This window comes from Plectrocnemia conspersa, unplaced genomic scaffold (assembly GCF_051122295.1).
Source record: "Plectrocnemia conspersa isolate PC_06_02 unplaced genomic scaffold, ASM5112229v1 ptg000006l, whole genome shotgun sequence".
Lineage (NCBI taxonomy): Eukaryota > Metazoa > Arthropoda > Insecta > Trichoptera > Polycentropodidae > Plectrocnemia > Plectrocnemia conspersa.
Window position 1 is genome coordinate 6,466,280 of NW_028277170.1, and position 115,355 is coordinate 6,581,634.

The 115,355-nt window shown below is 29.8% G+C and overlaps 2 protein-coding genes across 5 annotated transcripts; one reads left to right on the top strand and one right to left on the bottom strand.

Moving 5' to 3' along the window:
* Positions 1-47,209: 47,209 nt before the first annotated feature.
* Positions 47,210-100,793, top strand: Awh (LIM/homeobox protein arrowhead). 3 transcript variants are annotated; one of them, XM_088187726.1, is made up of 6 exons: positions 47,210-47,516; positions 91,560-91,741; positions 98,852-99,091; positions 99,736-99,978; positions 100,118-100,213; positions 100,283-100,793. In XM_088187726.1, exons 2-6 carry the CDS (start codon positions 91,639-91,641, stop codon positions 100,342-100,344), a joined length of 744 nt encoding a protein of 247 aa, XP_088043852.1. In that variant the 5' UTR covers positions 47,210-47,516; positions 91,560-91,638; the 3' UTR covers positions 100,345-100,793. The 3 variants fall into 3 exon arrangements, with proteins under 3 accessions (XP_088043852.1, XP_088043850.1, XP_088043851.1); XM_088187724.1 differs by having other exon boundaries at positions 98,852-99,069; XM_088187725.1 differs by having other exon boundaries at positions 98,855-99,069.
* Positions 100,794-102,550: 1,757 nt separating this feature from the next.
* LOC148234109 (uncharacterized) lies at positions 102,551-113,628 on the bottom strand. Of its 2 annotated transcripts, XM_088188141.1 has the most exons (11): positions 112,246-113,628; positions 111,702-112,180; positions 111,457-111,627; positions 111,246-111,374; positions 109,980-111,135; positions 108,964-109,906; positions 105,312-105,464; positions 105,111-105,241; positions 103,551-103,806; positions 103,075-103,452; positions 102,551-102,990 (listed from the first exon to the last, which is right to left on the bottom strand). In XM_088188141.1, exons 6-11 carry the CDS (start codon positions 109,118-109,120, stop codon positions 102,869-102,871), a joined length of 1,197 nt encoding a protein of 398 aa, XP_088044267.1. In that variant the 5' UTR covers positions 109,121-109,906; positions 109,980-111,135; positions 111,246-111,374; positions 111,457-111,627; positions 111,702-112,180; positions 112,246-113,628; the 3' UTR covers positions 102,551-102,868. The 2 variants fall into 2 exon arrangements, with proteins under 2 accessions (XP_088044267.1, XP_088044266.1); XM_088188140.1 differs by having other exon boundaries at positions 109,980-113,057; positions 113,320-113,628.
* Positions 113,629-115,355: the final 1,727 nt, after the last annotated feature.

Sequence of the window (115,355 nt, forward strand, 5' to 3'; positions counted from 1 at the left end):
AAAAGATATACTTTTATTTTTTTATTACATATTCTTTTTTATTATTAATTTTTTATAGTTGTAGGCATAGTTACTCAAATATTATCTTAATAAATAAAGACATATTAGTGATTCATAAATAAATTTATGAATCGCGAATGCGCATATTTTATTCTTGGGTTATGGGATTCATTACTTATTGGAAATATTTTTAGGAATAAGATATTTTTTACATACCAAAAGACCAGTTAAAAACAACGCTTGATACTAATGAAGATGTGTTAAAAGAACGTCATTATGTACTTGCAATATACAATAATAGTTTTGATAAAAAGGTTTACTGGTCACCTTAGGTTTGGAGGAATTAATTCTCAACGTAAATTAAATTTATTGTATAACATATTGTAAAGCATCAAACAATGTACATATGTTCATGATATTCTTGTATGCTTATATAATATCAATAAAAATAATAAAAATTAAAACATATTTTTACTTACATTACGTACCATTTAAAATATTTATAATATAAATTATTTAATAGAACAATATTAGACAAGTAAACGCAAAAATCTGGCTTAAACATAACTACTTCAACATTAAGTGGAGCAATTAAGATAAGTTGTAAGAGTAAGTATACAAATTATCGACTCTGAAATAGTACATCCATAACAACTTTATTTTTTCTGGATCTAATAAATAATAAATCACAACGAATAAAACATTGAGATTAACGCTGAAACATATTAAAATACGTATATACTAGAGACATCTATTGATGACTGCATAAATGTTTATATGTATATGAGCAATAGATGTCGTTACAAAGCAATAGATGTCGTTACTAAAACTTATCTAAAAAACTCAGCTGCTTAGTAATTTCGATAAAATTTAAAAAATCTTGAATTTAAATTTTAAATCAATAATAATTAATATATCATTTATTAAATTCATAAAAAGCCGTAAAATCAATAAGTAGAGGATAAATAAAATACAGCGCAGCGAAGTTATAAATATATATCTACTGAGAGATATCTGTATATTTACATAATAATATTATATTAATGGTTTGAGTCTAGCTTAAACACAATATGTCAGTTTTTAATCGATATTTTAACGTAAAGTTAAAAATATTAAATAATTTATATAATATTAATAATACTGTTCTAATATTATTTATATAACATTAAGAACAAAAACAAAGTTTTTTCTGTTATTTCATTTGCATTTAATAAATACATTTACAAACATATAGCAAAGTTTCAAACCATTTTTACAGCTTTATCTACCACGTGTTTATCCCTGCACAACCACTACAAAAAACATTACGCAACACTAAATAAATACATATATTATTCTGCCCCCAACGTCAGACATCTGTCAAAATATTACAACGCACAATAATAGATAGTACACATGGGAACAGTTGGGGTGTTAACACACCCCTTTTCGTTTTACAACCTGGGACACCCGCAAATGTCACGCTTTTTGTTGAAAAGCAAATAATATTTAATGGATAATAATCTTGTTTGCAAATTTTATTTACAATAGTTAAAAGTAACGCGTGATTTCGTTGTACGATCTATTATCTCACTTATTACAATAATAGCGAAAAAAATATTGCTGAATAATGTAAAAGTAAATACTATTATTTTTCAATCTACTTCTATCATTCAGATGATAAACCATGAAACAAGTTCGCTTAACGCTTTTTTGTTGTATATATTTTTTACTTAATTTAAAAATTAAATTTTGCTCTACATTATTATAATAAGCTATACAACTGCCATATAAATTAAATTATTAAAACTCGCAAATTTTTGGGTGTTATTAAAGCTATGTTTATATAAGAACCAAAATTAAATATTTCGCATAAACCCAGGAAATTAGTGAATTTAAATAATTTATCGGAATTATAATTTTAATTGTAAATATTAATTTCAAGCTCTTAAAAAGCAGATATTTAAAATTTAAGCATTACCATGCGATTGATAAATAAACTGTTGCACTAGTAATTTTAATCATTGCAGGTGCATGCTTCTCGAGACACAACATAGTTTCTTATTGTTTTTTCTAACTTTGTTTCAAGATCATTGGACTCTGGACTTATATACACAGATTTTGAAAAGGCATTCCATCAAATTAATCATGCTTTACTTGTAAAAAAATCATCTAATTTCGGATTAACTGAAGGTCTTATAAACCTATTCTCAAATTATTTGAACGATAGATATCAGTTCGTCAAATATAAAAACTCTTTTTCTGGAGTACCTCAAGGATACAACTTGGGTCCATTGCTGTTTCTATTGTTCATTAATGACATAGAAACAGAAATGCATTATTTAATTTTTTTATTATATGAAATTTTCCAGAAAGTGTAGTCGATTTAGAACTCTCTTGACCTGCAGGAAGATCTTAATTCTTTATGGAAGTGGACTTGCTATAACCAATTGCCTTTTAATATGAAGAAATGTCACACAATTTAAATTTCAAGATCGTCGATACCGCCAAAATATTTCTACCATCTCGACAGATATATTCTAGACAGGTCTTCTTTTACTAAGGATTAATATGTGACTTTCGAAGAACGTTAGAAATTTAGCCAGCATATTGCAGAGACTCACAGTAGATCATTAAAAATGCTCGGTTTTATCTTAAGAAATGCGCTCTACTTTAGGAATACTTGCGAATATTGCGCACTCTTTATGATGCTCTAGTCCGCAGCATACTAGAAACTAGCTCTATTATTTGGATTCCAGACGTAATGAGTCAATGTAATGAATTGAAGCTAGAAAAAGTACAGCGTAAATTCCTTTGATATATATACTTGAAGGAATGCGGGTATTATCCGTTTTTGTTTCCCAGTGCTTTTATTTTGGGAACGCTGGGATACGTTTTTTGTCAACTCGCAGAAGAGTTTATATAATTAAACACTTCTGGAAATTGCTCAAAGGCATCGTAAACAACCCTTCGGTGCTCGAGCAGCTCCAAATGTGGGCTCTGGAAGGTGGTTATGGTTCTCGGTCGCGTCCACCGTTCTTGTCTGTAAAGTCTAAAACTGGAGCACTTGCCAACTCTTCTCTGGCAAAGGCCATTCGTCTGCTCAATAATGTGCTTAGAGATAATGACATTTTTCGTGCACATATGGGGTTTTGGTTCAATTCGTGTGGTATATATGCATACATATATATTCGTATGTATTTTAAAATTGTAATATATTTTATAATTTTGGCAATCGTGACGCATTAGATTAACCTGTCATGTCACGATGGTCATAATACTAATAATAATATTTGTACAATAATTGTTCGTCTATGTAGCAGAGAAATGTGCAAAATAGTTATATGAACCTGCTGATTTTAATCATAAATATTCTTCATATATTAAACGTGCAGAAATCTTCTGAGATCCAAACCTTCTACATTTGTAATACGAACAGCCATAACTAATATTAATAGATATTAAAAGTAAAATACATGTCATAATATGATTTATAAACGCCACTGAAGAAATATTATCATGAATTAATAATTAAAATAAACTATACATAATATACGTGATACGTGAATGCACACAAACATTCACATTGAAAAAGGGTTATTTACATAGTGCCGGTTCCGTCCCGGAGGCTATAGTTGGAGCACCATCGATTTATGTTATTTATTATACAAATACATATTTCAATTTATAATATTTATCGTTTCTCCAATTTCAAATATATGTTTTGTACGTGAATAATAAAAAAAAATCTGGGTTTGTTCCCATTTTCTCATAATCTTTGATCGGATTATTTGTATATGAATAAGACCATATTTTTTTTAATATATAGCTTTTAATCGATTTTAATTTATTTTTATTGCTGTTTTAATGGCAATACCAAGCAAAAATACAAATTTGCATTATCGGATTTTTCTTAGTTCGGTAATTAGTTGATCATTTACCATGTGAAACATCCCTCGGAAAATGTAGCTGATTTTCATATTCTTCTGTATTTTTTTAAGATAAACTGCTTTGCTGTTAATTCCTCGTCTTTTTTATTTTTTTATGAATCTACAAAGAATGTGTTACGAGATCCTGACAATCATTTTTCCACTTGATTTTGCATTCTGTGGAATTGACAGTTTGTGGAGCTTTCTTTCTGATATCTGCGATAAAAATCTATAAAATGTTGTCATATCAAAATAATATTAAAATAACTAAATTCAGTATTTTATTACTTAGTACGCTCGGGATGAGGATTCCGGTTTGTTATTGTGTGCGTAAACTGTGTGGCTGAAAACAATTTCGCTCAGAATATTTAATTTTTTTATTTTAAAAGTAAATATATGTTTGTTTAACATACATACATCTGAGCTAAATTTAAAATTACAACGGACAATTAAAAATATATTATATAATCGAAGAAACCAGACATTGATGTCATTAATTAAATATTTGCAAAATTCAAAATCTTTCACTAGTCAAAAAAATAATGAAATCTTTAGCTATTCTTCAAAAGCAAAAAGGTAAAAAATGGGGAAAGAAATTATTCGCAGATTGTTTAATGGCTCGACGACTCTATTAAATCATTAGAATCCATTGAATAAATTAAAAAATTATCATTGGCGCAACGATAAGAATAATAACTTTTTTAAGCCTTACAGAGAATTGTGTAAAAAAACCAACAACATACGGATTAATGGAAAAATAATTAAAATATTTTAATCCACATGTAAGAGAACGAATAACTTACAGTGTATATTTGAAGCCTTGATATCAATTAACCAAGAAATTTTGTTCTCTTAAAATTTCATTTATAAATAAAAAACAGTGACACGAGTTTAGTGACCTACCCATGGGACAGTGGGCATATCTGGGTTAAACCAATATCAACACAAAATTATTTAAAATATATCACTAGAGAAGATCGAACTTCTGTGCCACACTGCACTTTAATGACGAATACCAGCGTTGACGAATCAGCGACTGTCCTTAAAAGAGAAAGCGAGACAATGAAGTACACGCTACATCGCTTCTCCCTCTCATATACATGTACACGCACACAACAACAAACCGGCATCCGTATCCCGAGTGTACTCTACCTTTCTTATAAATTTAATAAGGATCAACGCGCTTACAATAATAATATTGGGCGCGTACATTCACAAGTAAGCAATCCAAAATGGCCAAGACTTCAGTGCCACATTTCCGCGAAGTTAGACGCGGAGACCCTCACGCACGTAGCCCATGAAACAACGCAGACAACAGACGGATCTGTCCGAGAGTTTTAACACCACACACTGGCGGATTTGTCCGTCGGACATCCATCTCGGACAAATCCGGCCGTGTGTGGCCAGCCTCACTGCCACCGATTTGAACGCCGCTGCAAGCTGAAAAACGATTGCCTCTACAACGGTGTATATATCGCAGTGTTAATATATTTCCGATACACTGACCCAATATTGTAGAATTTGGTTAAATTATATATATATAGCAATTTTTATGATTTTTAAAAAATTTAAATGACTCCGTCAAAAATATTTTTCTCTTCTACATTCAAGGCATTGACTACGTTAAATATATAGATCAGATTGATTCCATTGATTAATTTTAAAAGATAAACTATAATTTTATGCGGTCAATTTACATTTTGTCAAAAAAAAATGAGAGCTTCCGGAGCCCGTCTATCCCCGTCCCTACTGGGATATCGGAAGCTGTGAATATTGCGCTGATTGGTGCGACCCCTTCCGGCAATTAAGGCCCCCAGTTTTGGGGGAGCTTCTCTGTTGAAATTACACGCGCTGACAATTATTAACATAGTTGTATAATTTCACGCGCGTATTAACAACCGCAGATAATTATTTGGTTGTGCGCATCTATTACTTCGTAGTTATGTTTGTAAAAGTTACGTGTTAAAATTATATGTAACGATAACTATTCCGTAAGAGTAATTATTTATAGCCCATTTTATGATTGAATAATATCTGTATTAAAATATTTATTATTACAAAGTAATAAAATTGAGCATGTAAAATGTTAAATAAGGTTTCAACATAATTTTTAAAAATCTAATACATACTTTATTTTTGTGTAAAATTGATTTAATTATTAATACAATGAAATATTTGTTTATTTTGATATGAACATTATTAAACAAATATTTTTGATATTTGATTTGGCCAGAAAAATTAAACTTGATAAACTGTAAATAGTAAAAAAACGACTACAACTACCTGTTAACTTGTACCTACTAATATTCATTTAAAAAAATATATTACAATGGTAAAAAATACACAAATTGCTTTTTTTGTCATGGGGCCCAAAATCATTATTTTCTCAGGGCCCGGCTTCGCTTTCGGCGTCCCTGCTTATAGTCCAGATATATACACAGATATTACGGTCGTTATTATTTTTTTGCACTTTTTTAACATCGTAAGTAAATTTATTTATCAATATTTTTAATTGCGATTATTAATTTTTTTAATATTGCTTTCTCATTTTAGTTTTTATTTTTATATATATAATAATCGACGAAGCTCATTTGATTTTATTTAGACTATGTTTACGCGTCAGAACAAAAAATCTTGCTTGTTTAATTACGGATGTAAAATAATGAATTCACCCATACCTCGCTTTACGGCCTAGATACGCTCCACGAAACTTGGCCGCAAAGCGAAAAGCCGTACAACGAATCAATTATTCTAATACAAATTCATACAAATTCAATGGGATCGGTTCCAAATTTGTTAAATATGCACCATGGTTTATCATTTAAAATGCATTTTATCTTTTTATTTCATTTAAATCAAAAATACATACATAACAAGTACATACATTTGTACATAAAATAATAACAGACTCCAAAAACCAACAATAATCCATAAACAAAAATGAAACAACTTCATGTTACATAAAATATGTGTATGAATACATACATAATTTTTTTTAAAATGGCTTTAATCTGAAGACGATGAAGAAATGGTAACCTGCAGATCACTATCGTCCTCATTTTTCGCTGGTAAGGATGAGCCTGGCTCAAAAAAATTGTCCAACATTGTTTGTCTTGCCTTTTTGTCTATTTCGTTCTTCAGTGATTAATAACAGCTAATGGCTGAGATAATTCCTCGAGAAACTTTAGCGCTACGTTCGACGTCAGGATCGTTTTCAAGGAAGATGTTTATTCCTTGTTCGAAATAGGAAAAACCTTTTGACAATTTTTTTATGTTAGCTGTTTAGATACAACAGGCTCTGTCTCTTCATCAAATGCCGGTTCTGCTTGCAACTGAATGAGTTCCTTATATGAAAGGGGTTCCCTATCAGCTTCAAGTAGATCAAGCACATCACGTTCGTTCAAACCTTCAAAGCTGAGATCATGTGCTAGATCCAAAATGTTTTGCCTAATTTCAGGAAGGCAATTAACTTCTGCATCAGTACTTTTTACTCATTCTGGACATATTTTTTTTCAAACATGGTTCATTGTTGTTACTTTTAATTCCTTCCGTGATTCACTGATGTTGTCAACAGCATCCTTGATGTTATAGTTTTTCCAAAATGTTTTAATTGAAGATTTATCATCGGTTTCCCTTATAAGTTGTCGGAAAGTTCGGCGTAGGTAATATGCCTTAAAAGTGGCTATTGCACCCTGATCCATTGGTGGATCAGAGCTGTTGTATTTTTCGGAAGGTACTCAATCATGACATCTTCAGATAGTTCGGATAAATTAGTAGGATGCCCTGGTGCATTATCCAAAATTAACAAAGCCTTGATGCTTAAGTTATTGTCTCGCAAATATTTTTTCACTTCTGTGCAAAAGTGATTTTTAAACCAATCTTCTAAAGTAGGTTTAGTCATCCAAGCTTTCTTGTTGGATCTCCATATGACGGGTAATTGATTTTTATTTAGTCCTTTAAGAGGCCTTGGATTTTCGGACAAATATATTAAAAGTGGTTTTAGCTTAAAATCACCCGCGGCATTTGCACCAAGTAGCAAAGTTAATCGTTTTTTAGACACCTTATAACCAGGCGCAGATTTTTCGGTTTTTGAAATGTACGTGCAATCAGGCATTCTCTTCCAATAAAGCCCTGTTTCGTCTACGTTAAACACTTGTTCAGGTTTATGACCACCTCTTTCAATAATTTCCTTTAAAATGATTGGATATTCCTTAGTGTGGCCTCATCGGCGCTAGCTGCTTCACCTTTCATTTTAAAATTATGCAAATTAAATCTATTTTTAAATTTTTTTTAAAATCGACATCGCAAAAAAGTTTTTTTGCCGTTATAGCGAAATATCTTAGGCCGTAAATCGAAAACGTGCCTTAATTGAAGAGGGCCGTTATAGCGAAATGCCGTATAAAGAGCGGTCGTATAGCGAGGGATGGGTGTACTACCTAGCGTATATTTGCTGTTTAAAAAGTAAGCGACTTTAAACATCGATGCTCTATGTTTTCCAGTCAGTTCTCTCGTAATCAAAGATTATCTCAGGTGTGACATCGACGTTATCATTCAGTGTGAAAAAACACCGCGAGGATGTGCCTTTCGCAGCATTTTTTTTTTCATGAATGGAGCAATGGTTATCAGGCTATTTTTAAAAAAAATCAGAAATTGTCTTTATAGATGTTATCAACTGTTGGTTAATGTATAAATTGTTTAGTGTTATAGTGAATCATATGTATTTTTCAATACCAACTCCAGAGCTATTAAAATCTCCTGACAAGCCAAATAACGAATCTGTGGATCTTGCGTGTTAAACAGAGCTTTTACCCATTGCGCTCTGACTGTTAAATAGTTGATTGATTTTGTTTTTATTTTTTTAATATATACACGTGTATATGTATGAGTGAGGCACGCGTTTGTAGGCGTTTGTGATTCGTTAGATATGCAAATAGTACAACAAAAGCGCCGCTCGTCTCGCCCCGCATCCGTTCTGTTTGCCCGTGCTCGGCCGCCGATAAAAATGATTTGCAATTGAAATGGCGCTCGGATTGCCGACGGGGAATCCGCCCCCGACCTTGCTCCTTTGAGCTACTCGAATTTTCAACACACACACCCAGTGAGCGGGGGTGGCCACTGTGGGCGTCGATGTATCTGTGTGTGTCCTAAATCGTCAAATAAAATTATTGTCAACGATAAATTTTCACATCTGATCAAAACGATTTATTTAAGTCGTGTTAATTATGCATAAACATAAACAGATTTAAATTAAAACACGTGATGGTTAGCATACATCACAAATTAGAAAAAAAAAAATTATTTATTTTTATTGCAAATCTGATCATTATGAATTGACAAGTTTCCTCATGAATAATAATATCCTAAAATAGACGATCGCCATAACACATATTTTTCCCAGCTCCTCGTAGCTATTCATAACAAAATCTCCATCCCTGTTTGAACTTCGTTTGAGTCGAAAGTATTCAGTATGAAAATGTAAGAAAATTTTGCCGAGCAAAGTGATCTGGAAAATGTTATATCGTGACAGGTAGTCAATTCTTGATCGATCACTTCAGAGAGTAAATCCGAATTTGTGCAAATACTCTGTAACACTTTCAGGTCATCAGCATACAATAAATATTTTGATTTAATATTTTCCGTATATATGTCGTTAATAAAGAGTAGAGAGAGCAGAATTCTCAGATTGAAATACTTTTTGAATTGAGGGATTGTGTCACCGCCTTCGAAAGGCACAAGAGGTTAGTGATCGTGGAACGACGCGGACGAAACCCGTGTTATTGGTCTATCAGGATTTATCAACAGTGATTGTCAATATATCTGCAAAGAATTATAGCAACTTAGCAGCTGCCGAAGGAACGGCGAATTGTGAATTAAATGAAAATATGGTTTAATTATGATATATTTTTTAGACCGAAAAAGTATTTATTGAGTGTTACTGTTATTAGAATATTAATCGTTGATGGTTTCGAAAATGCGTATATTGTTTTCAACAGTCAATATCCAATATTTTATTTTTTGTAATAAAGATTGTAATTTATATTTTATGGTAAAGTAAGAAATATTATTAATACATTTTGTAAATATCTTTGTTTCACCATTTGAGAGCCACAATTTTTTTTCATAATATGTAAGATATGAACTGAAAAGAGGGATATAAAAAAATCCACAACTTTTTTAAATAAGAAGCAGTCGTAATATTGTTTATATACTGTAATAAAAACATAACAGTTGTTAATCTTAAATTAATTAATTAGTATATTAAAAAAAATGGTTTTTACTAAAAAAAAAATCATGTTGAGCAATATTTGTATAAAAAAAGTGTATTATATATTATTTTTATGGCTTAATTGGAATGACATGAAAATAGAAATATAACGGAATACTAAATCAAGTGTCGGAAGAGGTGGAGGACCATCCCTGAGGGCAAATGATATTTTTAAAAAAATATGTTGCATCAATTTGTTCTTAATGAACGTTAAAATAAAAAATATATACATATTAAAATTTAGTTTAAAATTGAGTATCAAAGATAAAACTTTTTGGTTAAAGTCTGGGCACGGCTTTTTCATGTCGCTGATTGCGCCCATTGTTATTTTAAGGACACCACAAGGGATACTCCTTAACATCCTTTCTATTCCCCCTCACTGGGGAAAATTTCGACAGACTTATGTATTATATATGTATATAAATACCACATTTTTTTGAATGAAATAACAGCAACACCTCACTTTTAAAACAATATATAAACCACTTAAAAAATATATTGAACTACAAATATAGTACAACTTAATTTATATATAAAAATACACGTTTTTTAATATGGTGATTGTCTTATTTCCGGTATTAACGTTTTTTATACAATACAATACTGCAAAAGTATAGCTATAAATTCAATTTAAAAAACAATCTACTTTTAGTGTTTTATTTTAGTAGATCTCAATAATAAGACAAATAATAATCTGACGTGCGAAACTCGTTCCGTTGTCCGTTTCATCTTGTTTCTGTTTATAGCATTAACGTTATTTAGTATAGCAAAAAAAGTGTGTTGAATTTAAAGCAGGTCATATTAAAAAGTCTTCCGAAAAAAATTAATAATTATTAAATTTATTAAAAAAATAAGAAAGTATTGGAATCAATGTATTCAGAAATGTGCAATGTAAAATTATACGATACATTTAAAAATATAGTTCAGACTTTAATATATAATAGTAATAGGTTACAAATAATAAAACTATACATTAACTATTTTATAAGCTCTCGCTTTTGTGCGAAAATATTCTAAAAAAAGAGGGTTTGAATTTTGCTTGCTTGTATGAAACGCATATTTTTCTTCGTATTGTAATATGTTTCCCCAAAAGATTTTTCACAGCAATAACAAACGTAGGGGAAATTCTATCTAGTCGGTTTAAAAATCTGCAGTGAAGGTTGAAAATTTAATATAAATAACCTTTACTTCTTGTTTGTAATTATATTATTTATACTTTAAAACTTATTAATGAAATGACATTAGCCATTACACATCTAAAATTACTTGAAGTAAATTTTAATAGATTCATGTTATTTTTAAATGATTTTCGTATTCTTTAAAACATACATTTAGTCTTATGTAAACCATATATACTGTTGAATATACTGTACTTACCGAAAGTTAAATACATATAGACCATTCGGTGAATTTTATAGCAATACTATATCGATCTATTTTTAGTTTATGTTTCATCCGAGGGGTATTTTTTCTCTCTGGTAATGAAGCAAAGGACACCGAACGCATCCTGTAAATCAGCCGGTCTGGGATTTGAATCCGGAGTTTAGGGAACAATAGGGAGTCCGATAGCCTCCTCGTCCTCGCAAAGGGACGCTAAAAGGATTTCAGCCGCATGAGTTACACGGAGATCATTGTAATCCTGTTTAACCTTAGCAAAGTGTAATACTCCCTTCTCCTCTTGGATATGGTGACGTTGCCCGCATTTGCAATTCATTACCCCATTTTGCCACCGGACCAAATCGCATTATACCCGTCGTTGGGCTCTGCCGCGACTGCGAAATCGTCCTAATTCAATTTAAACGACGAATATATTATAATATATACTTCATTTAAATATTTTATAAAATAAAAATACTCTAGGCTTATACCAATTTCAAGAAAAATCATAAATAATAAGCTTTAGATGTGTTTTTTATTCTACTTGTTACATTAAAAAGATAATCAATTAAATTAGTTAGTTAATTTAATCATGATTAAATTTGATTAAAGCGCAAAACTTTTTTAATAATAAAATGTGTAACACAAAAAATAGTAAATGAGTTTAAGAAAAAACTACGACCTTTTAAGTTTTAATATTGTAGAAAATTATTTAGATACAAATATTTATTTATTTATTAAAATTAAATTAAGATATATGTGACCTAATATGATGTACAAAAAACCTAAAACTAGAATTCCTTTGTGTTTTAGTGCATTCAGGGTTAAGAACCACACTAGACATCGCAAATATGCCGCCCCCAAGCAGGTGTCGCCCGGGGCGGCCCCTCCCCCCCCCCCCCATAGCTACGCCACAGCATAGAAGACACGATTAACTGACAAATCGTAAAATTAAAATGCGTTCCTCATAACAAAGCCGAGCATCTTTGAGTATTCTTTGCAGACATCGTTTATGTGTAAATAAAACCTCCACTTACTCTCAAAAGTAATTATATATTAGATCTTTAATGAGAGTTTCTCTACCCAAAATAATCCTTATAAGATTGTAGCAATATTCTGATGGCACGCGGGATCAATAAAACAGCACAATATGGTACTTTTTGCCACTAAAGAATAGACGGTTGACGGAAGTTTATTTCCTTAGAGGATCTAAATCACTCTTTAGAGAGAAATAGTAAATACAGCTTTTTTTGTAATTATGTAATCACAATGTTCCTTAATATTTTTTATCTACAATTACTCCTATATATTTTATAATATTAACTAGTTCTATAATAAAGGTATTCAACCAATAACTATTTTTATATTATTATAGATAATAATATAATAATAGTTATGTACATATTTTTATAATAAATAATAAAACATTTAGTTTTATTCTCATTTAGTTAAGTAGATACAATATTTTTTAATCATCTTTCTATTATTTTTAATTCGTTATTGAAGTTATCTACAACTTTTTTAACATTATCACATATGCAATAAATTAAAGTGTCATCTGCAAACAGACATATTTAATTTTTTTGTATTATTAATATATCATTAATGTACCTATATTATAAACAAGAATGGTTCTAATTTTAATCCTTGTAGTACACCATAAAATATTATTTTCTCTTTCGAATAAGCATAATTTATTTTTACTTTTTGCTTTCTCTTTTTTAAATAATTATCAAACAATTTTAAAACTATTTCACTTATACTTATAATATCTTTAACATTATACTTCTGTCTATTGTTTCGAAAGCTCTCTTGCAATCCAAGAAAATTGTTCGTATTCATGGCCAATCGCCAATTATTTGTCACTAGTTATAAAGTATTTGTCACCATTTTTATGAATAGTGGTGACTTTTGTATATTTTTCAATAAGTCTTAAAAATCAGATAAAAAATACGCTTTTAAAGAGCAACAACGAAACTGATTTCAACGTGAATTTTTTAAAATTAATTCGGGAACCAAATAAAGACCAGTATCACTTTAATTTCTTAAAGCCGTATTTAAAACAGCAAGGCAGCAGCAATTTCAAAAGCCTTTACTGAAAGCATTGAAATCAATGACTGCCATGTTCTTAAATTTCATCGTAATTGTATTTGAGCTATTTTCCGATGCAGTGTTTTTTTAAATAAACGCTACCCTGTTTATTACTCACAAACAACAGTTTGGCAACCACTGGTGTAAAGTTAAATGTTACTAAAATACAGCAACGTACTCACTCGAACGTCCATATTATAATATAGTATACGTTCTCTCGGGAACAACAACACAGCGCCCAAGAACTAATTAACTTTTTATCAGCTGCGCCAGGGCCGGACGTTTACATTAATTTATTGGCTAACAAGGAATTTAATACGACTGATATCGGCCGATAGGGCGCGTTATTTATGGCCAAAGTGCGTTAGCGCCTCGGCGGGCCGCTTTTGGCCCGGGCCGCATTTGAATTTTAATTGAAAAATGAGACGGGCTAAACAAATAAACTGGCCGGGCATAAATCAGGGCCGGCGGCGGATTTGTGACTTTTCGAGTGAGCGACGACGACGGTAGCCAGTCCGCGCCCTCGAAACGACACACCTGTCTTGCCCATCCTTACTTTTAGCTGACTGAATTTACTGCTAAATTTAATTTTGCACTTGTTTGCCACTGTTTTATATATCACTCTTTTACAGTTACTATTTTTCTGGTGAAACTACAAAAAAATCATTAATAAAAAAACATCAATAGATGATTAGTGCTAGACACCTGTTGAAATGAAACACTTTAAATGGATAACCTGTTCTAATACATTGTTATTTATTTATTTATTTTATTAATTTATTTAGCTTAATAGCTAATCTTTACATCTAACAAATTTAGTTAACATATATAAAAAATATATAAAAAATACATAACAGAAAGAAAAAATAAAAATATACAATAATAAAGACTTAATATTATAATTTATTTCTATATGTACGAAGGTGTTTTTTTATTCCATTTATGAAACCCGTTATATTTTTGCTGTTTCGGATTTCTCTTGGAAGACTATTATATAAATCAAAACCTCCGTACATAACTCCCCTAGCCGTACTCGTTTTCTTATACTTAATTATCTTTAAATTTTCTCTATTTCTAGTATTATATTTATGTACATCTTTATTTCTTATTAAATACTTATTAAAATATTCTGGTAACATATTATTTTCTAACTTATATATAAATACTAAAACATTCATACTCAATATTTCTTGAACATTCAACCATTCTAATCTATCAATCATACTTTTACAATTAGTGAATCTATTTTTATTTAAGATTACTCTCATTGCCCTATTTTGTAATTTTTGCAACATTTGTTTATCTAATTTATTTAACATATTTAACAGTGTTGCACAATAATTAAAATGGGGCAATATTATACTATTGTAAATTAATTTTTTTGTATTTATACTTAATATATTTCTTAATCTAGATAATAAACCTATTTTTCTACTAATTTTTTTTAATATGTAATTACAATGTTCTTTAAAATTTAATTTTGTATCAACAATTACTCCTAAATATTTTATATTATCCACTATTTCTATACTAGAGTTATTTATTACTATTTTGGTACTATTATCTAACACATTTTTATAATTAATAAACATACATTTAGTTTTATTCTCATTTAATTTAAGTACATTATTCTTTAACCATATTTCTAATATACTTAATTCATTATTTAAATTATTTACAATTTCTTTAATGTTATCACCTATGCAATACATTAATGTGTCATCCGCAAATAGATGAATTTTACATTTTTTCACGTTATTAACTATATCATTAATATACAAAACAAATAACAATGGTCCCAATTTAGACCCTCGTGGTACTCCATAAGACACTAATTTCTCTTCAGAATATACATTATTTCTTTTAACTTTTTGTTTTCTTTTATATAAGTAATTATTAAACCATCTTAAAACTATATCACTTATACCTATACTCTCCAATTTCTTTAACATTATTTTTCTGTCTATTGTTTCGAAGGCTCTCTTGAAATCCAAGAAAACTGCTCCAATGATTTTGTTTGTATCCTTAGCCAACAGCCAATCAAATTTGTTTCTACTATGAGTCAAAGGATTAACAGAAACCTAATGAAGTGCCGATCATGTTCAACTCATAAAATTATAAAATTTTGAATGAAAATTGTACTATTTTTGCTTTACGAATCACCATATTGTAAAAGTAAAGAATAAATAGTTTTTGATACTTCTAAATCGATAATAAATGTTGTTTTTTTGTGTACAGCCGTCCCCCGATTATGCCATATGTATTTTTTGCATTATATATTTTTTTGTTAAACGACAAATGTTTGAGGATGCGGAAAGGAAATGTGTCATAAAACTGAAATTGTGAAACAAAACTTTCGGACTGTTGAATAGGGATTTCCTGTATCGCAGTCTAAGGGTTTCAAAAATGTTTATATATATGCTATTTATATAAATACGTGGGTTTCTTACTGATGTCCACTCATGAAAAGTCACACTAAACCTAATGTTTAATATTTTAAACAGAGCAGATTTGTTGAAATTGATATCAATACAAGAAAACTATACTATTGATCAATCAAGCAATCTTTTCTTACATATAAATATAGTTAAAATTATTAAAAGTATTCCTAAAAATACGGAAGAAGCTTCTGTTTCAAACACGTGTTTTCGACTGTCAATTATATGTCTAATTGGTCGGTTTATTGAAGTGACGTTTCGCGAAGTATTTTATAACTTTTAATTTAGGTATAATTGACGGCGCGTGCTGAGCCGCCCGTGTGTCCTGCACGCGCCCCACAATTGGTCAGCGTATTCATGATATTATGATACATTGTACACTAAATTAATATATATTGTCAAAAGATGTCATATTTGTCTACTGACATATGCAAGAATATCCTATTATAAAAACTGGTTCATATAAATTTGTTTCACAACTAAAAAATATCTTAATTGAAAAATTCTAATGATTTTATTTTTAATAAATACTTTTTTACCGATAAATTATTTTTTATGACATAACAAATAATATTTTAAAAAATAAAAAACATTTACAAACAAAGAAAATTCAAAGCAATTACTCAATGTAGAACTTACTATAAAATTTCTATAAGTAATTACAGATAATTTATAAATTGATAAGTTAAAAAATATATTATATTGGTTTTCCATGGATATCAATGTAAAATGAAAACAATACAAATTAGATAGTATGAGAAAGAATTTACGTTTTGATTAATTTTCCGCATAATTAAAGAGCATTATTTATTTTGTGTGCATGGAACATTTTCCTGACACATCAATATTGTTTAAATATATATATATTTGGCTAAAAAACTTTTTTTATTTGTATAAGTGTATTTCTAATTGCTGCACATTTTGGACTTTTATTCCAAAATTTAAAAAATAATATGAAGTCACAAAACTTACAATCGAATAACTTTTATCAAGAGTACTACGACCACTAAAAATATCGGTAAAGTGGTAACAAAATCAATTATAGTCCTGAATGTGGGAGACTAGCAAATATAGACGATGATAACTAATCTGATTCAATAGAACATAGTCACAAAATAAGATTTCGAAGGCTTGGAGATAATGTGTATAGATGCCACGCGAATTAAGCGAAGAAAAAATGTAAGCGTTTTCTGTCGATCATTTGATAACCGAAGATGAGAAATGGATGTTGTACGACAACAAGCGTCGTAGAAGATAGTGGTTATCTAAATGTTTAGTAGCACAACCTTATTGTTAAAAATATATTCGTGTGTATGGTGAAATTGTAAAGGGATTATATAATACATCACGAAGCACTTAAACCTGGCAAAACAGTAACAGCAAGCTTCTATTTTAATCATCTAAATCTTTTCTTCAATTTAGCAACTAAAATCGAATAGTCCTACAACACAACAATGCTTTTTTGATACAATCAAGGAATTTGACTGTAAGGTTTTATTTTATCCGCCATATTCAATACCTTGCTGTTTCCAAATAATATTTATTTCGAAGTATGCAATACTTCTTAGGCGGAAAAATTAAAAATGCAGACAATGTGAATATTTTGGTATTTCTTATCAGAAAGTTTTGAAATCAAATCATCTAAAATTTTATACTAATGCAATTAAAAAAAATAGAAAATAGTTTTTTTGCGTATATAGTAATATTACGAAACTCTTAAACAAGAACAAATAATAACAGCAATATATTTTAAGCACCTGGATCATTGTGACAACTCCCATTTATTTCGATTGATGCAACACATTTTAGATACAGACGATGTGAAAATGAATATTTTACATCAAAGCCTCCAATATTTATTATTATTATTATTTTATTAATTTATTTAGCTTAATAGCTAATCTTTACATCTAACAAATTTAGTAAACATATATAAAAATATATAAAAAATATATAACAGAAAGAAAAAATAAAAATATACAATAATAAAGACTTAATATTATAATTTATTTCTATATGTACGAAGGTGTTTTTTAATTCCATTTATGAAACCCGTTATATTTTTGCTGTTTCGGATTTCTCTTGGAAGACTATTATATAAATCAAAACCTCCGTACATAACTCCCCTAGCCGTACTCGTTTTCTTATACTTAATTATCTTTAAATTTTCTCTATTTCTAGTATTATATTTATGTACATCTTTATTTCTTATTAAATACTTATTCAAATATTCTGGTAACATATTATTTTCTAACTTATATATAAATACTAAAACATTCATACTCAATATTTCTTGAACATTCAACCATTCTAATCTATCAATCATACTTTTACAATTAGTTAATCTATTTTTATTTAGGATTACTCTCATTGCCCTATTTTGTAATTTTTGCAACATTTGTTTATCTAATTTAATTAACATATTTAATAGTGTTGCACAATAATCAAAATGGGGCAATATTATACTATTGTAAATTATTTTTTTTGTATTTATACTTAATATATTTCTTAATCTAGATAATAAAACTATTTTTCTACTAATTTTTTTTAATATGTAATTACAATGTTCTTTAAAATTTAATTTTGTATCAACAATTACTCCTAAATATTTTATATTATCCACTATTTCTATACTAGTTATTTATTACTATTTTGGTACTATTATCTAACACATTTTTATAATTAATAAACATACATTTAGTTTTATTCTCATTTAATTTAAGTACATTACTCTTTAACCATATTTCTAATATACTTAATTCATTATTTAAATTATTTACAATTTCTTTAATGTTATCACCTATGCAATACATTAATGTGTCATCCGCAAATAGATGAATTTTACATTTTTTCACGTTATTAACTATATCGCTAATATACAAAACAAATAACAATGGTCCCAATTTAGACCCTTGTGGTACTTATTTATGCTAATAAAAATAAAAAATTGACTGAAAAATGGGAGAAAAGTATATCTTTAGAATAAAATTATATTTTGAATAATTAAAATAAAAGTGTTTTTTGCTTCATTAAGTATCAACCTTCATTATTGATATATCAAGTACTTAATTTTTTATTTGCAATATTTCTTTTCATTATTGGGCTTTGTTTCAATTATGAACGAGGTATGATATAGCATTTCCCCTATATAGATTTGTGTTTTTATTTTTACAGTAGGGAACGAGACGATGAGACAAACGTATTCAAATAATGACGTGTCTCCATTTTTGTGTGCGTTCGTGATTGGTCACGTTCTGGGTACTACGTGTTCGTGGACTTCCATACCCATACCATTCATACTTACCTAGTTTTGTGACATAAAGTTATGAGTATAAAGTAATGCGACAGCGTGTATGTAGTATTTTTTATTGAAATATTTTTACATAAATATATAGTGATAAAAGGCGAATTAAAATTGAAATATATATTTACTTTAGTACAATTGAAAGAATCCAAAATAATTTATATTATAATAAGTTCCGAAATAGTTTAGATTCATATGAGAATCAAATAAAGTACATCTAAACTGAATTTTGCCCAATAGGAGACCGCAATAAACAATTATCCCTTCTCAGAAATCAAAAATCCACGTCAAAAGCAATAAAATCGTGCCGTCGCTATCGCAGTTTTGATAGTGCCGACACGATTTTATTGCTTTTTACGTAAATGTTTGCCTTCTGAGAAGTGATAATAATTATTTTTGCGCTCTCCTATTGACCAAATTTCGGTTTGAATATATAATACTTTGATCTGCACTCTTATATTAGAATTCTATACTAGTAATATCAGTAAGGATAGCTATCATATTTTTAAAATATAGTGTAATATCGAAATGCAGACAATGTAGAGCAATATGTGAGATGCGATGTCTGTCTGTACTTATTCTTTCGCAAATTTCCCCCTGAGAGATGAGTTGGCTTAGTTTGTATTTTGGACTTGATCTAATAAAAGTTTTAAAATTATAATTAGTTTTAGAACTTTCATTAGGTTACATTTGGGTTTGGATAGCAAATGGACGTTTCGCCACTGTCAAATTGCGTTTCATAGACATTTTAGAGCAGCATATCAGTTAAATTTAATTTGCGCTAATAGTTAAATTAAATATATATCTACCAGACTTAACTAGTGAAAATATAACTTTTCCAAAAAATACACATTCACTGTAACATTTATACATCGGATGTAATAAATAATTATAAGTATGTAAATATATATATATATATATATATATATATATATATATATATATATATATATATATATATATATATATATATTACTACATATAAAATAGTTGAAATCATATAATTTTACTAGCACCTGCCAGATAATTTATATTTTCACTGATATGATATGATTTTACTTAAATGACATATTTTCAGGATATATACGAGACTATTTTTTATAGATTTTCTTTTAGGAATAACCACATGAAACTGAATGTATTATTTATTTATTTTACTACATTAAATCCAGTTGTCAATTTACCGATAATACAATCTGTAAAATCATTTAATCTATATCATTCAGTTGGTGATTTTCTCAGTTACACAAACGAAGGTTTCAGCCATTTGTAGGTGCACAGGTTTTGAAAATTTACTTGGTGTATTTAGCATAACATTTAAAAATGGACGCCATATATTTAACAACCAGCAGAAATATTCTACGAAACAAAAGTTGAGAAGCACTGTTTCATCTCACATAACTAGTATATGTATATTCTGGTAAATTTTGGCTCAATGATGCAAAATAGGGTCTTTAAATATAACCTTTGATTGATATTTTAGCAATATCTATAGTTCCAGAATATATTATAAATAACAATAAATATTTAATATAATATAAATATGTTGATAGAATGATAACAATTTATTGATGTTTTTTATTCATATTTTACTCAAGTACTTATTTTTTTATCTTTATGCCATTACGTTTATTTAATGGTTTAGTATAATTTGTTGTAAATATTTTCAAGCAGTATATATGTTAATAAAAACGCTGCATTATTATTTTGCAGAGTATTGTTATCATGTTTTTAATGTGCACTATCACGTTTCATTAGCTAGTAAACTATTTAAGTAGCAATTATAAAGTAAATTATTTAGACAGTGACTTTTAACCGTTTGTTTTTATTTTTATTAGAATCAAAAAACATCTAATTAATTTCTTAAATAAATACATACACCTAGACATTCTCCCCTAAATACGAAAGAATTATTATGTTTTAATTAAACTATGAGACTTGCGTTTTAGTTTTGAACACAAAATAATTCATTTTCCTCATAAAATCATTAACTTTAGGAAACGACAATTCACGCTTAGCAAATCCAACGGTTGCTCATATCTCAAGCAATTAATCCAAGGAAAGCATCGTATGCGCACTGGCACCGTGAAAAATAATAATAAATCCTCGTTTCGTGTTATTAATTTTAATCTATAAAAAGCATCTATATTTATTGCAAACATTTATAAATTTTGAGTAAAAACTAGCGTTGCTAACTATAAAATATATTAATCATATACGATGTCAGTTGATTCGGGTTACTTTTTGGAGCATGAGAAAGTTACGTAGTTAATCGAAATATGTAATAAAATAATACATTTGATAATAAATAACTGTTTATATGAATCAATCATTTTTGACATAAGCATGTATTGTGAAAAGATTGTGCACCACTGAAGCGAGTTGATGAAAGAGTCGAGATGTCGGTTGATTAGAGCGGCTGCCAGCAAAGGACAACGGTCCAAAGGCTCAAGTCTTGATGAGAAGAAGAAACGCGAGAAAAGAAGCGTAATGATTGGACAGGGGTTGGGTCGAAGCATGTCGGGTGGAAATTTCGTTGAAAATGAGGTAAATTTCTTTTGGAGGGAGAAAATATGTACTTTCAACCTGAAATAAAGCGGGTGAGAATAATTTGTAAATTCAATATTCACTCTACTAGCATTTTACTAATGAAATTAATAATTTCTATGTTACTTTAATGAATGTTACAATTAATATACGTTTGTTTTAAATGCAAAACCACACCTAATTGTATTCATAATAATCGTTACAAAATTTAAATTAAAACATATTTCACTATTAAAATAACTATGCATTCAACGTGATTGTGCTGCATTCTGCATTAAAATGTAAATCAATTTAATTGTGTGTTTTTAATTTCGTTATAATATGAATACTGTATGCAGTAAAATAGATGATATATGCCATACCTGTATTTATTCTTTTAAGTAATAAAAAATGTAAGAAAGCAAACTTTTAAGACGATAAAATTAATTTCCAATGAAAATTAGTATATGAAAATAGTATTTTTTAACTTAACTGATTGGTAGTTCGCATTACAGGAGTATCAAAAAGTGTTCATATAATATATTTTCATGCTTCGTTTCAACTTCCAAAGTCTAAGTTTGAGCAGAATAATTAATTAACAAAATTGTTTTTTAGAAGAACAAGTGGTATCGATAACACCCAGTAGTGCTGAATATAAAAAAATAATAAAACTGGAATGAAACGATTCAAAATCTTGCAGCACAAGTAGAAAATTGGCTAGCGAGTACTTTAAATATTACACCTGATATACACAGTTCATCAATCAATACTCGATTAAACATAGAATTTAAAGAACCAATCACCATTGAAGATTGAAATGAAGGAGCAGCAATAAATGCATGGAAATTCAAAAGAATGTCTATTAATTTCAACCACCAATCACCAATAAAATAAAATGCATCATAATTCAATATAGACTGGAGCAAAGAGAAGATGCAGATTTCAATAAATTTGCATCAGAGGATAGATTATTTTTCGAGGGAATGGTTTTCGAATAAAGCTCAAGCAGAGAATAAATTCATCATAATTGGCTAATTTTTTCAAAAACATCTGTCATTTTTTCCGAGCATTATTTTTGTAACTGGAAAAAATCAGATTCTGTTCTCTGTATATTGAGGGTTTAAAGTTTGGAAGAATTTGCACAGAATTTTTCGTGAAAAAAATGGAATTTTGTATATGTTTTAACATTGTAATATAATTTCTTGAATAAATAATAATAGGTACGAGTTCACGCTTTATATGGTAGAGTACGCTCGGGATAAGGATTCCGGTTTATTATTGTGTGCGTGAACTGTGTGGCTCAAAACAATTTCGCTTAGAATATTTAATTTTTTTATTTTAAAAGAAAATATATGTTTATTTAACATACATACATCTGAGCTAAGTTGGAAATTTCAACGGACAATTAAAATATATTATATAATCGAAGAAACCAGACATTGATGTCATTAATTAAATATTTGCAAAATTCAAAATCTTTCACTAGTCAAAAAAATAATGAAGTCTTTAGCTATTCTTCAAAAGCAAAAAGATATAAAATGAGGAAAGAAATTATTCGCAGATTGTTTCATGGCTCAACGACTTTAATAAATCATTAGAATCCATTGAATAAATTAAAAAATGATCATTGGCGCAACGATAAGAATAATAACTTTTTTAAGCCTTACAGAGAATAGTGTAAAAAAACCAACAACGTACGGATTAATGGAAAAATAATTAAAATATTTTAATACACGGGTAAGAGAACAAATAACTTACAGTGTATATTTGAAGCCTTGATATCAATTAACCAGGAAATTTTGTTCTCTTAAAATTTCATTTATAAATAAAAAACAGTGGCACGAGTTTAGTGACCTACCCATGGGACAGTGGGCATAATTGGGTTTTAAACCAATATCAACACAAAATTATTTAAAATAAATCACTAGAGAAGATCGAACTTCTGTGTCACACTGCACTTTAATGACGAATACAGCGATGACGAATCAGCGACTGTCCTTAAAAGAGAAAGCGAGATAACGAAGTACACGCTACATCGCTTCTCCCTCTCATATACATGTACACGTACACAATAACAAACCGGCATCCTTATCCCGAGCGTACTCTACACAGGAATATAAAATGGCGACATATGTTATGCGAAATATTACAATTAAGAATTAAAAATTATTAAAAATATCTACTTAACTGATAATTAGCCTTGTTTTCTTTGCTGCTCAGTGTTGCCAGAGTGAATTTATTTGCTGCACATAACATTTTTTTATAACTTGTGTTTGTTATTTCCAGTTTCGTCTAAGACAGCTGTCACTTAATACATATGATAGGCGACTAAATTTAAAACATTGCAAATAATTAAAAAATACTATTAATTATTTGTATCAATATATTTAAATATAATTAGTCCCTTTGAATAATAATGTAAAGTAGTTACTAAAAAGTGAATGCTTTTGAAGGCAATGTTCCGCTCCTTTTAAACCTAAAAAAACATCAGTACATACATCTTAATCAACTTGTTTAATTCAGATTCGATATTTGAGATCGCTTTTTACTTTTTTATGAATATATTCTTGCTATGATTTTTTCAGAGTCGGGCCCCGATAATTTGTCTTATCCCCCACCTCCCTCTCGGAGAGCTGGTAATAACTGAAAAATTGTAAATTATATAACTGCAAATTTCAAGTTTGATTGATTTTATGTGACGCTATAAAATATATTTTTTATAACTTTTTTTTTGTTGACTGATTAACAAAATAAATTGAAAAAAATATAATTTGTACTATAAAATAAATTAAAAACTAATATTTATTTAATTTTGCATTGTGTCATTTTATTTTTAATTTGTAAAAAATTATATTTTTACAACTAATGTACTATTTCTGTGTTCTATAAATTTTTATATAATATAATTAACAATAAATTTATTTTGTTTCAAAATTTGTGCAATATCTATTTTTTCTTATTAAAAATAAAAAAAACTACTTATGGTCGCAAATTTTTCCTTTTGCCTCAGGTGATAAAACGTGTAGTTCCGGCACTGCTCAACAGTAAAATTATTCAGAAGCATATTCTCCATTTAATGATTTTTTCTCGAGCGATCTTAAAACATTTTTAACTGTACACGAACATGCGTGTTTATTCATATGTATATATTTACATACATATGTAGATATATTTACATATGCTTATATTCATTCGTTAGCATTTGGCCTACGGGGAAAACATTAGATACTTGTTCGGTGGCATAGGCGATCATTACAATTCTGATATACTGATATTGTTTTATACGGAAGGCTGGCCGTGGCTAATGGCGGCCGTTCGGTTAGTTCCTCGCATTGTCTTTCCATAACATCCCCATACATCCAGCAGATGAAATGGATGCCTCCGCTTGTGATGACGGCACCCAGTCATAAGGTCGTAAATATACGACCCGCGGACAGCCGGCGAGCTCTTACCTTTATTTATGGAGTCCGGTACGTAAATCAGCCCGGGTGCAAGAAGTTTGACAGCCGCGGGCTTTCTGCGGCCCTGCACGCGAGCTACCACTTCGTTTTTGTTCTGACCAACTATAGAGCTAGGAGGAAAATTGAGATACGCCGAGCGAATCCGATCAACAACGTTCATCAGAAGCTCTGCTAACGTCTCTGTGAGAAAAATAAAAATGTTTTTAATTATTTATTATAAAATTTAATAAAAATTAGTTTTATGTATACTTCACTTATTTTTGATTATGTCAGGAGCAAAATGGAGTAGCGACCTTGAAAAGCAAAGATTTACTGTGTACGATGTCGAATTGTAATTTCTTCTAGATTCAAGAATCATTGATTCTTAAATATAAAAAAATCATAACCTCGTTCTAAACTCATAAAATAGTCCATTGAATAACTATTCTTATAAAAATATAAATTAATATTATATTTATAATTAATATTAAATATAAATTTAATAAAAAAAGGAAAATAATTATGCACTATATTTTATTATAATAAATGTTTTTTTAATCTGGATATAGTGTGTGTGAATAAAATTATTTAGTAACTAATTTGAAATGCGTGTCTTTAATCCTACATGGTTTACTATGTATGTACTATAACTGCGTAGCAAACGCACGATAGATAGTTGCACAAAATACTGTAGTAGTATTGGTTGCAGAATTCGCAGACACGGTGTTAAGTCTAGTGGAAACAGTGGGTTGTTAGTATTCTATAATGCAATTTAGTGTGGACGTGCCTCTTTGATTTCGTCTCGCCCGCATTACTGCCCCTGCAGGGTGCGTACTTTCTCTTTTGGATATTTCCGTACACTGACATAATTTTAGCTCGCAATATATATATATCAAATATAGCTAAAAATATATATATCATCACCTGCGACAGCTTCACTACGGCTTGAAAGAAAAGTTTCGCTGATAATCATCCGTCGCACTCATGAAAATATATCGATAAAAGATCTTACTAGATTCTCATTGACCGCGAGGTCACTCACCCTTAGGGTCATAAACCCTAAAAAAATATGATTAATTAATACTATTTTGATATGAAAACATTTCTCATTACATTTTTTCTAGATTCATCACCAGAAGACAAATGCCACCGTAAGGCTATTATATTCCTCGGAAATATTCATCAAGCAAATGTCACTTTCTAAAGGCGTATACTTATTTCATTGTTCTAAGTTTCGAATGCAATGATTGGCTGGATGATCGCTGCATGATAGTGATTGATGAACAAGCTTTTCTGACTTGAATACTAAAGCCTGGACTCCAATGAGGAGATGACAGACACGTGGCAGACACCGGCAGACATGACGAAGAGGCCAGAATACGCATGTCCACCCGCGACATACTGTCATGGGCGCTCACATCCACCATACGAGCACCGCAGCAGAGAGATCTGTTATACTGTCGCTGCCACGCCACATTCAAGACCCCTGAGGATCTTCCACCGACATCATACCTCCGCCAGCATCTCCACCACTGCTCAGAGAATCTCGCCCAACATAGTCTGTATATAATCTAATAAAATTCTCACTAGTTCCACCTGCGTCTTACTAGCTGCAAAGTCACACAGCTTAAACTGCGCAAATCCTTAAATATTATTGATTTTTATTAGTACTCACAGACAACACAATAAAGGTTCAGCGTATAAATTATTTTTAGAAATATGTATCAAGACTGTTTAAAAGCTTCTTTTTGTATGAAACATAAAATATTCATAAACAAAAAGTCAGATAAAAGGTCATAAATGTTTGCAAGTTAAATATAAATTTGATCTGCTTGTTTATTAAATGTCTTAAAAAAAAATATAAAGTTAACATAAGTTACTACACATTGATTCAATATCTTTAAGGATAATGTTCCGATTCTTAACACAAAATTTGCAAGCATGTATCAACATTCAACAATATATTACAGCATAAACTTAAAATATAGAATTAAGTTCGACTTTGAATGAATGGACATAATGTTTTCGGTCTTTTTTTATTACCAATTAATAAAAAAAAATGAAAAGTCAGTAACCATATTGCTTGTATTGACTGTTTTTTTTCTTTTAGTAATGCCGTAATTAAAAAACATCGCCCTTTTCAATTAAACAATTATACAGATAAAAAAATACTCAAATAATTATAACCTCTGCATTCTGCAAACGAAGAGCAAGCAATACGAACTGAATGTAAATATATTTTAAGCAATCTTAAGAAAACCCATACTGATAGATTCATTAAAAAATAGAGCAATCTGTGCTTAAGAAGAGATTGTTTGGAATATAAAAAAATATTCTGACAATTTAGTTTTTAACTAGACAATTCTTAGACCATCAAAAGAATTATATTACAACAGTAACAGGATTTTTTTGAAGCTGCTGGAAACTTTTTCAAAATTTGATAGAATTTCAGCAGAACATTTACTCCGAGTTCAGAGTTCTGTTACAAAAAATATGACTCATTATTTAAGAGAGCAAATTAATAAGAGATTATTACTTAACATTACAATACAATTAGTCAAGTTTATTAAAAATAGTGAAATGATAAAATACTATTTTAATAAAATGAAAGTAATGTTTTTATAATAAAAAAAAAATATTATAAAGTATTATTATATATTGTAGTGAAGCAGAATTCGCGTTCTTTTTAGTTGCATAAAAACAGGGGCTGAATATAAATATTAAGTTTCGTTAACAAGCTATCTAGAAAATTAAAAGTATAAAATTGGCCTTGGCTCTACATATATATGTGTATTTAAAAAATAAACTCGTCCATATCTGAAACACATACGATATCGTAGACCCTATGTTTCATCTTTTTATTGAGTAGTGAATATGTTATAATTGTAGAATTTTATTTATACATCGTTACATATTCAGTTGACGGAAGTACTGCATCCAACGAGCGAACTAGTATCCTTCAATTCCACTGGGAACTTTGAAGCTATGTGTAAGCAACAAATTAACAATTAGCCTCTGTTTTATTCGTATCGATTTGTGTGTTTATCGCTTTTGTCAGTATTTGATCTCTCCCCAGCAAAGGGATGCCACGATGTGTAGTATTTAGTACCTTTGTAGGTGACAAGTTATTGGGGACTGAAACAAATGTGTGCGTGAGCTTTTGTCTCATATCGGAATCATATCATCATTAATATAAATATATTTATTGAAGCAAAACCATTATTAAAATGTTTAACAATAAAAAGAAAGGTCAGGAATTGCATAATATCAACTTTCTTGTGCAAGTATTAGAAATGTAAACAACGTGATAAAGTAGACTTGCCAAAAAATATGACAACGATAAATTATGTATTTTATATTAAATATGGCGCTCAAAAGAATATCTTTCTTAATATTTTTACGTGTAAAAAGAACGCAAATTAACTATTATAACTTATTTCATTTGAAGTCAATTGAAGTGCTTTACTGTGTTCACATACTATTTGTTTCTCTTTCAGTGGATATAGTATGTATACAGAATCTATCAGAGATGGAGAGGCAGGAAAGGAAGCTACCCCGAGCCTCATAATATTAAGAGCTCTATCTTGATAATTCAATATGCTGAAAATAATATATCCCATAATTTTTGTTCAAAATTATTTATATTATCTCAAGTCTTACACATAATGAAAATTATTTTTATTAAAAAAAATCATATAAAAGAGCTTTAGCTGATAAAAAAATTGCTTCTAAATGAAATTAATGACCAAACAAAACATTGGAAAAAACTAATGAAGCGCTATCTTGATATAATATTTTTTGCATTGGAAGCTATTTAACATAACGATAATTTTCTTGGGTTAGTTAAATTGTTATGTCAGTATGATCCTATATTAGTGGGGCATGTTTGAAACGAGCTGCACAAGAATATAATTGAAGAATCTAGGTTCATTATATTTCAATGAGAATACTAAACGAGTTGTTTCATATGCGATCATTGAGGAAGTTAAGAATGCTAAATATGTTGTTATTGTTACTGATGCGACTCCAGATTCATCTCATAAGATATAAACGACTTCGTTATGTCAAGTTTAGCAAATTTAAATTTTTAATTACAAAACGTTTTATTTCCTTTAATATTTTTCTAGTAAAAATGGGTCAAGAAATTTGTAGCCGACTTTTAAATTTGTTACAAGGATTAAAATTAAATAAAAAAAATTATTGTAGGAAAGTATTTTTTAATTTTTGAGTGGAATTTTAACAAATTTCTTTAATTTGATTTTATGCAGATTGTTATAGATATTTAATAAAATAAGTCAAGAGAGTATAGTTTCTAAATTACGCTTATTGCAATATTAATTTAATTCAATAATAGATGGACTTGAGCATTGTTTTCAAAACAAATCTTTTATTTGCAATTTTTTGAAGCTTTATGAAATTGATCAAAAATATAGTTTTTATGCGAAATGATTGTCAGAGAAATGTGAAAATGTAATAAGTGATGAAATTATAGAGGAACTAATACTGATAAAGCATATTTATAAATCCAAATTTAAACAATCACGAGACCCGCAGAACTAATTAAAGAAATTATCGACATTGGTTTCTAAACATATTACTGAACAGAGCGATTGGGCTTTAATTTTTTTAACTATGTCTGTGAGTGTAGAGTACGCTCGGGATAAGGATGCCGGCTTGTTATTGTGTGCGTGTACTTCGTTATCTCGCTTTCTCTTTTAAGGACAGTCGCTGATTCGTCAACGCTGGTATTCGTCAATAAAGTGCAGTGTGGCACAGAAGTTCGATCTTCTCTAGTGATTTATTTTAAATAATTTTGTGTTGATATTGGTTTAATCCATATATGCCCACTGTCCCATGGGTAGGTCACTAAGCTCATGCCTCTGTTTTTTTATTTATAAATTAAATTTTAAGAGAACAAAATTTCTTGGTTAATTTATATCAAGGCTTCAAATATACACTGTAAGTTATTCGTTCTCTTACCCGTGGATTAAAATATTTTAATTATTTTTCCATTAATCCGTACGTTGTTGGTATTTTTACACTATTCTCTGTAAGGCTTAAAAAAGTTATTATTCTTATCGTTGCGCCAATGATAATTTTTAATGTATTCAATGGATTCTAATGATTTAATAGAGTCGTCGAGCCATTAAACAATCTGCGAATAATTTCTTTCCCCATTTTATATCTTTTTGCTTTTGAAGAATAGCTAAATACTTCATTATTTTTTTGACTAGTGAAGATTTTGAATTTTGCAAATATTTAATTAATGACATCAATGTCTGGTTTTTTCGATTATATAATATATTTTTAATTTTCCGTTGAAATTTTCAAATTAGCTCAGATGTATGTATGTTAAACAAACATATATTTTCTTTTAAAATAAAAAAATTAAATATTCTGAGCGAAATTGTTTTGAGCCACACAGTTCACGCACACAATAACAAACCGGAATCCTTATCCCGAGCGTACTCTAGCAGAAAATGAAATGATTTAGTGTTCTAAAAATAATTAAAAACAATGAGTAACACTTAACAGATAGCATTCAACATTAATTGCAAGACATATTCTAAAATAATTTGCAAATTTTTATAAAATACTAACTGCTTAAATTTATTTTAATGACGAAATTATTAAACTTAAATTAATTTCATTTTAGAATTTTTTTCATGTAACATCAAAAAACTCAATAAGAAATTATAAAATGAAATTAATATAATACCATTTATCTTTATGCTAGTAAAATACTATATATAGCACTCGTATTATGGTGTATTACAGTATATGAGCTGATTGCAACATGATTAAGATAATAGTTTTGTTTTCAAAATCAAGTGGCATTCAATCATAATTATCAGATATAATATAATGTAATATTGCATATAATATAATAGTTCAGATATTTACATTACCTATTGCTGAAGTTTGCGTTGGATAGAGTTGTGTTACTACCACAACTGCACAACCAATGCATCCCCCTGTGTCTATTTAGTATTCCGAGGGCGACTTGGAACAGTGGCAAATTACATACCCCGCTGTTGCGTTATTGTAAGGTAATTGAGGCTCAATCTCTGCAAAAAAGTTACGGTCTTTACAAGAAAAGTATCGTTTCTCTTTTGTGGACTATATAATAATAAAAAAAAGTGGGACCTATATATATATAATGAAACAAAAATATACTCCAAATTACTCGTAATCTTTCATAATTTACGTCAAGGTCACATTTAATAACCTTAAGTATTTTAAGATATATGTTTATGTTTTTATTATAAATTAGACATGTGCACAATATTGAAAGAGAATTTATAGCTATGAAAATAATACTTTTAAAAATATTCACAGGTGTAATTGAATGCTTCGTTGTGATGTTTCCGATCTTATCCGCACACATATTGTTTAGGAATAATAAAATAAGTTATTCACGAATGTTTATTAATTTGTCAATTCTATATGGTTGTACATTATGTTCCTTGATCCTAGGGGCCGTAACTCGAAATGATGAGGGTTGTGGACAATGAAATTAGTACGCAAGGAGAGCAGTCGTTGAAGCGAATAACACAATTACAATACGTCAGTACAGCATAGTACAGGTCAAATTTGAAACACCCTAAAGTGGGTGGAGTAGGAGGACAAGTAATATGATTTTATCAGAAAAATCATTGCGCTATTGTGTTGTTATGGTAAACATGATTACAGTGACAAATAGGTGTCAGATTGTGAGAGACAAATTGAGTTAATGTTTTAAAAAATATTATATTATACTAGCAGATAAAAAATAACCAAACAACGTTTTAACAATAATTTCTGCATATTCGCGGCAAAATGGAATATAAAAATTCATAGTTAATACAATACACATAAATGAAATATTTGCATCAGTATAAAAAAAATATAAAATCAAGTACTCAATATTTCGATTGTTGCAAAATAAATTCGTATTCTAAAATGCAAATAATTATATCCATATTCATATTTATTTATTAAATGCATTATTGTCAAAATATTTTTTTTTAACTATATATACATATATATTAACATTAAGTATTTAATCTAAATTATTACATTGATTAAAGCTTAATATTTTTAATAATTTATAATTAAGTATCGAATTTTAAAAATTAAAGGCAATTTTTCACCTGAAACTTAGTCATTAAATCCAGGTTTACGAAAGAACATACAACTAATTTAAAACAAAATTTGCACACAATCAAAGATAATATTTTATATTTCTAATCTGTATTTTTAATAAAACAATACTCCATAGATCTCCCAATTCTAAACTGTAAGCAAAAAAAATGTAATTTTTAATTTATTTTAAAATTGTTTCTAATATTTTTAAAATGCGTCTCTACTTATATTTTCAAATCAGATATTGATGTACCGATTTCAAAAAAAAATTTATTGCTTTTTGTGTGATAAGTAAATTTGTAATCGTTCCATTGCTAATATGGGTTAAAAGTAAATGTAGTCAAAAATAAATATTAAATTCTAAATGCGGCCCTTACCATTTTTGTCGGGTGATGTGGCCCAGGCTCCAACAGGTTTGATACCCCTGGTCAAAGATTTGGCTAGTATAGTGGAATATTTATGTAGGGCGCATATTTTAGTATGAAACAAGAAGGCAAAAAAATAAAAATTAACTGATTCTTTATTTTAAAATTTCAAATATAAATTTTTAAAAAAATATATTGTTAAAAAAAATGTTTTAATGACTTAGAAAAAATCAGTATTACACATATTCTTTACTACTTGTAAAGCGGCATAATTTACAAATGTTTATGTTTATATATTTGTATTCTTAAAGGCTTCGCGATTTATTTTCAGAATATAACCTATTAATTAAATTCGCGTATATTACAAAAAACATTTGCAATGAAAATGTGTATTTGTATTTCCTATCCTGTATATTGCTCTTAAATAAAATAAAATATTTTAATAATAAAGTACTGCAAATTTAGGCACTGCGATTCCAACTAAAGCAATACATTTTTTCTCTCAAAGAAATATTTTTTCTTTCATTTTTTTTATTTTAAACATACTTTGTATGTTTAAAATAAAAAAAAAAATTTTAAATTTTTTTATTTTAATTTAATAAATTAAAATAATTTAAAATAAAATTATTTTAACATACTTTGTATGTTTAAAATAAAATTCTCAAAAAATTGCAAAAAGTTACTAAAGTTTGTTTATGTAGTAATGATTATATTATGTGTAGTAGTGATGTCTTATTTTTACATAGAGTATGATTTTTTCTTTAACCAACTAAACCTATTATACTTTTGTGCTCAATTTTGCTTTGAATTATATACAGGAGGGTTTATTTTAAGACATTCTTTATTTTATGATTAGTGGTTGGGTTAAACGGAGCCTATTTGAATTTTTTCAATGTCAAAAAAAATAATACATTTTCCGCATTATTTTATAAAAGTAAAAGTAGCAACGGAGACATAGTAAATTTTACGGCACAATTATAAGCACTTTTCATTATTCGTTATTTTGTGACACTGATCATATTTTAACTAAATATAGTTCGCACGCTCTCTATATACCACACGCGTATCTATCGATGCGTTACAATCTCTACAATTCGAGTTTCGTTTGATTCTTCTCCACAATATGCCACCAATCCGATTGGACACGAACAAACGGTTAAAATACGAGCATCTTTCATCGTCGCTAATTCGATCTTCTCTATTGATACCGACGATTTTCGCGTATTGTGCGCAAGTGAAATTGAATAATTCGAGCACGCGTCGCACAATGATGACACGCGACACTCCTGAACATATAGTGCGCTACAAATTATGTTGCGCGCGACGCGAATTAATGCGCTCGAGTGTCAATTCGCCATTAAAATAGAGAATAGGGATGTTGTGACAACTCCCGACCACACACCGATAAATCGGGGGCGATGTTTAAGGTATTATAAACCATTTATTTTAATTTTTCTGAAGTGCGTCAAATATGACATTTTGGAACGGAATACGATGGATATACTGGCAAATATGCAGACTTTATGTATGTGGTAAGAATATTGGTATAAAAATATCTGTATGCAATTACATACAGCTGTTTCAAATACTATGTTCGTGGCTTTATTCTAATAAGCTAAAATCTTCAAAAAATTACATTTTTATTTATTTAGCTTGAAAAACTGCTACTTTCTTAGAGCACCGATTTTCAAACACTATTCATAAAATTAAAAAGTAAATAATTTATTTCTACTGAAACTTCTTAACAAAGGATATACCAAAATATCTAATTCTTATCGCGAGTAATAATTTTCCTTTGTGGTAAAATTCACCCCCTTATGCGCGTACCCTACAATCAGGATAACCCTATAATGACTCCCTTTGAACAGTTCATCGGCTACTATTATATATGCACGTGCTTCTTTCAAAAGATTGCGGTTTGAGAGCTCTTCAAAAAAAAATTGACTCTTGTGATGTACATTTCATCGTCGGGACTTGTGCTGTATTTACTTAAAGCCGAAAATTGCTTAGTTCAGAAAAAAATTAATGCTCACAATAAAAAAATATTTTACCGAATTTTTAATTTTGATTATAAAGATGTTCTATTCACTATAGAATACTCAAAAATATTAATAATAAATCTTATGTTTTAAAACAATAATAAAAAAAGCATATTTTGTACAAAAAAATGCGACATAAAAATTCCATTGGTAATTTTACTAATCATAAGTTAAACAATACATTTATTTTATTATTAAAAATTCTATAGTTTTGAAAAATAAATAGCTTATAAAAATGTATGCAATCTGCTGCTGCATATTTGCTACAATACAGTATTTGGCTTATAGCAAAGCGCTGTATTTGCATCTATTCGGTTCTCAATTTCTGCGTACGCCACAGTTTCCACTTTTTATCCAAAAAACACGCACACTAAACTAATACAATAATATTGCAAGAGCTGCTAACTAACTAATTTTTTATTTATTTTGTGCAAAATGAGTCGTAATATTTACATTTATAGCCCGATCTGATCCAGACGATAAACATTGAAACAAGCACTGCCTTTTTATGAACAAGCAAGACAACGAATAATCTCAGGACGTTATCTTAGGAAAATGCATTGATTGAATTATTAATTTAGGATCATAATGAGTGATAATGAGGAATATACGGAATTAAGTGAAAGAGCTATTAAAAGATTACTGCCATTATAAACAACCTGTTAAGTGTTCTCAATAAAAAACAAAAATAGAAATCGCATTAAATTAGAGGCATTTTTTCGAATTGCATAATCTACAATTATACCTAAGATAGACGTACTAGTAATTAAGGATAAAATAATATATCTGATATGTGAAGAGGATATTAATTGATTCTGTTTAGAAGGAAGTTGATTGTTTATTTTTTTTTTGTAGATTTTTATGAATATATAATTTTTAAAACTGAATATTAAAAAAATAAATAATAAAAGATAATTGTGTTTCTAAATGTTATTGACAAAAACTAATTTATTAATAATTAAAATACCAAATGATTTCAGTTAACTATACATATTAGTATATGTTTTTATCTATTCAATAGTATTTTTATATTCTTAAAATTTATTTATTTGCACAATCTTGTATTTTCGTCTTTTTATTTTTTTTTATTTTAAAAGTTCACGTTGCTTAAGTTAAGACATCGTAAATGTATTACTATACAATCTAAGTATTCATACAAAAATATAGACTATGGATTTTATAGAATATTTGGTAACATGCAATTTAATTTTATAGTAGTCTTGAGAAACCAAGAACCTTTTAACCAAGTCCGTCGTTAAAATCAGTCTTCTATTACTAACATTTAGTTTTGTAATTCTTGCACATTATTTATATTTACTATATAATAAAATATTTGCTTGCATTTGAATTCTTAAGACCGAAACAAATATTACATTGCTCGTTTCAAGATATAATATATACCTATCCCCATTTTTTCTAATCTGGTCACTCACTATGTTTTATTTTAAAGATATAATCATTTTAATTTGGATGCAAAAATGAAGTATTACATTTCTCATACTATTTATAGGATTAGGCTAAACATGAGCTAATTTTCATTAAATAAAATCACTGTTTTTCACGGCGCACTTTGGGGTTTTTGCCCGATCTGGGCGGCCAAACTTATTTCTCCACTTTAGTTGTTTTCATAAGTGCTCTTAGTCAAATATATAATATTATAAGTGTTAAAAAATACATTATAGAAAGAAAATTTTTTTTTTTATTTTTCATGAAATAATTCATGCAATTTAAAGTATAGCTTAAATTGTTGCCCCGGGGAAGAGGAATTCCGTGTTGAACGGTCGTGCGCATTTCGCCGCGTCAAGTGTTAAAAATAAAAAATAAATTATATATATCACAAAGTTTGATATTTGCTGTTTTTTTAACAAGAAAAAGTATTTGACTAGTATTTTATCATATTCGGTATCATTTTCATTTTTAAATATGTGTATATTTGGTGATTTAAAACAAATTCTTATTTTATTTCATTAGTACGCGATCCACAATTTAAGGTTTACTGATTTTACCATGGTGATTATATTATTAAAAAAATAACAATCATTATAAATCTGTATTTTAAATTTGACGTTAATACGTCACCTAATTAAAAAGTTATAATAGTTTAAAACGTTTAGGTTCTAACTTTCGCGACTAAGCCCTGTCCCATTTTTAAGAATATGGGTATGCAATGTGTTAAAAACCGCAAAAATCTGCAGCCAATTTTACATGTATCATAAAGAGAAAGGCTTAAGCTTTATATTGCATATAAAATCTACATTAAAAAGTGGTGGGAAATATAACTAATGAACTCGAAATTAAAAAAAAGAATAGGAAAAAGTACTAAAAAATGCTACTTATTCAAAACAATATTGTGTGTTTAATATGACAGCAACTGCAACAAAGAGCTATGAAACGTTGAAACACTTATCTTTTTTATCACAATCAATGGTTTGGATTTTTAACTGTACTCAAATAAAATTATAATAATTGTCCAATGTACGAGTATGCAATCGACGTCGAGAAAACGATGCGTACACTCGAAGGGATGACTGACTTCCGATCGATCGTGGGGGCGCCAGCGTTATGCAAGGAGTGGGGGAATTGTTGATTATTATGCACAAAATTATCAGCTTTACAGGGCAACTTTTTTTTTACCTGCGCTTAAATTTTCATAATCGACTTTTGGCCGCCCAGATCGAGCAAATACCCCACCGTGCGGCGTACATTTGGAGTGAAAAAAATCCACAGCCATTATTTCACCCCGTTACAAAAATCACTGTTTGGTGTTGAATCATTGCTCTATATTTCCTCAACAAGATGATGAAAAATGCCACCAAAATGCCACATATACTTTCGCGTAATGGATCTGTGAATTGGCCTCCAAGATCGTGTGATATAATACCTATATATTATTTTCATTTAATCTTTATTATAACTTAGCAACTCCCACCGAAAGTTTTTTTTCCGATTATCTGATATTATGAAATTGAATTTTTACATAAGAATTGAATTTTTGAAGCACTGTCGTATATTATTTAGCTAAGATATTCATAACCATCATTGTATATTTGGCTTAAATAATAAGGTCAGGCAATTGTTATTTTTTAAGCGACGCGTTATTTTTTCCACCCACCTGAAACATATCAAAATAAATGTAATATACAAAACAAAATGGTACAATATGTCTTTATATATTTACAAATTAAAAATATTTATATTTTTAATCGCGCATTTCCATGTGCTGAAAATTCTAAGCAATCTTGGGCGTTAACGAGGCGGCCAAGACCGGGGTCGTTCGCCCCGTCGCGAATAAAACCACCTATGTCGTAGTCGTCGTCGTCGTGAAGAAAGAGGAATTTCCAAAAATGAATTATAATCTTAAACCGGGCACCGCGGACAATGCGTAGCTTAGAGCGGTTTCGATTCACAAGAATTATGTGCCGGGCAGCCGGGCGCACCATAATGAACTGCCGCTCGCCGCGGGCACCTCACTGTGGATACAGTTAAACGGGATCAAATAAAAACATCCGACGACCTTTATTCAACATTTATCACCGGACGAACAAAACGAAAGTTTTTGATTTACAACGCCACCAAGCCTAAGAAAGAGTTCGTGGAAGGGTCGCATGAAAAGTTCGCGGTCTGACGCCCAAACAGTGAAGGAAACGTCAAGTTCGAATCGAGTATTTCAAAAGTAGTATAATAATAAATTAATTAATATATACCAGGGGTGGCGAAGGCGTATATACAATAACACCAATCGATCTGAAAAACCGAAATTGCAGTCACAATTCAAGCTACGAACTTGATTTACATTTATATGTACTCTTTTACTAAACATTTATGCTTATAAGTATGTATAAATATCTAGTTTTCATTATATATTTAGAGCTCTAAAATAGCAAAAACTAATCTTTAATCGCTTTAACTAAACAAACAATTTTTAAAGTCTTGAAAAAATATTAGAGATTCATTTATTTGAAGATCATAGGGTGCATGTGAATTTCTGCTAATAATTTCAAGGTTTAAGGTAGTTTATCTATTAAATGTCTAATTGACAAAGCGGTGGAAAGATCTAATGTGGAGTTAGTTAAGTTATACTCGCATAACACACTTACATATGCAAAGAAAAACTTTTATAAAAAAAAAGTTATTGACATCACTTGACTATTAAATCTCGATTTCCTAAACATATATAATACCAAAAAACAGAAAGCACACTAAGATGCATTTATAATTTATGATATAAACATTTTCATGTCTCTAAATCAGTAATGGTAAACCTATGTATAAAATGTCTTGATGTTACACATTTTGGACGATACGCATTGTTTACGGATGATCATTTTGAAACTAATCATTGCCAGCTTCTAGAAAAAAGTATATGATAAGAAGGAATACATTTCTATACAGCTACACTTATCTCTATAAGAGGCAATCAAATTTCATCCTTAAGTTTATGAGGCTCTACAAATTTAGCATCAACAAATTTCTGCATTGCTCACTCCACAGAAGAATAATTTATTAAATTAATTCTTTAAAAATGTGCACTATATGCAAAATAAATATTTTAATAATATACGAATTTCTTAGTTAAGACTCTGTAGAAATGTCATCAAAGACAGAATAACGAGACTGAATACAAACATACAGCATCAATTAAAATGTTTTTGTTGATTGTATGTCGCATCAAATGCTCAGTATACCATTTATGCTATATATTCTGATGGTCTCACACTAAAATAAGAGTTGCTAAAGTTAAAATATATAAGTTTGTTATAAAAACATTCTGGGACCTAAGCATATATCTAAAGTGGTGTCATTAACGACAGATGGATCACCCAATATGGTGAGAAAAAAATGGTATTTGTAATATTGTTTATGGAAGCTATTGGACGTTCAAGTGTTCTTTTCATTGCATTATCCATCAGAAGATGTGCCAGTTGTAACAAAATAAGGGAATTTAATAGTTGCTCAAGTCCTTCACTAGCGAGAATTTTCCGATTTGATTACTACTTCTTCCATCACTTAATAAGAAAAAAATATGAAAAATGTAGTTATCACACAATTAAATGATTTTATTATTTCTCAAAACATTCTATGTGAACAACAATCGGGAATCAGAGAAAAACATTTCACTGAAACACATGATTGTCGGCCAAAGATTTCAAGACAGCTTTTGAAATAATAGACAGAATAATAATGTTAAAGAAATTAAAGAATATCGGTGTAAATAAAAAATTTTAATATGGTTTATTAATTATTAAAAAAAAAAGAACGTAAAAAGTTGAAATAAATGATGCGTATTCCAAAGAGAAAATAATGTTTCACGGTGTACCACAGGGATCAAAATTGCGACCATTGCTATTTTTATTATACAATAATGATTTTAATTATTAATGGAAAAAGCGTAAAATACATATGTTTGAGGACGACACATTAATGTATTGCATTAAATACAATATAAATATGTTTAAGTAATATTGTCCTTAAACTAAATGTATATTTATTAATTACAAAAATATGTTTGATAATATAATAAAAAATATTTGTAGATATATTATAGAAATAGTTCATATTATAAAATATTTAAGAGTAATTGTAGATACCAAATTAAATTTTAAGGAACATTGTAATTACATATTAAAAAATTTGTATATTTTTTAGAATGAAATATATGTTAATTATAAACATAAAAAAATAATTTACAATAGTACTATATATCACTATTTTACTGGTTGTGCAACAATATTAGATATGTATAATAAATTAGATAAACAAATGTTGCAAAAATTACAAAATAGGGCAATGAGAGTAGTCTTAAATAAAAATAGATCTACTAGTTGTACAAGTATGATTAATAGATGGTTAAATATTCAAGAAATATTGAAGATAAATGCTTTAATATTTATATATAAGTTATAAAATAAATGTTACCTGAGTATTTTAATAAGTATTTAATTATAAATAAAGATGTACATAGATTTAATACTAGAAATAGAGAAAATTCAATGATTGATAGGTATAAGAAAATGAGTACGGCCAGGGGAAATGTGTACGGAGGTGTGAATTTATATTATAATATTCCTAGGACAATCCGCAAAAATAAAACTGTAATGAGCTTCCTAAATGGAATAAAAAAAACACCTTCGTACATTAAGAAATAAATTATAATATTAAATCCTTTTTATTTTTTGTTTATCTTATATATTATATGTATGTTTAAAAATTATCTTTTAAGCTAAATTATATAATAAAATAAAATAATAAATAAAGTCCAAAGTGGCTAGTCTGAGGAAAAGTACTTGAGCGATTTGTGGAATGCTTTGAAGAAGTTAAGGTATTTCTTGAGGATAAGAATCATGCACATTTTCCTCAGTTTAATGATGATAAGTAGATCAATATATTAATGTTTTTATAAATCTCTCTGTTCTTAAAATTACACAATTTTGGCAAAAATATTGGCGTTATGTTAGTTACATGAAAGCCACTTTTGGGAAGGCCAGCACAATTGTGCAAAGTGAAATGGAGCAAATTCATTTTAATAACTCATTACCAGTTCGACAAAAGATAAGTAAATAAAATAAAAAGAAGTCTGGTTTTTAATGGATACAAATGTATGATTAGCAGATACAACTTGCAGAATTTTAAGACAACATCTGAGCTCAAGAGTCTGATTGAGGTACAAACTTAAGAATCTGACAAAAAATCATTTGGAAAATGAAGAAGAATGCCACTACAAACAAAAAAATCTGAAGTGCTTAGAACCTTTTTTACACCTTTTAAACCTACTGGCAAATAGAGTAAGTACTTAGGCTTGTTGTTCACAAAATATCAAACTTAAATTAAAGATTTCAGAAATGGAATTCAACAAGAAAAGTAACTAACTTAAAGAATTACTCTTTTTTACAAGGACTGCAATCATCATTATGGATATTTATAGATCTCCCGGTTTAAGCTACGTTTTTTCAAAATTTTAAAAAACTGAGCTCAAAAGATTCTTTATCACTGCTTTAAATACATATTAAGCTTAGTCAAAATATATTGTAACAATAAAATTGATTAAAAAAAGAATTAATAATCTTATGAGTACACATAAGCCATAGAAATATTTTTTAAGAAATTTTCTGAATCAACTTTTAAAAACAATGAAGTCAAATTGATTAGAGTAAATAAAATATTTCATAAATTTGTGAAACAAGAGCAAAAAATTTCACTGCCAAATACACCTCTGTGAGAAAGTGTAAATTTCTATAAAATAGTTAAGATCATCGCAACCTTTACATTTATGTATTTTCAAATAAAATTAGCAGTTTCTTATAAAACATCTTAATTTTACGTGCAATCTGTACATTGCAGAAGATCACAAAATCAAAGCACATAATTAATAAATAATAAAAAGAGTTTCCCAAATTATAGCACTGAGATGCTTCAGAGGTAGTTAAATATTCTAATAAATTCATTATTTTTTGCGATTAAAAATTTACAATAAATCAAATTAAAATCAAATTCTTAAATATCCTAGAATATAAAATATATAATTACATATTTCAATTATTTAATTAAAATTAAATTGTAAATTTTGCTAAAAATGTAGTATTAAACTGAGAAATCTTTATGGTTGAAGCATTTCACACAGTTTGAAAATACTTGCAAAAATCGATCCTATTCAGAACCACTGTCCAAACCTTTCTATTATATCTACACTGACAACATAAGACATTCATTTTTATTTTTATATAATACTTTTTAACGGACCCACGATAAAGCATCTCGTTGGCGCACTTCAGTTAAAATTGTATTTATTTGAATACTTGGCTTGGAAATTTGCCGACAGACACAATAGATTCTGAAAATCGGGATGCTATCTGGTTTTTCGCCACGTCTCTGAAATTGCACATTCATAGACGATGCTTCACATAAAATTTATAAGCGAACTTTTCAAACCGCCAATGTGTGTATCCTAATCCCCGAGGCCCGGTTTACATAATGGCCGCTCGTTTGTGCGCTGCCCCTCGGAGCCGACTCTTAATAGAATCTTACAGGGGAGTTAATCAACACCGGATCCACCTTCCAGCGCCCTTGGGGACAAACACTTTCGACTCCCGAACAGAACTTGTTGTGATGGCACGGCAAAGTTGGGCGATGGAGTAGGAGGCTGCAGCCCCGGGCAGCGCATCAAAAGGGGCGCTTTTGTTGCGAAATTGTAACGCGCATGGCCAAAATGGTGCATATTTTTAATGATAATTATGATTTCAGTAGCTTGCAAACATTTTAGAACAATGAACTTTTTTAATTACTTTTATTCTTTCATCTCCCTGTCCCATTCCCTAAATTTTTTATATATATTTTGTTTTAAATTAAAAAGCCTGCACGGCTTTCTTATTTAAAAAAAAGCTTTTTATTTTTTTCAATAAATATATTATTATACACTGAGAAAAATATGCTTTATGGCTTAATCTGAAAAAATATTTGCCTGTATATTTTTTATTATGTAAAATAAATCGTTTTACGCCATCACGATTTTATTGCTTTTGACGTGAATTTTAGACTTCTGAGAAATGATAATTATTTCCGCTCTCCTATTGACTTAAATTCTGTTTGAAAACACTTCGATCAATCCTCTTATAATAAAAGTCCATAATAATATCGGTAAGGATAGCTATCATATTTTTAAAACATAGTGTAATATCGAAATATAGACAAACTGTGGAGCAATATGTGATGTGTCTATACTTATTTTTCCGCTTATTTTCCCCTGAGTTGACTTAGTTTGTATTTGGGACTTGACCTAATGAAAGATCTCAAACTATAATTAGTTTTAGAACTCTTATTGGGTTAGGTTTGGATTTGAACAGCAAAAGCACGCTTCGCAACTATCAAATTGAGTTTCAAAGACATTTTAGAGCAGCATAGTAGCTCCCATAAATCATATTTTCGCTTATATAAGATGAAAATGTATTCGGACTTCACTAGTTCAAATATAACTTTTCCAAAAAATACATATTCACTGTAACATTTATACATCGGATGTAATAAATAATAATAAGTATATAAATATATTTCTACATATAGAAAACTTATCTATAATTTTACTAATACCTGCCAGATAATTAAATTTTGCCATGATACCAAAGTAAGTTTGAAAAAGTGGCAAAGAAATATTTCAGAACCACTCTTGCTTTGCCTTATATGAATTTTCTTATCGTAAAAACACGTGAAACGGCTCACTCGTCCCAATATAATTTTTAACATCAAAAATATGTTTCTAATATGATTCAAGCGATTAACAGAAACTTTATGATATGCCAATCAGTGGCGGACTAGGGTATGTGGTGCCCGGGGCGATCCTTAAAACTGCCGCTCCTCCCCCCCCCCCCTATACATTGTTTGCATAGTCATAAAATCAGCATTTCTTAAAATAATTAATTGGTTATTGGTAAGCTCTTGCTATTCGTGGATATATATACACACTAGACAATCCCATCGAAAATATGCCGCCCCCAAGCAAGTGCCACCCGGGGCGGCCCGCCCCACCATAGCTACGCCATTGATGCCGACCATTAACAACTCTCGTGGATTATAAACTTGAAAGCATCATTATAATATTTTATTTATGAATTGCCTAATTTTACAGCGAGCATTATAAAGAGTGTCGATTACATCAGCAAAAATCATTACTTTGACGAATGAAATGGCGATGAACGTGTTGATAACCTTAGCCTTAATTATATCGAGCAATTACTTACGAATATGCCTTAAATAAAAAAGATATTATTAATATAAATTTAGATATCGCTGAAGAATTATAAAACGATAATGACGCGAAATAAAATCTAGCCCCCTTTATTGTACTTATAATTAAACTTTACAGTAAATCATGTTTTTCTTAATGACACAAATTCTAATGCAAGCTTAATAGTTGTATGTCCAGTTATCAAAAACTGCATAAAAAAAGAATCATGGAATCAATTAAATCACTGATTACCTTGCTTAAGGAAAAATCAACACAGAACGGTAATAAATATGAAGTTAATTCCAATTGTAAAGAACCAAAGTGTACTGTATCTTCTTGTAATAAAAGCGATCTTGAACCAAATTGTAAATCTTGATGAACAATGTGATATAGCAACGATAATTCTGATGAATATATGTAATAAAAAATGCAACTTTTAACTTAATTGCACCGCATAAAAAAAAAACATAAACAGCAAATCGTTTTTTTATTTATTATCATTTTATATTAATATTAAAAAATATTTTTTTATAAATATAATAACATGAGTACATCAAAAATATTGTAATAAAAATAAAATGATTTTTGTTAATAGTATTTTAGTATAAAATTAGATAAACACATATTTAGCTCGAGAATACGAATTATTATATTCAACAAGTATAATCGGCTTACATTTAGTGTAGTTCTATGAACAAATGTCTAGTTTTAACGGTGTTATAATGGTTCAATAATGCTATGCTTGTTAATGTAATTGAGATACAACTTCCAGAGCCCAATTACGGGATAAATATATATTATTTTTATAAGATAAATATCTATCATAAGTTTTGGGTCGTTTATATTTATATTATTTCATAAATTATTAAAAAAGAATATCTTGGTATAAATTTAAATAGCAAGATCACACTAACAAATCAACAATACTGCCTACTGTATGCTTAGTATAATCCTGTTTTAATATGGCACAGTTACATGTATGTATAAATGCTTTAGTACAACTCGCAACTGTCAAACTAACGTTCCAATAATCTCGTTACAACTAAACCCACAAAGGGCTATTTAAAAGGGGGTTTACCGACCTTACCGACGCCTGTGCCAAATTTTATTATCAACCCTATTTTATTTTTTTATAAATTGGGGGGCCGTATGAATAAATTAGAACGAATTCCAAATTGATTTATTTATATGAACGAAACGCTTTTTACATATAGAAATTTCGTTCTATATACCTACCATCAAAATAATATTTATTTATTTGGATGAAAATGCGATTTTTGTGGCAATAGTTTATATTAATCGTATCTCACTGTCTGGTTTTTATAAAAACATCTCAAAGTTATATTATACTGAAACCTCATCTGCTGAAAAATATGTTTCGTAGTAAATTACTAAAACAAGGTATATGATAAAAGCAAAATCTTATCTTGACACATAAATAAAAAATTGTTTGTATTACACAAAAAAAGTTATTGATTCATGAGTTAAAATGATCATTAAAAAATTAAAATATAATACATGTTAGTATTATAATTTTTACAAATATATATCGCTTAAGATGAGAGTAAATTGGCTGTTAAGAATCTGTTGCTTTTCACTTTAGCGATAAAAATCATAATATGAAAAGTAGATTCTTAGCCAAATGTTATGATCACATAATGGTGAAAATATCATATGCCATTTAGTGTCAGAAAGTCCTATACTGTGTCATTCAATTCCGTTCGCATTATTAAATCCTACGAACCCGGTGGAAACATTTTATTTAGAGAAACCACTTTTAAGAGCAAGTAAATCTTTCAAGATGCTCGAGTTTGTTATGAAAAACGCATTTCACTTTGACGATTCGTCAATTATTCGCGTCCTCTATGACACTTTACTTCGCAGCATTCTTGAATCGAGATATAGTTTGGAGTCCCTGAATAAGCTTCTTAATCGAAAATGTTCTTGAGATAATTTTGTAAGTGGTTATTATCCGTTCTTATATCCTAGAGCTTTGGATACGATTCGCTGAGTTCTTGCAAAAACTTATATGTCAGTTTTGAGTTCCGGAACGTTTTCGAGAATCACGATCGCGCCCTTTTCTGATGTTCGTTAGAGCCAGAACATCCGCACTAGCCGACTTGCCTATGACTATCGCCATCCGGCTCCTGAAATATTTTTTTTTTTTAATCCTAGAGAGCTAAAGAATTTCATGATTTATTGATGCATATATTTTATTTGCTTTCTCGTGTGCATTTCTTAAAGTCTTTTCTGTTCCTGACATTTTATTCTGAATTTCAAAAAGCGATTTTACCAATCCAGGCTCACTAATTAAATTTTGTTTTTGTTAATTGAGCCTTCAATGCTCCATTTGGGTAATTTTCCCCAGTTACCCTCTGTATTAAATCCTTCGCGAATAGTGCTTGTACAATATGCACGAATGAATTTGTTTTTATGTAAAATTTGTTACAGCTTTATAAATTCCATCAGTAACGCCCCTCGTCCATTGAACCAATCGCGTTACATAAAGGCGTGCTTTTCCAGTTCGAAGCTTAGCCATTGGACAAAATAAAATGGAGAGGGGATCGAGGATCTTCGACATGCGCTCTCCGTGTCTCGCAGATGTATCCCGCACGTCAGCCAAGCCGACCGTGGTCGATTCGAGATCGAAATCTTTCAAAACAAAATCACTGAAAAGCGAAAATCTTAGAGGACAAAACAAAACAAACTCGCGCCCGCGTACTCGAGTTGCCCTTCGCGAAACGGACACGGACAACGAGTGAACTGTGTAAAAAAAGTTTAATTGATAATGTAACAAAGTTTGTTCCTTTTTGTTTTTTTGGTTTACTTTCGTTTTGTGTGTTGGACAACGTGTCAAATGTTACATCGCCAGCCGGTGATTTATTAGCGGTTCAAACTGTACGGCGTCAAGGTGGAAATGAAGGTAAGGATATTTTTATAATTAATAATAGATAACCCTTTCTAAATGTACTGACTGGATAATAACAAAAATACCTTTTCTTATAAAATGTGAGAATAAAGAAGATATACATTTAAAATAATATCATTTCAACAGTAATGCATTTTAAATATTGTATATCAAGTATTATAATTTTAATTAATATTGATAATAAATAATTATCTAACACTGATTTTTTTATAATAAAGCTACGTTTCTTAAACCGAGATTTTAACTGTAAAATAATTACTTTCACAAATATAATTAAATATTATTAAAATTAGTCCTTCTTATAAAATAAAGAATTATGGAGATAATTTATTACCATTCAAATCAGTCGATATCCCAATATCATAAACCATGTTTTTATTTATTTTCATTTAAATTGAAATGAAATTAAATTTAAAATAAATTTAATTTATTTTAAATAAGAACTTTAAGCTTATAAAAACGAAATTAAAAATGCATTGTAATTAAAAAAATTAAATAAATTTAATTACGATATAATTTAAAGTTCTTAATTACAAATCATACAAAAATATATATGGCTGTATTCGTATAAATTTATTTTAATCGGTGATTTAAATTAAAGATTATATGACATAATATTGATAAAATACCAAACCTTAAATACATATTAATTTAAATTTGTATTTCTTTTAGTTTTATTAAATAGAAAATCTTATTAAATTTATTATATTGAATAATTGTAAACACTACATTTTTTAATTAAGACAATTTTATGTAAAACGTAAGTGTTTATTAATAAAAATATGTTTAATGATTTATGGATTAATAATTTAATCGATAGGTATAATATAAAAACAAACGCTTTACTAAAACTTTATTATATATATATAAAAGTCCTAAGAAGTTCAAAAATTATAAGCAATAGTTACAGCACTATTTAAAAAAAAAACAATTTTTAAGAACAGTTCAATTTAAACACATGACATTTAATAAAACCACCTAATTTAAATACAATATTGAGTCAAGAGGATTTGAAAAACATTCCCAGTATAAGTAACCATAGAAAAACGACCTTTTGAAGATCGATCGATGATTTATCATCATCTTCTATGTGATTCATACATTCCGGTTGCACCTTTTGATACATCAAAGAAGATCGTATACACACACTCACACATAAAAATAATTATTTATACACATTCATTTACCCTCATATTTTTATTATATTTTTATAATATTTTTTTACCCTTTTTAAACTCCAGGTGCGCCTTTTTTGCTAGCTATCATATCTACCAATAGTTTTTTAGCAATGGCGTTATAAATTTCAATAACTTACAATATTGCCATGGGGATGAAATAGAAGGGTGTGCCATAAAAAGGGACATCTTGTTATGGATCGAGGGTACAACAAAAATCAGAACGTTTGATCGCATAGTATGGCATAATAAATTCCACACAGAGCTTCTTAAGCTATTAGATACTGTAAAATATATGGCATGTCAAAATTAAACACGATTTTCCCTAATTATTAATTAATAGAAACATGAGTTTTCAACTGGTAATTCATATAAAACTTTTATAATCATTATCGCTACCATGCTGAGAGGGGAATAGGGTTTATATGTCGGTATATATATATTATCATTATTTAAACGTGTTATCTTACCGCTATAATATGATAAATAACTTATCTGCGCATAATTCAAGATTTTCTATTGAGAAACGTTCGATAAACTCGGATTAACATGTTAAGACAGATTTGTGTCCAGAATCAAGCAAATTTATTTTAAACTACTACAGTTATTTTTTATATTAAACTCTATAAATAACGATATTATATATTTATGAGATATTAAATTTCAACAATTAAAAAAAATAGACTAGTGTATTAATTTGATTTTATTATTGATTTATAAACCGTCATATTCACACAATTTCTGAATGGAATTTTATTTATGTAAAGTATTTTCTATATATATATATGTATTTAAAAAATATTTATTATAATATATAAACTAAATAATAATTTGAAAATATCATTTGCTAAAATAATCTCACATATATGTATATAAACGAACATCAATTAAATATCACCTGCAGTTTTAAAAAAATAATCATTAAAAGATTATTTTTTATTATTATTTTCTTTTACTTAATTGATAGCTTTGACTTTTTATTGTTAATTTTTAATTGCACTTACTTATTTTAGATTTGATCTTACCAATAATAGAATAGTGTAAAACATATATAAAATTCACGAACTCTATTTAGATATTGATTAAATTTTTACAATAAGAGCTTTCTAAAATTAGTTTTTATGATTTTAAAAAGGTAAATATTTTCTATAATAAATTTGACGTTACAGATAAAATAAAAACAGTGAATTTAAGCAAGTTCCCAATTAAATAAACTACTATTTTAACATTTATCTACAATTTGTACCAAAAAATAAAAATAATAATAACAACAATAGTAAAGAAGTAATATTTTTATATATAATATTTATTACTATTTAAATTCCATCAATATTTTTTCTGATTTTTTTTTTTTTTAAATATTGTATATATAAAATCGTCTTTTCTACACTTATGTTTTTATAAGGTGTTATTAGTACTTATTGTTTTTTTCTGATTAATTAATTATTTAATAAAGTGGTTTAAAGTACTTTTTACTATAAATCAACAAGTAAATTGCATAAGTCTAAGAATCACTGCCAACTCTTTTATTAACTTTAGATTATTGTATCATAGAATACGCAAGTGCCTCTCAGTTTTTATTATATAATATAATATTTTTATTAGATCTTTTATATATACGATTTCATATGTGTTACAACTAAGTGTGATGCACAGTTTAAAGCAATTGATCTATGTAATTAAATATTATATTTTTATTAAAACATGCAGGAGATACATAATTTAAAGAAAATCTTCGAGATTACTCTACAAGATAGTGTACGGATTGATCTGTAATTATATCATGGTACTTTTTTGTTTTGAGCATTGCATACAATTCATTGCATTATTAGCGTAGCGTCTACTCATGAAGCACTTTTTAAAGTTGCTAAGGGCAGTAAGAGCCGCGATCGCGTCCTTTATTCTTACCCGTTGTGGCCAGGACTATGATGCTGTGGGCGATATCAATAAGGAGCTGGAAAAAATCATGTGGGATGGAGCTCATATATTTTTAGTGCTTTTTTTAAATGCATATTATTTTTTGTATGATGGTCATAGTGACGCACTAGGGAAACCTGTCAAGTCATGATTGCCATATTTGTTATAAAAAATTTAAAAAAATGAGCTACAAATTATAAAACCAAAACATATTTTATGTACAAATCTAGTTGTTATAAAAACATTTTAACGGCTCTAATCTGATCCGCTAGATGGTCTAGCTTATTATATTAAATTAATATTTGCACTTAAAATCATATAATAATACAATTTAGGCAATTATCTCTTAGTGGATTTATATTTTTACTACAGAATTTATTTAATATATATTATTATAGATATTAGATCATCATCAAAACTTATTTTTAGTACATGTGTGCATGTTAGTTTTAGCGCGGCTTATTTTACGCATAGAAGACATATAAACATGTAGAATTACTAACATTTGCTTTTCAAAAATCATCATAAAAAATGATTAAATACTTCCACTCGCTAGAAACGTAAGAGCCGCGTGATCAATCAATAGATCTCCTTTGGCGTGTCCGACGGGTTATTTTTATAAACAAACCCATGGTATTGAATAAGCCGCCACCTCACAGTTTTTTTATTAATAATAATATTTCGTTCACCACGCAAAGGATATCAAATGATATCCGCCGCGTTTGAATGGGCGCGAGGTGACAGGTGGGAAAATACGAAACGCACACAAATAAAGTCCCTGGATCATGGAGAGGTCCGATGACTAGCCGAATCTCCAGCAACTCTTCGTGGGACGCCGCGTCATCCTCGGTTCTCGCGCATTCAATGTTTTCATTCGCGTTTTTGTACGTCTTCGAAAAAGTTAGAGATAGGATGAATGTGAGGAATGTTGGGCGTATGTAAGGATGCATGTCAAACGCACGTCAATTACGACGCCGATCAAACAAGGAGGAGCGAAAAGTCCAGTTGCTCAGAGTACTGTTTTTGTTGCTGTGATGAACGATTGGTGTCTCATCTGCGCTAACGAGTCAGAACGCCTATTATACTACGCTCTCATTAAAGCAATGTATAAGGCGAATTATAAGTATATACATGTGTATTAAAAGAGTTTGCTCGAAGTCGATTTAATGCCCTTTATAAACTATGAGCTTTCGATAGATTGTCTACTTTTAAGTATTGGATAATAACAATTAGTAAAATATAAATATTTGGGTCCACACAAATTGACGAAAATCTGTTTCTCCCTTATTATTAGACACAATATATAACATAGTTTTTGGACAAGCTGATTATGAGAGATAAATATTTATTATATCTTGATGATCTGAAAGTTTTTCAGAGTACTCCCACAAATTCGGATTCATTCTCTTTTTGCTGTGAGTTGGTCGATCGATAATTGACTGACGTTCAGCATCGCACAAGTGTCATGTTGTCACATTTTCCAGATCCCCTTACCCGGCAGATTTCTCTGACAATTTAGGTGCTTTACTTCCGTCGATGACTTGGAAGTGACGTTCGAGCAGGAATATAGATTTTTTATGTACATAAGGCGTTGAGAAACTTCGATTTTACGATTTTAACTTTGAGAAAAATGTTTGGCGTGCCAAATGCAGCTATAATGCACATTGCTAATCTCCTTAACTTTATCTTCAAATACGTACTTTTTATGAAAGTATTGTATTGTATTGCCTTCGAATATGGCTTTCATTGCAATATTTGTTTACAGGTCTATTAGAGTACGCTCGGGATAAGGATGCCGGTTTGTTATTGTGTGCGTGTACATGTATATGAGAGGGAGAAGCGATGTAGCGTGTACTTCGTTGTCTCGCTTTCTCTTTTAAGGACAGTCGCTGATTCGTCAACGCTGGTATTCGTCATTAAAGTGCAGTGTGGCACAGAAGTTCGATCTTCTCTAGTGATTTATTTTAAATAATTTTGTGTTGATATTGGTTTAACTCAGATATGCCCACTGTCCCATGAGTAGGTCACTAAACTAGTGCCACTGTTATTTATTTATAAATGAAATTTTAAGAGAACAAAATTTCTTGGGCATATCTGAGTTAATTGATATCAAGGCTTCAAATATACACTGTAAGTTATTCGTTCTCTTACCCGTAGATTAAAATGTTTTAATTATGTTTCCATTAATCCGTACGTTGTTGGTTTTTTTACACTATTCTCTGTAAGGCTTAAAACAGTTATTATTCTTATCGTTGCGCCAATGATAATTTTTTAATTTATTCAATGGATTCTAATGATTTAATAGAGTCGTCGAGCCATTAAACAATCTGCGAATAATTTCTTTCCCCATTTTATATCTTTTTGCTTTTGAAGAATAGCTAAAGACTTCATTATTTTTTTGACTAGTGAAAGATTTTGAATTTTGCAAATATTTAATTAATGACATCAATGTCTGGTTTCTGCGATTATATAATATATTTTTAATTGTCCGTTTAAATTTCCAACTTAGCTCAGATGTATGTATGTTAAATAAACATATATTTTCTTTTAAAATAAAAAAATTAAATATTCTGAGCGAAATTGTTTTGAGCCACACAGTTCACGCACACAATAACAAACCGGAATCCTTATCCCGAGCGTACTCTAGCTCCATTTGTTAATGAGAAGGTGCAGTTTCGTCCTTTACTTCAAACGGGGATAGGAAAAGTGAACATTTCCTCATGTTTTTCAATAAATGAAAATCTATAGTTTAATGCTTTGATTAGTTTTGTGACTTCATTAGCATATTTTGAAAAAAAATTGTCACTGTTAAATTCGTTTAATAATTTAAAATGAATTGCATTCTTTGCCAACGATTGTTACAAAAGCTTTTACATTCTGATAATATTCGGTATTAAATTTATTTTCACCTTGTAGTTATTAATTTAATTCATTTAATTTTATTGTTATATCTGTTAAAAAAACATAAATCTAAAAGCCATTGTTGATCGTAAAATTCAGATATATTTTCATTCATAAAAATTCGAATTTATATTATTAAAACAATTATATTTCTTTAAAACAAAACATATCTACTGAAGAATTAAGTTTTGGTTCAAATCAATCAATTATAGCTAAAATGAAATCTAAAAACATAGATAAAAACAGCAACAGATATGTGATCAGCACTAAATTTTACATTAAAATCGAGCACGACTTATTTATCTCTTACATTGTATTCCATATAAGCATAAAATGTGCATGTACTTGGTTAGCATATACTCATCAACGTTAAACAGTTTCCTGTACACGATCTGAGCCTAGACTCACTTCGTATGTGATCCTTTGTACCAAAGCCAATATCGCTTATTACAGAAATTATTTTTTGCTGAAAATTACCATTGTACGCTCTCTGGGCTACAACAATAGATTATTACATACACTGGCGTTAATGTTTGCTTAAAATATTTCAAAAGCAATTCTTAAGAAAAATAAAATAATATGTAACCCCGAATAACTTATATAATTTTAAATGGTGACTTTGGGCTTATTCTGTAAAGTTAATTGTGCTACGTAATCCGATTATCTGATGCACCAAATGCCATCATCCTTTATTTTTTAAGAACGATACGTTTAAAATCTTATTTACTTATGAATCAGATCAACTTTATTGACGCGCAGCTTTCGTAATCGATTTTGATATCAGGTTTCAAACTAATTACATATTTGATCAACAAATGTATTACATAACATAAGATTTCATAATAGTATGATTCATCTTCCAGTCTTCCCATAATCTCAAATTAATAACTCCGGCAGCGGCACTTGAATTTTTATTTTCTGAAAAACTGACTCTATTGGTTATATATTATAAAATATATAATAATTTATAATTATTAATATAGTAGTCACCGATTCTCAGACTTTCAGTCTGTTGATTAATACTGAATTGTACGTATTCGGAAGATTAAATAAAAAATAAAATAAAAAATTAGCTCGAGGCTAATTTCATTTTTTATATTAGAGGGACAAATAATAAAATATTCAACACATTTCCGACAAAGATACAAAAATCTAACTATAAACTGTGTTGTAGAATTGTATTACTTAACATACATATGTGTATGTATTATACAATAAATATATAAATATTGTTGTAATTATTAAAAGAGTAAAAATTAAATGTTCGGAATAAATGTCGCAATTAAGTTTAATACCATCTCAACAATCCATTAAATTCTGATAGTTATATGGTGGTGAAAAAAACAAGCATGCCTTTCAGAGACTATTAAATAATATGTGGTGGTTAACGTACGAAACCCCGCGGTGTTTGTTTTATGTGGTAGAAAATTATAATGATTATGTTCGTGTATCAATTTCTTCCCAGTTAAAAAACGTCACTAAACTGTGCAATTAATTTATCGTGTTAGATATAGGTGTGTATTTGGATTATACTGTACTATATCATTTTTACTGCGAGTTTTAACTACAGGAGTTTATTATTAAAACATCCAATAAAAATATAAATATTATGCTTACTTCTCTAATTTTAATTTCAATAAAAATAAAATTATTTAGTGTAATTTAAAAACGTGTTGTAGATAAAAGTTGAATTTTATTATTAATAATAATTTATTTATTATTGATTATTGTAATACAAAATAAACTTAAATAAGCCAAAAATGTCGCTAAAAATATTTATGAAAGTAATATTTTCATTACACTATAATATAAATAACTATATTCACGAGTGTATAATAAAATATGTAGAATCATAAATCACAATAATTCGTTTTATAAAAACGGTCTCATTTCCATGCACGCGGCATACGGAGCTTCCAATGTGATTGAATCCATGTATATGACGCATAAATAAAGGAATCGACAACCTTTTTTATTATAAAATAACACTTCATCAGTAATTAGTTTTCTAATAGGATTTCATTTTTTAAATAGCAATTATATGTTTGTGAATCTTTCTTACAAACTACTTTAAAATATTTTTTATTTATAATTGTATGAACTTTTTAATATATATTTAATTAATTAAAATATGAAGTACAGTATTTTTTTTTTTAATATCAAGTCAATTATATTGTTAAGTTCGTTAAAATGTATTTGTTTAAAAAAAATATGAAGTAAAAAAAAATAAGTTCTAATTAGGGATTCTGTGTCGAGACAACCCGGGAATTTATTCCCGAGAATTCAAAGAGTTTTTGCTGTCTGGAGTCCCGGGAATTTAAAAATTAATAACCCGGGACTCGAGACTTTCCGTAGTGCAATTTTACAAAAATATGTAAAGAGCGAATTTGATGTCGAGCTTAATTTATGTCTCGATATGAAGACAAGGTGGAATTCCTTATTACCCATGATCTCGAGATTTTGAAAGTTACTAAAAAAGTTAGAAAATCATTAATTGATCTTGGCATCGGCCAAATTTGGAATGAATCGAACATTCACGTATTGGAAAATATTTGTGAAGTACTCACTCCTATAAAACTGGCAGTTGAAGCTCTAAGTCGTCGAGATTGCACTTTATTAACATCAGAAATTATTGTTAATTTCCTTTTAAAAAAAATATTTGAAATCAACACAACTCTGTCGTACGAACCACCAAAATATTTCAACGACTAGAAATAAAAAATTCAACTTTAAAAAGGAGTTTCAGATATTAAACTCAACTATCAAGCGAGCTCCGAATCTAGAGTTTTTATTCAAATCATTGCTTACAATTAAGCCAACATCTACAGATAGCGAGAAAGTTTTTTCTACATCTGGAATATTTGCCACAAAAACCAGGAACAGGCTATGTGATTCATCATTAAACGCCTTGGTGTTTTTAAAAACATATTTTTCCTTACAAAAGTAAAGGTTTTAACTTAATATTAATATAAATATTTCGATTAAAAAAATTGTAATAAATTAAATTTAAATAAATATCGAATAAAGTGTTTTTAAATTGTTTCAATACATTTTCACCTATCGTACCTATAACATATAACAAATAATATATGTTAATAATAATAAATTAATTAAAATTAATAATAATAAGTTAATAATAATAAGTTAATTTTTTAACATAATTTTTTTTCATGATTATACGAAAAATAATCAAAGTCTCGAGTCCCGGGAATTCCCGGGACTTTAAAAATTTGGGTCTCGAGTCCCGGGAATCGAAAAAACCCGAGACTTCAGAATCCCTAGTTCTAATACACTATTTGCAAACGCATTTACTGCACTTTTAATTTTCTAAAATGTATATTTTATATTTGAGTAATAGTGAAAATTGTCCTTATTAGAAGATGAAAGCTTAAATATTGTTTAAATATATCGGTGGATAGTGTAAATTTAAATAGCTATCTATATCCATAATTACTCTATAGGAATAGCAAAAATGTTTCTGGATTTCTTTATTGTCTGTTTAATTTATTGACTAAATTTTCACTAATTCATTCTCAAAAATAGTGGAATTCTAAACATTTAATAGCATTGCTTTCAGTCACCATTTTGAAAATGTGAGATTTTCTCTTTATCGCACGGTTATCAGTATTGTGAGAGCAACGTGTTATTAGTAAATATTTTTTAGAGTTTTAAATTTAAATTAAAAATTATTCATTTCTTTTTCAACAAAATCATTTTATTGTTAAATGTAATATTAAAACCATATCTTCATATGCCCTTTTAATTTATTAAATTACTTTTTCAATAATTATTATATTATTAAATTCAATTTCTACAACGACAAAAATTCGACAAATCCCATACCCACAGTTTACCACACCTGTCGAAGTCAAAGTGATAGATTACTGTATCGATGGTGTGGTGGCAAGCGCATATTTCCACTCGCGTGAAATATGGGAACGCCGACGTAACCAAATTAAACGTTTAAATGCTTATTTCAACAGTGTTGTACCAACTGCTTACTACTACTACTTGTTAACCCAAGTGCCAATCAACGCAGCTTCCCACAATGGATCATTGTTATCTACCGATCGAATTCATCATTTTGTGCTCACAAATCATTTTCGCCAGTAAACTCGTCTAGCGTGAGATAGTAACTCGCGGGAGAGATGCAGGGCTAGGATTGTTTGTTTGTTGCAATAACTTTTGAATCAGTTTGTTTAAACATATTTATATAAGTGCGAATTTTGGTAAAATAAAATTAAGATTGCTTTAAAACCCATCACCAAGTATTTTAAATAGCTTTTATTAATTACCATTTTTTTATTTCAATTTCAGATACTATAATTTCTTACAATTGGATTTTTAATTTTGCTTACAGTTTTAGTTGTATCAAAATATGATGATTTTAATCTAAAGTGTGGTTTGTCAAAGTTAATATTTTTTCGCGTGTCTATGTTCAATTTTTCGTTATGAAATCACAAAAAGTACGGTTTGTTATGTACTTTATAAAGGCTTACGTATCGCGCTTATATTACTCTCCTCTATTTTTCCAACGTTTCGAATTCTAATTTTCTTAAGTTCTAATTTCGCCCATCCAGATGAGTCGAAAACAATACTGCGGTTTCTTATTTTCTTTGCAGCAATTAAAAACATCTGAGAATGTTCGCAATATCGCGAATGAAAGCTTATGTCAAAAATTAATAATTACCGCAGGGAACATATAATAAAATACTATATATACACCCATACCTCGCTTTACGGCCTAGATACGTTCCACGAAACTTGGCCGCAAAGCGAAAAGCCGTAAACCGAATCAATTATTCTAATACAAATTCATACAAATTCAATGGGATCGGTTCCAAATTTGTTAAATATGTAACATGGTTTATCATTTAAAATGCATTTTATCTTTTTATTTTATTTAAATCAAAAATACATACATAACAAGTACATAAATTTGTACATAAAAGAATAACAGACTCCAAAAACCAACAATAATCTATAAACAAAAATTAAACAACTTCGTGTTACATAAAATATGTGTATGTATACATACATAATATTTTTTTAAATGTTTTTAATCTGAAGACGATGAAGAAATTGTAACCTGCAGATCACTGTCGTCATCATTTTTCGCTGGTAAGAATGGGCCTGGCTTAAAAAAATTGTCCAACGTTGTTTGTCTTTCCTTCTTGTCTATTTCGTTTTTCAGTGATTTATAACAGCTAATGGCTGAGTTAATTCCTCGAGAAACTTTAGCGCTACGTTCGACGTCAGGATCGTTTTCAAAGAAGATGTTGATTCGTTGTTCGAACTAGGAAAAAGCTTTTGACAATTTTTTTGATGTTAGCTGTTTGATACAACAGGCTCTGTCTGTTCATCAAATGCCGGTTCTGCTTGCAACTGAATGACTTCCTTATATGAAAGGGGTTCCCTATCAGCTTCAAGTAGATCAAGCACATCACGTTCGTTCAAACCTTCAAAGCCAAGATCATTTGCTAGATCCAAAATGTTTTGCCTAATTTCAGGAAGGCAATTAACTTCTGCATCAGTACTTTTTACACATTCTGGCCATATTTTTTTCCAAACATGGTTCATTGTTGTTAATTTTAATTCCTTCCATGATTCACTGATGCAGTCAACAGCATCCTTGATGTTATAGTTTTTCCAAAATGTTTTAATTGAAGATTTACCATCGGTTTCCCTTATAAGTGGTCGGAAAGTTCGGCGTAGGTAATATGCCTTATAAGTGGCTATTGCACCCTGATCCATTGGTTAGATCAGAGCTGTTGTATTTTTCTGAAGGTACTCAATCATGACATCTTCAGATAGTTCGGATAAATTAGTAGGATGCCCTGGTGCATTATCCAAAATTAGCGAAGCCTTGTTGCTTAAGTTATTGTCTCGCAAATATTTTTTCACTTCTGTGCAAAAGTGATTTTTGAACCAATCCTCTAAAGTAGCTTTAGTCATCCAAGCTTTCTTGTTGGATCTCCATATGACGGGTAATTGATTTTTATTTAGTCCTTTAAGAGGCCTTGGATTTTCGGACAAATATATTAAAAGTGGTTTTAGCTTAAAATCACCCGCGGCATTTGCACCAAGTAGCAAAGTTAATCGTTCTTTAGACACCTTATAACCAGGCGCCGATTTTTCGGTTTTTGAAATGTACGTGCAATCAGGCATTCGCTTCCAATAAAGCCCTGTTTCGTCTACGTTAAACACTTGTTCAGGTTTATGACCACCTCTTTCAATAATTCCCTTTAAAATGTTGGGATATTCCTTAGATGCGGTCTCATCGGCTCTAGCTGCTTCACCTTTCATTTTAAAATTATGCAAATTAAATCTATTTTTAAATTTTTTTTAAAATCGACATCGAAAAAATTTTTTTTGCCGTTATAGCGAAACATTTTAGGCCGTAAATTGAAAACGTGCCTTAATTGAAGAGGGCCGTTATAGCGAAAGGCCGTATAAAGAGCGGCCGTATATCGAGGTATGGGTGTACCTGCTGGATAATAAACAAAAAATACAGTACGATAACGCTTTGTTAAGGAGCTAAGTCGGGAGGTGTTTTAATATTAACCCTAATCTTCAGATATCCTATGAATAAATTAATTACCGACAAGCTTGCATAAATTTATTGAAATGTAATATGCATTATAGCAAATTCATGTACAAGAATTAAAAAAATAACTCAAATTAACATCAGCATTTATTTTATACGCCTTCCGATATTGTTTCCTAAAAGTATGGTAGCCCTACGCGCGTGCATAGTTTGAACTGTAATTTAATATAAATATTGACAGTCGGTATGCATGACGTGGAGACGATATGAACGCGTGATGTATTACTTGTATAAATCTTCGATTCACAGGTGTGAACGAGACAAATCTTCCCCCAATAGGTGCCTGTGGTTAGGATAGTCTCGACTATTTGAAGCACATTTTTTACATATATTTGTATAATACGGTGGAAAAAACTTTTTCAACAATCGTTCGTTGATACAGCATAATAGATTAATTTTTGATCATCGCATTATTACATAAAATTACCAATATACTTTTTTAAAACAAGTTTAGGAAAGAGCTTTTACATGCATTCTATTAAAATAATTGTTAAATAATCATACTTTTTATATTTATATAGAAAAACAATTCACAAAATATAAGCAAATAAAAAATAAGATTTTATATTTGCAAAATATCGACCAATTTATAAACATGTTTTTATGATATTTTTTGCTATTTTTAAATCTATAAGATCAATATCCCTTATTTTAAATAAATCATATTAGATTTTAAATGCATCTTTGTGTATATTTTTACCCATTTCCGATATAACTTAGGTTAAAAATTTGGCAACTAATTTATAGAATTAATGCAATATACATATGTACATATATTTAGAATGGCTAAAAAAGCAATTTTTTTGCTTAAATCTAATGTACTGTTAATGCTACAAAAACATGGATAATTTAAGTTTTTTTAACATTAATATTATCAATTTTATAGGTAAAAAATAATATATGTTCATTCAAATTATTTTTCTAAAATCGATGGCAACAGCTTACAAGATTTTAGATTTAGATAATAAATAGAAATTATCAATAATTTTATTAATTAAGACAAACCATAAAAGACGTCTGCCAAGCAATATATTAGGTTATAAGTGTATGCATAATATAAACACAGTGTGTTTATAAAAACTTGAGATATTATGAACTCGATCGCAAGACTAGCATTGCGCATTACGTTTTATGAAATTGTTAAGGTCACAACGTGTGATTTCGACATGCCACCATGGGTGAGAGGTAACAATGTTGTGTTTTTTTTATACTCACTTCTTATTCTTTTACTTCTTCTTCTTGACCGCCAATGTGAGTAACATATAGGCTTTTTTGTTGCCGACCGACCCGCGGGGAGCATGTGTTGCCAACATAAATCAAATCCAAGTGACACCAACACTTTTTTTATTCGAGAACCTATTAAAAAAATAACTCTCGGTCACCTGGAATATATGTTTACACCTTGCAACATATTTTATAGGATCCGTATTATTTTTTTATTCTTCACCTCCTTTTCATTCTTGAGATTTTGTCCGAGTGCGACTTATGGAATTTAACGGTCCTAATGCCATTGTACTCCGAGTTTTTAACGTTACAAATTTGACAACGGATTTAAGTTATTAATGCCGAGCTTAGCCGGTTTTTTTATTTTATTTATTTATTCAACTTCGTCTTCATCGTCAGTCTATTAAAGTGCAATAAAAAAGGAGATGCGTGCATCAGTGCCATAAACGTGACTGTAAGACGCGTGTTGTAACACGTGACATATAAATGTCATCATCAATTTTTAGTAATTTCTTAATGCATCGATCACATGTTGCTAGAACTTCTAGAAAATATAATTGATGATTGTAGTGATTAATTCATAAGAATATATACAAACGTTAGAAATAATATTTTTTAGATGCGTAATCGATCAGGTTCGTATATATTGATTAATTTTGTCTTACGTAAAAATTAAAAATAAAAATATATTTAAACCATAAATAAAAAAATACACTTTCTTATAAAACGTTTATTTCAATAATACACATAATTTTACAAACATACCAATATATATAATACTATACAATATTGGCTTATAACATTTTAAAGTTTACAATTTGTTATTATCTACAATTAAAAAAAATGTTTTTTTAACCCTTTGAGTAATTTGATAATTTATAAACATTTGTCAATTTGTTAGTATAGACATAAGAGTGAGTTCCATAATTATTTCCGTAGTTATATATTTTATATTGCATTTTTAGTAAATAATAATTTAAAAAATCAATGATTTTATTACTTTTATTGCTTTGATTTATTTTACTACTTTTTTGTTAATAATTTATTTTAACACTTTTCTATTATTAAATTTTGTTACTTTCTTTTACATATTTAATATAATATATTATTCGACTTTTTTTGTATCAATACAGAGGCTTTCAATATATTTTATAAAATTAATAAAAATTATATTTTGTTATATTAATTTATTTCGTATTATATTAATGGTAATATTTTCTATAAAAATCATATACAAAAATTTTAATTAAAAAAATTTTATATGAAAATAATGTTTTTTATTTATTATTTACTCAGTTATACATTATATGTTAATATATTACAATTTTATATGTAAATATATAACCATCTGGAGTACCTTAATACAGTGAAAGATTAACTGCCGTACATGTACGGCGATACTCCTCAAAGAGTAGCGAAATAATAAAACTGTAATATTTTCATGTTGCACAAAAAAAGATAATGATTACTAAAATATTAAAATCATAAAAACAAATTGAGTAAAATATTTTTAAAACAAATAATTTAATTTTAATTAATAGTGAATTAAACATGATATAATATTCTAAAATATTTCTGGTGCTAAGCATTTTATTATTTGTGAACTTATATTTATACATATATTCCAGAATAAAACTTCATTAGATTTATTTTGTTAAAAGCAAAATAAAAAAATCAATCAAATAACAAGTCATTAAAACAACCGCTCTTATATTATATATCGTAATCACAAAAAAACTATAAAAATATTCATTTTGACTATCGAAAACTAGTTCGCCTTCTGAACAAGTTTTCAAAACGCTGCTTAAAAGTGTTTTTTTATGTATTATAATACATATTTTTTTTATTAATTGAACAACAAAATCTATTTCATAAGAATAGATTTTACACCAGATTCCGTAATTCTCTGAGCTGGTTCTAATTTAGGCATATTATGCAATATGAGTATTGTTCTCTATTGCCATTTTTACATAGCATAATGTCCAGTACATGTAATATATTATTATGTATATGGTATGAGAGCACATAATACACGAACGTCTGGCAATGACTAATCAAATTGCGTTTAGTATTTTTTTCAAATGCATAACTATAAGAGAAAACAATGGCTCAGTGAGCTTTTCGAGAAATCAAGATAAAATTTTAAGCTCGCTCACAATGGATATCGTCTTATGTGTGCCGTGACATTTTGGGTACGTGGAAGCACGTGAAATAAGGCGGATTAAAATAATAATTCGAATGAAGAAATAATATATGTATGTTAAAGTAAACAATGTTAAAGAACCGCATAATTGATAAAAAAAATAATGCAGAAGCTCGCAATCTCATCGACTCGATGACTTAATTGACTTAATGGGATTTGCATGTTTTTAGCAATGTCTTCAAAACGGAAACTGTACGTATGTAGTCCGATACTCGGTGGGAGGTGTAATCTTGAAACAATATTGTATATGTATAGTTTGATATACTATTATATATTTAAAACATCTATCTTGCCATTTTCTTGAATCTATTTATTAAATCAAAGTCAACTAGATATCAATTTTACAGTGGAATAATAATATTTTATATATTCAACTAAAATAACATTTGACTTCAAGTCGAAAAAATAATTACAAAATATATATTGAAGTAATACAACTGGTAAAAACGTGAAATATTTTGAGGGAAGCAAAATTTCATAAAACGTACTTTTTATCATTTTAAATGATAAACGATTACGTAAATATATTCAGTGTTCATTTATAACAAAATTTACTTAATAATCTTACTATACAGACATTTGATTTTTAAGTACCAATACCGCAGTCTTCAAATGTTTGGCCATTTCTGCCATATAATGAATACATACAAGACGTAAAACATCACACAGTTTTTGATGTACATAGTATGTTTGATGTTAAAAAAATATTTTCTATCAAATCAACAATTGTCAGGTCAAATAGCCTAAGTCACAAAAGTGACCTTTGATAGGCCACCCCAGAATAGCGTGTAGGCAAGCGTGACGTTGTCGGAGAGATCAATCGTCATTGGCTATCGGTGTGGTCCGGACAATGGCCTGCGGCCTGCGGGCGCATTCTGATATCTCGGGCATTTCTGACCTTTGAATGATTTTGCGACAAAATCAATGACGGGATACACGACAACGATTGCAGGCGAGTTTGTTTTTAAAAGGTCCCGATATGTCCTAGGAACCCTTTTTACGTTTAGTTTGTAAACAGTATCGTTTGCAAAAAATTCCAATGATTTTTTTCTAAGAAAAAAAGTATGGAATACTCACATATTTTTTATGTTTTATTAAAAAAATGTAATTGGTTCCAAAAATAAATTTAATTTATTGTTTTAATGCAAATGTTCATAGTAAATTTTGTCTCAATCTTCCCGACTTCTTTCTTTGTTATTGGTAAATATATGTACACCCATACCTCGCTTTACGGCCTAGATACGTTCCCCGAAACTTGGCCGCTAAGCGAAAAGCCGTATAACGAATCAATTATTCTAATACAAATTCATACAAATTCAATGGGATCGGTTCCAAATTTGTTAAATATGTAACATGGTTTATCATTTAAAATGAATTTTATATTTTTATTTCATTTAAATCAAAAATACATACATAACAAGTACATACATTTGTACATAAAATAATAACAGACTCAAAAAAACCAACAATAATCCACAAACAAAAATGAAACAACTTCATGTTACATAAAATATGTGTATGAATACATAGATAATTTTTTTTAAAATGGCTTTAATCTGAAGACGATGAAGAAATGGTAACCTGCAGATCACTGTCGTTCTCATTTTTCGCTGGTAAGGATGGGCCTGGCTTAAAAAAATTGTCCAACGTTGTTTGTCTTGCCGTCTTGTCCATTTCGTTCTTCAGTGATTTATAACACCTAATGGCTGAGTTAATTCCTCGAGAAACTTTAGCGCTACGTTCGACGTCAGGATCGTTTTCAAGGAGGATGTTTATTCCTTGTTCGAAATAGGAAAAAGCTTTTGACATTTTTTTTTATGTTAGCTGTTTGGATACAACAGGCTCTGTCTCTTCATCAAATGCCGGTTCTGCTTGCAACTGAATGAGTTCCTTATATGAAAGGGGTTCACTATCAGCTTCAAGTAGATCAAGCACATCACGTTCGTTCAAACCTTCAAAGCTGAGATCATGTGCTAGATCCAAAATGTTTTGCCTAATTTCAGGAAGGCGATTAACTTCTGCATCAGTACTTTTTACACATTCTGGCCATATTTTTTTCCAAACATGGTTCATTGTTGTTAATTTTAATTCCTTCCATGATTCACTGATGCTGTCAACAGCATCCTTGATGTTATAGTTTTTTCAAAATGTTTTAATTGAAGATTTACCATCGGTTTCCCTTATAAGTTGTCGGAAAGTTCGGCGTAGGTAATATGTCTTAAGGCCGGTTTCACACGTGCCGGATGGATTCACCCGGCACCGGGCCGGCGCCGTTTACAAAGCTTTCACACGTGGCCGGTCTCTGGCCGGTTTCTGGCCGGTTTCTTCCCAACCCGACCTATACCCCGTCAACTGGTGCCAGTAATTAAGGATTAACGGCTTCACATAAGTCCTTCCACACATTTCGCGTTATTTTTTTATTTTTGTATGTATTCTACTATGATAATTAAAAGAGATTACATTAATATAATTAAAATTTCGAGGTCTATTTCTTCCGCTATTGCCTAAACACGGGGAATGTATTTAATAATTTTATTACAAGATACCACAATCACTGTCAACGGCCCGGTTCATGTTTGAGTTTTACCCCCACCACACTCAACTCGGTACCCGGCGCCGGACAGTTTAGTGAGCGCGGCCGGCGACAACCCGGCAGTCAGCGTCGGGCCGGCGCCGGGTTGATTTGTCCGGCACGTCTGAAATGATAGGTACTAGCCCATACAACACCATCCCCACTACACGGCGCCGGCCCGGTGCCGGGCAAATCCACCCGGCACGTGTGAAACCGGCCTAAAAGTGGCTATTGCACCCTGATCCATTGGTTGGATCAGAGCTGTTGTATTTTTCGGAAGGTACTCAATTATGACATCTTCAGATAGTTCGGATAAATTAGTAGGATGCCCTAGTGCATTAATCCAAAATTAGCAAAGCCTTGTTTCTCAAGTTATTGTCTCGCAAATACTTGAGAAATACGCTTTTGACATTTTTTTTTATGTTAGCTGTTTGGATACAACAGGCTCTGTCTCTTCATCAAATGCCGGTTCTGCTTGCAACTGAATGAGTTCCTTATATGAAAGGGGTTCACTATCAGCTTCAAGTAGATCAAGCACATCACGTTCGTTCAAACCTTCAAAGCCGAGATCATGTGCTAGATCCAAAATGTTTTGCCTAATTTCAGGAAGGCAATTAACTTCTGCATCAGTACTTTTTACACATTCTGGACATTTATTTTTTCAAACATGGTTCATTGTTGTTACTTTTAATTCCTTCCATGATTCACTGATGCTGTCAACAGCATCCTTGATGTTATAGTTTTTCCAAAATGTTTTAATTGAAGATTTACCATCGGTTTCCCTTATATGTTGTCGGAAAGTTCGGCGTAGGTATTGCACCTAGTAGGTATTATCCTATTGCACCCTGATCCATTGGTTAGATCAGAGCTGTTGTATTTTTCTGAAGGTACTCAATCATGACATCTTCAGATAGTTCGGATAAATTAGTAGGATGCCCTGGTGCATTATCCAAAATTAGTGAAGCCTTGTTGCTTGTTATTGTCTCGCAAATATTTTTTCACTTCTGTGCCAAAGTGATTTTTGAACCAATCCTCTAAAGTAGCTTTAGTCATCCAAGCTTTCTTGTTGGATCTCCATATGACGGGTAATTGATTTTTATTTAGTCCTTTAAGAAGCTTTGGATTTTCGGACAAATATATTAAAAGTGGTTTTAGCTTAAAATCACCCGCGGCATTTGCACCAAGTAGCAAAGTTAATCGTTCTTTAGACACCTTATAACCAGGCGCAGATTTTTCGGTTTTTAAAATGTACGTGCAATCAGGCATTCTCTTCCAATAAAGCCCTGTTTCGTCTACGTTAAACACTTGTTCAGGTTTATGACCACCTCTTTCAATAATTCCCTTTAAAATGTTGGGATATTCCATAGACGCGGCCTCATCGGCGCTAGCTGCTTCATTTTATATTTTTAAATTATGCAAATTAAATCTATTTTTAAATTTTTTTAAAAATCGACATCGAAAAAAAGTTTTTTTGCCGTTATAGCGAAACATTTTAGGCCGTAAATCGAAAACGTGCCTTAATTGAAGAGGGCCGTTATAGCGAAAGGCCGTATAAAGAGCGGCCGTATATCGAGGTATGGGTGTATATGGCCATATGTGAACCTCTGAGTAACCACAGATCAACTTATAATACATTGAATGATCTAAAAATCTTAGAAATGCTCCTAAAAGGTTGATGAACAAAAACGCTGAAACTGTCTTAGTCTTCAACGAAGCTCTTATTGAGGTAGCAATTAGATTCATCTGCGAAAAATTGCGTTCACATTCACTTTAAGAAATAGGAATGCTATTCAAAGTATGTAACAAAGGCAACAGTTTTTTTTTATATATTTTAAGAATGTTTTTACGGAATCCGTTCATTTATATCATTGCAGGCTGATAGAGAAATGTCTTCGGAAGATGTTTATTATGAGTATTATTAAAAAAATATTTAAAAAACGGTTGTCTGATGTTTTTTTCAAAAGAGCAAAAACTATAATATGTGTTGGTTTTATGCTTGGAAGAAATTTCTTAAGAATAGATAAACAAAAAGCGCACACACGAAAATTAAAAAAAATATTCTTAACATACCTTTATAAGAGGATATTTAGTTCCGTTCTTTTAGGAGCGTTGGAATACGATTCGCTGAATTCTAAGCACTTTTTTAAAATACTGTGATATGTCAGCTACGAGGAGCTGGATCAGTTCGTATCATTTAATTTTAATATTTCATGATTTTATATATTGTTTCTTTCTATGTATTAATTTTATTATAGTTTTTTTTGTTTCGTAATAATACTATATATTTTTTAACATCGTAATGAATTGGTCTATAGCAATTAGGTCATGACTGTCTTAATTTAATTTAAATTAATTAATTGACTAATAAAGTTATTCGTAAATCCAAATTTTAACTAAAAGTATTCTTTGAAATAGATTCCATTAAGCATTGTAAAATCTATGTGCATGGTCATCCGCTAATAGATTTCCATTTAGCATAAAAAATTATCATATTATGACATATTTGAAAGCAAAGACATTAACTTAATTGTAAAATAGATAACTATATGCTATTTGAGTGTCATATTTTAATAGATATTTCTTGCTAAAATATTTCATGCATGTTTAATTAACAGGCATTTTGTGATATTATTGCATCATGTGATATTTTAAAAAATGCTAACACTTACATGAAAGGTGCAAACTGGCTTGTTTACCCCATATTGATAAATATTGATTAAAACACAAATGCCAATTATACTTTTTATTTAATCAATCAATTTATTTTATAAATCAATTGTCAAAGATTACATCACGTAGGTGACCTTCATTTTCTGCTTCGCACAAAATTTCTCTTTTCCATTCCCTTCCTTAGTATTTCAAAATGTATTGCTCAAACTTCACGCGCAATGTTGATTTTTAGAGCTTGAATGGTCAGCGGCTTGTTTACGTAGATCTGCTCTTTCAAGTATCCGCAAAAAACACAGCATCACTGATCCGCAAAAAACACAGCATCACTATCCAATATATTTTTAAGCAAATAGGTAATCATTCTTAAATATTACTAGATCAAAACAGTACTTATTTAATTATTATATCGGAGCAGGATTTAACAGCAAAATATATTTATAAATAAATATGTCAATTAGCTAAACGACATTTTCTATCAATAGAGCTGCATTTGTTAAAGTATCTTATAAATGCAAATTTCTGAACTCAGTGTGTGCTTTGTATTTAGTACATGAGAAATATTAATGCTCCAAATAAACTTCATGTCTTAAAAATATTATCAATATGAACCGTATGAGTTAATTTCTTGTTGTAAATTATCTGTATTGCAAAAATATATATTTTTACAAGTGTTGAGTCAAATGCTTTAAAATGAACGTTTATAATGGTTCAATATTTTTATATTTATGATCCTTGATGTATCTACCATTATGCATATAATGTATATAATTAAATATATAACATATAACACATGCCACCCAGCTAGATGATGTCATAATTAACTATCAAACTATCATGGTTTACTACATAATTAAAAATTCTTAAAAAAATACAACGACCATCAAAACGTTAAACGTTAAACCTATAATATTCCGGATACGAACACCACATTCATATTCATGTGTTATAGAGCAACAAATTAGCCCCATTGAAAATATTATTACGACCAACCCCACGTATACCGATGGCGGCTCATTTCACAGACGTTGGGTTTTTATTTCTTTACAAGTGCATAATTTATTTTTATTTGTTTTAGTTCAACCTGTTTTTCCCTAAAGGACTTGTAGACATGTGTGTTGATAAATAAAATATATCTATAAAAAGTGTTTATAATTAAGCGCGCGTCTTCGTTTACATATGTTGATTGGACAAGCGCCAGTCGAATGTTCTGATTTATACGATTTTGAGAATTTATCAATTTAGAACGTACAGACGAGAACCGTTATATAAGAAGATATTAATACAAATAATATTTTGAAAGTAAATATACAAGACTAATTAAAATTGAAGCGATTTTTTGCCTACTCTGTCATTTCCACTTTCGTGTAACGCGGCAGCGTAAACTAGGACTCGCATCAACTTTCAGCTTGCAGCGTGTCTATTATCTTGTATTATGTTAAATATAATATAATCTTATATGTCAGTACAACCGCAGCCAACAACTGAAGGAACCTGGCGCATAACTAGAAGAGATGAAGGGGGGAAAGACCAATCTTGTGTTGTCGGTCCGATGAATGAATTTGTTATTTATATATTATTTTTTAAATTAACGTCTGATTTTATGTTGTTCTTGAATTTTTAACAAATTACTAAGCTTTTTAAGCTGTACCTTTTCTTTCTCGCATCTCGTTTGCCGACATTTCGACCACCGATGTTGGGGTCATCATCTAGGGCAGTGTTACTCAACGTGGAGCGCACGCTCCATCGGGGAGAGGAGCAATTTAAATTTTTCGGGGAAAATTTTTTTTTGTTACAAAAGCGCAAATATCAACACGACACGTCTTGGCATTTGTGAATACTCTTTGCCCAACGAATCTGAAAAATATCATTGTTCTTTGGACGAAATGTTAATAAAAGTCATACTCTAGAATTAGTGAATTAAATCAGGTTTACTCTAAAAAAATCTGGAAATTGGTGATAAAGAAAAGAAATAAATGCCACTAAGCAATAGCACTGTTAGTAAGAGAATAGATGAGATGGCCAAAGAAGTAGAAAAACAAATAATTGTAAAGTTGAGAACTAGAAAATTCTTAATATAAATGGATGAATCAATTTACGTAAACAGTGTGTCTGTATTTTTTACTTATAAAAGATATATTGTCAATGGTGAATTCAATGAAAAGTTTAATGAAAACTATAACTACTACTATTGATTTATAAATAAATTTAGATAAAACTCAAAAATATAACACCATGTGCTGATGTGCTGCAGATGATTCTCCTTTTATTATAGACAAGAAACGCGGTTCTTTAAAATTAATTAAATAGGATAAAAGTATTATTTAAAATTAAGTTTTAAGAAAGCTTTCCCCTCGTCCGTACGGCGGCTGCTGTCACGTACAGCTGGCATATTTGCGCGCGATCGAAAAATGTGCCAAATAATCGCAATTTTTAAATTGTCATATTAATAAAATTACGCTACTGATTTTTATAAAAGTTTGTGTGGGCACTCATCAATACAATATCAGTGAAAACTTTTCAGTCGTAAATATTTATTTTGCAAAATGCAAAAGGCATAAAAATGATACTTCAGAATACGAACACCACATATGTGACTATCCTAGAATTTGTCGCCATCGATTCTCAATAAGAATTCGTTATGGTATGACATTTATATAAACCGATCTAGGAAAATACATAAGGATATTTGAAACGATTTTTTTTAACAAAATCAAGTACCAATAATTATTTTTTAATTATTTAATTTTATATGAAAAAAAATATAATAACGATATATGTTAGAAGAATATACTATCAAAAATATAATTAATCCTTTTTGGTGCCCTAAAATATTCAAAGATGTCAGTAAGAGTCTGTTGAAGTGACCACATGACCACGATGCAGCGCTCGTCATGCGTGTTGACCATAGGACGCCTACGCGCATATTGAAATTGCACCGAGTTACTCGTTCTATTTGAGTTTGTGAAAAACCATATCATTATCTCTCTCACTCTCGTCACTTAACACGCGAGAGAGCAAAATGGGAAGTATCTCACCGCTCGCGCTTGAAAGAGCAGCATCCTTTGACTTCGGTCCGTTTGCCGACAATGTTCGGAAGCGCTCGAAGCTGGCCAAGTCGACTCAATTACCATATCACAAACAGAAATTTAGGATTATAAAAAACCAAATTAGTACCTCATATAAAAAATCTTTGCAGCAGGTAAAGCACCAATTTGCATGTTTTTTTTCTTTACAGTTGTACATGTAATATTCCATGCATTTTCACGTAAACCATTTCAGAGAAGCTCAGCAGTTGTATTTCGTTTATATATAAATACTAGTTGTTTTTCTTTGATGTTTTTTGAGACTGGTGTAAAAATAAATATATAATAAACTCTAAATTATTATTTTAAATACAAAAATAAAACACTAATTTTTTCTCTATAATTAAGCATATTAAATACATTACTAATTAGCGCAAATAAATAATTAAAATTAATATGAATATATAGATATAATAACTTAGTTTAATCACTTGTAGTAAAACAATAGCTAATTATTATATTAATAAAAAAAATATACGTATTTAAAGTGAGATTAAAAATAAGTTTGACTATGTACATACAGCAGCCATATTTTTTTTCAGAATTAAGTAACTAATTAATTCAGAAAACTAGAACTAATCGATAATTAATTTATGCAATTCAGTTTTTTTATTTTCGTATATTTTCAGTTACTTATCATTTCATATTATTATTATTTAACAATCTCCTGATGATTTCTTAACGTACTTAGTTAAAACTGTAATTTATTTATTTTATTTATCTCTTTCATGTACGCCATATTCTTAGTAATAAGATTTTAGAGATGCTTGGTTAGGCGTGATCAAAAAAGATTAAAAAACACTAGCTTAGGGCGTAGTCTTGACAATCTCATCGTCTTTGATTCGATCTTGTGATTTATATTTATAAGACATCTATTTTTATAGTTTCTGCACACATAACTATTAAAAGATAAAAACAGTCATCCACATAAATAAATTGCATGTTAAATAACACCAATTTTAAATGAAAATGTTTTTTTAGTGCCATGCAAAATAAAATATTTTGGATAGGTCGAATTGAACGCGACTAACCATGTGTGAATATAATTTTTTTTAAATCACTAGAACGGCACGTCACATGTGTATAATGGGTATCCCTGACCAACAGTATAAAGAGAGAGAGGGACCGGACCTCTGAGATTCCATTCGACTCATGAAAGGAGCCGCGAAGACCGACCGCCACACCAACGTGCCTATAAATTAGCCTAACAACTTAGACAAACAAAATAAAACGACCGACACGCTAATATACATCATCTTACATTAGACTATACATTTTTTATTAGCCATTATATATGTGAGTTATAAATATATAGATCTATAGAAAATAAACAATATTGGACGATAGACGTAATTCTTTGAGTGACTCGATTTTATCCCAATTTTGAAATGACTGAAGTGTATATAATACAAATATGATATAGATACCTTATAAAGTTCTTTAAATATGATTAACGCATCTAATTATAAGTGGAATTGATACTTTGATTTTAGATTGATGCTTTAAGAATTGTAGGGAAAAAATATTTTGAGATATGCTATTTAGCCTTTAAAATTGACTATACAAACTTGCAAATTTATGCCATTAACTTGTTCGCTCATTATTTTAATTACTATTTTTTTATTTATATCAATATTTACTGTTATTCAAACATACAATTTATTATTAAAAAAAATGTTAAACATACTAATTGATTCATAATAAACATGAAACAACTTCCTGCTGTATAGTCATAAGAAACTTATATTTTAAATAAAACTGATACTTTATTTATTTTTTATAAATAAAAATAAACACGACTAATAATATAATAATATATTATATTAGTTGGCAGCCCTAATGAAAACGCAGTTGAAATAAATCGAATCTACCTCGGGTCAATAAATATTGTTCTTATTGATAGAATCGTCTAAGAGAACATCCCTCGTGTAGCTTCTGTTGTTAGTAATTATTTTTATAACCGGTCTTTTATGTTTTTTAAGGTTTAGAAGCGTATTGAAAAATATAAATTTTCTACACTTCACGCCCCTTATCGCATATTTTTGTATTATTTATATATATGTGTAAATTTTAATTAATGCAACCGCGCACATACTGACACGAATTCAAATATTTGTAAGAATATCTAATATAATAATAATAACAATGATATAATATAGTATATCACTTTTCATTTTGTCGGTCGTTTGACGCAACTTGATTCCGATTCGTTACAATCGATCTATGGATCCATAGATTTATCGCGGCTGCGATGCGAGAATTTTGATCGATGGCTTCTTTTCAACGATCTTATTCATAGATCTTGACCCGAAAACATCGAATAGTCAGTTCTTTGTGTACAACATATTTTTTTTAAAGTGACGAAAATATCTTCTTCTTTATGTGAGTCTGTGTATTTATTTATTTTATTAATATTAATACTAATAAAAATGGAATTAAATTTAATTTAAAAAGAAAAAATCTTATCTACCATATTATACCTTCTATACTTGTCCATTATATCATCATAATTAATATATAGATACACATAAACAGTAAGCCGACATGTGTGTTAACCTTTTTATCCGACATTTTTACTCTTGAAATTGAACTCTGGTGAACTTTTTTATAAACTAATATGTTTAAGTGTTTCACCTTTAAAACATATTCGTCATGTAATTTATTACTTAGGTGACTACTTTTTATTCCATCGTTTAAAAATGTATTTTTAAAATACAATATCAATAGATATTGCATTTATTTATAGTCCATTAAATTATTAAAGATAATCATATTTTTTTAGTATTTCAACTATCATTATTAGAAATAGCTAGTATATTTTATTTTTTTGCTATTACTAAATAGTAATATTACAAATAAACCAATGATTAATAACATAAATATATGTTTATAATTACATATATTTTTCTTATAAAATATGGATTAAAATCAGAAAAATATTTTTTTTTGTATAAAAACCACTTTTTTTTACTTTGACTATATTGCGTCGTTGGAAAACTAATTGCGCTTAATGACCTATATATCGTAATAAGAAGTTTATTTTTTCCGGTGTTGTGAAATTTGCGAGCTCTGGAGTTGATTAGATCTAAATCTGGTTAATCTGTTGGCAAGATTTTGATAAGTACTCTGGATTAGGCAATATTTTATAGAGCAATTCATATAATTTTTTTGCCGTACAACAGAATCGGATCTTTTTGCTTGTCTAATGCGGAGACGTTGCTTTTTATGACGCATTTTATCGATTTCTTGCTAATGAGTTATTTTCCTAAGGATTCAGAACATTATAGTAAATTAAATTGAGCACAGTCCACCAAACAGTCATCGTTTTTTTTTTGTGTTATTTTGGTTTCGCGAAATATGTAATATATTACTTGTGGCACGATAGGATCTGATCTGATGATTTTGGAATTTAATTTAGCTTACTTTAATCTTTATTTTCAAAACTGTTTTAACAAATTGTTGGTTAATACAATTGAAAGACACGCACATTCTTAATCTTCAAGGCTTTTCCATCTTGAATTCAATAGTTTAATTTTAAGAAAATGTAAACTAAGATTATTTCTTTAGCATTTATTTTTGTGTTTTTTTTTCTGATTAATATTGATATTTCTGATTTATGTGTAAAGTAATGTGTTGTTCTATAATATTTTGTATTTTATTTTAATTTTACCAAAGTATATACACCAGCTGTAAAAATGATAAAATTGATTATAAAAAAATACTGCATATATTGAGATAAGATCTAAAACTGAAGATCAGTTTATTCATAAAATTGCTTGAACTTGTTAAATATAATTAAATATATAAAAATAGTCGTGGAAATTATAAAAACTAATTTAGCAACAAAATGCAATAAATAACGAAAAAAGTATCTACAGCTTACGTCAATTGAATAACATAAAATTTAATAAAAATGTATATTTTTATTGCAATTTTTATAACTATATAGAAACCAAAACTATAAATTCTACTTTATAAATTTATCTTAAAATATTTTTAAAACAAATTTTACGATATCTTGAGAACAAGATATTATATAAAAGCGTATTGCATTGTTTTAAGATGTTTTTTTGTTAACAATCATTTTTATTTAATTACAAAATGTCTTTACAGCAGCTGTAAAAATAACAAAATTGAATTTAACAAAAAAACTGCACATGTTGTGATAAAACTATGGACACATCTAAACCTGACGATCAGATAATTCATCAAGTTCTATAAAAAAAATCGTTAAAATTGAATTCAAAATAAAAAAGTCGTTAAAAATAAAAACAAATCACCCTTTGAAGAGTATCGCCGTACATGTACGGTGGTCGATTTTTCACTGTTTTGATGTACCACAGATAGTTATATAAATATATTACTGAAAAAATAATAAAAAAAAAAAAAAATTATTATTTCTTAATTTAATTTAATCTAAATGCTTTCTATAAAAAATAATACCAATAAATTAAAGAGTACGAAAAAAATTAAAATACAGTATTTTATATTAATTTTATAAAACATATAATTGCCTTAATATTGAAATAAAATAATCCATAAAAGCTGAATAATAAATATATTAAATATGTAAAATAAATATAAAAATTCAATAATAGAAAAGTGTTAAAATAAATTAATGAAACATACTAATACAAAAATGTAGTAAAATAAATCAAAGCAATAAAACGTAAAAAATCACTGTTTTTCTATAATTTATTATAAATGTAATATAAAATAATAATAAATAAATATCAACAAAAATAATTTTGGAAAAATATGTAAAATTAATTTACTACCAGGTACATACATATATACTAACAATTATAATTTTATAAAAAAATATTAGTTCTATTACAATTTTTATTATTGTGTTATTTCTTTATGGAAACCAAAACTATCACAACTACTTAATAAATTCATATATTTTTAAAGCAAATTTTGCGTTATCTTAAAAATGAGATTTTAGAAAAAAATACTAGAATAAAATTATCAAAATTTGTAAAATAGGATTTAACATACAAAATAGTTGTGAAAAATATAAAAACAAAATACATTAAATAACGAAAAAAGTAACTACAGCTCACGTCAATGGAATAACAAAGACTACAATTTTTTTTTTAAATATGATATTTTTGTTACAATTTTTGATATTTTGTTATTACTTTATGGAAAGTAAAACTAACACCTCTATTTAATAAATTCATATTTAAATGTTTTTGAATTGTGTATTTATTTAAAAAACGAGATTTTGTTAAAAAAAACTAGGATAAAACTATAGATCAGTGAACGTCACAGCTTCCAATTTTTACACACATACATTCGCGCGTTCTAGAGCCGAGTCACATGAGCCAGAAAACTGAATCGTATTGGCAAACTTTGAAGAGTTTAGAATTGATTACACGTATGATATATTATTTAAAAAATTATTAAAATATTTTTTTTATATAGTGATACAAATTACATACATATAATAGATATAAATTTATATACATAGAAAATATATTTACAGAAAATACAATTAATTACGTTTAAAAAATAAAATCACGATTAAGTTGGAAGTGATTTATAAAATTCACCCAACAAAAAGCACATATTTTTGCTTCGCTTAATACAAAAAAGTATATCGCACGTGGTCCTTGAATATCAATCACTGCACAGGCCCGTAAAGGATCTCGTTGTCAAAATTGTTGACCCCTACGACCGCTCGTCAGATTAATCACTCGGCCCGCTCGCCTTAACACATACGCAACCCGCAACAAAACATATTAATAATCGATTTGAAAAATTAATTTCTCAGTTTCGTAATTAAGTTCCCCCCTAGTGGTTGTTATGTTGACGAAACGAGTCAGTTAAAACGCATTAACAGCCATTTGATTAAAATCAACACAACTCGATTATAATCACGTGTTAATTAAATGTTCTCTTTACACGTGAATCGCTGTTGGAACAATGCGACCCGCTGTGAACGGATCTACGATTTCCAACTCGACTGTACTATTTACTTATGATTTATTTATTAACATCTGCTGATTGAGCTCTAAATTATCTAAGAAAAATACAAAAATCCATTATTATTTATATTCAGAAAATAAAAATACAAAGTTTTAAAATATTATCTTTCAATCAATAAATACAATTTTTCTAAAACACTCCTTAATTTATTTTTCAAAATAATATAAATCATTATGTATCTCAATATGTGAGTCCCATAATGGATATCTTAATTCCAATTTCATATAAGTACCGCACTTGCAACCTTTTCTTGCATTGATATCTAACAAATAGTCCAACTTGGCTATGTAATCCACATTATAAATTCGTCCTGATTTTCATTATCAACGACCTACTCGCGGCAATTAAGAATATGTATTATACGCTGATGACCTAAAAGTGTTTCAAAGTACAGTGGCGCCTTGATTTACCAGTTCCGTGAAGGAGCTCCAATGTCAAATTAATTTTCCCTCATTGAAATGAATGGTAAAATTTTAGATGATACCTAAATTAATGATTTAGTAAAAATAAAAATATGCAAAACAATTCTTAAATGTGTATCGTTCATGTTTCAATGTGCACTTCTTGCTCAATCTTACAATGTAAAAGTATACGAACGAAGGTTTAATTTTATGTTCTTATTCAAAAGCACAAAACAAATGGATTTAAAATACATAAAATCTTAAATTTACTGCTAATAAAATCCTAAATTTATTGCTGCACAAATGATACAGATTTTTTGACAACATAATTTTATCGCCACTCACAATATAACTTTAAAGTTCACGCTTCCAGCGCTTATACATCCAAGTAATTACAGGCTGTTAAATTTGCGGAACTTTCAGATGTATTCAATTTTATACGTTAAATGTTTATGACTGTAAATATTGTGACAGACAAACGTGTTAATGTTATATTCAAAACATGAAAACATAAAGTTTTTGAAATCTAGTTAGCTTAGATAGTAACATTATTCGCGCAATCTTTGATTTTATGATAAAACCACAAAGTTTACACAATTTACACAGAATAAATCATATCATATACGATGAAAATACTCGGTCATGAAATCAGTGGTAATGGTTTAAAGTTCATGAAAAATATTTTATTGCTAATATTAATATAACAATTATGTAATTAATATATTTACATTACATGCATGATAATTCTAAAAAAAATACTTTAACAAATTTCATATTATACATATGTGTATTGAAGATGCAGAATGCCTAAAAACAACCAGGGCGAAAAACTTTTTTTTTTTTTTAAAAATAAAAAAAGCATTTTCAATAATACAGCATAGAAATGACATAAAAATTTCTGTTGAAAGCTATAAACTATTACGTTGAAAAAAATGTTTACATGGAGGAAAAAGGAACAAATTAAAAAATCGCTAAACAACATCAAAAGACATACATACAAAATACCGTTTTATCGCAAAGTGAACCAATTTCGAAGAGAGTTTAAAGTTTTAACCAAGAATCTACATATCTAAGGATAAAGATAAAACTATAATAAATGAGAAGCCTACTAGAAGGCTACTTAATACATTTGAGAGGAAGGTACTCTACGGAATATATTGACCCATAAAAGAAGGTAATGAGTGGCGTATCAGAAACAATCAAAAGCTGTACAACCTGTACTAAGGCAAGAGTGTCTCCACATTCATTCGTGTTGGAAGTCTTCAGTGGACGTGCCACGTTTCTTGAATGGACTATATCCAAGTACCGAGACAACTGCTAGACAGTAAACCAGATGACCGAAGAATAAGGCTTAGATGGTTGGATGGCATAACAAGAGATGCTTCGTTTCTTTATCTCAAGCACACATATTTATAAAATAATATAGCGTCCTACTTTTACTGTTCTATTGTGTTTTTTTGGCACATTGCGAGCACTAGGGAGTGATGACACTAATAATAAAATAATTTGAACGGTTCCTATATCGTTCTTTGAAAACGTTTGATTTATGTAGGACGATGGCGCCTGCCAGTGGCAGATGTTCGATGACCGCACGTGGACTTATTACTATAATTTTTGGAATACCTACGAAAGGGAATTTCTGAATCGAAAGCTTTGCAAAAATTACACCAATAAAATATATCCTTTAATATATACATATATTTATATATATTAATATATTGCAAAAGGTTTTTTTTATCCATGGACTTCGCATTGAATGTGACTTATTTTATGTTTCTGGAATTTTTTAATGGAATGACTTTTTGCTCTGTTGACTGTCAGATATTTTAAATGATCATCTGTTTCGCTTTAGATTAATGTCTTGTTTTTCTATCAAGTATAGCTACTAAAACAACTGTAATATTTTTTATATACATATTGAATATATGCATATTTAGTTAATACTGTAACTTACTTACTTTTAATAGAAAAGGTATAAAAATGGCCTTTTAAAATACCTGTACGTGAGGGAATATAGTAAATAATATCCATTTTTATTTCCCACAAAAAATCTACATTGTAGGATGGGATATGAATTCATCGAGTCGCGTCGACGGGTGTACCTAAAAAATCAATTCTTAAATGGTAAGGCTTTGATAGCTGAATGTCCACAAAAATAGTATTTTTGATCAACAAGCAAAATTACCGCATGTATTGAAGAAAATTCTTAAGCCATTATTGAGACGCCAGAGATTCTGGAAGAACTAAGTTTATGTCACCTAATTACCAACATTTGCGCTCCCGTTTTGCTAAAGTTATATTTTCACTAGTAAAGTCCAAATATATTTTCACTAGTAGATATATATTTTTACTAGTGAAAATATAATTTAATCGATATACGCTAATGTGCTGTTCTAAAATGTCTATGAAGCTCAATTGCGAAATGTCAATTTTCTGTTCAAACCCTAACCTAACCAAATTATAGTTTTAGAATTTTTATTATGTCAAGCCCAAAATACAAACTCAAAAATAACAACAGACAGGCCTGCATTTCGATATTACACTATGTTTTACAAATATAATAGCTATCCTTACCGATATTACTATGGACTAATAATTTAAGAGTGCTGTTCAAAGTATACTTAAACCGAATTTTAATCAATTGGAGATCGCAAAAACAATTGTCATTTCTCAGAAGGCAAAAATTCACGTCAAAAGCAATTAAAACGAGCGTTCGCACTGCGATGGCTTAAGTTATAATTTATTACTTATTAAATGCTAAAAGCGTCATAAAAATAGATGCTAAAAACATGAATTTAATGTTATGATATTCCGCAGTTCACCATCCAGGTAGAAATGGCCATTAGAAACACTAGTTTTGTATTGTATGCCGATGACTTTAAAATATTCAAAAGTTGTCTTACAATCGCTGCTCACAATCGTTTACTTTTCGGCAGCAAGAGTATTACATCGTGACGTTTTCCATATCTTAATTTTAATGTAATTTTCTTATTAATATGTGAAAACTAACAAGCTAAAAATATTTAAATTATTGATCTAGCAATTATATTCGAGAGGAGCTACAGATACTTTACATTTCAATGATGTTTATGACTTATAATATTCATTAAAGTCGTAGCACTCATGAAACAAGATCTTTAATTAAAACCACTACTACACTAAATATTTTCTAATAATTAAGAAAATCCAGAGAAGAAAACTTAATATGAGAAAATTCGATGCTGATTATTTTTCTATTGCTATGCTTTTTTCTAAATCATTTTTTGTACCTATACTTATTAATAAATGATTAAAATAGTATTAACATTTTTGCAGCAAACTATAACCCATTTTTATACTATGCATAAATGACCATCCAACCTCAAACCAAACGCATAAATGTGCGCACCCCTGTCACTTCCCATCAGTTCGATTATCCATCTGTCCATTGATTCGCGACACCTTCGGTACCGTTCGCAGCCACAATAGATCCATTCGTGTTTGCAATCTTTTTCGCGTTTATACCTCGTGTTTCGGTTTGTTTTCTCCATTGTCATTTTTGCGGTAGTTGCAGTTAGAGCGTTCCAGGTTAACAGATATTTAGAGGGCTCCATTCTATCCATTGTGCGTTCAACAACTCACCCCCCGAGCGCAAGTCAATCGACCTATTATATTATATATACTATGTTTATTATTATAGCAGTATATTCACGAATACATACATACTAAATGAATAAGTCAACTCTCGAATATCGGCCTTTATGTGTTTATTTTTTTTGTGCTCAGAAAATCTCTTCAAGCGCGCTCTATTATGAGTTTAAGCCCTTAATTCGATTTTCATTTTCGCACAACTAGCTTCTGTACTTAACAACAAATAATATTATGGATAAACAAATATGCACTGAATGTTTCATTGAATCATAACAGTTCAATCCATTGTTTTTTTGTAAGCATCAAAGTGCCGGAACTCACATCTCGTTTTTATTAAAAAATCTATTCTTTCAGTTCTTAACATAAATTTAATTTATTTTATTTAAGGCAAATGTTCATAGAAAATTCTAAAAGTCCAATTATCATCAGACAAATCTTATCGACTCTTTACCTTGCTATTAGTATTTATAGCTGAACGTCGTTCTCTAAATAACCACAGATCAAAGTACTTTGAAGAATTGAAGGTGGTCCGAAAAGATTGATGAACAATAGTGCTAAAATCTTTCTTTAAATATCTTTCATGAAATAAAACTTCAAATATTACGTACAGCAAAACTTTTAACAATATTTCTCTTTTTCATTTGCCTTTTACATTTTTATGTAATGGTCCCATAAGTCCAAACTTAATTATGATTACACAGCAATTCTTGGTCCAATGAAAAATCTGTAGATGTGAGTTTTCTTTTCAAGCCATCATAAGTGCATTTACCAATTTTTTCCTCTTGTAGAGTACGCTCGGGATAAGGATTCCGGTTTGTTATTGTGTGCGTAAACTGTGTGGCTCAAAAAAATTTCGCTCAGAATATTTATTTTTTTTATTTTAAAAGAAAATATATGTTTATTTAACATACATACATCTGAGCTAAGTTATAAATTTCAACGGACAATTAAAAATATATTATATAATCGAAGAAACCAGACATTGATGTCATTAATTAAATATTTGCAAAATTCAAAATCTTTCACTAGTCAAAAAAATAATGAAGTCTTTAGCTATTCTTCAAAAGCAAAAAGATATAAAATGGGGAAAGAAATTATTCGCAGATTGTTTAATGGCTCGACGACTCTATTAAATCATTAGAATCCATTGAATAAATTAAAAAATTATCATTGGCGCAACGATAAGAATAATAACTTTTTTAAGCCTTACAGAGAATAGTGTAAAAAAACCAACAACGTACGGATTAATGGAAAAATAACTAAAATATTTTAATCCACGGGTAAGAGAACGAATAACTTACAGTGTATATTTGAAGCCTTAATATCATTTAACCCAGTTATGCCCAAGAAATTTTGTTCTCTTAAAATTTAATTTTTAAATAAAAAACAGAGGCATGAGCTTAGTAACCTACCCATGGGACAGTGGGCATATATGGATTAAACCAATATCAACACAAAATTATTTAAAATAAATCACTAGAGAAGATCGAACTTTTGTGTCACACTACACGTTAATGACGAATACCAGCGTTGACGAATCAGCGACTGTCCTTAAAAAAGAAAGCGAGACAACGAAGTACACGCTACATCACTTCTCCCTCTCATATACATTTACACGCACACAATAACAAACCGGCATCCTTATCCCGAGCGAGCTCTAGCAGCATGCATTGCTTCTTAAAAATGAGACACAAGGAATTAAAAAATATTACACCCGGCCAAAACTGTACGCAAACTAGATGACAACTATTGTGTACACATAAAACGCTTCAAATTTTTAGCAGCTTAGTCTTAAGTTATTCTGCGCATAAATGCAACTGCTAATTTATATGTACATGGAAATTTTTATTTTGGTTATTATTTTTTGTGAGATAATGACGGTAAAAAAAGATTCTTAAGAGTATTTTTTTTACTTCCAGAAACTATTTTTAATGCTGGTTTATATGCAGCAGATTCTCTGCAAGCATTTTTTTCGAAGTGAGCTCGTCTGTTTCTTTCTGTTTCGGCCAGAATCTCATTAGTAAATTTTATTTTAACTCCAAAAGCTCCAACTTTTCTACAAGTTTATTTTTACAAACACAGAGATATTAATTTTTTAAGCAAAACATTTTTTAGATCATAGCTTTAGCAGTCCAGTTATTTGTAGTTTAGCTTTGATTCGATCATCAAATTTTTAAAAGTTATCCTAAATACCGGAATACTGTTTCGGTGCGTTCTATTACAAAAAGCACTGATACTATCAGTCTTGAGGGTTAGTTTATGCTTGATACTTTCGTCCATTATTCTGCAAATTAAATTAAATAAAGGTGATATCAATAAAAATATTCATTTAAAGTACATAAAAAATTTTCAACCGTATTTACTTATTCGTAAAATTTACTAGCTAACTCCTCGACGATTATGGCTACCATGACATATGTTAGCTAACCATTGTGGAATGTATCACGCCATAAAAACATTTTTTCATACAAATAACACATATGAATTACCGCAAGACACGGATCCCTATTGAAATCGAAAGCAGCCAAAAGTCGACAACAATAAAAAAAATCACCTTTCGTCCCCAAAGGACTATTGTGGCGAATACTATAAAAGTTGTGTTCAATTATGTTCACGAGTGGCGCTTTAGAGCTGGCTTTGTTCGAAAGTTACAGCGTGATAGTTTATAATCCGCTTATATGAGTATTTTACAGATACTTACATTTAAAGCTGATAATATATCATATATATATGGTACACGATAAACTTTTATAGCATATCTTCTTCTTGCTTTACTTATATCCAATCTTTCGGATTACCTTTTCAAAAATGTTAGTTATGTTTGTTTGATTGAAAACGTTCTTCGAAAGAACTGCTTTGTTACATAGTATGAAAATTAATTTTCAAAGCACATAAATCTCTTTTTGATTTTCTGGTGTTTAAGCGTCTTGTATACTTTGCACGAATCGCCGGGAAATTTAACGATCAGTCGTATTTTTAAAACGAGCGTGGCAGATGGGTTAGCTTGTCGGTCCAACCCTCGTGTTGGTTCAGCCCCCTTTTAATTTTGAATCGTCCTATAGAAAGCCGCAAATTTGCCGACGTTAAAAAAACACATTTAAAATCACGTCCAGAACATACATAAATTATAAAAATCTTTAATAATTATATATTAGAAGCTTTTGAACTGATTATTCAATTCGTATTTTATATTACACATTAAAATGTATCGACTAATCAGACTTGGATATAATATAATGCATTCCCAATTTTAAGTTACTGAGAAGATTAAGTTACCGTTGATTGAAGAGTCACAATCACAACGTCAGTCAGAAGCTAAAGAGGTGATTGTCGGGTAATAAATAAATTAATGTGCTCATGTGCTTATTGTACTCATTAAATGTTTTTCCCCTCATTTTTCATATATTAGGTACTCCCGAAATGATTTTTTTTTCCTAAAATTTAATTTTCAAGTCGTTGATATCTGAGTATGTAATTTATTATATATACGTTGATGCGCATCTACACTATAAATTTACATTTCACGATGTATACTAAATTGCATGGTATATGAAAATACGGCTTGAAAAATTTCAAACCGTATTTTCATTTAATTTAAGTCTTGGATATGGGAGATCAGCAAAGGTAGGCGATGATGTCTGGCTGAAGAAATGGAAGCAAATCCTACTCAAACTATCAATTAGCTGGCCTTAAATCTAAACCAGTCCGATTCAATAGTGCATAGACACATTAAAAAGATACGGAAGGCTTGAAGGCACGATGAACAGGTTCCACACGAATTGAGCGAAAAAAACAAATATCTCAAGAGCTTCTGGATCTTAAAGTTAAATCGCTTGATAACCGGAAATGAAAAATGGGTATTGTATGACATCAATCGTCATAGTGGCTACCCAAAGGTCAAGTAGCAAAACTTACCGCGAAGTCCGGGCTCACTATAAAAAAAAAATACTTTGCGTATATGGTGAGATTTGGTAGGTATTTTTGAGAGGTGGGAAAGGTAAATTATATTTTGAATCAATAAAATATTTTTAGTTACATTAAGATATTATCTAATTTATTTGTTTAATATTAAAAGAACGTATTTATTATTTTTATTTTTTTTTTATTTTATTAATTTATTTAGCTTAATAGCTAATCTTTACATCTAACAAATTTAGTAAACATATATAAAAAATATATAAAAAATACATAACAGAAAGAAAAAATAAAAATATACAATAATAAAGACTTAATATTATAATTTATTTCTATATGTACGAAGGTGTTTTTTTATTCCATTTATGAAACCCGTTATATTTTTGCTGTTTCGGATTTCTCTTGGAAGACTATTATATAAATCAAAACCTCCGTACATAACTCCCCTAGCCGTACTCGTTTTCTTATACTTAATTATCTTTAAATTTTCTCTATTTCTAGTATTATATTTATGTACATCTTTATTTCTTATTAAATACTTATTAAAATATTCTGGTAACATATTATTATCTAACTTATATATAAATACTAAAACATTCATACTCAATATTTCTTGAACATTCAACCATTCTAATCTATCAATCATACTTTTACAATTAGTTAATCTATTTTTATTTAAGATTACTCTCATTGCCCTATTTTGTAATTTTTGCAACATTTGTTTGTCTAATTTATTTAACATATTTAATAGTGTTGCACAATAATTAAAATGGGGCAATATTATACTATTGTAAATTTTTTTTTTGTATTTATACTTAATATATTTCTTAATCTAGATAATAAACCTATTTTTCTACTAATTTTTTTTAATATGTAATTACAATGTTCTTTAAAATTTAATTTTGTATCAACAATTACTCCTAAATATTTTATATTATCCACTATTTCTATACTAGAGTTATTTATTACTATTTTGGTACTATTATCTAACACATTTTTATAATTAATAAACATACATTTAGTTTTATTCTCATTTAATTTAAGTACATTATTCTTTAACCATATTTCTAATATACTTAATTCATTATTTAAATTATTTACAATTTCTTTAATGTTATCACCTATGCAATACATTAATGTGTCATCCGCAAATAGATGAATTTTACATTTTTTCACGTTATTAACTATATCATTAATATACAAAACAAATAACAATGGTCCCAATTTAGACCCTTGTGGTACTCCATAAGACACTAATTTCTCTTCAGAATATACATTATTTATTTTAACTTTTTGTTTTCTTTTATATAAGTAATTATTAAACCATCTTAAAACTATATCACTTATACCTATACTCTCCAATTTCTTTAACATTATTTTTCTGTCTATTGTTTCGAAGGCTCTCTTGAAATCCAAGAAAATAAATACCATAATTGTAAGACAATAAATATTTTGGACTAATATATTTTTTGAATATAGAAGATCTATCAATTTATTTATAATAATATAATTTAACAGTTGATAAATTAATTTTATGCTGCTGATTGAGATGAACGTCTTTATGAAAGAAATATCAAATATAATTAAATATTCACAAAAAGTAGAAATTAAATGTTTATTACAATTCATTCACTGTTTCATTCGGCCATATTGAAATTCGTTCGCCTTATGTGTATAAAATCTAGCACAAAGAAGTAAAGATATCGAGTGTTTATACAAGGAGAGAGGTTGATGCGCGCAATCAATGATTTGATAAATCACCCGAGTCGGCATCGCATCTCCTCAAAGACGAGTGTCATGCTCTATCACCCAATCGATGTCAGTACAAACAAGTTTCCTAGCGAAAGTGTATGGGCCGCACGTAAGAAGAACTCGGATCATTATTCATAAAGTATGAGGAAAGTATTGAGTCGGTGCCGCACGCGTGATTAATCGACTGCTCGTACATAATTCGGCCAAGAATTTAGAGATTACATACTTAGGTATACATATAAGTATGTATGAATATTTAAAATGTGGCGGTATCCCGTCGATACAAAACGGCGGGAAGATGAATACATTAGAGATCAAGATCGTTAAAATGAGCCATATTCCATTCCCAAATCTCGCAATTTTGAACACTCTGCGGGATTATATAGTAGTTGGCTATTATCGTAACTGTTGGAAAATGAATAGAGATGAAAGCTTTTTATCTTTATGTCTCAAACACAATATATTAAAATACAATAAAAGCTGCGCCTGGGGCAAAACTTGAACTTGGTGCCCTCTCTGCCCCCCATAAAAAACTTCTGCTAATTGTTTCGTTATATGTATAATCAGAATGAGAAAAATATATAAAATTCTATTTTTTGTTAGTGTTGTGCGGATAAAATTAAATTGTTAAGAAAAAAATAGCTAAATTTGATTTTGAACCTTATATAGAAATATGACACAAAAATGTAGATTTCTGTAATTAAATGATAAAATGTAAATTTATATAATATACCTATTGTAGAGGCCCTCTTGTTACGACTTAAGAAAAAAAATCTTTATCCCCAGGAACCACAAAACTATATTTTCTATAAAATTATTTTCTCGTACATCTCTCTACCACTAATATTAACTAAGATATATTTTTTTAATTTTAACAGTCGCCTATGGAAAAAAAATAATATATTTTGAAAGTTATCTTTTTCGCCTTTAGAAAGAAAATTGTATATATATATATATATATATATATATATATATATATATATATATATATATATATATATATATATATATATATATATATATATATATATATATATATATATATATATATATATATATATATATATATATATATATATATATATATATATATATATATATATATATATATATATATATATATATATATATATATATATATATATATATATATATATATATATATATATATATATATATATATATATATATATATATATATATATATATATATATATATATATATATATATATATATATATATATATATATATATATATATATATATATATATATATATATATATATATATATATATATATATATATATATATATATATATATATATATATATATATATATATATATATATATATATATATATATATATATATATATATATATATATATATATATATATATATATATATACAATAATAGTGCTACGTTGTTTTTAATCGAAAGTAAAAACAAATTTCTCAGTCTGGCATGAGTTATAGAAAATCTTAAATAGTTATTTTAAATTCACTGAAGGATACTTCCACTGAAGCAGCGGTTACTAAAACTCTTTAGTAAATTCTATATGTTTATAGTTTGCTGTCAAATTAAATTGTAAAAATAATTGAAGAATTTCTAAAAAAGTATTTTTTTGAAAATTCTCATCCAAAAGCCAAAACAATTTTTTGCATTAACTGTTTCACTTAAAATTATGGCCCGTTCAAGTAGTCTTTCGCAATATTTATAGAATGTTTACTTAACCTTGGTTAGTTGCTCAATTTTTGTGTAAATAATGACTGCGTATGTATTACGAAATTTCTCAGTCCTATTTAAATTACCATATTCATTAAAAGCTTCATATTCACATTGTTCATTTTTCCTTAAATATATGATCTATGGATCTATATTCAATGACTCTGTTATTAAAAAGTCTAAAACTTTTAATTTCTCATTGTGAATATTGTATTTCTTAGATTTTATATTAGCTTACTAGCAATAGAAACACTTATGGTTTTTGTATGTACTAAAATCTTGACTCTGTCTATTTCCTTTAAGATGCTGCTTCTCACCAGCCTTACTCAACTTTTTTTTCTTCCGGGTCAAATACAGATGTTTGTAATGTTAAAAATAAAGGTACTTTCATGTTAATCGGGGGCCAAATTTATTAAAAATTATTATTTCATACATACAGGCTTATGTGTTATAATATATAAATATAAAATACTGAATAAGGTTGTTTAAATTGTTTATTTAAAGTTTATTTTTAATATTTAGTAGGCTCACCCTTAGCTAAAATTACAGCTTTAGCCCTTTTTGGCATACTGTGGATAGAGACAATATTCTCCATTCCATCTGCAATTTTTCTTGCAGCTTAATTTTGAGTATGCAATTGTGTTTTTAGCCTGTCCTTTTAATTTTGCATTTAAATTCTTTATAAGATTTAAGTCTGGTGACTGTGTAGGCCATCCTAAAAGGGTTAAACCCTTTGTCGCAAACTAACATCTGACTTTTAGCGTAGTATGACATGGAGTGTTTTATGATAGCATGGTTTGTGCTTAGAAATATTTTCCTTAAATATTTGGATTCCAACATTAAAATACAAATGTCACTATTATACTACCCTCACAAATATACAGGTTTCTTACCCCTGCTGCTAACGCTTCCGCCACTATATTAGACTTTTGGTGCTACGCAATCAGTAAGACATTATTTTACACCATGGGTCCCAAAAATTATGATTATTTAAAAAAATTATTGCTCTAAAATCTTTTTATTAAATTAAGTTTTTAATATTTTTTAATGAAAGTATTCATTGAATCCACGAATCATTTATCTTTCATTTAATTTCAGTCTGGTTACTAAATTCTACTTCTCATCGTTTTTTGTTATCAAGCAATCTTTTTTCGGTTGACTCTTTCAATTTTGTATAAAATATACTCGGGTCAATGAAAGAGCTCTTTTCTTAATCTTTTTTATGAAATAAAGCTAGACAAAATCGAAGATCACGTACAGCAGTAACAGCGCGTTCATAATAGGGCCCAAAATTTTGCCTTCCTTCTAGAAAAACTTTTACCAATATTTTCTTATTTTTTTTGTACATGTCCATGTAATGGTCCTGTATGTCCAAACTTATTTCTTCAAACTTAAAAATTAAATCGTGTACTTTTCAGCAGCTCAGCCTTAATTTATTCTGCACGCAATTTGAATTATTCCTGAAGTTTCATTGCCCGACTGATAAGTCTAATCTGTGATTAGCAAAATGTGAAACTATAATATAATAGACGGAAAACGTTCTGACAGCAATTTTTTAACTTCACTTTTACACCCTAACATCACAGCAGTGCCATTGCACACCATAGAAAACAAATATATCATCCCATAAGAGTGAAAACATTAGAGTAAAGAATAAAATACTCCTTTTATCATTACTTTTTTAAGATATATAAGTCCAAAAAACAAATTTATTAGATTATAACACATTCGATCCAGCATCAAACATATACTACCATATTAATTATCAATGCAATTTTAATATTGGATTAAACCATTTCTTTAACCTCATTTTTCCTTATTTTTAACTTGTATAATTAACCATTTTAATACATGCATTTGTAGAATAAAGAAAACAACCTGCAGTTCTTGCAGATGTTTTGCTACTTAATATGCAGTTGAAAATTTTTATTTTGTTAATTAATTTTTGTGAGATAATGACGGTAAAAAAAACATTCTTAAGAGTAATTTTTCATTTTACTTTTGCACCCTAACATTGCAGTAGAAATTAAATATTGTTTTAAAAAATCTTCAAGGACAAAATTGTGTAAGAAATATAATGAACAACTGTGTTCAGCCCAAATGTTCTCTTTCTTTCCTCCGGTAGTTGTTTGAAAAAAGCTCTACTAATTTAAAGATAGAAAATTTACCACTGCTTTATAAGATACAAAGCTGTAGACTACAACTATATATCTAATAAACCAAGTTTTATAATTTTAAAATAATATTTCAACGTCATATTTTCAGAGAGAGCACCGGTCGTGCGCTGCTTGTGGGGAGCAGATCGCCGACCGGTTCCTGCTAGAAGTTTCTGGACGCACTTGGCATGCAGCGTGTCTGCGATGCTGCGTATGCGCCCTACAACTGGACCGACAGCCCTCGTGTTTCATCAGAGACCACCAAGTGTACTGCAAGCAGGACTACGCCAAGTGAGTATTCACCGTCACAAAAACATTCTATACTACATAGCTGGCGCGATAGCTGCGTTTTTAGATTGCTAGGCGTAAGACCTGAATCATTTAACATATTATAGTATTACCAGAAAACGTAATCGATTTACGATCGCTAAAAAATAATTAGCATATGTATCGCTTCTCACCTTTGTAATTTGATTATATGCCAGTTGTATAATATTTATTTACTTTTAATTACATATCGCGTATGTAGTTTAGAAAGGCATTGTATATTTCATAAAAGTAACACCTTTCAAATGAAAACCTTGTCAGTTATCTTGTACTGATTTAACTATCGAAATTATAATCTAAATTACATCTAAAAATTTTTTTTTTCAGAATTTTTAATTCATCTGACATTTATAAAAAAATATTTTAGTGGCCCATATTAATTTATATTGCGAAAATAGTAGTAAATAAATTCATTACCGTAATTAATTTATTTATTAGCTTTAATATCTTCAGTCGATTTAAAACAATTCCTAATTATCTTTTTAATTCTTCTCTCACACAAAACTTAAAAGCGTTAAATATTCGCGTGGAAGTATATTTGCTATTCGCATATGACACGATCAATCTAGTCATCATAATCTATATATAGCTTTAAATTTTGCATATAATCTCAAACATATTTAAATATTTGTTCTACTTAAAAGCGGTAAATGCAGACAATTTTCTTGAATAAACAGCTCTTAGAGATTTTATAAACAAACCTAAGAAAAAGCAAAAATCACAGTTGCTTATAAAACTGCAGTATTTTTTATTTTAAATAATTCTTCATCTGGTGCTTTATATTTATATATAAATATTATTAACTAATTATTTTAACCTATAGTACCCCCGAAATAAAAATTGTTTGCTGTTTACTCAAATTAACTTTCAAAAACATTTGTAGACTCAAAGATGCATATTTCATAACACTGTATGCCAATATTTTTGCAACAAAGAGTAGAACCCAATTTGACGATGAAGCTTAATTAAGAATATTCTTTAAGAAATATAAAAAACACACTGCTCGTAAAAATAACAAATACGCATAAATAAGACGTGCCTAATTTTAAAGAATGGATTTATTTAACGTTCGAGAATAAAATATAAACCTTTGCTCGTCAATGAAGAAACGCATGAAGTTTTACTCTCGCCGCCTTTTATGTTATGAAATGTGTACCTGGAAACAATATAAAACAATCTTATAATTTAATGAACACAAACTTTCCATGCCAAAATACGAACAAAAAATCCCTACATTTTATCATCAGGTTTCATTTACTATGCATCGTTAACTTTTCCACCGACTGGTAATTTTTTTATCCCGTTTTAAATACATAAATATTTTATTACATATTGTAATAAGTATGTAACTTTATCGTTTGATAATAATATGTTATAATCAACTTTACAGTATATGCGCGCTAAACTAAAGGCAGTTGCTCTATACGCAGATTTTATGCGCAATGCCGAAGTTAATTGTAATAACAACACCATTAACAAGACTTTCAGTTTAAAATTGTATTTTAAATACAATTTCGTCACTTCAAATGACATTTTCATGTTTCTCTAACAATAATTTTGCCTTAAAAACTACATTATCTTGATCCAATCTATTAAATTTACATAAAACTTTTTTAAATCGACGTCCAACTCCATTTATTATAAACGTTAAATCGAAAATATTGTACAACAGATAATGATTTTATATTCAGTTGCGATTTTTATACACTCCATATTTTCTTAAGATCTACCTTATCTTTACTAAAGTTTTCAATATTAATTTTCTACATCCAATATCGCTTTACGGGATCAATTATGCGATTTGTTTGCTGTAATAACATTAGTAATTCAAGGCGCTCCACAAAATTTAAAATTTAAAGTATATAAATTAAGGACATGAAATATTAAATTTCAATATAAACGTAAATGATTTCCTGTAATATGTTGCCAATCTAATAAGAAATAATAACGAATAACATTAAAAGTCGGGTACCCCAAATGGGGATCATGGCAAGTAATGGGTTAAAATGCCGACTGGATTTGTCAACGTGGCTTAAGATTTAATATTTTGATTTTCACGTCTGTAAATTTCGTCAAAAGCTTTTTAACATAATATAAAAACATCAACAATGAATTAAAAATAAATAAAAAGTTGTTTAATTGATACCCAAAATTTATTTCTGCTAATAATATTAAATTGCACATTAATATAATGCTTCATTTCAAATTATGGTGTTTATCTTGCTATTTATTTATGATAACCCTGAAAAGAAATCAGTATCGTGCACAACATATAACACAGCTCTCCCTGTCTCTCTCCGACACGTCAACCGGAGATTCCTCCCGACATGTCATAAGTCTTACTGGGATTTTTCCCGTGCGATGATATATGATGAACCCACAACATACAAACAAAATAAACGACAGAAGAAATCAAACTGTTGCAAGTCATCGTGGCGATTGTATGGTCGCGGCCAATGCCCGCCCAGAATGTGCGACGTTTGGACTTTTTTATATCGGGAGCTCACCTGTTTGTTATTCCGCCCCCAGCAGAGCATTGTAGCTGTGCAACCAAATATGTGCGTGCACATAATACGCGCGATAATTAGACAACTTAATCATAGCTGATATTAGAATTTAAATAATGTAATTCGATCATAATAAGTAGAATACAATAAAGCATATTAATCAATATTTTTTTACAAAGAAATAAAAACAGTTTTATACAGATTGGCAAAGCGATCAATATTTAGAATCAATGGGCATGCGCTTCACGTATCAGTGCAAATTTAGTTATTCCGCCGGAGCAGAACATTCGAGGGTGGCTGTCGCACAAATAACGAACTCGCTGTTGAGCTCCAATTAGGTTATCTTAATTATAGGACTAGGGTCCCGACCCTTTCCCATAGCTGTTTTTTTGCCTTCTTGAGCGCCGATAAAGCAACCTTTGCAATTTTCATCATGAGTTTTTATATATTACCTACGAAAATATTTTTTAGCGTAAAAATTATTTTTAGATTTTTCATAAGCTCAAAAGTACACGAGTTAATATAAATCAATATATCCAATTATTTCAGATTCACAAGTATACAACTAAAATATATCAATCAATTCAAATAACCACACAGACTCACACACATACTTATTATACAACACACTGAGCTGATTAATTAAAGGGTCCAAATTTACATACGACACGGAGATCGCATTTGCCGTTACTCCTTTTTCGCGAATTATCCTTTTGTTAGAGGTATAAGATATGCAATCGCAAACAGAATTTTAATTATACAGATTTCAATGGGTATATTATTTCGTATATACATATGTATATGTATACATACATACAAAACAATACATAAAATAAAAATCAGTTTTGAGTTTCTGTGATGAAAAACTCATATTTATATATTATATATATTGCGATATTTTAATATTTAATTTAAATTATATAAAATCACATTAGTATTAAGACTCTGATTAATGCTTTATATGAGAGGTATTTTATATATTATCTAAGTATTTTATATTAGTTATTACACACATACAATAGTGCTTTTCAATTTTTATCGTATCTGTAAGATACTATATATATATATATTACTTAAATAATATATATAGTAGTATTTCTAAGATATGGAGATATCGTTTTTAACAAATTAAATGTACTGATTTAAAAAAAATGTCGGTACTACCGGTATTTAATTTTATAATACCGGTAGTGCCGCAGGAAAGATATTGAAACCCATGGTCATGTTGCAATGGAAAATTTGTAATAAATAAATCAATACTTTGCTCCTCAAAATTATGTAGAATCAACAAGTAAACTAAATTTTTGTGCCATAAATGTGTTCTAACATTTGCTTTTGGTTTAAAGCTAAAACTCTTTATGTACATTTTGGCAAAAAAATAATTTTAATGAAGCAAAAAAACTTTGCACTAATCTGAATTATTTGAAATTTTTACACAATGAGTTACCTTAAAAGTAATAATATATACTTTTTATAAACAAGTTTCGGGTTATGGTATGATAAATTTATGAAAATTTCTTGAAATAAGCTTTCATATAGAGTACGCTCGGGATAAGGATTCTGGTTTGTTATTGTGTGCGTGGACTGTGTGGCCCAAAACAATTTCGCTCAGAATATTTATTATTTTTATTTTAAAAGAAAATATATGTTTATTTAACATACATACATCTGAGCTAAGTTGGAAATTTCAACGGACATTAAAAAATATATTATATAATCGTAGAAACCAGACATTGATGTCATTAATTAAATATTTGCAAAGTTCAAAATCTTTCACTAGTCAAAAACTAATGAAGTCTTTAGCTATTCTTCAAAAGCAAAAAGATATAAAATGGGGAAAGAAATTATTCGCAGATTGTTTAATGGCTCGACGACTCTATTAAATCATTAGAATCCATTGAATAAATTAAAAAGTTATCATTGGCACAACGATAAGAATAATAACTTTTTTAAGCCTTACAGAGAATAGTGTAAAAAAACCAACAACGTACGGATTAATGGAAAAATAATTAAAATATTTTAATCCACAGGTAAAAGAACGAATAACTTACAGTGTATATTTGTAGCCTTGATATCAATTAACTCAGTGACAAGACATTTTGTTCTCTTAAAATTTCATTTATAAATAAAAAACAGTGGCACGAGTTTAGTGACCTACCCATGGGACAGTGGGCATATCTGGGTTTTAAACCAATATCAACACAAAATTATTTAAAATAAATCACTAGAGAAGATCGAACTTCTGTGCCACACTGCACTTTAATGACGAATACAGCGTTGACGAATCAGCGACTGTCCTTAAAAGAGAAAGCGAGACAACGAAGTACACGCTACATCGCTTCTCCCTCTCATATACATGTACACGCACACAATAACAAACCGGCATCCTTATCCCGAGCGTACTCTATTTTAGAATTTGTAGTTTTTTTTTGTCGCGATTTTTTACGCGTGGAATAATCTAAAGAGTACACAGTAGAGTGTACCAAAAAAACTAATCTCCTTGGTAAAACTCACAATGAGAAGTTTCAAATGCCAAGTTAGAGTACAAAGGGATCTATCAAAACCTTTGCGAACACGTAAGAGCCTACGACAGGGCGATGTTCTAGCGTGCAATCTGTTTAGTATTACCATACAAAAAGTAATCCGAGATGCCAAACTGGATATATAAATCTGCGATTGTAGGCCTGTGGGTTTCCGAGTTGTGTCGTAGCGCCGCAACTGGCCGAGGTGCTCATGACCTACTCACGCAGAATTTTTAACGATATGTTCTAATTGTATAGCAAGACATCATAATGTTCACGAAGGTCAATCGCAACCAATGCGTTCGTGAAGATGTGCAAGTGTAATATTTTATAAATTTTATATTAAATACCTCCTTAAGTATTATGAATACCTATTGTATTTAGCGCGAATGCTCTATGATTGCTTTTAGTGAATCTATTATTATGTACTTTCAAATAGTATAAACAAATTTGTCTAGCAATAGGTACGTTTTGATAAATAAAAAAATGCAATCTATGAATCAAATAGCAATTATTATTGCTATTTGCATTCAAATAGAGCAATCATAGAGCATTTTGAGCGCGAATAGATTAGGGCGTCATAATGGTCGAGGAGGTATTTCAATAATAACTAAATAATATCATATTTGACATCTTCACGGACGCATCAATTGCGATTGGTGCGTCAATGCACAGTTTGCTCCGCTAGCTTATGATGTCCTGGTATATATATAATACAAACGCCGATGATAGTGCTACCTTAATGAGTGCGACAATTACAATTGTGCTTAGATATGTCTCTTATCTGATTATCTAGTTTAAGTATTAAATATGAATCGCAAACCGTGGAAGTGTACGAAATTACTGATTTTTTTATAGATTTATACTAATAGATAAATAATTTGCTTGTTATATTTGATTTACTTTCCCGACAAAGGGACTAGATTTAATATCTAGGTAGAGTACGCTCGGGATAAGGATTCCGGTTTGTTATTGTGCGCGTGAACTGTGTGGCTCAAAACAATTTCGCTCAGAATATTTATTTTTTTTATTTTAAAAGAAAATATATGTTTATTTAACATACATACATCTGAGCTAAGTTGGAAATTTCAACGGACAATTAAAAATATATTATATAATCTAAGAAACCAGACATTGATGTCATTAATTAAATATTTGCAAAATTCAAAATCTTTCATTAGTCAAAAAAATAATGAAGTCTTTAGCTACTCTTCAAAAGCAAAAAGATATAAAATGGGGAAAATAAAAATTCGCAGATTGTTTAATGGCTCGACGACTCTATTAAATCATTAGAATCCATTGAATAAATTAAAAAATTATCATTGGCGCAACGATAAGAATAATAACTTTTTTAAGCCTTACAGATAATAGTGTACAAAACCAACAACGTACGGATTAATGGAAAAATAATTAAAATATTTTAATCCACGGGTAAGAGAACGAATAACTTACAGTGTATATTTGAAGCCTTGATATCAATTAAGAAATTTTGTTCTCTTAAAATTTCATTTATAAATAAAAAACAGTGGCACGAGTTTAGTGACCTACCCATGGGACAGTGGGCATATCTGGGTTTTAAACCAATATCAACACAAAATTATTTAAAATAAATCACTAGAGAAGATCGAACTTCTGTGCCACACTGCACTTTAATGACGAATACAGCGTTGACGAATCAGCGACTGTCCTTAAAAGAGAAAGCGAGACAACGAAGTACACGCTACATCGCTTCTCCCTCTCATATACATGTACACGCACACAATAACAAACCGGCATCCTTATCCCGAGCGTACTCTAACAATAATATTTCCTTTATTTTGAACGGCTGTAAGCTTCGCTTAAATTAATTCGTGTTCCTCTTCAGAATCTTCAGAAATAAAATCGCCACATTATGTACATTCAGAAGATTAAATTAATCAATATTTTTGTCTGAAATCAATATTACAATAATAATATCATAACGTGCAAAAATGAATACTTTCTTTTCGCTGCTAATTATTTATATCTACGTGTACATTTTAGACACATTTATGCGTTTATTTCAGAAGCTTCGGTGCTAAGTGCTCCAAATGCTGTCGCGGAATCTCTTCATCGGATTGGGTGCGAAGAGCTCGGTCTCAAGTTTACCACCTGGCCTGCTTCGCTTGCGATGCCTGCGGTCGCCAACTATCAACTGGAGAGCAGTTTGCCCTCCACGACGACAGAGTCCTCTGCAAGCCGCACTATCTGGACACCCTCGACGGTGGCAGTGCTTCTTCTGATGGTGACCATTCAAACTTTTCAATGTGTGTTCTCATACGGCACCGCTACCGAATGCGACACTGTCAACTGTTATCACATTCATCAAAGCAACTACAAATCAAATAATCGTTTTGACAGTATTGTATGATCAAATGAGGGGCACAATAACAAAGACGATGATCATCAAAACTCTAGAATGTTCTGTATGTATTACAAGGCAATATAAAATAAAATGCATTTATAATACATACTGTCTTTGGTTCTGTACCCCTCAATTAGCGCCGTACATAACACACAACAGTATATCCTAAGGGCTAATTTACATGCTGCCAGTTGCTGGCATGCCAGTTTGAAGTTGACTGGCGGGTCACTGACATTCCAGTCCACTGGCGCCAGCAACTGAAACAATTATTGCGCCACTCTCCATGCGTTGAAGGGGGATCTGGCGTGCCAGTAAAACAAAAATATTTGTTCTGTTGGCGTGCCAGTGGCGCATTGGCTTTTCCAGTGACTGGCGTTAAGCGTTTACACGGTACTAGTCGCTGGCATCCAGTGACTGGCAGCCTCGGCATCGTGTAAATCAGCCTTAAGTTTTTCTATGAATATGATATTGTGGATTTGGGGATGCTGTTTTATTCGTTTCTGGCACTCTGGCATGGCTTAATCTAGGTCAAAACTAATTGTGTAGATGGTTGCGATCCAGAAGGATATCACAAGAACAAAGCGAAGAGGGTGAGGACTACCTTTACGGAGGAGCAGCTACAAGTGCTGCAGTCCAATTTCCAGCTGGATTCGAATCCTGACGGGCAGGACTTGGAGAGGATCGCCCAGGTGACGGGCCTGAGCAAGAGAGTCACTCAAGTATGGTTCCAAAACTCGAGAGCGAGGCAGAAGAAACACCAGCACACGGGAAAGGGCAAAGGAGGACAAAGTGAGTATCTATCGTATCATCAATCGTATACTGCCGGCGATTATCGCGCGAAAAATTGCACAAATGCGCCACTTCTTTTTATGACGTTTCATAGATTATAATTAATCTCCGTATTTAAGATGCTATTATTCTTTCGCAGTGATGTCACGCGAGGGAGAAGCTGTCGGTTTCGGACGGCATATTAATCTTCACTTAACTTATTCTTTCCAAAACAAACCGCAATTCACTCCCCTAGGTAATAAAAAATAAATAAAAAAATCGATCTTTAAAATAATGATGTTTAAACCACTCGATATTTTTACAGATTCTTCAATGGATGAACTGTCCGAAGACTCCTCCATACACTGCATGCAGAGCGAAGTATAAAAATTGTATTACAAAAGTCAGTACTTCAGCAGTAATTTTCCTTTTTTTTATTAAATTATTGTCAATAAATTAAAAATATATCATCACCCCAGTGCTATCTTGTCGTATCATCGTTTAACAGTTACGTTACAAATCTTTAAAGATACTTACGTAACATTTACAGATAAAGTTTGAGGCACAAATATTGTTATGAATAAATATGAATATCTGCACTGCAAAGCAATAGGTTTATATTTATATTAAATTATACACTGATCTCAAAGATTTCATTAACAAAATTCCAATACATCGTAATTTTTAGTAATCATTGTTTTATAATGATACATTCTTATAATTGCGAAGATAGACTATGATGTATGACAATATACTATTTATAGTCTATATTTAATACCATTAGTTGTCTCTAGAATATTTATTATTTTTAAATAGAAAAAGTCAAACTTTTTAAATTAAAATCAGTACAACAAATATTTTTTTGCTAAAATATTAATTTTTTTCTGAAATTTTATTTATAATACATACTTTTAATTAAGTGTCTTTAACTAATTTAATTTATTCAATAAGTACTTTGTATCATTCCTTATCAAAATCGTACTTCAAAAATAATTTTGGTGAAAAAATGTACATTTGCTTCGTTATTGATATTTTTGTAGCAATATTCATACCTCACTCTTTACAATAAAATATTATGTTAACTATTAATTATAATTAAACGCATATTAAAATATATCAAATATTATTATATTCAACATTTTTTATTTGTCGCTTAAAATGAAAATATAACATATCAATGCAGCATTTTAAAATTAAATTTTGTTGCTGCTATTACAAGGCCTATACAAAAAGTAATACTATACCAATCAGAACATTAAATTTAATATAATGTTGATTATTAAAAAAACAACATTTAAAACTGCATCTTAAATATAATTTTTGAGAGCGAAGGACAAAAACTGAGAAAATTTTTCTTTATTCAATAAATGGATTATATTTTGAAATCTACAATAAGCTTTCAGCAATAATAAAAATATATTTTTAATGACATCTTTGGCTAATACTAAAAATATCCGTATTAGAAAATATGTGGGTTTTCCTTTCACTAAATTATTAGTATAGAGAAAATTATTATACCAAAGCTTTTAATAATTTAAAAAATCTATATGAGTTTATTTACCTTCAATTTTCTCAGTTTTTTCCAAGCGCGTCTATAATTAATAAGCATTCGCAAACATGTTCCTTATATAATATTATCATTGTATATAAGCAATTAAAATGGCCGCTATAATGTTGCTTGTAACACTGTAATAATAGTAAATTAAAACAAATCGCCTAAATTACATGAAACAATGTAATTTGATTTTCACAATCTATTGAGTAAAACTTGTTACTTACAACATTATGACTGGCCGTTAAATTATTATATAAAATCAATAAGAATAAACAAATCATTAATGTAATAATTGTAATCCTGTGCAATAGTACATTCAGTAATATCAAATTTTTAATTGTATGATGTGACAATCATCTAAAAAAATTTTAATTCACATATATTGTAAGATTTGTTTTTAGAACCTACAGAAAAATAATTGTAAGCTCTTATCAAATTTTATATAAATATCATAAAGTAATTAGTGAATTCAGTAATATCTCCCAATTATTAATATATTATTGCCGTAAATGTAACTAAAATGGAAAAAAGTGTATGTATTCATTCCTCGATAAATTATGTTGTTTATGTTTCTTAATGTTCGTGAGAAAATTTTTGGTTGAGTTTATATAAAATATTAAAATTTAAATTGTATATTATAAATATATTTTTTTCGTTTACTTATTTATTTTTATGTTATCTATGTGATAAAACACCTATAAATATTATTTTATTTTAGAAAATGTATTATACTATATCATTAAGAGTTGATAATTTATCTAAGGTCGAATATACAAAATAAAGGATTTAAAAATTTAATGAAATATATTTTATTTATAATAAATAGTGAATATAATAATTGTAAGTGTATTTGAAAATATTTATAGAATAATAATTAATAAATAAATAAATATTATATCAAAAGCCGATATATTAAGATATTATAATATACAGAACTTTGAATTGGTATATATATTTTTTGCAAATATCAAAATACATTTTTAATATGTAATTTAAGAATGTTTTATAGTACATAGGATACATTCATATTAATTAAAGTTATACTTATAATGTGTACTACTATTAATAAATATTAGATAAATTCTTGTAATATAGCTTAATACAAATTCAAGACTTTGCTAGCATCAAATTTGGATTAAATTATATAATAATAATATTTAGCTTATAATACTGATTCTTTGGTTGAAAAAATATTTTACTTTTTTAAAGTTTGTTCAATGTAATTCTCTATATTTTTTTTATAAAACTATCAGTATTATAAATAATAATAAAAATTGCGCTGCGCGTTCAAATATTGTGTCGCTAAATTATGTTATTGAAATATAGTACATTCTTGAGCAAAGAAGTTCCGCAGTACTAAACAGGTAAACATAGATTTTGAGTATACGTTAGCGTGAACCCTCTATTGGCACCATCTGGTGGAAGTGGAAGCTCGTTTCCATTGGTGATCACTGTCAGAACAAAAGGCTTGGAAAAGGCTGTAAGTAATAAAAAAATCAATTAAATGTGTATATTGCTGTTCGCCATGAAACATCTTCAAATGTTATTTTAAAGTAACTTACTCGTTGTTGGAGCGAATCCAACGCCACAAAACCTGTCGAAGGGCAAATTAACACCAGCAGCGTTTTGAGGATGCGGAATGATTACAAAATCAGACACGCAATTTACACCAGTGACAGAGCCGGCAGCAGTTCCTACCACAGCTCCCAAACCCTCGACGTCACCCGTCACAGTGAAAGAAAATTGGTCTGCTGTTTGAGCCCAAGTGATGCTGCAGTATCCCGCCTCTACTCTCACACACACTCCATAGTTCAAATTGATCATCTCCCTGGTCCCCGTTAGTCCTTGGGTAGACAACGCCGTGTTTGGTAAAACACCGTAGTTGAAACTTCTAATTGTGCCTGAGGAGCCTGTGTAATATTGAAGACAACCACTGGGTGCTGAAAATTAAATTTTAAAAAACATTGACATAATAAAAAGTTGCTATCTTCATATTATTATTCTGCAAATCAGTTTCTCGTTTAAAAATAGTCTTTACCTAGAGTAGGACAGGAGCATGCCAGCTGGGTCAACTGCAGGTTCCATCTTCTGTTGAATGAGAGAGCAGCACTCGTCGTCACCGTGATAATTATATTGGCGTTCCCGTTAAAAGTCACATAAACATGTTGGCCTGAATTATCTCCGCAAATCCTGGGCACTTGAGATGAACCACCAGTCACTGTGATAAAATCGTTTATGCAAACTCCATCGCCGTTAGGTTGTGCTAGTGTGAAATCCAGAAAATCAATGCGCAGCTGAAAACCGTTAGAATGGTCTGTTTTCATCTGATGATCCAGTTAGTTTTTTAGGTAAATAAAGTAAATGACAATGAAATAAAAGTAAAATTAAGATAATATTCGTCACGTCAGATTTTTCAGTTAAAGATGATTTTTAGATATTTGTTTTTCGAATTGGTAACACTTTTTCCAGCCACAGCCAATTTGACAGCTGACAGCTGATTTGTGCTCAGTTCGGTTTGCCATTTCACCATGAATAGACTTACGCCAGAACAACGCTTGCAAATTGTGCAAATTTATTTCAAAAATCGTGGTTCAGTTCGATATAAACGTCCATCTGAGCAAGTAATTCGAATAACCAGAAAATGGGTTCATGAGTGTTACTTAAAATTAATTTTCTCCATTTACATCTTGAATTTTTTCCGAAAAATCAAGGAGTAGTAAATGACGAATCGGGTGAGAGATTCCATCAAAATATGGGTATTATATAAAACCGTTTTCAAAGGAAATGTAATGCTAGTATGATGGCAGAATACTGCTGGTTCTGCAAAGAGAAACTGACGAAGTAGAATATAGGAGAAGGAAATATACTAAGAAGCATTTTTAATTTTGCTTTTAACTGATGTTTGTTTTTATACATCTGTGATCGTTTTTAATATAAATTAGTAATATTACCATATTATCGCAACTTGCATTAAACACATAGACAAAAACATTCTTAGGTACCAATCACCGGTACATGTTTAAACTCCGGTTCCATACAAATAATAATTTGACTAACATCAAAACTTGACGTGATACACCATGGTCATCATAGAGACAATGAATATGTATGATAAACGTAGTGCAAATCAGTCATCAAAATCCTAGCTACAAAATCTTTGTTGTTCCCGGTCACGATTAGATTTGATAGTCTCCCAGCTTCATTATCTATGCTGAAGACGGAAGATGGACTTAAGGAGAAGTACAAGAACAAGAGCATTGGTCAATCCCCAATAAGCACAGCTATCCGAGCTCTAAATCATCTGTCGGATGGTACTGATCTGTTCTGATCCAGATACTCGCAGTTGGTGAACGCGTTGTGGTCTAGCCAATATTGTATATTGTGAATGTATTTTACTATGCATTTTTTTTGTGCAGGGGGCACCCTGCATTGCCTTATGATCTGCAGATAGTATATCAAAATGAATTAATAGGAACGAAAAAATTGAACAAAATTGGATGCCACTTGGATGCGTCATTATACTCAAGAACTCATGAACGAAATAATGCCTTAATCAAAGTATGCGATTTCAGACTACACATAATAAAAATCGTCGTACCTGGCAAATATCTGCATTGCATCTCTGTACCGCTATCGAGCACGTAGTTCCGCCATTGAACGAAGATGGATAACCAAAACTTGCGAAATATGTATTGTTCACGTTTGAAGTGGATCCGCATGATTTTTGAACTATAAACGACACAATTTTATAACTGTGTTTTAAATCCATATATTACCTAATCGGCAACATATATATTACCAACACAGCACACTCCTCTTTTTGATGCGCAGGATCCAGTGGACAGTCCGCCCAAGTTTGTGCATTCCCTTTTTGTGAAGCAAGTCCCATTGAAATTACCTGTTCCCAAACATAAGTTGTTTTGGAACCGAATAATAGTGAAAAGAGGAAAAACTGAAAACAAATTCAATGGATTAATTACAGCATTTTTTTCAATTAGGATTTTATAATACATTAAACGATAATACATTCGCCGCTGCAATATAGCAATTAAGTAATGCATAGCTTCATCTTTACAGTTACAATACTACACTAAAATTACATAAATTTAAACTAATTTATTTGTTCGCTACAAAAGCTATTCATATGTTTACAAAAATTTAACTATTTACATAATAAATTTCAAAATTTATCTCTGTAAATATGTTGACTTTCATTATTTCATATTTTTAAAAATCAGTGTCTATCTAATTATGTTAATTATTCAAAATAACGTTTAGTTATGATTGTTAAAAAAATCAATTTCTGTATTTAACATTTCTTTCTTTACGTGTAATATTGGTATTAGATTCAGCAACTTAAGTGTCTAGTATAAAACCATATTTAGAGAGATTAGTGTTTTCTTCAATATTATGCTTATATCATATTTATTTATCTTACAAATTTACAAAGCAAATAATCATATATATTATGTATGGTATATAAGATCTTATTTTTACTTTATACTCTCAGAAATTTAACTTTATTTTAGTGCTGGCTATTTTGTCTAAAATAATGACTATTCTATGAACATCTAATAATCAATCTATAAACATAAACTTGCATGGAGCTTTTTTGATATAAATAAAAATGTACTATTGTATATCAATATGTAAATAGTAAAATCGATTAGATTTTTAAGATATCTTGTATACTGCTTTAAAAAATATAATTTAAAAATATATTACAATTCGCAAGCGATCGCCAAAAGTTTGTTGTTAGTTAAGCTTGTACAACTAACGATGATCATTGAGATAAAATTCTTAAGCTTTGCTTGTCAAAGAATGTTCAAGCTAAGTCATATTGAATCAAAAGAAAAACACTCACATCTTCCGCTCCTCCCCAATCCAATTTGACTCTCATTGTAATGAGCAGTTTCCAAATATTGTGCAGTTTCAAAGCCGCCCAGTGTTAGCAACAGCACCGTGATCGTGGCTAATGGCTTCATGGTAAAAATACAACTGTCAACTCGGCTGATCGAGAAGTTGTGTTCCAGTTATTTTAGTTATGGTAACAAGAAGATGTGTGAAATAACAACGGTCACAAATTTACACCTCGTCTGCTAAACGACTTAATTCGATTACTGCTTTTACTCGACCGAAAAACAGTTAAGCACAAATAACTAGAACAACTGTTGCGAGCACAACTCATTAAATACCGCATTAACGCCCAATTTGCGTGAAGCAAACTTTTTTTAAATGTATGGTAATCTCGAAAACTGGTGCAACATGACTTGTTGGTAACGGACGGAACGAGGGGCGCTCTATAATATTCTGGCCTTTTATTATCATATTTATAATGAAGGAATTAAATGACACTAGACTTCGAAATGTATCTTTTGAAATTCAATAAATAAAAATAAGTAAAATCCACTTTTGTATCAAAGCTTGTCTTAGCATATATTGAAGGAAACTCAAGTTCACCTACTAGCAAAGCTTATCAAAGAATTAATTGCAATAATAACAAAAAAAAACAGATAAGCTAATATAAAATGACATTTACGAAATAGCCATAACAAAAGTGTTATGTGACAAATTACTGCAATGTATCAAGAGCACACTCTTTGCAAAATCATAGTAGAAGGAATTAATTTGTTGTAACATCTGCAACAAATTTCCTCCTTAAACGTCAGAATTTTATCATCTATTATATACGTATTTACATGCAGGGCCAGCCCTAGATTTTTCAGCGCCTAATACATTATCATCATATAAGACACAATTATTTTTTAACCCAAAAAATTAGTTTAAGCTAATTTTTAATTATTGCGATGAAATATATATATCAAATATATGTAGGTTTTACTGTTGCCAAAACTTTGCGGCACTCTGGTTCTCTTGGCGACTTCGGCAGGCTGGCATGCCCGGTGCCAGCCTCGCGCTCCGTCTACTCACTTGTATATTCTTGTAACTTCTTTATCTCAATAAAAAATACTACTGCAGCAGCTCAATCTATGTCTAATTGCCACCCGTCACCTCCCGATGCCAAACTGATGAACCCGAAGTGATACCTGATTATTCATGGAGTCAGTTCAAAATGGCCGACACGTTAATTGAGCCCGCGCACGCCAAGGTGACATCGGATAATCAAGATCCGCGTCACCTTCTCCTGTCACCTGTCGTCGCTTTTCGACGCACCATACGTCACGACTTTGTTACCTTTGAGCCGCCAGCATTTAATTATTTTTCTATTTTCTTTTTCTTTCCAAACAAAGTGTGTAGAGCAGCAACGCTAAGGCCCCCCCTTCTCTTTTCCTAGTTGAATTTCGCAATTATAAATTGCTAGGGGAGGAGACTGCCATTTATATATATTTATATTTAGGTTATATTGTGGCCAAAACTTAGCGGTACTATGGTAACACTGGCGTGACGGACACACTTTCATAGCGGGGGCTAAAAACATGGTCACGATAAGCGAAATTTTGCGATCAACGGGGGATTTAAAAAAACATTGCAAAATTCGAAAAAACACTTTATTAATAAAATAAACATTATTAATAACAATAATAGGCATACATTAAATAATTCTTTCATTTTGTTCCGCGTTGCAAAAAGGAATCCTGATTCCCTTGTTTTGCCACTATTACGTTTATTGTGCAAAATTGTGCCGATAACTGTCAAATAATACATTACACCATAATGATTACAGCCACGTTTTACAGCACTCGTCGTTCTCTTCAACAACTCCATGCATTGATTGTGAAAAGAAAGGGCCTTTTCAGTTTTAACACTTAACTTTTGCACGGGACAGGTTCAGAGACGTCATTTTCTAGGCACGTATGACAGTCCATTTCATACAGCTCTTCGTTAATTAACGATTCGCCGTGTGATTGTAACAATGTCTGAATACCATCTAGATCAGGCGTCGGCAACCTATGGTCCATCAAGCGACCCATTTTATAATACCAAGTGAGCAGAACCAGGGAATTTCTCAATTATTTTCCTCTTTGAAAAAAATTCGTTTTGCCATTTTGTTCTCATTCAGTTCGACTTATAAAAGTGAGTAAATATTTTCACACATGAAATTTATTTTAAATAAGAACAGGAGCAACTTAACTACATACTGAAAATTCAGACACATGTATTCGTCTTAAGGTGACTAAGTATTAACCAGACATGACTAAATTGATGCTACAAATTCAGTATCAGAAGAGCCATTGATAACGAATAAAACGTTTCTAAACCAAGTTCATAAATTAAAACTTGACAATTATATTTGTTTTTAAAATAGCTAGAATTATAATTTTCTTTATGTTAGAAGTTTAAAAGCATATTGTAATTATTTTTGCAACAAAATGTATCTTAATGTTCAATTTTCTACTCTGTAAGTGTAGTTTCACACGTGCCGGATGGATTTGCCCGGCACTGGGCCGGCGCCGTGTAGTGGGGATGATATTGTATGGGCTAGTACTTACCATTTAAGACGTGCCGGACGAATCCATCCGGCGCCGGCTCAACGTTGACTGCCTGGTTGTCGCTGGCCGCGCTTACTACAACTGTCCGGCGCCGGGAACCAGGCCTTTGACAGTGATTGTGGTATCTTGTAATAAAATTATTAAATATATTTCTCATGTTTAAATAGACCTCGAAATTTTAATTATATTAATAGAATCTCTTTTAATTATCTTAGTAGAATACATACAAAAATAAAATCCTAACGCGAAATGTGTGGAAGGACTAATGTGAAGCCGTTAATCCTAAATGACTGGCATCAGTTGACGGGATATAGGTCGGGTTGGGAAGAAACCGGCCAGAAACCGGCCAGAGACCGGCCACGTGTGAAAGGTTTGTAAACGGCGCCGATCCGGTGCCGGGTGAATTCATCCGGCACGTATGAAACTACACTAAATCGTATTGCTTTATATGAACGGTGTATATGATAATACACGTAAACAAAGGAAATATATTTAGTAATAATAATATAATAATAAAAATAAAAATTGAGTTTGTTTGATCGATTTCCGAGCCTCCGGTAATGAATTCTGTTGTTTCGACCAATGAAAAATAAGTATTCAAATATAAAATAAGATGGCCGACAGTAACTTGGCAACAGTCTTAAATAATTTTCATTATTTTATCATGTTGTTCGATTTACTAAAAATAAATATTCACATTGCAAATTAACTAGGCGTGTTATAACTATGAAAATTAAATATATACATAATGTGTGTGAGGATTAGAAGAATGCATTGATTAAACTATATAAGCTATCATAAAACAATCTTCGTGTTGAAATCTTCAAATTTTGAGTGCCCGTCACCAGGCTTCCGAGGCCAAAAAGTGAGTTTTTCTTTTTACAATACATCAACATTATCATTGCTTCTAATTTAATTCACATATCCGTTAGATTTGACTATTCTGTCGATCAAACCATATAAATGTTTATAAAACGTATTTTTTTATCTATTGATATTTGGGGATACTATCTTACACTATAATCGCGTGACAATGATTGTGATGCAGGCGGTTATTTAGCTGAAGAAGTTTGGGTCCATTTTTGTATAGTCATCTTATTGCTCGCCCATGTCTTCTAAAAAAGAATTATAAACAATAAAAATATGTACAGTAATTAAAATCTAAACACAATACTTACACAGTGAACTGACAATGACGTAATAATTAGGCGAGGATGTAAATATTTTAATTTTTAAATTAATTTAATAATTGAAGCGACGGCCGGAACAAAGTTATAAACGCAGTTTTCATAACTTTGTAGGAAGCGAAAAAAACATATTTTAATAGGATTTTAGGCGCTAAGCAAATAATTAAACATTTCATTTCAGTTTTTGTGGTATTTTTTAATTTATTAGGGATTTTTTTTAGTTTTGTGTTAAAATATTCTCTCTTCAGTGGAACAACGTTGACCATGCTACACATACAATGTTGTTGCTTTCATTTGTATGAGGAGTGAGCGCAATACATGACAATAAATAAAAGACAGTATAGACCTTAAATATGTTATATTTGTTAAAATATATGAAATACATAATAACTTGTAACAATAAAACAAAACAAGGCACAAAAATAAAAAAATATACATATAACAGCAAAAAAATGGTTATTGAAATAATATTTATTTTAATTATAATAAATCCTCATAAAACTTCTGATTTTCCTTGGGTAAAAATTGACACATAGATATCTAATAAATATTTTTCTTTAAAAGGGTTTATCGTCAATGGAGTTAAGTATATCGGTTTTAAGCAATTAATATTTTTAATTAATGGTATGTAATGGTAAAGCATCCTCGTTCTTTCTTTTTCTTGGTAAGAGATGTGTTTATCCATGACTGAATTACATTATGAGATTTTCGTGCTCTCATTTCTGTGGGATTATCTGTGGTGAGTCAACACCATAAATCGTTGGTAATCTTTAAACAAACTTTGTTATTTTCATGAGAAGTCCTTGAAATCTTCTAATTTCATTAAGAGAACTTTAAATGGGTTACTCGGTCTTGAGTTTATAATAACTTCGACCCAATCACCTGGTACATTTACTCTCGCAGTCTTTTCTACTATATCTATAAGAGCGAAATCCTTGTCACATGGTAGGAAATTATGACCACTGCTAAGAAATTTTTGGTATATCTGTGTGAAATAATTTGAAAGAATCAATAACTGAAATATTGCAACCACTTTCTAGATATTATTTTTCCCAACGCATCTACCAAACCACACAATAACTATTCTTTCCTCACCGTGAATTAATGGTTGAAATTGATTATGGCAATATTTCATAAAGCACAATGAAATTTCAGTTGATCCTCTATTTCCAATAGTGTCATGCCATAGAACCATGGTTGCGTCACTTGAAGCAATGTTGTGAACTGTGTAATTATACAAAAAACATTTGAATGTGTCAAATTTGAGCAGAATAGAACTTATTTGTACACAACACAATCAAATTACTATTGACTCTGGCAGTTTCTTTATCCGCATTAAGAGATTTATATTTCAAATCAGCTCTCACGTGATGTAAAGCACTTTGTCTTAATATTTTTTCGTTCTTCTGGTGTTATGGCACACTGCAGTTATATGAACAATTTATCACAATATCTGCACGTATCTGATCTAAGCAGTCTAAAACGGAAGTTGAAATTACTTCGAAATATATCAGTATACGTGCGTAATGATACAGAATTTTGAAACGTTACATTTTTTTCTATGTAGTGTATACATCTTCTTCACAATAAGGTCTGGAGGAAAGCACTTATTGGACTTTTCACGACTGTAATGACTTTTTTGTGTGGTAAATGATTCCATGTGCTTTATTACATAATTTTTGATATGGTTTTGAATAGTGTGAGAGCTGTTTTCATGACGCCCATGCAAATCTTTTGTGTTAGCTTCCATTTTAATTTTTTCTCTTAAAATTTTAATTCTGCGACTGGCAACTTTCAAAGTATCACATAAAGTTTTTTGGCATACCTTTATCTATACCTACTTGGATACTATAAGTAGCTGTGGTATGCCGACGAGATTCAGATTCCTTTTTTTTTCGCCAAATAGATTCTCTTATTTCCATACAATTATTTAAGCATTGAGATTGTTCATTGTAAGTAATTTGTCGAAATTTGTTGAAAAAATCAACCTTCTCAGCAAAGCATCCATATTGTCATTTACAAATTTTTTCCTAAAACAAAAAATACTCATCATGGGATGTCACATAGATAAAATTACAAACAACGTTCCACCCACCTCATTTAGCGGCAATAATGTCGGTTTTTCGATATTTCCGGAACTTGTATAACTCTCCTTTATCATGTTTGACTTTTCGAACAACACATTTCCATTTGTCAATGTTAATTTTGCATTTTTGCCCACAATTTAGCCTTTTAGATAGTAATTGGCTAGAAACAACCGTCGCGCTCGGACATCGTATCGACACTAACAACGTTATTCCTCGGGAAGCAAGCTTATACTTGCAAAATATATAAATCGTTGCCAAAATATTATTAAAACGATATATTATGTTACAAGAAACGTTCCATGGAAATTTCGATTTTGAAAAATTTGTCACTTACAACGTTGTTCCGGCAGTCACTTCTATTAGTGATAATATTTAGGGTAGTAAGTGAGTTCTTGTATATATCAAAGTATATAAACAAAATAAACTAAGAGAATTATTGCAACAAAAAAAAATTTACCTAGATTGTTCCGTTCCGAGCGACGACTCACAGTATGTATATCAACCAATGGCCAGTTTATAAATGTGTAGTTTCTTAGATCTTATTTAATAGACGACATTTTACAATGATTATAAATATGTGATTGTATACCTGGAATAATCGATAGCCAAAATATCTAAGAGTGGGATATTTTTAATTTTGATGTTGCAATCATTTTTCCTTCGGAACAGTCGAATTCAGATTATTCAGTTACATCAAACTTATGCAGTACGCTCTTTATAAAAAGATAATACTTGCTGACAGTGAGATGATTGACTTTTTGTTTATATAAATCCATTCTACGTTGTCACCATAGATTATGAAATTGTTCTATCATTGCTTCTGAAAAGTATTTAAAAACAATAAGACTATTATCAAGAACACATTATTACTACTAACATAATCCATAAATTAAATTTAAACGACAACCCAAGAAAAAAAAGAGGATTAATTATGTTGATTGGCATCTCTTCTTTAACTGAACGCAATACATTATATTTTAATTGTATGCCATGAGTAAATGTTATTAAATCTTTCATTGCTTCTGAAAATTAACTGTGAACGAATACCAAATTTTTCATTTTCAATACCATGTTAATCATACCTTTTTAATGTTTAATTATCTTTGGTATGTATATCTTTAATTAGAAAAGTACTGCTGTTTGTCTTCAAATATTTAGTCCTGGAAAATCAACAGTAATTTTGTTACAATAACCGTTATATTTTATTCATATAACAAAACCCTTATCACACTCATAATTTAAAGTGTTTAGATTGTCTATAATTCCATTTTGTATCATTTTCAATTAACTCTGTGTAATAAAAATGCACTGTGATTATAAAACATTTCACTGTTTATTTAATTACACCTAATTATTTGCGGTGTGCTTGACAGATAGAAGAGTTGCCATATGAAAGCAAATTTAAAAGTAATGGAAATCCCGTGTTTGAGAACGAACTATGCAATTGATTTTATCGATTCAAATTGTTATCACTCATCAAAATATGTAGAAAAATTACCAATTACTAAAAAATCAGAATAAAAAAATATATTTTTATAAAAAAATATATAAAATTGATAATAAATTGTAAACATAATATAAATAATCTTGATATGTATTAGCTTCTCCATAAAAAAAAAATGCTTAAAAATACCGTTTTTAACAAAAAGTAACAGTCCTAAAATAAATACTATTCGCATTCTCATAATGACAACGCGCGAAATTCTGTCATTAACAACTTCTAATATAAAAACTCGTAGTGTTGTGAAAATCTCATTTAGTGACCCGTTCGAAAGGATACTACACAAAATTGTAAAACATTAACTTAAATATTTTTTAAATTTTAAAGTTTCAGAATAAAATATAAAGATTTATTTAAAATATTTTTGTAAACTATGGGGGCCAATATAGATTTGTTATGGCCAAAACTGGTCGGCGCAGAAATAGCGGTGTTGTGACGGCTCCCTCTCTTCCGGCAAGCTTGTAAGGGTTCGGACGCGTGCCGTCGCGCGTCCGCCCCATTCTAACCATGTAAACACCGTAAACCGTTAAATAAATATTACTGCAGCGGCTCAATCTGTGTCTCATTGCCACCCGCCATCATAACCACCCCTAAACTGGTAACCTGCGACGTGATCCTGAGCACGTACATGGAGTCAGATTCAAAATGGCAGACACAGACGCCGCTGCAGTACAAAAGCCGAGCCGCTGCTGAGCTGTTTGCTGCCATCCCGCCGGTGCTTCCCTGGACCCGGACTCGAGCTGGCGGACCACCAAGACGATGGGCCTGCGCCCCCGACCATGTGCCGCCATCGTCAGCCACCGTCGCCACTGACAGACGCCGCCACCGACCACGTGACCCAGGAAGCACCCGGCGCCGCCACGCGCCTTCAGCGGGAAGCCACCGAAGTGCTGCCGTAGACCAGGCTCGAGTGGACCACGCGTGACCCGTCACGCACCCGTAGGGCTACGCCCCCGCGACTCCGAGCTCGAACCGCATGTTCGGGGCCCGTCACGCGCGCGCCCTGTGTAGCTGCACCGACGCACCACAGGGCCCCGAAAGGTGCTCCCGGACATGCCCGTTCTTCTCGCGCCCCCTGGAGCCCTACGCGCCGCCCGGGTCTACGCGTGTTCCACTCGGCTTGGAGCGAAGCACGCCGCGCGTCACTGGAGGCCGCGCCGCCACACCATACGTCACGACTTTGCTACTTTTGCGCCGCCAGCATTTAATCAACAGCAGCGCCAAGGCCCCCATACCTCCCCCTGGTTATAGTTCGCAATTGTAAATTGCTAGGGCCGGAGCCGTATGGGGGCCAATATAGATTTGTTATGGCCAAAACTGGTCGGCGCAGAAATAGCGGTGTTGTGACGGCTCCCTCTCTTCCGGCAAGCTTGTAAGGGTTCGGACGCGTGCCGTCGCGCGTCCGCCCCATTCTAACCATGTAAACACCGTAAACCGTTAAATAAATATTACTGCAGCGGCTCAATCTGTGTCTCATTGCCACCCGCCATCATCACCACCCCTAAAAAACCATAAATATATTTTTTATTTTCATATGAATTTCATTTTTTTAGTTTTTTATAGATTTCAAATATAGTGAAAACTGTTTGCACTAAATTTATTTTATAAACCTTAACT

Bases quoted from the DNA above. Each gene is read 5' to 3' on its own strand.
- Awh (XM_088187724.1), top strand. The intron at 91,742-98,851 runs GTGAGTATTCAC...CGTTTATTTCAG, and splicing joins TGCAAGCAGGACTACGCCAA to AAGCTTCGGTGCTAAGTGCT. The intron at 99,070-99,735 runs GTGACCATTCAA...CTAATTGTGTAG, and splicing joins TGGCAGTGCTTCTTCTGATG to ATGGTTGCGATCCAGAAGGA.
- LOC148234109 (XM_088188140.1), bottom strand. From the start codon at position 109,120: ATGAGAAATATATTTAATAATTTTATTACAAGATACCACAATCACTGT. The intron at 105,465-108,963 runs GTAAGTACTAGC...ATTTGTTTTCAG, and splicing joins CGTCCGGCACGTCTTAAATG to TTTTTCCTCTTTTCACTATT. The intron at 105,242-105,311 runs GTAATATATATG...TGTCGTTTATAG, and splicing joins AAGAGGAGTGTGCTGTGTTG to TTCAAAAATCATGCGGATCC.